General features: G+C 52.1%; 7 protein-coding genes across 9 annotated transcripts; 3 read left to right on the top strand and 4 right to left on the bottom strand.

Moving 5' to 3' along the window:
• Positions 1–74,045: 74,045 nt before the first annotated feature.
• On the top strand, positions 74,046–78,160 carry LOC131093358 (uncharacterized). The gene is made up of 3 exons (XM_058040510.1): positions 74,046–74,264; positions 75,861–76,245; positions 77,688–78,160. The coding sequence occupies exons 1-3, from the start codon at positions 74,046–74,048 to the stop codon at positions 78,158–78,160; spliced, it is 1,077 nt and encodes a 358-aa protein (XP_057896493.1).
• Positions 78,161–78,536: 376 nt separating this feature from the next.
• On the top strand, positions 78,537–80,409 carry LOC131093419 (uncharacterized). Its single transcript, XM_058040584.1, has 2 exons — positions 78,537–78,644; positions 78,929–80,409. Exons 1-2 carry the CDS (start codon positions 78,630–78,632, stop codon positions 79,865–79,867), a joined length of 954 nt encoding a protein of 317 aa, XP_057896567.1. The 5' UTR covers positions 78,537–78,629; the 3' UTR covers positions 79,868–80,409.
• A 2,623-nt stretch (positions 80,410–83,032) lies between these two features.
• Positions 83,033–89,285, bottom strand: LOC131093406 (coiled-coil alpha-helical rod protein 1-like). Of its 3 annotated transcripts, XM_058040565.1 has the most exons (11): positions 89,241–89,285; positions 88,866–89,072; positions 88,389–88,716; positions 87,140–87,229; positions 86,482–86,571; positions 86,104–86,177; positions 85,791–85,894; positions 85,145–85,208; positions 84,607–84,637; positions 84,492–84,534; positions 83,033–84,060 (listed from the first exon to the last, which is right to left on the bottom strand). In XM_058040565.1, the coding sequence occupies exons 2-11, from the start codon at positions 89,063–89,065 to the stop codon at positions 83,957–83,959; spliced, it is 1,128 nt and encodes a 375-aa protein (XP_057896548.1). In that variant the 5' UTR covers positions 89,066–89,072; positions 89,241–89,285; the 3' UTR covers positions 83,033–83,956. The 3 variants fall into 3 exon arrangements, with proteins under 3 accessions (XP_057896548.1, XP_057896546.1, XP_057896547.1); XM_058040563.1 differs by having other exon boundaries at positions 84,492–84,637; XM_058040564.1 differs by having other exon boundaries at positions 84,492–84,637; positions 87,182–87,229.
• Positions 89,286–90,676: 1,391 nt separating this feature from the next.
• LOC131093357 (mediator of DNA damage checkpoint protein 1-like) lies at positions 90,677–104,516 on the bottom strand. Its single transcript, XM_058040509.1, is given in 8 exon segments — positions 90,677–91,975; positions 94,860–94,970; positions 96,628–96,753; positions 97,569–97,754; positions 99,340–99,504; positions 99,506–99,616; positions 100,000–103,267; positions 104,501–104,516. Coding segments are annotated over 7 exon segments (5,145 nt in total). The 5' UTR covers positions 103,147–103,267; positions 104,501–104,516.
• A 294-nt stretch (positions 104,517–104,810) lies between these two features.
• TUBB (tubulin beta class I) lies at positions 104,811–115,871 on the top strand. The gene is made up of 4 exons (XM_058040554.1): positions 104,811–105,019; positions 109,205–109,313; positions 111,440–111,550; positions 113,259–115,871. Exons 1-4 carry the CDS (start codon positions 104,963–104,965, stop codon positions 114,314–114,316), a joined length of 1,335 nt encoding a protein of 444 aa, XP_057896537.1. The 5' UTR covers positions 104,811–104,962; the 3' UTR covers positions 114,317–115,871.
• A 1,297-nt stretch (positions 115,872–117,168) lies between these two features.
• On the bottom strand, positions 117,169–133,110 carry FLOT1 (flotillin 1). The gene is made up of 12 exons (XM_058040555.1): positions 133,015–133,110; positions 132,250–132,325; positions 132,074–132,164; positions 130,419–130,562; positions 128,676–128,795; positions 127,786–127,881; positions 126,669–126,821; positions 125,357–125,538; positions 124,683–124,728; positions 120,649–120,786; positions 118,927–119,082; positions 117,169–117,615 (listed from the first exon to the last, which is right to left on the bottom strand). Exons 1-12 carry the CDS (start codon positions 133,055–133,057, stop codon positions 117,526–117,528), a joined length of 1,335 nt encoding a protein of 444 aa, XP_057896538.1. The 5' UTR covers positions 133,058–133,110; the 3' UTR covers positions 117,169–117,525.
• A 1,888-nt stretch (positions 133,111–134,998) lies between these two features.
• LOC131093414 (class I histocompatibility antigen, F10 alpha chain-like) lies at positions 134,999–140,084 on the bottom strand. The gene is made up of 8 exons (XM_058040579.1): positions 140,007–140,084; positions 138,046–138,309; positions 136,829–137,101; positions 136,251–136,523; positions 136,058–136,165; positions 135,924–135,959; positions 135,772–135,804; positions 134,999–135,229 (listed from the first exon to the last, which is right to left on the bottom strand). Exons 1-8 carry the CDS (start codon positions 140,071–140,073, stop codon positions 135,216–135,218), a joined length of 1,068 nt encoding a protein of 355 aa, XP_057896562.1. The 5' UTR covers positions 140,074–140,084; the 3' UTR covers positions 134,999–135,215.
• Between the last annotated feature and the right edge of the window lie 528 nt (positions 140,085–140,612).

Raw genomic sequence — 140,612 nt, 5'->3', positions numbered from 1 at the left:
CAGACACGGCAGTCGGCCGAACGAGGGGCAGTCGAGTTCATGCCGTCATCCAGGCTGTCCAGTCCGGTGACAGCACCACCTCGTTGGGGGATGACCGAAGTGCCTGACATGTCGTGGCGAGACTGCAACAATGCAGCGATTTTTTCCAACAACATATAAAAAGAAAAGTACATCTAAGAAAACAATGACAACGCAACAAATGGATTATCCTTCAACTTCGGGATTTCGCGAAGACGAAGAAAATTTAGATGAAGCACAGCAACAAGGAGAGGACATTATATGGATCACAGCATCGGAAGGTGTTCCGGCATGGATGCTGTCAGCAGAGGAAGCAGCAAAAAGCTTCTTTCATTGATTTGATACAGCAAAAAAGAAATATCAACAGAAACCTCAAGTTTCCTTTTCGGATTTAGGAGCAAGGACGAAAACCTCAAGGCAAAGAATGAGGTACAACGAATCACTGATGACCTCCACAACTCCACTGTTCATGCAGATACCGATGGAGTTTCCAGAGGAGGAATTTCAACAGCCGGTGAAGACGATGGACTGGAAGCACATAAGAAAAGCGTTGGCAAAAGACGAGCATTTATTTCCGGGTTCAGGAGATTTGACAATGCCGGTGACATATGATGCCCAGGGACAGAATCCAAGATGGGAAAGGATGGGTCACAAAACACTCAAAGATTTAGGGAAGGCAGGTCAAACTTTTGGGCTGGATTCACAATATTTCAAACAACTATTAAGAGGGACATTCACCACGTATGACCTTACGCCATATGATATTCAAAGCATTGTGGCAATGATTTTCACAGATTTAGAGATGGCAGCACAAATCATCATAAAGGCAAGAACGAGGTTGCTGACAATGGCAGGACGGGAATTCTCAGTCATCAGATTACCTCTGAAGCAAGACTATTTCGATTGGGCGATGCAACAATCGAAAGACTTGTTAATTGCGTTGTTAGCTTTTCCAGGAACTTGCACAATCCATTTTCCACAGCATAGAATACTGCAATCACAAATATGTTACAGAGTGTCGTGGTTTGACCGGAAATGGGACATCTGGGATATGTTGTTTTGCTGTGGTTACCAATGGATGTTCGGATTTTAAGATGAGCACCTGGTTTGACCAGTGGGGCATTGGATCCGCCTCTTGAGACTACAAACCCAAGGAGTTATAAGCAGGGCTCTTGTCCTTCAGAGCCCTCTTGGGATTTCCAGCATGAAGGTTTGGGCCTCCCTCCCCCGGCCCAGTTGCTGGCTGGGCTGGGGGAGGGGAAAGCCACGTGGCCCATTTACGGTAGGCCCGGATTCGGTGGAAGGGTGGGGGAGCATCGAACGACCTGTTTACCCCCCCCCTCCCCTTTTTTGGAGACGAAGAGAATGCAGCCCATGCTGGAACTGTTATCTTGAAACTTGATATCATGTGCTGGCAGCATGGCTGGGAGGAGAATGGGGGGAGTTGTGAGCAGCCCAGCGGCCTGGGAGAGCTTTTAACCCTTGTGGATAGTGAGAACTTCACGGAACATTACCTTCCCTAGGAAAGGGATAAGACTGGAAGATGAAGGAAGAAACAGGCCAGTAAGGAGAAAGAGAGATGTTGAAGGAATGGGGGAAGTTGGAGTGGCAACTTTGCTGGACTCTTTTTTTGTAGATCCATGGACTGTTTCCTGGTGATACAGAGGCTGCATTGCAGGGGGAAGTAGACGCTCGGAGCCAGGAGAGTTTGGTGTTGAGACCCCTCGGCCCCAGGGGGTATAGAAGAAATGGGGGGGACAAAGGCCCCAGAGATGAGAGTGTGCTCTGCTTGGAACGAGACGAGGCATCCTTACAAAGGCCCACCCTGAAAGCAGGCCTCTGCCCCATCCCATGCCTGGTGGTGAGAGCACCTTGGCATGGAAAGGAGATGTCATGAGATAGCAGGACTCCGGGCGGTGCTAATTGTGACAAGAAGTCCGTGGTACAAGGAAGGACTCCGTCTACTCTTCATAAGCTGAAGATTTGATTTTCTAAAGGGTGGTGCCAGACCGAGTGTGGATAATTTTGGGGAAAATGAATTGTACTGGGATCTGGAGGAGGAGGGGGAAGTGTTTCTGTGTAGTTTTCATTCTCCTTGTGATTTTCTTTTTTGTGTGTGTGTGTGTAGTTTAGTAATTGTGTGTAGTTTAGTTAATAAACTTTTCTTTATGTTTAAGCTGGAGCCTGCTTTGCTTATTCTTGCTCACATCTCACAGCAGATATTAGGTAGAAGGTATACTCATGGGGGCTCTGGCTTTGCCAGGCCTAAACCATAACACAGAGCAAAACCAAGAATAAGTGAACAACCTTTGGACGGGATCACAGTGTTCACTGATGGCTCAGGGAAGACACAAAAGTCAGTGATCACGTGGAGGAACTCAACGACAGGGGATTGGGAATGAGATGTAAAGACGGTTCAGGGCTCTCCACAAATCATGGAGTTGGCAGCAGTTGTCCGAGCATTTCAGTTGTTCAAACAACCTGTCAATCTGGTCACAGATTCCGCATATGTTGCGGGTAAGGTCAAAAGATTGGAGGGTTGCTCTTGAAAGAAGTCAGTAATGAGGTTTTATACTTGTTATGAACAAAAATTTGGTTAATATATTTTTTATGAGAAAAAGTTTCAAAAAGGCAGCCAGATCACTGGCCCTGCCCAAGTTCTGTGTGTTTTGTTATTGTAATCACGGGTCATTGAGGCTAATCGCTCCTTTTGTATCAGCAGAGCCTTGCCCGAGGCTAAGTTGTACCTTTCTCATAGTGAAGACACCTGAGAAGGTGGGGGGGGTTATGCAAAGTGACTCCAAGACCAATGCAGCATGGTCCTCCACTGTACTGAGAAGACCCCAAAAAAATGAGCCAAATAAGAGTTGAGAGACTGGAGTGATGTCTGGATGTGAGGAGCAGAGCACTAGGCCTGCAGAGATGCGGGAAACCTTCATCGTTCCTCACCCTGTCCTCGAGATCCCCCGGGCCAGGTCTGGGAGGTCTGGGAGACCCGGACTGAGGTACCATCTGACAGGGATCAGTAGGCCCTGAAGGCTCCCAAGAGGATCTGATCCCCAGCTCTGCCCCTGGTGGACAGAGCTGTGCATATCCTCCTCCTCTGAGTCGCCTTGGGAGAGAGACGACAGACGCTGCAGACCCGTCGAGCCGCCCAATCCTAAGCTGATTACTTTTAATAAAGGCATTAAAAAGGAGAAGAAGTCTCTTGGCCCCTGTTTATTTCAGCTGGGGGCTCTCGTCCGGAATAGCCACGCCGCAAGAGGACTCAGGACTGGCCATCTTGGATCTTCAGAGGACAGCTGGCTACCAGGACCAAGAGGGACCGGCTCAGGACAGCGACGCAGAGGAGCACCAGAGCACCGGACTGGTGAGAAACTCGGTGGCGGGAGTGGGAGACATGCGCATGTGTGTGTGAGTGAGACGAGGGCCGGCAGCCGGACCTTCGAAGTGAGAGTGGACCCCTCAGTACTGCGGTTCCGGCTTTTTCGCGAGAAAACCGGCCAAGAACAGGGGGACGTGAGTGGAATTAGCGTGAGTGAAGTCGTCTCCCAAGGGGGAATAAAGGGACCCCCCACTCCAGGCGTGCAGAGTGAATTACTGTGTATGAATGGCACGCACCCCAAAGTCCTGACAAAGGGAGGTCAGGCACTTTTGTAAGTCTCAAGAAGGATTTGAGTAAGATTTGTCAGTCCCGAGAAGGATTCGGGTGTTTCACAAGCCCTGCAGGCAAAGTAAGTCCTGACAAAGGTAGTCAGGCACAAACCCCAGCGAAGGAGGCTGAGGTTTGCTTTTAAGTCCTGATACGGTGAAGCCTAAAAATTGGCGGGTTAGGCGAACTAAAAAATCAGGCAGTTGTTTTTCCTGACTGAGGGAGTCAGGCACGATCCGGATTTTTGGCTGAGGCTTCGTGTGTTCAAGTCCTGATAGATGTAAGACCTGACACTGGGAAGTTGGGCAATCAAGAGATTGGGCAGTTGTTTCAGTGTAAAGTCCTGAGCATCAGGCAGAAATTTGAAGTTCAGTGGAGGAGGCTGGAGCTCCTCAAAGAAGGTTTTTTTTGAAATTCCCGGTCAGTAGAGGCACCTTTGGGATTTTTTATTGAAACCTGAAAAATGGGATGTTGTAGTAGTAAAAAGACCGGCAAGAGGCTGAGGTATATACATCCCAATAGTCCCTTAGGAGAACTGTTAGTAAAATGGGATTCTATAGAGGCCACGGAGGGATTAGATAAAGTGAAAATGATCCATTATTGTATGGAAGTCTGGCCAGAATTAGAGGTGCAAGGAGGATGGCCTTGGTGTGGGACAAAGGATAAGTGGATGTGCCAACAATTAAATAATTATCTGACAGCTCGAGGGGATACTGATCCTGAGCAATTACTGTATGTATCTTGCTGGGTAAAGAGCGCTGTTGAGGATGAAGGGGTGCGAATTTGTAAGGTACAGAGGAAGAAAGAGGGAAATGAAGGAGGGGATGATAGAACTAGTAAAAGATGGGACCCCCTGGATTATTTGCCTCCTTCTGCCCCTCCACCTTATAATCCTCTTCTTCAAGCACCTCAAATGGCAGGTCCGGTTCCTCCCCCGGCTGCCATCTCATTACCACCTGCTCAAATTCCTCCTTCTACCTCTTCAGCTTCCACTATGATAAACTCAGTATCTCCTCCAGTTCCTTCTGCACCACCACAGGTGCCTACTCCACCTGCTGCATTCTCCACCCCTTCTCCAGCTCCGCTTAATATATACTCAGGCTCTTCTCCCCCTCCTGTTGCTGTCCCTTTACCTCCTCCGAGTTGGGACACAAATGCCTCCTTGCCCGATAAACAGCTATCAGCAAATACACCTGCTGATGGGCAGAAAGTTCAGGGTAACCCAGATATCCCTCAAAGTAGTTTGGCATCTGAAGATGGGCCATACTGTAGCACCAGATCCAAGACCTCCAAGGCAGAGAGACTCTTTCCCCTCAGAGAGGTTCCTATGGGAGGAGTCGTGGGAGGTGTTGGCTTTGTGAATGCTCCCCTAACTGCTTCTGAGGTGAGAGGATTCAAGAAAGAGTTGGGGCATTTAGTTGAGGACCCAGTGGGCATAGCCAACCAAGTGGATCAATTTCTAGGTCCAAATATCTACACTTGGGGGGAGATGAATTCCATCCTGAGTATATTATTTTCCCCAGAAGAGGTCCAGATGATAAGGGCGGCTGGCATAAAAATTTGGGAGAAAGATAACAGTCCAGGATCCCAGGTGCCATCAGGTGAACAGAAATTGCCACTAACAGAGTCCAACTGGAACCCTAATCAGGAGGAGGGGAGGAAGGCCATGAGGGAATATAGGTCTTTGATAATACGGGGGATCAAAGAGTCAGTTCCCAAAGGAACTAATACCCAATTGGCATTTGAGGGTACACAGGAGAAGGATGAAGCTCCTGCTGCCTGGCTTAACTGCCTAAGGCGGAACTTCCAGTTGTACTCTAGAATAGACCCAGACACCCCAGAAGGTCAAATGCTACTAAAAGTCCAATTTGTTACCAAATCTTGGCTGATATACGGAGAAAACTGGAAAAGATGGAAGATTGGCAAGAGAAGGACATAATTGAGTTATTAAAGGAGGCATTGAAGGTGTATTTAAGGAGGGAGGAAGAAAACGTAAAGGCCAAGGCTAAGATCATGGTTGCAGTAGCTAGAGAAAGTGCAGGGGGGGTGGGTACACCATCAGGGGGAGGCAGAGGTAGGCCAGTACTGACCGGTGCACGAAGGGTTGAGAGACCTCAAGAAGTCCCTTTGAGAGGACGACAGTGTTATTACTGTGGGGAGGCAGGACACATCAGGAGGTTTTGTAAAAAGCTCAGTCTCGATGAGGCAATAGCCAAGGAACAGGACAATTTAGGAAGGATTCTTAAGGGGGAGGACTAGGGGCGTCAAGGGCTTTTTACTATAGGGGACCCGATGAAACATCTAGAAGAGCCCTTGGTAAACTTTGAAGTGGGACCCCTAAATGAGGAATTTGAATTTTTGGTTGATACAGGGGCAGATAAGTCCTGTCTCAACAAAATACCACAAGGTATGGAAATTGGGAGACAATTTTGTGAAGTATTGGGTGCAGAGGGGAGACCATTTAGAGCATCGGTGATTGAAGATGTGAAAATAATTGGAAACTCAAGGCAATGTAAAGCTAATTTTCTTTATCTGCCTAACTTAGAAAAAAGTTTGTTAGGAAGGGATCTGCAAGTCCATTTGGGGGTTGGGATTGTTCCAAGGGAAGGGAGGATGGTAGTACAAGTGATGAAGCTGTCTCAAGGAGATGTTGCAGAAATAAATCCTGAGGTATGGGCTGAGGGGGGAAAGAGAGACTTATTAGACATTCCACCGATAACAATAAAAATGCAGGATGATACCTCACCCATACGGGTTAAACAGTATCCGATTTCCCTAGAAGGAAAGAAGGGGCTTGCTATAGTCATTGAGCAACTGTTGCAGGAGGGAATTTTAGAACCCTGCATGTCACCACATAATACCCCTATGCTGGCAGTTAAAAAGGCTGAAGGGAAATATAGGCTGGTACAAGATTTGAGGGAAGTCAACAAAAGAACCATTGCCAGACATCCAGTTGTGCCCAACCCATATAGTCTCCTAAGCAGAATTCCAAGAGAACATGCTTGGTTCACTGTCATAGATTTGAAGGATGCTTTCTGGGCGTGTCCTCTGGCAACAGAATGTAGGGATTGGTTTGCCTTTGAATGGGAGGACCCGAGTATGAAAAGGAGACAACAGCTAAGGTGGACCCGATTACCACAGGGGTTCACTGAATCCCCCAATCTCTTTGGACAAGCTTTAGAGAGTTTGTTGGAACAATTTGTCCCTGAACAAGAAGTGCAGATCTTGCAGTATGTTGATGACCTGATGGTATCAGGAAAGGAAAAAGATCAGGTCAGACAAACTAGTATTAAACTTTTGAATTTTCTGGGGGAGAAAGGACTAAAAGTTTCCCAAGGGAAACTACAATTTGTGCAATCAGAAGTAACATACTTGGGGCACATAATAGGGGGGGTATAAGAAACTAAGCCCTGACAGAATTTCAGGTATTTTAGCTCTCCCGGCCCCAAAAACGAAAAGAGATGTGAGAAAACTCCTGGGCTTGTTCGGGTATTGTAAGTTATGGTTGGATCAATACACACAGAGTGTGAAATTTCTGTATAATAAACTAGTAGATCCAGAACCCCTAATTTGGACAGCTGAAGATGATCAACAATTGGAAAACTTAAAAAACAAATTGTCTTCTGCCCCGGTCCTAAGCTTACCAGACCTCAGGAAGGGCTTTGACCTGTTTGTGAGTGCAGAAGGAGGTATAGCCCATGGAGTATTAACTCAAGAGTGGGGAGGGTGCAGGAAACCCGTGGCATACATCTCCAAATTGTTAGATCCAGTGGCTAGAGGCTGGCCAGTTTGTATACAGGCAGTAGCAGCAACTGCAATCCTGATAGAGGAGACTCAAAAATTGACCTTACAGGGAAAAATTAAAGCGCATACTCCTCATGATCTTAAGGCAGTACTGAGACAGAGAGCTCCGCAGTGGTTAACCGATGCTAGAATATTAAAATATGAGATAATACTAATGAATACAGAGGACTTAGAATTTATCACATCAAATGCCCTCAATCCAGCACAATTCCTAATGGGAGAGCCTGTAGAGAATTTAGAACATGATTGTCTAGAATTGGTTTATCTCCAAACAAAAGTAAGAGAAGATTTGGAAGATCAGCCTCTAGCAACTGGAAGAAGCTTATTCATAGATGGCTCTTCGAGGGTAGTAAATGGAAAAAGAGCTTCAGGTTATGCCATTATAGATGGAGAAACATTACAAATTGCAGAAAGCTGGTCAGCCCAAAGTTCTGAAATATATGCCCTGAAAAGGGGACTGGACTTACTGGAGGGGGACCGGGGAACCATTTATACGGACTCCCAATATGCATATGGGACAGTTCATACATTTGGGAAAATATGGGAGGAACGTGGGTATCTAAGTTCAAAGGGAAAGAGCTTAGCCCATGAGAACCTAGTCCGATCAGTACTAGAAGCCCTACAAAAACCTACAGAAATAGCAGTGGTCCATATAAAGGGGCACCAAAGAGGAGACAGTTTAGAAGTTAAAGGAAACCGACTGGCTGATCAGATAGCCAAAAAAGCAGCTCTAGAACCAGGGGATCCAGTAAAAATTTTGAAGACAAAAATGACACCTGAAAAAGGGGAGGAACCTATATTTAGTGAAGAAGAATTAGAAGCAACAAAAGATTTAAAGTTACATCAAGGAAACAAAGATGAATTGGCTGAAGTGTTTGCCCCTAGCGCTATTGCGCATCAGAACAAGACCTCGGGCTGACATAAGAATTTCACCTTATGAAATGATGTTTGGGATGCCATTCTTGTTAACACCTTATAGCACAGGAGACTATCTGGAAGGGGAAGAAGCTACCAGAAAGTATTTAGAAATAATTGGAAGAACTCTGGAGGGACTTAGAAAGAAAGGATACCTTCCTCAAACTTCCCCTCTCGACACAAAAGTTCACAACATTAGTCCAGGAGATTGGGTTTTGATAAAATCATAGACTACGAGAACATTAATGCCTAAATTTGAAGGCCCCTTCCAGGTGCTCCTGATCACAAATTCAGCTGTGCGGACCAAAGAAAAAGGTTGGACTCATATCACAAGAATAAAAGGGCCAGTCTCACCCCCAGGTACAGGACTGGATCCAACATCAGCTTCTCCCTCTGGCATTGGACCAGAGTCTACACCACTCTCACCCCCCGGCGCTGGATGAGATTCATCTGCTTCACAGGCTAAATCACCTGAGTACACTGTGGTAAAAGGACCAAAGGATTTAAAGTTGACTCTCAGAAGGAAGAGTCAAAAAGACTGAACTGTGTGGGAAAAAAATTGTTTGTTAAGAGTTCTAATATTGCTTAAAATGTTTTAAGACTGTTCTGTGTAAACTATGTTGGTAAAAAGTTTAGGACTGTAAATAAGTAATTCTGGTTAAGTTCCCCAATTTATTTCTAAAGACTCCAGGTTAATCCTCTACAGAACACTCCCCTGGGAGGGGAAACCAAAATTGGCAGGGAACAGACCAAGAGAGGTTTAACCAGAGAAGCGGGTAGAAGGGACTCTAAAGAGCTTGGAAGCTTCTCCTCAGTAAAATTCCCCAAGAGGCAAGGCCGGGTGGGTAGGCTGTGCAAGATGACCCATACCAGACTCTTGGGAAGGGTAGTACTGATGGCTCTGATTGCTGGTGGTGCTCAGGGGAGCCCAGCTGAGCCGTGCAATGAATGCTACCAACCCCTCTGTGAGGAGGAAGTGAGCTCCTTGTCGAGAGTCCACATCAGTTCTAACCCTGATTGTGTTAACCTCTCCCAATTGGTCTTTTATCAAAAAAATAAGAGAGTGTATTGGATAGTATACAATACTGCCACTTTTAGGCCGCCACTCCTAGGAGAGTGCCCTATAGGGGAAGCCTGGTTGTGCTTTGAATGGGATGCTGCTGAAACAAGCTCAGCAGATCTAGTAAAAAGCAAAGAAATGGTAAAAATGGTAAGAAAAATTGTTTGTTACAAGAATTTATATGAGTGTACTGGAAAAGAGATAAACCCCTTTTGGAACACATTTCAGGGGAGCCTTAAACCCCTAGATTTGATCTCGTCTGGCAGCTGCACCGCTAGAGTGATAAAACCAATTTTCTTATTACCCAAAGAAACTGGATCAAGTTTGGGAGTTCCTATATATAATGATTTTGGAGAAATTAAACAGAACAGGCAAAGTGAAATAGAAATTGAGAAAATCCAAAATTGTAAAAGCCAAATTCGGATCCCAATATCTATGTTAAACAAAGTTATCCGGCTCCAGGCAGTATTAAAAATAAAGAATTCAATTATTAGGAACATTTCAAACAAAGTAAAAAGGTTAGCATGTGTAAATAATGAAGATCAAACTCCTACACTTGATCCCAGTGGGTGGGAGAACCTAAAGATTTTCAAAAAGGATGTATGGGAGAAGGTAGTTTTTCTCAGTGTGTGTATACTTGGAGGATTGCTCTTTTTACTATGCTTATTTATCTGTTATAGTAAAATAGTACTGGCCGTGCAGACCAACCTGAAGAAACCAAGGAAAGTAACAAGGTTAAGTAACCATGATTACCAAAGCGCACAAGGGATTTATAGTAGATTCAAAACAAAAAATTGGGAGTTGATGCAAGCTTAGAATTTAAGCTTGATCAAAGAAAAAGAGGGGGGACTGTTATGAACAAAAATTCGGTTAATATTTTTTTTATGAGAAAAAGTTTCAAAAAGGCAGCCAGATCACTGGCCCTGCCCAAGTTCTGTGTGTTTTGTAATTGCAATCACGGGTCGTTGAGGCTAATTGCTCCTTTTGTATCAGCAGAGCCTTGCCCGAGGCTAAGTTGTACCTTTCTCATAGTGAAGACACCTGAGAAGGTGGGGGGGGTTATGCAAAGTGACTCCAAGACCAATGCAGCATGGTCCTCCACTGTACTGAGAAGACCCCAAAAAAATGAGCCAAATAAGAGTTGAGAGACTGGAGTGATGTCTGGATGTGAGGAGCAGAGCACTAGGCCTGCAGAGATGCGGGAAACCTTCATCGTTCCTCACCCTGTCCTCGAGATCCCCCGGGCCAGGTCTGGGAGGTCTGGGAGACCCAGACTGAGGTACCATCTGACAGGGATCAGTAGGCCCTGAAGGCTCCCAAGAGGATCTGATCCCCAGCTCTGCCCCTGGTGGACAGAGCTGTGCATATCCTCCTCCTCTGAGTCACCTTGGGAGAGAGACGACGGATGCTGCAGACCCGTCGAGCCGCCCAATCCTAAGCTGATTACTTTTAATAAAGGCATTAAAAAGGAGAAGAAGTCTCCTGGCCCTTTGTTTATTTCAATACTCATATCTGGTGAGCTTGAAAATATTGCTAGAGAGCAGGGAAAGAGAATATTTTATCACGCACATTAGAGCGCACACAACACTTCCGGGGTTTTTAGTGGAAGGAAATGCTCGGGCATACAGGTTGACACTGCCCATTTCGCAAACACTTCCGGACATTTTTGAGCAGGCAAGATTGAGTCACGCATTCTTTCATCAGAATGCACAGGCGCTGATGGAATCCTTTCATCTCACAAAGAGTCAGGTGAGGGAGATCATTAGTGCTTGTCCAGACTGTCAGCTTGTGCAGCCACCTTCTTCTACAGGAGCAGTCAATCCACGAGGACTGCAAAGTCTTCAATTGTGGCAAACTGATGTCACGAAGTATCCATCCTTTGGGAGGCTCAAAAATGTTCATGTTTCAGTAGATACATTCTCAGGTGCAGTCTTTGCCTCAGCACATGCAGGGGAAACAGAAGACCATGCTTGTCGACATTTTCTGCAAGCATTCGCATCATTAGGTGTGCCTCAGGAGATAAAAACAGACAATGGTCCAACGTATACAGGCAGGATGCTTGACAAATTCCTGAAAAGATGGGGTGTCAACATACGTTTGGTATTCCACATTCACCCACAGGTCAGGCAATCATTGAAAGAACACATCACACCCTGAAATCCCTTTTGGACAGACAAAGAAGGGGTGAGCCAGAGGCAACACCCCACATGAAATTAAATAAGGTGTTGTATGTGTTGAATTTCCTAAATAGTTCATCCTCAGAACCTAATCCGCCAATTGTGAGACATTTTTTAAACAGCACAGAGGCAAAGCTAAGGGAAAATCCTTTAGTTTTGATCAGAAACCCAGAGACAGGACAAATAGAGGGCCCTTTCAAACTAATCACTTGGGGCAAGGGTTTTGCTTGTGTTTCCACAGATCGAGGTCTGAAGTGGGTGTCAGCGCGACACATGAAGCCATTTCAAACGCAAGAACAGGGGAACGCTGATCCAAGAAACAAAGAGACGAGTACTCAGACAGAAGTCGAGATTCAGACTGCAAAAGACGACTCAGAAGAGAAATAAAAAGAACTAAAGATTTTGGGGATTTTTCCTTTGGGGTCTTGAGTGAAAACATAACAATGATTTCGCACGAAAGTGAAGTCATGAGCTTCGCAATGCTCATGTGCATCATTCTTTCATTCATTGCAATTAGCAATGGGGCAAATTTACCCATTGATCAACCAAAACAAAATGTATGGGAGGGTTTAACTCAAGCAGCGAATTTGGATAGTATTTGTCTGACACATTCGAGGCCAGGGAGACCATTTTCAGCATGCATGGTTGGATTGCCAGTGGACGAATGGCCAATTCCAGGGCACTCCGCAATTAACATCTCACAGGTCGTTAAAGATCCTGTGAAGGAGTGGTGTGCTTGGACACATCTTCTTCCTGTGGCTTCTACTGAACCTCAGGAACTGGAGATTTTTGGGTCCATGACAATGGAACTCTGCATGCAGTTTGAAATTCCAAATGTCACAAAGGCAAACAAAACTATTGATGTAACTCCCAATCATGAATTCTATAAAAATGCATCAGCTTGGTGTAAATACACAGAGAAAACTGCCAGAGGATCAATCCAAGTCCCAGTGCAATTGCCAGGGGGTTTGTTTCTAATTTGCAGGGACAGAATTTGGCACAGCATTCCTGTTAATGCCACAGGAGGTCCATGCAGCATTGGGAAAATTTCAATGTTGTCGCCAGATTTGAAATCGCTAAGAGAGAAAAAGCGCAAAGAGAAAAGCTCAATACAACATTATGCGGCAGATTGCAATGACGAAATATTTACTTGGGACAAGGCAGCAAGAGTTGCTACAGCAATCTTCTCACCTCAAGCAGCATCGGGGGTGGCCTTGACTCAACTCCACCGCATGGGTTGTTGGTTGAGCAAACATGCTCAATCTGTGTCTGTCACGTTGAGTGACATGTTAAAAGACATCAGTGGTGTAAGACAGGCGACTCTTCAAAACAGATTGGCGATCAATTATCTATTGCTCGCTCATGGACATGGGTGTGAAGAGTTTGAAGGAATGTGCTGCATGAATCTCTCAGACCATTCAAGATCAATTCATGAAAGTATTCAGAAAATAAAAGACAGCATAAATAAACTTGGCGAGATCACAGAATCTTGGATCGATGACCTGGTAGGATTTTTTGATATCTCTCCCATATGGAGAGGAATTTTAAAGATAGCATTATATGTCTTAATAATTCTCTTAGTCCTCATACTTGTTATCCCGTGCATCTTTTCATGTCTAAGACGTGTCATGAGTCAGGTAGCAAAAGAAGTGTTTTTAGTGCAAACAGAAGGGAGAGATGTGGGATCTCAGCACATCATTCCTGATGTGCAGAGTCACCGAGACAACCCTTGGGGGCCTCGGAGGTCCTGGAACGTTGCCAGAAGTGTCTGGTGGTTGGACTTTGATCCTGCACAGGAGATGACACCTGTATGAGGATGGGAGGATCACACAGGGATAAATGGTGAAGAGATAGATTAATTATAGTGTGAAACACAGGTTTTAGAATCTCGGTACAGGGGGGTTCTAGGGAGACAAGATGGAGGAATTAGGGCATGTCCTGTCCTTCTTCTTCTTCTTCTTCTTCTTCTTCTTGTCGTCCATCTTCTGTGGTGGTGGTGGCACTTTGAGATTGGTTCTTACTGAATGTGCACTTGTCAATAAGGGTGAAAGGTATGGGGGAGAAAAGGTAAATATCTTATACGTAGTTTTGGGTATAAAGATAAGTGACCGCCCCGAGGGCAGTCAGTGTGCTCATGGCTGACATGCTGTGCGGACCTCTGTTGGGCCGAGAGAAAATATTGTAGATAAGAATTAATAAACACTGAAGACCGAAAAACCTGAAGACTCCTTTCATCCTTTGGAGTGCGGGCTGCCCCAAGGCCATCCCGAGCCTTTCCAGGCCATTAAAAACAGCCGAGAATGGGACACTAGGTAAAGTTGCCCTTGGCTTGAGGATGCAGCAGACGGAGAGAGAGAGGAGAAGGAGAAGGCGCAGGCTGTTCCAAGAAGATGGCTTTATTTGGGGAGGTCTGTGAAGGGTCTCTGCTCTTCTTCTTCTAACTAATGGGGTACAGTATGCTTCTTTTATAGCCTTGGAAAGGATCCAAGCTTGACCAATGGTCAGGGGTTAGGTGTATACATAAATGACTAATAGCTAAGGGTTACAAAGGCATTGCCTTACATGGTTATAGAGATAGGGTATGAGTCGGGGGGTCAGGGAGACAGGAACTTATCTGCTGCTGTACCAGCATTCCTATTGTTCAAATTCTCCATGGTGCCTTTGCTAAACCTATGGGTTTTACTACAGGTGGGTAGAAGTAGAAATAAAAAGAATTTATCAATTTGGGTTATAAAAGAAGCATGAATTAAATTAGTGATATAAAAGTGGAGGGATTGTAATATATGGCAGGGATAATTCATGCTATTAATGTATGGGATAAAATATTGTGAAATCCAAAACATGTCTTTTGACCATCCCGGCCAGGAGCAGCTGTCTATTTAGATTGAACTAGTTCCGGCACACAAGTTAAGATAATGATCGACGCCTTAACGTAAGAATAGAAGCTTCCAGGATGATGATCACTGGTATCACCGAGCTGTAGGGAGCCACTCAAGAACAATTATCACCTTGCCAATTGCATCTATCAAGATAGTCAGTGGCGCCAAACTGATACATCTGAATACACAGCTCCTCTGAAGCCAATTGACACCCGATGGCAGACCTGGACTCAGCCTTTGTCCACCTCTGCACATGGAAAGAAACAGCAATGCCTGTGAAGAGACACAAAGGAAATCTGGTCGTCTTTGCCTCAGGCAGAATAATCTGTATAAAACCTCGCTGCAAGAAGCAGTGAGCGTGAACAGATGGGGCTCTGACACTCAGGAGGTCAGATCCAAGTTCACCCGGTGCCGATCCTGGGCTCAACGCTGTCTCTTTGGTTGTGGTGATTTTGAAGACTGAACTTTGGTCTCGCAGACAAATTAAAAAATCTTTGCTTAACTTTTGATAGTTTTGGCTCACGATTTGATCGTTTATAACATTAACTAACTGTTCTGAGTTAAGACTTAGATACAGAGCAAAGTATTTATCACTCTGAAATGCACCCCATTAACCAGACAACCTTGTGGGAAAGACATTCTGTGCTGTCCTTGTGAGCTAGCAAGGCCTCCTGAAGATAAGGAGAAGCCCCATATCTCTCCTGAAGGAACACCAAGGTTGTTACCATGGAGACCAGAGAAAGGAGAGAAACTTAAGAGATATGGACTCTGGCTGGCTCGCAGAATGACATGGCTCCCTGGTCGCCTGCTGGGAACTTTGTTTCTCTTTTGTGGCCAATGGGCACTGTATGTGTGTTAGATGGGCGCAAATATGAGGAAGAACTGTAAAAGCAATGTTGCTGTAATAAATTTGTTTCTTGCACCCTTTTGATGGAGTCGTGTATTACTGTACTGTGTCGCACTCTATAATGACATCTGGTGGCCGTCCGCCGTGATTGCAACAGGACTGTAAAGAAGAAAAGAAAGTTGAAGTGTACCCTAAAAAAATATGAGTGAAGGCAGCAGGGATGCTGTGGAGATCTGGACCTAATTCAGACATCTGATTTGAGGTGAGTGATTGGGAAAAATCATGGGAAATAATTTATCAAAGGAGGAAATGATTGTTTTGTCTACGTGGAAAACTTTACTGAAAAGAAAAAATGTTCAAACTTCTGATTATGCTCTTCATAGTTTTCTGATGTGGTGCAAATCACAGGACTTTGAAGCTGATGCCAACACTGCCTTCAGTGTCAGGGCATGGAAAAAGATTGGGAAGAGACTATGGGAAGTGATATCTAAGGGGGTTAAGACTGTTGTTGATTTGGCTGCTACTTAGGGGCTGGTGCATGAGGCAGTGAAGGAATGGAGAGTAGAACAAGATAGAGAGGAGGAACTGCAGGAGCAGGAATTAGAGCAAGAAACTGGAGTAGAGGAACAGGAGGAAGAAGAGGCTGAGCCTGTTGATATATCTCCCCCTGAGGAGGTTGCTGCAGCTGCCGTGGAGCTTTCCCCAGGGTTTACTATCATAAGAATCAAATGGTAGTCTGGGACTGTTCCTCGGTACTTATCCCCTAAAGACTATTTTTAAACCTGTGTATATTTCGCCTGCTCAACAGTTAGTAGAATTGAGTGCTAGACCAAAATATCTCACGCCTGCACAGCAACTAGCAAAAATGAAGTCACAAAAGAAGCGAAGTGAAAAACAGGCTGGGTCGGCTGCTCCCTCCCACCCTCCGCTCGGTCAGCTGCTCCCCCCTCCCTCTCCTTTGGGTCATCTGTCTCCTTTCTATGTTCCCTTGAACCAGCCACCCCCTCTCTGCCCCCCTCTGAGCCGTCTGCCTCTGCTCCACCCTCAGTTAAGCCATCTGCCCCCCAACTCCCTCCTGAACTAGTAGAACAAATGCAATCTTTAACATTGTGTCCTGCCTTGTCTAGTGACAGCTCCGACAATGAACTGCCAGTTATAAGTACATGTAAAAAGACACAGGAATCTGTTTCTGTTAAACCTCGTAGCAGATCCAGGCCTGCTGTCTCCTGGACTTTGCCTCCCTTCCAGGTGGCTGTGACTTCTCAACATCCTTTGCAATTTTGGGAGCATGTAAGAATGAAAGCAGCTGAAGTAGGAGACTAGAATTTGTTAGAGAAAATAGGTCTACCTAGAAGGATGGGGATGACTGCTGCTGCTTCTGGCGGCCCTGTGGCTTTTCCTGTTTTCAAAGCTGCTCCTAATTCAGGACAACAAGACAGTCATCAGGTTTTTTCATGGAGGGTTGTACAGAACCTTCAGTCCGAAGTAGACCAGTATGGTGTTAACTCTTCGCAGGTGATGCAAGTGCTTCGTGTTTTAAATGCTGATGTGTCGCCATGGTTTTCTGGGATTTTCTAAGCCTTCTGATGTTGACATTCTTGTAGTGAACTTTCCCACACACTTTCTGTAAACAACTCATTGTTTTTTCATTCCTTTATGGAGGAGGAGAGAGTTGATGGACGGTTGGTTTGACCTGTGGCATTGCAGAGGTGTCACTGTCACCTTCCAATCCACTGTCACTCTTGTAAAACTATAAATAGTGGAGTCAGAGAATAAAACTTCCCTTTTTTCCCTTCACCTGAAAGCGGTGGTGTGTGTGTGTGTTCTTTCGTGTCTGTCGGCGACATCTGGTGACCGCCGAAGTGTATTGCAGCCTAGGCTGAGATACGAACAGCGTGTTGAGGTGAGAAACTCCCCCCCCCCTCCTTTTGGTGCTTTGCCTGTTGTTCTTGGGGCAATGGAAACCTCTGTGGTTTTCCAGGATAGTTCCCTCATTTTGGATCTCTGGAGGGAGGTCCTGCAGTTGAAACAGGTGTCTGTTTCCTGGGATGGTTTTGAGAGACTGATTCTGTGGGCCCAAGAGCGAGGGTTCTTTTCGGATCCTGTGAAGGTGTTTAATAAGCAGGAGTGGTCTCTCCTGGGGATCCATCTTATGGAGGCCCTCTTTGATGATTGCACGGTAGATGTGGGACGGCTGCTGGTGCAGTGGAAGAAATGAGAGGAGCTTTGGCAGGGATCTGGTTCCTGCACCCCTCGGAGTTCCCAGGGAAGCCCGTCTACCTCAGATGTGGATGAGGAGGAGATTGAGCTCCTGGGTTTTATGGAGTTCCCTTCCCCGCCCCACAACGGTGTGCTGGGGAGTGGCCATTATCCTCCCGGGGTGGATTGGGCTCACAGCCAGCTGGTCCCGGGTCCGGGGTGCTCTCTGGATTCGGCGGGCCGTCCTCACCCCGCCTCTCCCTGTGCATGTGGCGGGGCGGGGGACGGGTTGCCCTCTCTGTGTGCCTTCCCAGCCTTTAAGGGTCAGCCTCCGCCCCGACTTGAGGCTGCTGCGGTGACTACCTGTTGTCCAAAATGCAGTGTGTCCACCATGTTACCCCTGAGTGAGGTGGGAGTGGACTCTCCCACCCCTGAGTCAGGTTCTTCAGCGGGGGAAGCGATTTCGCCTTCCTCCGGGTCTGAGCAGCCTGCTGGGCATGCGCAGTCGGTGGAGACAGTCGGGGGCGGGACGTTGCCCGCCTCTGGGTCTGCGCAGCTGGTGAAGGCAGCCAGGGGCGGGGTGTCGGTCGATGCTCCACCTGGCCCCGCTCCGGTGGGCGAGCAGCCCATCCCTCTCCACTTGGTGGGGCTCTGTGGTGCCTGCTGCGGGACCTTGTGGCTTGGGGCGGGCTCTCATACGGGGCTTGCCTGGCTCCTTTGTGCCGCCCCGCTGTGACACGGCTCCGTGGGCCGCACCTCCCTCAGCATTCCACCCAGCCCCCGTATCGGGGGATGGGGGCCCCGTGCCGGTCTCATCCATGGCCGCGCCGGTCTCATCCGGCGCCGGGCCAGATTTGCGGGCCGTGCCGGCAGCTGCGGCCACCGAGGCAGCCCCTGCCGGAGCTGGTGCGCAGCAGAGGACTGGGGTGTTTACCTTTAGCGCAGCTGCTAACACGGCCGGCAGGAGGCCGGTGGGTACCCGGGGCCATGACGCTCTCTCGTCAGGTCTTTGGACGCTTCCTGCGTGCCAGGTGACCGTGCGTCCGAGATACCCTGAACGTTTCTGGCCAGAGGCAAAAACCAAGACTGACAAGATGAATGAACTTATCTCCTCCCGGTATCTGCAGGGTCGGTGGGCAGATTTCTTTGGCTCTGCCAGTGCTACAGAGGGCGCAGGGACGAGTGATGTTGGCCCAGTTCCCAGTCAACCACTCCCTCTTGTCTCTGGGGGGCCCAAGGATCAGGACACAGCAGGTGCGGTGGCTTTGCCAGGGGTTCCTCAGGCTTTCCCTGTGCTCAGGGGCATCACTCATAATACTTATGAACCCCTTGCATATAAGCTCGAGAAGGAACTCCGTGAAGCAGTTGCTCAGCATGGTTTGGGGTCTGCTGAGGTTATGCACATTCTTCAGAGACTTGCTAAGGACACACTGACACCTCACGATGTCCATTGTGTAGCACATTCTCTTTTTGACCCTGTGCAATTTGGTGTTTTTGAGACCAAGTGGGCTCGTTTGGCGGCCCAAGTGGTGAGGCGGAATGCTGTGCTGGCACCGGAGGACCCCAGGCATGGAGTGGTTGCTGACATGTGAATGGAGACAGAGCGTTATGAGAGTGTTCACAGGCAGGTTGGATACGATCCCTTTGTGCTTCAGCAATGCAAAACGCTAGGCATGGGAGCGATTGTGCAGACTCTGGAAATGGCTGCTCCGAAGCAGCCGTTTTCAACCGTTGTCCAGGGGGATGATGAGCCTTTTATGGTATTAGCGGCGAGGTTGATTGCGTCCGTGGAGAGGCAGGTGCCTGATCCTGTGGCGAGGGACGTCACAATTGCAAACCTTGTCAAGTGTAATTGTAGTGAAGCTTGTAATAAGGTTATATGGCTATGCCTGGTGATCCTAGTATCTGGGAGATGGCAGAAGCCTGTGCGAACATCATCCCCTCACGTCGGAAATTGGCCGCTGTGGCCGCCGCTGTGCAGCCGGTCCGGGCAGCACCGCAGAGCGGGCGGCTGCAGCAGGGGAATGTGCAGACTAGCAGGAAGCAGAGGAAGAAGGTGCAGAAGGTTAAATTCCCCATGTTCTTGTGCGGTCGGTGTGGTAGGCTGTTGTGGTGTGCTGTAATGTCCCATTTTGGCCTTCCAGGTCATTCCCCCAGGTGGGCCTATGTCTCTCTCCCTTCCCCCTTGCCCCCATGCTGAGTCCTGTCAATAAGGCTTAACATTCCAGCAAGGCGTCGTGTGGTTGGTCAAGTTCAAAGGATGCCCCTATGCCCAGAGGTCATTGGCCTTTCTGGGTGTCATCTTCCCCTGAGACCCTGCCCCTCTCACCTGGTTGGGGGCTCACCTGTACCTCCCCTCCCCCTGTCCCTGAGCTTAAAAAGGTGATCAGACCATGCGGCCGAGGTTCTGTTGGAGCAGTTGCTCAGGTTCAGACCTCTGTAACCATGGAATAAACCTCTGGACATTAAACCCTCCAGCAGAATCCTCTCCTTTTTCTCTTCACCATCGCCTGAAGCCATTCCTCCTGAGGTAAACGGAGTTCCTAACAAGCCTGGACTTGTTCAGTGCCCAGATGCAATCTCCAGCAAGCCAAGGTATCTCTGGGGTGATACACTGCAGTTGCTGCCTTTGGCCCAGCAGCAAGGGTCAGACTGGCCCAGGCACAATTTAACTGGTAATATTGGGAGCCATATTCCAATATTTGGCGTCCCTGAGGCGGGCTAAGCGACTCTGCAGCCTGAGACAGACTTGCAGCACCTCGGAGAAGCTTCTAGCAGCCGTGCGTCCAGCTGAAAGGGGCTTTGGTTGCATCGCCCTCAGCTAGAGACTTTGGGAATATTCCCAGAAGAAGTTTCGTGGACTGTTCGGCACCTGTGGAAAGCCCAGCTCCTTTCTGGTGAGCAGATTTTCCAGAGGGAGGACAGGGTAGCCTCTCTCACCCACAGAGAGGTCCTGTCCCGGTGAAGAGACCTGCCTGTACCCAGCCAGCTACAGCTTCCATTTCGGATGAGTATCTCTGCTCTCGGTAGAGCCGGAGCTCAAAAACAGACTCTGCCGTGAGTTCTGTTCCTTTTTGCCTTTGCATTTTTGGCTGCGCAGCCCCACAGACGGGAATTCATTGCGTTCTCGCTTTTAGCTTTCTGCTGCGTGTGTTACTCTCTTTTGAAATTCGTGCTGGAGTGGGAGCTCTCTGCCCTTCCCTCCGGCTTTGCAGCGCAGCATGCTCGGCTCTCTCCACGTGATCGGGAGATCTTTCTCTCTCTGTGTGGCGGCGGGGGGGCTCTCGGCTCTCTTGCCGCGGGGGACTCTCTTTCTCAGCTCTCTGTGGGGGAGGGGGGGGTTCTCTGCACACGTGGCGTGGGGGGCCCCGGTTTCGGCTTGCCACGTGGCGTGGCTGCTCTCTCTGCTCCGCGGGGGGGCTGCATTCCACGGTGGGGGAAGCTTTGTTTCTGCCTCAGCTGGGCATGGCATGCCCTGCTGCTGCTGCCCGGGAATTTTAAAAGCAGTATATACAGCTGCATTGTGAAGCTTTTGTCGGATCGTTATCGCTTTCCTATCTGTGGTTTTTTTTTTTTAGAAATCGGTAGCTGATTTTAGCTTTGTTTTTGGTCAGGCGGATCTAGTACTTTGCTTTTTACATCTAACATGGGTTTGAAACTCAGCATTGTACAAAAAGGAGTGTTTTATAATATTGTTAGCATTTTAGACAGTGGTAATGTGAAGTTCTCAAAGGGAAAATTGAAACAGTTTATAAGATGGCTTTTCCTCCACTTCCCACAAATTTCCCCTGAAGAAATCCACAATATTCAATTCTGGGATAAAGTTGGGAATGAATTGATAACCTTAGGACAATCTGGCAATGCACCCTCAGCTAAATTTGTGTTTTGGAGTTTACGAATTCGAACAGCATTGCTCAAACAAAAGGAAATGGAGAAAAAGCCAAATGTAAAGCCATGTACCTCTCCTCTCCCTGTTTCTCCCTCTCCTAGCTCTAAAACCACTAAACCTCTTTCCCCAAAACTTGGCATTTTAAAGAGAGCACACTCATTGGGAAGTCGACTCCCAGAGTCTGCTAAAATGCCTGAGTTGCCCTGTCCACAAGGCCCTGGCCAGGCTGCGTGGAACCTTCCCCAATCCCCTGTGTCCCCTCCTCTGAAACCCACAGCACGTGTTAGCTTTCCAGAGAGCAGTGATGCCCAAAATGGCCCCCAGTCCCCAGGGGGTCCACAAGATGGTGGATGCCACGTGGCATCTTCCCAAACCTGGTCTTCTTCTTCCCAAAATCCTCTTAAGCATCCCGAAACTCCAGTCCCATCCCCCTCTCCTCCTGTTCCTCGTGATACCTTCCCCCCTCCCTTTCCTGCAATACCCTCAGCTCTACCCCTCTACTCCTCCCAGGGGGCGTCTGCTGACGTGATGTCACCAGGTGTCCCCGCCTCCTGCCAGCCCCTTGACCCCGCCCCTTGTTCCCACGGTGTCCCCGCCCCCTGCTTGCCCCCTGACCCCGCCCCCTGTTCCCACGGTTTCCCCACCCCCTGCCGGCCCCCTGTCCCCGCCCCCTCCCCGGGTTCCCACAGTGGGGACACACCCACTGCCATTCCCCAAACCTGTAGCTGTGATCCCAATGCTTCTGTTTCAAGGGATACAGAGCAGAGAACAGCAGATTCAATGCATAGTCCCATGTTGTCACTGGCTCCTGTTACCTTTCAGCCTGCAGCTCAGGGGGGAGCAGCTCCAACTGCTAATTGGAGTTCTTTTGGACAACAATTGATTAAAGAGATCTGTAAATCTCATAAAGAATATGGTCCACACAGTCCATATTTCCGTGGCCTTTTAAATTCTGAATTGAGTAGGACTGTAGTGATTCCACATGATTTAAAACAACTTTTTTCCTGTCTCATGACCTCCACGGAATTCAAATTATGGGAAATAGCATGGAAACAAATGCTGAATGATGCTCTCCCAGGCTTGCATTCTGATCCAAACACAGCCAAAGACAACAGTGGTAACCCTATCACCATTGAGCACCTCTGTGGTGAGGGCCAATGGTCTTCACCCCCAATCCAAGCTACTGCAATTCCTGCAGAAACACTTGAGAAAGTAAAAGAAGCAGCTGAAAAAGCGTTCTTTTCCCTACAACCTGAGGGGCCTTTTGAGCCCTATAGTAAAATTAAACAGCTACCATCAGAGTCTTTTTTGAAATTTGTAGTAAAGTTAACTAGAGCTATTGAAATACAAGTTAAAAAAGAGAATGCTAGAGAAGCAATTTGAGAGGAAATGGCATTTACAAATTCAAATAAACAGTGTCAAGCGGCAATCCTGAGCCTTCCTATAGAACCTTCTCCAACCTTAAAAGATATGCTCCTAGTGTGTAACAGGAAAGTGCCTCTGATGAGTGTGGTTGAAGACAACAGACCAAGGCTGCTGCCAAGACCACCTCAGCATGTCACCGTTGCCAGCCCTGCACCTTTTCCCTCAGCACAGCAGTACCCTGGGCAGCAGCGGAGACCAGCAATGGCTGAGCCCACAAAACCATGCCTGCTTTGTAACAACCTAGGGCACTGGAGTAACCAGTGTCCCCTGAAAAGGGAATTTGATGAATTTCGAAATGGCAGGCGAGGAGAACTACAAGCCCTCCCTGGGGGTCAACAACAACAAAAAAACTGAAAAGGGAGCGCCGGCCTGCCAGGTGTGCAGACACAAAAAGAGCAGGCCAAGGGAATAAGGGTAGCAAAAACAAATCAAGCGCGCGATAATATTAATGTTTGTGTAAGTGAAGCAGATGCTTCAAAGACTGTGTATGATTTAGGTGATCCTGTGTTAACCATGTCTTCTGTCAATGAGCCTTAAAGGTTGCAGCTGACTGAGTCACTCCATCTGGAGGACACTGATTGGCATTTTGTGTCTGTAAATCCTGAACAGAAAGGTACTTGGAACCGAATTCGTTGTAAGTACATCGTCATTGGGGACACCAAACACACACCACAAGAGATCTGAATTGCTCCGGGAATGACAACATCAGATCCTGAGCAATTCGTTCTCGGCCTGCATTGTTTCCACCCACCCCTGTTTCTTCCCAAGGGACAAATTGTTGCACAAGCTATCCCTGTGCCATCTTTACCTGAAAATATCAAAAAACAAGGGCCCACAGTCGCCCGAGTCCAAGTTATTGGGAAAGACAAACCCAAATTATGGTGTAATGTCAGTGGGGGTGGGGAGTCTAAACGCATTGAAATGCTTGTCGACACTGGTGCAGACTGCACAGTGATTCCAGTACAAGACTGGCCAGCACATTGGCCTTTGCAAAATGTTGCTGGTCACCTTCAAGGTGTAGGAGGCCTGCAATTGGCAAGACAATCCAAAAGCATTATTCAATTCGAGGGACCAAACAGACAATTGGCAAATATCTGTCCATTTGTGTTGGATTATTCTGAACCTTTGTTAGGGAGAGATTTAATGGCCCAGTGGGGTGTCACAATTGATATTCCAGACTCTCCACATCATATTTGTGCAGCAGTCATTGAACAACAGCGCCCCACCCAAAAACTGAAGTGGAAAACGGACAAACCAGTTCAGGTAAAACAGTGGCTGCTCAGTAAACAAAAAATAAAGGTGCTTGAGGAACTAGTGGAAGAGCAACTAAAAAAGGGCCACATTGTGGAGACCATGTCCCCATGGAACTCTCCAGTGTTTGTCATCCAAAAAGCTGACAAAAAGAGATGGCGGCTCCTCTGCAACCTCCGACAAATTAATAATGTAATTGAAGATATGGGTTTTCCCCAACCTGGTATGCCATCCCCAACAATGCTTCCCCAAGATTGGAAATTAGCTGTTATTGATATTAAAGATTGTTTTTTCCAAATCCCCTTGCACCCTGACGATGCACCGCGTTTTGCATTCTCCGTCCCTTCCATTATTATGGAATCACCTATGAAAAGGTGCCATTGGACCGTTCTTCCTCAGGGATTAAAGGTATTTCCAGCTATCTGCCAGTGGTATGTGTCTTTCCTGCTTTCCCCAGTACGTGCAGCCGCAGAGAAGGCCATTATCTATCATTATATGGATGATATCCTTGTGTGTGCCCCCAATGATGATTTACTCACACATGCGCTTGACCTAATGATCGATGCATTGATTGTTGCAGGGTTCGAGCTCCAGGAAAAGAAAATTCAAAAGATGCCACCTTGGAAGTATTTGGGCTTAGAAATTGGAAATAGGACCATTGTTCCTCAAACACTAGAAATCAATCCAAGGATCAAGACCCTTGCGGATGTCCACAAGCTGTGTGGGTCTTTGAATTGGGTAAGACCATGGCTCGGTCTGACTAACGAAGACCTTGCCCCTCTTTTCAAATTATTGAAAGGGGGAGAGGACCCAGGTGCTCCTAGGTCTATTACCCCAGAGGCACGGAAAGCTCTAGAAAAGGTTCAGATTGCAATGTCCACAAGACAGGCCAACTGATGTCGGCCTGACCTGCCATTCAAATTTATCATCCTAGGTAAGTTGCCACACCTCCATGGAATTATTTTCCAGTGGGAGGAAAAACAAACACCTAAGGCAAAGAACACACCAAAAAAGGACCGGGACCAGAGGGACCCTCTCTTGATCATAGAATGGGTTTTCCTCAGTCACAAAAGGTCCAAGAGACTGACAAAGCCTCAGGAGCTGGTAGCAGAACTGATCCGAAAAGCAAGGACCCGGATCAGGGAGTTAGCAGGTTGTGATTTTAAGTGCATTCACATTCCAGTTGAGTTAAAATCAGGTCAAAATACTATGAAAATACTGGAACAATTGTTTCAAGAAAATGAAGTGTTGCAGTTTGCTCTGGATTCCTACTCAGGACAAATTTCAGTAGCACGGCCCACTCACAAATTGTTCGAACAAGATGTTCAATTTACCTTAAAATTAAAAAGTGCTCTAAGTAGGAGACCTTTAAAAAGGGCTCTGTCTTCACAGATGCATCCGGGAGGTCCCACAAGTCCATTATGACTTGGAAGGATCCTCAAACCCAGCAGTGGGAGACAGACATTGCTGAGGTGGAAGGTTCACCTCAGGTTGCTGAATTGGCTGCGGTTGTTAGGGCCTTTGAAAGGTTCTCAGAACCATTTAATCTGATTACAGACTCTGCATATGTGGCAGGAGTAGTATCCAGGGCAGATCAAGCAATACTGCAAGATGTGTCTAACATCACACTTTTCAAATTGCTCTCAAAACTGGTAAAGTTAGTCACTCACCGAGAGCAACCTTTTTATGTGATGCATGTCAGGTCACACACTGACTTGACAGGGTTTATCGCTGAAGGCAACAGAAGGGCAGATGCTCTTGCTGCACCTGCAGTGATGGCCACTCTCCCAAATGTTTTTGAACAGGCAAAAATCAGCCACCAGCTTTTCCACCAAAATGCACCTGGCCTGGTTCGTCAGTTCAACATCACTTGAGAACAGGCCAAAGCGATTGTGGCCACATGCCCAAATTGCCAACAACATGCACTCCCTACAGTGAGTACGGGAGCAAACCCAAGGGTACTGAACAGTTGTGAACTGTGGCAAATAGATATAACACACATACAGTCTTTTGGACGGCAGAAATATGTTCGTGTTAGTGTAGATACCTTTTCTGGAGCAGTCTATGCTTCTGCCCACACAGGAGAATCATCTATTGATGCTATTAAGCGCCTCTTACAGGCTTTTTCTTTCATGGGCATCCCTAAGGAGCTGAAAACTGATAATGGGCCTCCTTATAAATCCAAGGAATTCGGGAGCTTCCTGCAGCAATGGAGAGTAGAGCACAAAACTGGCATCCCCTACTCCCCTACAGGTCAAGCCATTGTAGAAAGAACTCACCGTGATATTAAAAGGGTCCTGGACCAGCAACAACAGGTTCTGAAGGTGGAACCTCCCCACATCTGGTTATCCAGGGCGCTATTCACAATCAGTTTTCTGAATTGTTCTTTTGACAGCCTGAACCCACCCATCCTACGCCACTTTGGGGGGAGCAATCATAGGTTAATGAAAGAAAAACCTCCAGTTTTAGTAAAGGACCCTGAGACTTGGAAAATGGTGGGACCCTACAAATTGGTTACTTGGGGACGTGGATATGCCTGTGTGTCCACCCCCTCTGGGTTTAAGGTGGGTTCCTTCCAAATGGGTAAAGCCCTATATTCCCAAAGTCTCAGAGAAATCCACAGAAGCACCCCAGGTTGCTCATGCTGCCTGGAGAAGAAAATGCCGCACGCGTTCTCTGGAGGAAATTACATTTAAGCCTCCTATCTGGAATAGTTTATAATATATGTTTGTTTCAAGTTTTTGTACCAGTTCAGATCCCACTGTTCGTGTGTAGCCTCAAGATGCCATGAGACCGAGCCTGCTTCTCGTCCTACTCGTGATCATCCCACCTGTGATCTTCTGCATAGTCCCTCAGCCCAAACCACATATGGACTACCTTGACAAAGGCTCTCAGACATCAACAGAGAAACTGACAACTGGCTGAATGGACTGTTCAAAGGCTGGGGACTCTCGGGCTGGTTGGGATTATTCTGAAAACTGTGTTTTAGTGCTGTTTGTTTTTCTATAGTTGTGTAGTTGTTAGCATTGTTTTTGGACTAATCAAACGCATGGTTCTCAAGTTAATTTCAAGCTCATCTCCCTCTCCTGAGGTCTACCATTTGGAAGCCCTCAGTGCTCCAATGGATGACCTGGAAGCCTCAGTGGAAAACACTGACCCTCCTGTAGAGGAAGAACTGATTTACCAACCATGGTTTGGCAATCATTCTACACCACAAACACAGTCCTCTTCTTTTACACCAAAACTAGGGGGAGATGTTGTGGTGTGCTGTAATGTCCCATTTTGGCCTTCCAGGTCATTCCTCCAGGTGGGCCTATGTCTCTCTCCCTTCCCCCTTGCCCCCATGCTGAGTGAGTCCTGTCAATCAGGCTTAACATTCCAGCAAGGTGTCGTGTGGTTGGTCAAGTTCAAAGGATGCCCCTATGCCCAGAGGTCATTGGCCTTTCTGGGTGTCATCTTCCCCTGAGACCCTGCCCCTCTCACCTGGTTGGGGGCTCACCTGTACCTCCCCTCCCCCTGTCCCTGAGCTTAAAAAAGTGATCAGACCATGCGGCCGAGGTTCTGTTGGAGCAGTTGCTCAGGTTCAGACCTCTGTAACCATGGAATAAACCTCTGGACATTAAACCCTCCAGCAGAATCCTCTCCTTTTTCTCTTCACCATCGCCTGAAGCCATTCCTCCTGAGGTAAACGGAGTTCCTAACAAGCCTGGACTTGTTCAGTGCCCAGCTGCAACCACCAGCAAGCCAAGGTATCTCTGGGGTGATACACCGCAGTTGCTGCCTTTGGCCCAGCAGCGAGGGTCAGACTGGCCCAGGCACAATCTAACTGGTAATATTGGGAGCCTTTTTCCAATAGTAGGCCGAATCACGTCTAACGTTTGTAAGGCGACTGTTCATGCTAATGGCCAGGCATTACCAGGTTTGGGAAACGTGAGGAGGAGCGCGCAGGAGGGGTGCGCTCAGACACAAGCTTCTCTCCAGACCCAGGAGCCGATGGAGGTCTCCTTTGCCGGCTTGCAGCCAGCACCCGCAGATCAGCAGGCATGGATGTCTGCACCACAGCAACAGTTGTCTTAGACTCGTCTGAAATACGCAAGGTTCCCCTGGATGCCTTTGGTCCCTTGGGTGGGGGCATGAGTGCTCTCCTTATGGGGAGGTCCAGTGCCACCCTTCAGGGCATCATTGTGCACCTGGGGCTCATTGATGCAGATTTTACAGGGCAGATTTGTGCCATGGTCTCCACACCCACTCCCCCTGTCACAATTCCAAAAGGGACACGGCTTGCTCAACTTGTACCTTTTAAATCTTCTCTTTGCAGGACAGCTGACCGGTCACGTGGAGCTGGTGGTTTTGGATCCACTGGGCCGCCTCAGGTTCACTGGACTGCTGTCCTGACCAAGGACCGTCCCGAGATGCTGTGTACCCTGTCCGTTCCTGGTGTAACACCATCAGAAATCCACCTCCGCGGGCTTCTCAACAGCGGTGCTGACATCACTGTTCTCTCCCTTGCCGCCTGGCCCTCGGAGTGGCCCCTGGATCCAGTGGGGACGTCTGTCATGGGCCTGGGAGGGACGGCGCAATGTTACGTGGCCCAGCAGCCTGTGCTGGTCACGAACCCAGAGGGACAGAGGGCCTCGATTTGGCCTCATGTTACTTCAACTCCTGCCAACCTCTGGGGAAGGGAGGTTCTGTCTGCCTGAGGGGTGCGCATCAGGACAGATTTTTGATGGGGGACATTGCAGTGAAGGGCACAGAGTGTCCTACGCCTCCTATACGGTGGCTGGTGGACAAACCTGTCTGGGAGAAGCAGTGGCCCCTCCCTGATGATAAATTGGTCGCCCTTAGGAATTTGGTGCAGGAGCAGTTGGACCAGGGTCATCTGGAGCCTTCTAACAGTCCCTGGAACACTCCTGTCTTCTGTATAAAAAAGAAATCTGGGAAATGGAGGTTGTTGCAAGACCGTCGAAAGGTCAATACCGTGATGGAAAGCATGGGACCATTGCAGGCTGACATGCCATCGCCTACCATGTTTCCTGCAGGATGGTCGGTCCTCATTGTGGATCTGAAGGATTGTTTTTTTTCGATTCCTTTGCATCCCGATGACAGACCGAAATTTGCCTTCTCGGTGCCAGCGATTAACGAGGCTGAGCCCGCACAGAGATATCAATGGAGGACATTGCCTCAGGGCATGCGCAATTCTCCTGCCATATGCCAGTGGTATGTGGCCCGTGCCTTGTCTGGAGTTCGCAAGCAGTTTCCTGATGCACGTCTGTATCATTATATGGACGACATTTTGGTGGCCGCGTCCACCCAGGATGAGCTGCTGAGGATTCAGCCTCGGTTGCTCGATGCTTTGCAGGCTCATGGACTGCAGGTGGCTCCAGAAAAGGTTCAACAAAAACCACCTTGGAAGTACTTGGGGGTCAAAATTCTGGAACGGACAATCTGTCACCAGGAGGTGCAATTTGTGCATTCTGTGAAGACACTGAATGATGCTCAGAAATTGATAGGTGTCATCACTTGGTTACGTCCATATTTGGGATTAACCAATGCACAACTGTCTCCTCTGTATGATTTGTTGAAAGGAGACTCTGATCTAAAGTCGCCTTGCACACTGACCCCTGAGACGCGTAAGGCGTTGGAGGTGGTTCAGCAAGCTGTTTCGGCTTGTCAGGTTTATCGCATTGATCCCTCCGTTGATGTCACTGTGTTCATCACCACTCCAGACTCACATCCCACAGGTATCATTGGTCAATGGAGTGACAAATGGTCTGATTCCTTGCACGTTCTGGAATGGGTTTTCCTGCCCCATCAGCCACAGAAGACGGCAACTACATTGTTTGAGCTAATTGCTCGCTTGATAATCAAATGCCGACAACGGTGTTTGGAATTGATGGGTGCGGATCCTGCAAAGATCATACTCCTGGTGCAACGGGAGGATTTTGACTGGAGCTTTGCAAACAGTGTGTCCCTGCAGAGTGCTTCAGAAAATTTTTCAGGGCAGATCACTTATCATCTGCCCAGCCATAGGCTGTTGCATATGGCGAAATCCACACAAATTTCTTTGCAGCCCAAGAATAGTCAGGAACCCGTGCAAGGACCCACCGTCTTCACTGACGGTTCAGGGAGAACAGGAAAGGCCATTGTTACCTGGAGGGATGGATCTGAGTGGCAGGTTCTGGAAGGCCATGAGAATGGGTCAGCCCAATTGGTTGAACTGCGGGCTGCTGTCATGGCATTTGAAAAATTTTCCCAGGAACCTTTCAACTTGGTCACGGATTCTGCCTATGTGGCTGATATCGCACAGCAGTTGGGTCATTCGGTTTTGAAAGAGGTCAGTAATCCTGCCTTGTTTCATTTACTGAAGACCTTGTGGTGTGCCATTCAGGCCCGAGTTCATCCATTCTATGTTCTGCTTGTGAGGAGTCACACTGATTTGCCAGGCTTTATAGTGGAAGGTAACGCAAGGGCTGACAAGTTGGCTAACCCAGCGTGGGTAGCGCCTCAGCCTGATACACTCGTACAGGCCAAGGCATCACATGGGTTTTTCCACCCAAATGCACATACCCTGCAGAAGCAGTTTCAGCTGATGCCAACTGAGGCTCGTGACATTGTCGAGTCATGTGATGAATGCCATGCACTTGCTCCGCCTCTACCAGCAGGGGTAAACCCCAGAGGCCTTAGGGCCTTGGAGCTTTGGCAGACCGATGTCACCCAGGTTGCCGAGTTTGGCTGGCTCAAGTATGTGTGTGTCACTGTGGACATGTTCTCCTCTGCGATGTGGGCTTCTGCTCACACTGGGGAGAAGGCCCGTGATGTCCTTGCCCACTGGAGGCAGGCCTTTGCCGTTCTGGGCATACCTTCTGCTGTGAAAACCGACAATGGTCCTGCTTACGCATTGCAAAAGGTGCAGCAGTTCCTGCAGTTGTGGGGTGTCTCGCACAAGTTTGGTATCCCTCATTCTCCGACTGGTCAAGCTATTGTAGAACGCACTCATGGTACTCTGAAGCAGGTTCTTCAAAAACAAAAACGGGGAATGCAGGGTGAAACCCCGCACAGTCGGTTGGCAAAAGCTTTGTGTACAATCAATCATCTCACTGTGCCACAGAACTCAAATAACCCTATCATTTTGAATCACCATCTCTCATTGCAGGTGGCAGACGAGGCACATCAGCCTCGAGCGAAGGTTCGGGTGCAGAGTTTAGTCACCAAACAGTGGGAAGGCCCCTATGACCTTATCTATCGCTTCAGGGCACGGGTATGCTTGCGTGTCCACAGATACTGGGGTACGCTGGGTACCTTCCAAATGTGTTCGCCCTGATCTGTGACCGCAGAGACAGAATCCAGCTGATGAGCAAGATGGAAACCGTGACCAACCTGAAAGGCATCAACTGGGGGAATCATTGAGTGATGATTCGGATGTAGACGCTGAGAGTGATCACTCTGATGATTCCTCTGCAAGTGGACACTGAACATTGTTCATATTTTTCCTTTTCACATTGTTCATTTTTTCCTTTTTTCTTTTTTAAACAGAAAAGGGTGAGATGTTGCCCTGGTTTTCTAGGATTTTCTAAGCCTTCTGATGTTGACATTCTTGTAGTGAACTTTCCCACACACTTTCTGTAAACAACTCATTGTTTTTTCATTCCTTTATGGAGGAGGAGAGAGTTGATGGACGGTTGGTTTGACCTGTGGCATTGCAGAGGTGTCACTGTCACCTTCCAATCCACTGTCACTCTTGTAAAACTATAAATAGTGGAGTCAGAGAATAAAACTTCCCTTTTTTCCCTTCACCTGAAAGCGGTGGTGTGTGTGTGTGTGTGTTCTTTCGTGTCGGTTGGCGACACTGATGTACTTGCACCTGATGATATTGTTCACCTTGCTACAATTCTGTTTCAACCATTGCAGTATGGTGTGTTTCAAGCTACCTGGAAACAAATGGTTTAAAGAGTAGCTTTGGACAATATGCAATTACCTCAGCAGGATCCACATCATGCTGTGGGAGCTGATGCCTTGCTGGGCAATGAACCATTCTCTAACCTGGATTTACAGGCAAGATGGGACCCCCTGGTTCTGGCACAGGCCCAGCAGCTGGGTATGAGTGCCTTGCTTAAAACAATAGAGATGGCAGCTCCTAAACCAAGGTATATTACCATCCAGCAAGGGGGGAAGGAACCTTCTCTGCAGTTTGTGGAGAGGGTTGCGGCAGCCCTTGAGAAGCAAGCAGAAGATGATAAGTTGAGGCAAATTTTATGCAGACAGCTAGCACAAGAAAATGCGAATGACGATTGTAGGAGAATTATTGATTCTTTACCAGGAGAACCCTTGCTGTCTGATCTTGTAGTTGCTTGCTCAAAGGTCAGTTCAGTTGAACATAAAATGGCTGCTTTAGCAAGAGTCATGAAGTCTTCACCCAGATGTTCTGCTTGTGAAGAATCGGGGCATGTGAAGACCCCATGCCATCAAACTGCTGGACGAAGTGCACACTCTAGGGTAGTTTGGGCCAGTAAAGTGCCTTGTCATCATTGTGGTAACTTTGGCCATATTGCTAAATTTTGTAAGTTAAGATCTTTTTCAGGTGGTCGATAAGTGCAGGGAAACTGGAAGAGGAACACAAAGGGGCGAGTGGAGACACAAATACCCCGAAAACAATCACAAGCCCTGCCGGTGCTGCAAAACTCTCCATTTGTGATTGATACACAGGGACCACATGAGGCTTGGCAGGGATTGATATACCGGTAGCTGACACAGTGACTATTTCGACAAGAGGTATATGTAAAGTGCCTCTTGATGCCCATGGTCCTATAGGCTGAGGTTTGAGTGCATTTCTAATGGGAAGATCTAGTAGCACTATTCAAGGTATTAATGTCCATTTGGGTCTTATTGATTCTGATTATGTGGTACAAATTCAGGCTATGGTGTCTGTTAGTGAACCTCCTGATGTTATTCAAAAAGGTACTTGTATTGCTCAATTTGTTCTTTTTATAAGTTCTGCTCCAACTGTAGTGTACTGGACTCATGGCACTGGAGGTTTTGGATCTACAGGACCACCTCAGGTTCTCTGGACTCAAAAGGTGACAGAAGAGTGTCTGGTAATACAATGTTTGGTCACTACTAAGGGATATCACCCAGAAACTACAACAATATCAGGTTTACTTGACACAGAAGCAGATGTAACTATAATTTCACAGCTTGTTTGGCCTCCACTCAATCAACCTTTGGAGTTGTTGGGTTAGGTGGGTCAATCACTGGTGCTTTATCTGCGATCGCAATCACTGTAACACATCCAGAAGGCCAACAAGCTAACATTTGACCATATATTACTAATGCTCAGCTTAATTTATAGGGACGTGATTGCTTAACCCAATGGGGTGTTAAAATTACCACGGATTTTTAGTGTGGGCCACTGGGATGCAGGGCTTTAAACGTCCAGTTGTGTCCCTGACATGGCTGACAGATAAGCCTGTCTGGATTGATCAGTGGCCCCTGTCTACTGAAAAGCTTCTTGCCCTGTGAAGCTTAGTGAAAGAACAACTACTAGATGGACATATTGAAAACTCATTTAGCCCATGGAATACACCTGTGTTTGTGGTAAAATAATCTGGTAAATGGAGACTTTTGCATGATTTGCGGCAGAAAAACACTGTGATGGCCACAATGGATGCTTTACAATCAGGTCTCCCAACACCTACAATGATTCCACAAGGATGGGAAATAATTATCATTGATTTGAAAGACTGTTTTTTAACAATTCCATTGGCTGATCAGGATAAGGAAAAGTTTGCCTTTACTGTGTCTTCTTTAAATCATAAGGAACTGGCCCAAAGATATCAGTGGACTGTTTTGCCTCAAGGAATGAGAAATTCTTCAAGTATTTGTCAGTGGTTTGTGGCACAGGCTTTATCTCTTTATCTCAGGTCTGAGAGCAATTTAGCAATCGTTATTGCTATCATTATATGGATGATACCTTGTTGGCATCCGAAAAGAAACAATTGTTGGCTCTCGAACAATGTGCTGTGAAAAATTTAGAAGCCTTTGGTTTGGTTATCGCCCCAGAGAAAGTTCAAAGACAGGGTCCTGGGTTGACTATATGATGCTTTTATCCCAAATCATCTCATTCTGTTTATGCTGAATAATAAGTCTTGCACCTTTAAGACGTGTTCCAGAGAGTGAAGGGGGGAGAGAAGAAACACGCAGTTTTTTTCAATCATTGCACTCACTCCTCCACATCCCTGCTCCTGGACTGTGTTGTCTGTGGATGGACAGACAGCGGGACAGAGCTCTTTTGCTTTTAGTTAGTGTAGCTAGCTGAGGCAAAGAAGTTCCCTGGACTGTGGTTTTTTGGTTTTTTTCCCTTTTCTTTGGACCTTTTGAAATCTGCTCTGGACTGAACACCCAGGGGAGCAACAGCAGCTGCAGCTGTGGCCCACCAGGCCAGGCCTGGCCTGGGACATTTCCAGCACCGGAGGGACTGATCAGAGACTGAGTGAGCTCAGCTGCAACATGGGAAGGGGGTTTTCTCAGTTTATCATCTCTTTTGGAGCAGCAAGGGGTTTTATTGTTTAATATTGTTTAGGTTTTATTGTTTAATAAGCAGGTTTTTTCCACTTTTCTCCAAGGAGGTAGTTTCTCCCAGACCAGTTGGTGGGAGAGGCTGATTGAATCTGCTTTCCTACAGGAGCCCCACTGGGATTCTCTCCCAAATTTGCTCTGAACCATGACAAATACATCTATGGCATCCAACGTGGGGCTCGAGAAGGTGGAAAAAAGCTCTATTGATTGTATGTTGGTTGTGCTTGCTCTCTAGTGAGTCAAAGCAGTCAGTAGCCATGTGGTTTGAATTTGTGATGTCTCTTGGGGTGGAGGCCTTCATGTGGTTCTGGTCTCTAGACCTTTTTGAGGTTTCAATACCTTTTTGGTCACTAGGATTATTGTCCATAACACGTAATTTTTATAGTAGAGGGGCACAGATTGGAATAGCTGTTGTGCTGGCCTTGGTGATAATGATTTATAGAGCATTTACAAAGATACTGGCATTTGTTTACAATATTTATGGTTTATGGTTTCTTCGTCCTACCCTGCATTCCAGTTCCAGTAGTATGGTTTGGGAATTTATTAGTAATTGCACCCAGTTTGTTAGAGGAGGAGCAGGAAATGAGGCTTTCCAGCCTTTCCTTTCCTTTCCTTTCCTTCTGCACCTTTGAATCTGTTATGTCACTTCTTGAGAATGTTCAGTTTCCCCTGAATGCTAAAGAGACCATCTTTCTGGTATTTAATCTGGTAAGCTTCCTCTATATGGTCTGCAGCTTCTCTAGAATAAGGGCTGAGATATCCAAAGGAGTTGGTGAGACCTCTGACCCAGAAGCAGATGCAGGCGTGGAAAATCCTGAGTGGTGTGGAGAATGGGAAAATATAGGCCAAATCCTGAAGGAATTTTCTGATCCTGTAGACAGAGATTTTCCACGGGAACAAATTCAGAACCCAGGTGAGGTGGGGAAATACCTGAAAGAGAAGTGCCATGACAATTCTAAAGAGAAAAGGCTAATTGCAATAAGCTGGGCCCTGGCCCATGCTTATCACACTCTGTTAGATAGTGTAGGGCAGCAGTCAGAGGCAGGGGGGCAGGGAGATAAATCAGCAGCTCCCACAGTCACTCAGGCTGCAGCCAACAGCCCAGGCTCAAAGCCAGCAGCTAAACCAGACAGTGAGCCTAAGCCACTGGCAGTTGCTTCAGGAAAAAATCACATGAGCAAAACCAATCAGCCAGTGACTGATGATGATGATCCAGGGAAAGGACCCTCAACACCAACTGATACAAAAGCCAAAGTTAACGCAACTGACACAGCATAAGAAGCCAATATTGAGTCTTATTCCCTGAAGGACCTTTGTGGCCTAAGGAAAGGATTACACTCGAAGACCTGATGAATCCATAACTAGTTGGCTAGTCCGTCTCTCGGATGCTGCAGGCAAGGCTATAATTCTGTATGGCACTGAAGCCAGGCATTTGGGATCCCTGTCACATGATCCTGTCATTGACCAAGGAATAATGAGGGGGGCTAATATTCACGGCCTCTGGGCATGGGTCCTGGGAAGTGTAGCACAAAGATACCTGTATGCAGACGATCTCTATATGCAGCAAACCCAGTGGAAGACCATAGAACAGGGGATTCAACACCTGAGAGAAATGGCAGTGGCAGATTATCTTCTCAGGTGATGTAACAACTAGGAATCCAGACTTGGTACCATGTACATCTGTGATGTGGTGAAAACTTGTATGACTTGGGCCACGAGAATATACTTCCGCCTTAGCCCTAATGAAGAGGGATGAGAGGGAAGAGACTGTGCTGGATATGGCAAGGAAGCTCTGAGCATATACAGATGCTGAGCATGGCCCAACACAGAATAGCAGCGGTGGAAACACGTCTGCAGAAATTAGAGGACAAGATAGAGGAGAATCATAAGAATCTTAGAGAGGAGATTAAAGAAGACCTTCTCCAAATCTCAGCAGTACAGATCAGAGGTTCCGGTATCCAAGGCAGACATTCCCCAGATGGAGAGAGAAGGTACACCCAACAAGCTGAGCTGTGGTTCTTCCTGGGTGATTGCAGAGAAAACATGAGGAGATGGGATAGAAAATCTACTGCTGCTCTGGCACAACAGGTGCGTGAACTGAAGGAAGGCAAGGCTCAGAGAAGAAGTTCCACCAAAACGAAAGTAGCTCCAGTTGCCTGTAGCTGAACTGCCAGGTATGATGATGATGATGACATGTCCAATCCCCTTGAAGGAACATCCAAGACATATACCCAAGGAAAGAAGGATAACCAGGCTTAGAGGGGCCCTGCCTCTAGCCAGGTAGAGGCTGGGGAAAACTGTGTTTTCTGGACTGTGCGGATTCGTTGGCCTGGCACATCAGAACCACAAAAATATGAAGCTTTGGTTGACACTGGTGAGCAGTGCACATTAATCCCATCAAGACATGTGGGGACAGAATCTGTTTCTATTGCAGGTGTGACAGGGGGATCACAGGATTTCACTTTGGTGAAACCTGAGGTGAGCCTGACTAGAAATGAGTGGAAGAAACACTCTAGTGTGACTGGCCCAGAGGCCCCATGTATTTTAGGCATAGATTACCTCTGAAGTAGGTATTTCAAAAACCCAAAGGGACTCAGGTGGGCATTTGGGATAGCGGCTGTAGTGACAGAAGGTGTCCAGAAACTGAACACCTTGCCTGGACTGTCTGAGAATCCATCTTCAGTAGGACTTCTGAAGGGAGAAGTGGTACCAAAGTGGTACCAACAGGTACCAATTGCCACTTCCACAGTGCATTGCCAACAGTATAGAACTACTCAAGATGCTGTGATCCCCATCCATAAGATAATCCAAGAGCTGGAGAGCCAAGGAGTGTTCAGCAAAACCCACTCAGCCTTCAACAGTCCCATTTGGCCTGTGCATAAATCTGAAGGAGAATGGAGATTGACTGTGGACTACTGTGCATTGAATGAAGTGACTCTACCACTGAGCGCTGCCATGCCCAACATATCAGAAATCCAGTACGAGCCTGAGTCCAAGGCAGCAAAGTGGTACGCCACTATCAATATTGCCAATGCATTTTTCTTCCATTCCTCTGGCAGCAGAATGCAGGCCTCAGTTTGCTTTCACATGGAGGAGAGTGCAGTACACCTGGAACCAACTGCCCCAGGGGTGGAAGCACAGCCCCACCATCTGCCATGGACTGATCCAGGCTGCACTAGAAAAGGGTGAGGATCCAGAACATCTGCAGTATATTGATGCCATCATTGTGTGGGGGAACAGAGCTGCAGAAGTGTTTGAGAAAGGAGAGGAAATCATCCAGATTCTCCTGGGAGCTGGTTTCACCATCAAAAAGAGCAAAGTAAAGGGACCAGCTCATGAGATTCAGTTCCTAGGAGTAAAGTGGCAAGATGGACGGCATCAGATTCCTATGGATAATCATCAACAAGATCACCATCGTGTCTCCACCAAGCAATAAGAAGGAGACATGAGCTTTCCCAAGCAGCATATGTTTTTGGAGAATGCATATTCCTGAGTAAAATCAGATCATGAGCCCTCTTTACCTAGTCACCCGCAAGAAGAACGATTTCCACTGGGGCCCTGAGCAGCAACAAGCCTTTGACCAGATCAAGATCACTCATGCTGTAGCCCTTGGCCCAGTCAGGACAGGATCAGAGGTGAAGTGTCACCCTGGTTGTCTTTAAGTTCTTCTAAGCCTTCTGATGTTTACATTCTTGTAATGAACTTTCTCGCGTGTTTTTCTGTAAATACTTATTGCTTTGCTTTCTTTTCTGGAGGAGGAGAAATTTGATGGGCTGTTGATTTGTCCAGTGTCACTGGAGAGGTGGCACTGTCATCCTCCAATCCACTGTCACTTTTGGAAATCTATAAATGTTGGAGTCAGAAGTAAAATTTCCCTCTTTTTACCTTGGAGATTCCCGTGTCCTAGAGTGACATCTGGTGACCGCAGAGTGTACTGCAGCCTAGGCTGGAGGCACAGGGTCTGGTGACTGCCGTGGGTGAGGTTGTATCATTTATCCTCCCTCCTTGTTTTGGCACCATGATTGTGAGCCATTTGGCACTCTGCCTGCAGCTCTTGTGATAATGGCCACCCCTGTGGGTTTCATGGAGGATTGTCTGGTTTTGGACCTCTGGAAGTGTCTCATGGAGAAGAAACGGGTTTCCGTTTCCTGGAGTGATTTTGAAAGATTGTTTCTGTGGGCCAGAGAGCAAGGGCTTTTTTCAGACCCTGTGGAGACATTCTCCAGGGATGCATGGTCTCTCGTGGGAGACTGCCTCAAGGAAGCCCTCTTTGATGATTGCACTATAGATGTGGGATCACTGCTGGTCCAGTGGAAAAAGTTTGATGCAGTTTGGCAGGAGTTTGGCTTTTATAGCTATCAGAATTCCCAGGGGGACCCTTCTGTCTAAGACATGGACAAGGGGGAGTTTGAATTTCTGCGTGAGGGAGAACCTTCTTCCCATCCAGGACAATGAGCTGGGAGGTGGTTCCATCTCGGATGGCAACATTTGTTCCCCCAAGGTGAATTGGGTTCCTAGCCAGCTGGTTCCAAGCAGCCAGCAAGTGGGCAGAGCCCTGCGGGTTTCTGGGGACCGTATGGAGTTGGCTTGGCTGACCCCGCCCTGCCCCACGCCATGGAGGCAGCAGGGCGGAGGCAGGGGTCGCTCTCCCTTTGTGCCTTCCTGGCACTCAGGGGCTGCAGGGAGCACCTTGCTCAGCCTCTGCCTCTGCTTGAGTCTGATTTGGTGACTACACTTCGACCGAATTGTGGCATTTCCACAAAATACCCCCTAAGCACAGTGGGAGTGGATTCATCCGCTTCAGCATCCGTCTCATCTTTGGCGGGGGGGGCGGCTTCCCCCATTTCTCAGTCTGCGCAGCCTGCCGGGCATGTGCAGGCAGTGGAAGCCGCCAGAGGTGGGGTGTTGGTCCGTGCTCCGTCAGGCCCTGCCGCGGTGGGCAGGGAGCCCACCCTGCTCTCTCACCCTGGTTTTTTAAGATTTTCTAAGCCTTCTGATGTTGACATTCTTGTAGTGAACTTTCTCACACACTTTCTGTAAATAACTCATTGTTTTGCATTCCTTTATGGAAGAGGAGAAAGTTAAATGGACTGTTGGTTTGACCAGTGTCATTGGAGAGGTGGCACTGTCACCCTCCAATCTACTGTCACTCTTGGAAAACTATAAATGTTGGAGTCAGAAAATAAGCTTCCCTTTTCCTTCACCTTGAGAACAGTGGTGTGCATTTGTGTTTTTTCGTGTCATATAGCAACATCTGGTGACCGCCAAAGTGACTGCAGCCTAGGCTGAGACACAGAGTCCGGATTGCCGGTGAGGTCATGTTGTCCCCCCTTCTTTGGTGCTTTGCCTGCTGTTTTTGTGGTGATGGCAACCTCTGGGGGTTTCGAGGAAGATTCCCTTGTTTTGGACCTCTGGAGGGGGGTCCTGGAGTGGAAAAAGGTTTCTGTTTCCTGGAGTGATTTGAGAGGTTATTCCTGTGGGCCAGAGAGCGAGGGTTCTTTTCGGACCCTGCGAAGGCGTTCTCCAGGGAGGCGTGGTCTCTCGTGGGGGTCTGCCTCATGGAGGCCCTCTCTGATGATTGCACCATGGACATGGTATCGCTGCTGGTGCAGTGGAAAAAGTGTGAGGAGTTTTGGCAGGGGTCTGGTTCTTTTACCGCTCAGAATTCCCTGGGGAGACCTTCTGTCTTGGACATGGACGAGGGGGAGTTTGAGTTTCTGTGCGATGTGGAGTCTCCCTCCCCGCCCCGGGATGGTGTGCTGGGGGACAGATCAGACTGTCTCTTCATGGCATCTGCAGGGTCACGGAGTGGGTTCCTCTGGCTCTGCTGGTGCTGCAGGGGGTCCCCAGGCTTTCCTTGTGCTCAGGGGTGTTACTCAAAACACCCATGAACCCCTTTCATATAAGCTGGAGAGGGAAGTCCGTGAGGTGGTTGCTCAGCATGGTTTGGGGTCTACTGAGGTTATGCAGACTCTCGGGAGGGTTGCTACAGACATGCTGACGCCTCATGACCTCCGTCCGTGGTGGTGCATTCTCTTTTTGACCCTGTGCAATATGATGCTTTTGAGACCAAGTGGGCTCATTTGGTGGCCCACACGGTGTTGCAGAATGCTGCACTGGTGCTGCAGGACCCCAAGCATGGGGTTGTCACTTGACATGCTGCTGGGCACAGGGCTTTATGAAAATGTTCAGGAGCAGGTTGGATTCGATCCCCTTGTGCTTGACCAGTGCCACACGCTGGGCACAGCAGTGATTGTTCAGACCCTGGAAGTGGCTGCTCCGAAGCAGCCGTTTGCGACCATTGTCCAGGGGGATGATGAGCCTTTCATGGCATTTGTGGCAAGGCTGACTGTGTCAGTGGAGAGGCAGGTGCCTGATCCTGTGGCAAGGAGGGCTGTGATTACAAACCTTGTGAGATGTAATTGCAACGATGCTTGTAGGAGGGTCATAGTGGCTATGTCTGGTTGTGGGATCTCAGCACATGACTCCGGATGTCCAGAGTTACTGAGACAACCCTTGGGGGGGCTCAGAAATCCTGGAATGTTGCCAGAAGCGCCTGGCTGTTGGATTTTGACCCTGCAAGGGATGTGCCAAAGGTTTGAGGACAAGAGAGTCACTTGGGGATGAATGGTGTAAGAATTAAGTATTGACAGGGTAGAAAAACAGATTTTAGGATTTTGGTACAGGGGGGTTATGGAGACAAAATGGAGGGATCAGGGTGTGTCTTGTCCTTCTTCTTTCTTCTTCTTGTCATCCATTTTCTGTGGTGATGTTGGCACTTTGAGATTGGTCCATGGTGAAGGTGCACTTGCTAATATGGCTGAAAGGTATTGGGAAATAAAGGTAAATATGATGTACGTAGTTTTTAGTATAAAAATAGACAACAGCCCAGTGGGAGGTCAGAGTGCCCTTGGCTGCCTTGCTGGTCAGACCTCTGTTGGGCTGGAAGAAAATTTTGTAGATAAGAAATAATAAACAATATCGAAGACTGAAAATCTGAAGAGTCCAGACTTGTCCTTTGAAGCGCGGGCTGTCCCAAGGCCATCCTACGTGTGTCCGTGCAGAGACGAACAGCCGGACCGGTCACCTGGTTTTCCTACGATCTCCCAGATGGCGAAGGCCTATGCGGACATTGTCCCCTTGGGTCAGAAGTTGGCTGCCGTGGCTGCCGCTGTACAGCCAATTTGGGCAGGGGACTGCACAGGCTGGCAAGAAGCGAGGGAAGAAAGCACAGAAGGTCAAATTCCCCATATTCTTGTGCGGTCGGTGTGGTAGGCCGAATCACATGTCCAGTGTTTGCAAGGCTGTTCATGCTAATGGCCAGGTTTTACCAGGCACGGGAAACATGAAGCGGAGCACGCAGCAGGAGAGGTGCGCTCAGACGCAAGCTTCTCTCCAGACCCAGGAGCCGATGGAGGTCTCCTTTGCCGGCTTGCAGCCAGCGCCCGCAGATCAGCAGGTGTGGATGTCTGCACCACAGCAACATTTGTCTTAGACTCTTCTGAAATACACAAGGTTCCCCTGGATGCCTTTGGTCCCTTGGGTGAGGGCATGAGTGCTCTCCCTATAGGGAGGTCTAGTTCTACCCTTCAGGGCATCATTGTGCATCTGGGGCTCATTGATGCAGATTTTACAGGGCAGATTTTTGCCATGGTCTCCACACCCATCCCCCCGTCACAATCCCAAAAGGGACACGGCTTGCTCAACTTGTACCTTTTAAGTCCTCTGTTTGCAGGACAGCTGACCAGTTGCATGGAGCTGATGGCTTTGGATCCACTGGGCTGCCTCAGATTCACTGGACTGCTGTCCTGACCAAGGACCGTCCCAAGATGCTGTGTAGCCTGTCAGTTCCTGGTGCGACACCGTCGGAAATGCACCTCCACAGGCTTCTTGACAATGGTGCTGACGTCACAGTCCTCTTCCTTGTCACCTGGACCCCGGATTGGCCCTTGGATCCGGTGGAGATGCCTGCCACAGGATTGGGAGGAATGGCACAATGTTACGTGAGCCAGCGGCCCGTGCTGGTTGCAAACCTGGAGGGACAGACGGCCTCGATTTGGCCTCATGTTACTTCAACTCCTGCCAACCTTTGGGGAAGGGAGGTTCTGTCTGTCTGGGGGGTGCGCATCGGGATGGATTTTTGATGGGGGCCACTGCAGTGAAGGGCGCAGAGTGTCCTACGCCTCCTATACGGTGGCTGGTGGACAAACCTGTCTGGGAGAAGCAGTGGCCCCTCCCTCAAGATAAATTGGTCGCCCTTCAGAATTTGGTGCAGGAGCAGTTGGACCAGGGTCATCTGGAGCCTTCTAACAGTCCTTGGAACACTCCTGTCTTCAGCATCAAAAAGAAATCTGAGAAATGGAGGTTGTTACAAGACCTCCGAAAGGTCAATGCTGTCGTGGAAAGCATCAGAACACTGCTTACCATGCTTCCTGCAAACTGGCCGTTCCTCACCATGGATTTGAAGAATTGTTTTTTGCAATTCATTTGCATCCAATGACAAAACAAAATTTGCCTTCTCAGTGCCAGCAATTAACAATGCTGGGCCCACACAGCGATATCAATGGAGGACTTTTCCCCGAGGAATGCGAAAGTCACTGGCCATATGCCAATGGTATGTGGCCCGTGCGTTGTCTGGAGTTCACAAGCAGTTTCCTCATGCCCATCTTTACCACTATATGGACAACATTTTGGAGGCTGCATCCACTCAGGATGAGCTGCTGAGGATTCAGCCTCAGTTGCTCCATGCTTTGCATTCTCATGGGCTGCAGGTGGCTCCAGAAAAGGTTCAACAACAACAATGTCCTTGGAAGTATTTGGAGGTCAAAATTCTGGAATAAACAATCCGACAGTAGGAGGTGCAATTTGTGCATTCTGTAAAGACACAGAATGATGCCCAGAAATTGGTAGGTGTCACCACTTGGTTACATCTGTACTTGGGACTCACTGAGGCACAACTGTCTCCCTTGTTTGATTTGTTTGATTTGTTTGATTTGAAAGGACACAATGGTCCTGCTTACACATTGCAGAAGATTTGGCAGCTCCAGCAGTTGTGGGTGTGTCACACAGGTTTGGTATCCCTCATTCTCCAGCTGGTCAAGCTATTGTAGAAGATGCTCATGGTACTCTGAAGTGGATTCTTCAAAAGCAAAAATGGGGAATGTAAAACCCCACACAGTCGGCTGGCAAAAGCTTTGTACACCATCAACCATCTCACTGTGCGCAGAATTCAAATAATCCTGTCATTTTGAATCATCACCTTTTGTTGCAGGCTCTGGATCAGACACATCAGCCTCAAGCAAAGGTTCGGGTGCAGAATTTAGTCACCAAACAGTGGGAAGGTCCATATGACCTTATCACTTTGGGGCGTGGGTATGCTTGTGTATAGAGGAGCACAGGTAGTGATGTGCTCAGTCCCTCTGGTGGCGGAGGATAATGATGAAAGAAATAGAAGAATCCGTATCATCAACAAGTGGCTTAAGGATTGGTGTCATCAGCATAATTTTGGATTTTATGATCATGGCGAAACTTTTACAGCATCTTCTTTGCTGGAATCAGATGGGGTACACCTCTCCGTTAAGGGCAAAGGGATTTTAGCTCATGAACTGGCAGACCTCATTGAGCGAGCTTTAAACTAAGCATGAAGGGGGAAGGGGAACCAGCTGAGCTAATTGGAAACAGGCCCAAGAATTGCAAGCGTAAGATAGGGGTGAACTCAGTTGCCCAGATGAGGTGCATGTATACCAATGCACGCAGTTTGGGCAATAAACAAGAAGAGCTGGAGGCCATGGTACAACTGCAAAGCTATAATGTAGTTGCCATCACGGACACGTGGTGGGATGACTCATATAACTGGAGTACTACATTGGCTGGATACAGACTCTTCAGAAGAGATAGGAAAGGAAGAAGAGGAGGTGGTGTAGCCCTTTATGTTAAGCAAACCTTTGATGCCATCGAAATTGAAACAAAGGAAGAAGGAGTTGAATGTTTATGGATAAGAATCAACGGGAAGGCCAACAACGCCGACATCATATTGGGAGTCTGTTATTGTCGACCTGATCAAGAAGAAGAAGTAGACGACTTATTCTATAAGCAGTTGTGCAATGTTTCAAGATCATCAACCCTTGTTTTTGTTGGTGATTTTAATCTACCAGATATCTGCTGGGAACTTAATACAGCAGTAAAGAGGCAATCCAGAAAATTCTTAGAATCTATGGAGGACAACTTTTTGTTACAGCTGGTGGATGAACCCACCAGGGGAGGGACTACATTAGATCTGTTATTTACTAATAGGGATGGGCTGGTGGGAGATGTGATGGTTGGAGGTCGTTTGGGGCAGAGTGATCATGAAATAATAGAGTTTTCAATACTTGGCGAAGTCAGGAAGAGCACCAGTAAAACTCGTACACTGGACTTCCGGAGGGCGGACTTTGGCCTGTTTAAGAGATTAATTCAGAGCATCCCTTGGGAAGCAGCCCTTAAAAAAAAAGGAGTTCAGGAAGGGTGGGCTTACTTCAAGGCAGAGATCTTGAGGGCGCAGGAACAAACCATTCCTGTATCCCGAAAGATCAGTCAACGGGGCAAACGTCCAGCCTGGCTGGGAAAGGAGATCTTGGAGGAACTTAAGAATAAAAAGAGGACGTACCAGAGTTGGAAGAAGGGTCAGGTCTCCAAGGAAGTATTCAAGAGGGCTGCTAGAGTATGCAGGAAAAAAATTAGGGAGGCCAAAGCTCAGTTTGAACTCAGGATGGCGACTACTGTTAAGGATAATAAAAAATGTTTTTATAAATATATTAATGGTAGGAAGAAAGGTAGGACCAGCCTTTGTTCTTTACTGGACAAAGGTGGGAAGTTAGTATTTGCAGACGAGAAGGCAGAAGTGTTTAATGCCTATTTTGCCTCAGTTTTTAATGGGAAGATGACTTGCCCTCAAGACTCCCGTCCGTCTGGGCTGGTTGATGGTTTTAGGGAGCAGAATGGTCCCCACATTATCCAAGAGGAGGCTGTCATAGAACTATTGAAATGCTTGGATATTCATAAATCTATGGGACCAAACGGGATCCACCCCAGGGTAATGAGAGAGCTGGCAAATGAGCTTGCAAAGCCACTCTATCATTTACCAACAGTCATGGCTTACTGGTGAGGTTCCGGATGACTGGAAGCTGGTCAATGCGATATCCATTCACAAAAAAGGTGCAAAGGAAGATCCTGGCAATTATAGACCAGTCAGCCTGACCTCTATACCTGGCAAAATAATGGAACAGTTTATATTGCGCGCCATCATGCAAAATTTGCAGGACGGCCAGGGTATCAGACCCAGCCAGCACGGATTTAGGAGGGGTAGATCATGTCTGACTAACCTGATCACCTTTTATGACCAGGTAACCCAGCTAGTGGATGCAGGGAAGGCTGTAGATGTTGTTTTTCTGGATTTCAGCAAGGCCTTTGACACTGTTTCCCATAGCATACTCCTAGACAAACTCGCCGGCCGTGGTCTGGATAGGAATACCCTTTGCTAGGTTCAGAACTGGCTGGATGGCCGGGCCCAGAGAGTGGTGGTGAATGGTGTCACATCCAGCTGGTGATCAGTCACCAGTGGTGTCCCTCAGGGGTCTGTGTTGGGGCCAGTTCTGTTCAATATTTTTATTGATGACATGGATGAGGGCTTAGAGTCTTTTATTAGTAAATTTGCTGATGACACTAAATTGGGAAAGAGTGTAGATCTGCTAGAGGGGTGTAGGGCTCTCCAGAGAGATTTGGAACGGTTGGACGCATGGGCAGAATCAAACGGGATGAACTTCAATAAGTCCAAGTGCCGAGTATTGCACTTCGGCCACAATAACCCCCTGCACCGATATAAGCTGGGGACGGAATGGCTGGATAGTGCTCAGGTGGAAAGGGACCTGGGGGTGCTGGTTGACAGTCGATTGAATATGAGCCAGCAGTGTGCCCAGGTAGCCAAGAGGGCCAATGCCATCCTGGCCAGTATCAGAAATGGAGTGGCCAGCAGGAACAGAGAGGTCATTCTTCCCCTGTATTCGGCACTGGTGAGGCCTCACTTGGAGTATTGTATCCAGTTCTGGGCCCCTCACTTTAGGAGGGACGTCGAGTTACTTGAGCGTGTCCAGAGGAGGGCAACGAGACTAATAAGGGGCTTGGAGCACAAGCCATACGAAGAGCGACTGAGGGAGCTGGGGTTGTTTAGCCTAGAGAAAAGGAGACTAAGGGGCGACCTCATCGCTCTCTACAACTTCCTGAAGGGTAGCTGTGGTGATCTGGGGGTCGGCCTCTTTCTCCGGGCGACAACAGATAGAACAAGAGGACACAGTCTCAAGCTGCGTCAAGTGAGATGTAAGTTAGAATTAAGAAGGAAATATTTCACAGAAAGAGTGGTCAGATACTGGAATCATTTACCCAGTGAGGTGGTGGAGTCATCATCCCTTGAAGAATTCAAAAAAAGACTGGATGTGGCACTTGCTGCCATGATCTAGTTGAACAGTTAGAACATGGGCTGGACTTGATGATCTTATAGGTCTCTTCCAGCCTTGAACTTCTGTGATTCTGTGATTCTGTGATTCTGTATCCACAGATACTGGGGTACGCTGGGTACCTTTGAAGTGTGTTCGTCCTGACCTGCGACTGCAGAGACAGAATCCAGCACACGGGCAAAATGGAAACCGTGACAAAACTGAAAGTCATCATGTGGATGAATCATCGAGTGATGACTCAGATGCCGACAATGCGAGTGATCACTTTGATGATTCCTTCACGAGTGGACACTGAACATTGTTCATTTATCCTTTTAACATTGTTCATTTTTATGGGGTTTTTTTGTTTGTTTTCAATGGAAAAAGGATGAGATGTCACCCTGTTCTTCTAACGTTCTTATAAGCCTTCTGATGTTTACATTTTTGTAATGGGGTTTCTCACACACTTTTCATGTAAATGATGATTGTTTTGCATTCCTTTCTGGAGGAGGAGGAGAGAATTGATTGACTGTTGGTTTGAGCAGTGTGGTTGGAGAGGTGGCAATTTCATCCTCCAATCCATGGTCACTTTTGGAATTCTGTAAATATCGAGGTCCAGAAATAAACGTGCCTTTTTTGCCTTGGACATCTCAGTGTGTGAGTGTCGTTCATTTTGTGTCGTATTGCGACACCCTACCTCTCTAAGCAGCTGGATGCAGCGGCTAAGGGGTGGCCAGGATGCCCCAGAGCTGTTGTGGCAGTGGCAGTGAACATTCAGGAAGCACACAAGTTCACCCTGGGCCAGAAGATGACAGTGCTGGTGTCCCACACAGTGTCTGCAGTGCTGGAAGTAAAGGGGGGCCGTTGGCTCCCCCCACAGAGATTCCTGAAATACCAAGTCAGAATGGTGGAACGGGATGATGCAGAAATTGTGGTAACTAACATTGTAAACCCAGCTTCTTTCCTCAGTGGTTGTACGGGAGAACCTGTGATCCATGACTGCCTGGAGACTATCAAAGCTACCTACTCCAGAGACCCAGATCTGAAGGACATCCTTCTCAAGGACACTGAGACCTGGTTCACTGATGGAAGCAGCTTCATCATCAGTGGAAAAAGGCAAGCCAGGTATGCAGTTACCACAAGCCAAGAGGTAATAGAGTCTGGATCATTACCAACCAACACCTCGGCACAGGAGGCTGAAATAATTGCCTTAACCTGGGCTTTAGAGCTGGCAAAAGGAAAGAAAATCAATATTTACACTGACTCAAGGTATGCATATGGGGTAGTCCATGCACATGGAGCCATCTGGAAGGAAAGAGGACTGTTGAACTCACAAGCAAAAAGCATTAAACATGCACAAGAGATAATAAAACAGTTGGAGACAATCCAGCTACCTGAAAAGGTGACCATCATGCACATCAAGGCACACCAAAAAGTGAGCTCTGTAATGGAGGAAAGGAATGAGCTGGAAGACAGAGAGGCAAAAGAAACAGCTAAAACTGAGGTAATTGTTGAGACAGTTGAGGCAGCCTTAATCCCAGATGGACAAATTTCTAAGGAAAGTAAGCCAAAGTAAAGTAAGCAAGAAAAAAGGCTTATTGAGAAAGAAAATGGAAGTTATAATCAAGAAGAGTGAGCTGTTGCAGATGAAGGGAAAGGAAAGCTTGTGATCCCCTCTTATATGCTGTGGTCAGTGAAAGATGAACATGAGAAAACACACTGGGGAATAGATGCCTTGTATAATCACTTGAAAGATGGAATCCTAAGCAGAAACTTGCAAAGTACAGTGATTCAAGTAATTCACCAATGCAGCCTTTGCCTCCAAACTAATCCCAAAAATATTCCTAAACCAAAACTCGAACAAATTAAGAGAGGATATGAACCCGGGCAACAATGGCAAATTGCTTTTTCAGAACTGCCCAGAAGAGGGGGTTATCAACACGTATTGGTGTTAACAGATACCTTTTCAGGGTGGCCAGAAGCTTTCCCTACTAGAACTGCCAAAATGCAGGAGGTAACCTGTAGGAGGATACAGTATGGGTAAATGAAGGTGGTATAGAATGCAATTTGATCCCCTAAAGAGTTGCAGCTGCGCCAATTATTAAAGATTAGGAGCAGGCCTGATGTTAACAGGCCACACCTGTAGCCAATAAGAACAGTGGTATAAAATAGTGGATTGGTGGGATCTGGAGTTAGAGGAGTTGGATGATGATTACTGCAAGGACCAGAAGCAGTCAGTGCTTAGACAAACTGCCTGCGAGAAACATTGAGGAGGTATGAAACTCTGAGGATATGGAACCCTTGCACTACAATGATAAGAAAACTCTTGCTATATAAGACAACAGTAAGCAAAGAATTTTTTTTTAACCAGTACATAACACATGGCCTGGGGATTATGTGTGTGTTAAGTCTTTTGCAGAGAAGACTCTGGAATCACAATGGGAGGGACCATTCCAAGTGCTCCTCACCACCTTTACTGCAATCAAGATTAAGGAACAAAGCACTTAGATCCATCATTCCCAAGTGAAGAAGGCTCCTGAGGGACTTTAGAAAGATGCACTGGGTAACAGCAAATTGAAATTAAAACTTTCTTGAGAAAATAAATAGAGTGTGACTAAAATGATAAGCACAGTGTAATAATCCACCAAAGAATAGAAAGACTTGTAGTTGTAATAGATAATCAAGTAGGTGTAGCTTAGAGAGTTATGTCATTTATGATTATTGCTGTAACCACAGCTAATGCAGCACCACTTCCATATCATGTGACCAGTATATAAGTGCCAAGGGAAAGCCTATGATTTTAACTCCCATAAGCCTCTGGGTCAAATGCTAAAGATTACAAATGCAAATGTGTAAGAAAGAAGAAATATTTGGGGATCTAAATATTTGTTTGTCCAAGATAGATTTCATTAATCTCATCAAGAATCCTAAATACTGCGACAAATGCTTAATTAACTGCATTGAGTTTAGACTTAGATACAAAGCAAAGTATTTATCACTTTGAAATGCACCCTATTAACCAGACAACCTTGCCTGTGTATACAAGACAAGGTTGTATCTGCCTCAGAGCAGCATGCCCCACTATAATAGTAGATGAGATCACTGTGAAGGAAACTCAATTTAACTTGTGCATTTGTAACTTTGTCAAAATCAAAGGATGTGCTTTTTCCTATTAGGCACCTGTCGTATCATACCAACATCTAAAGGCGAATTTGATCATTGTCCAAGAAATATTGCCTGTGCCTATAGGGATGAACTTGACTTTAGTTATTGTTAAATTGTTAAAACATTATGAATTAAAGAAAATTCTTAAAGATATTAAAGATAAAAGGCAAATAACTTTGATTACAATACACCATGACACAGAGACTATACAGAAAGTATTTAAAAGATTGGAAAATCTCCCCCCATCATTAGTGGGATGTGCTTTTTTGAGTAGTCTCCAATGGCAACCAACTTGCTCAATACCTTAGTTCATCCAATTGTTGTTTTACTTATCTTAGTTACTATAAGTTTGATTTTGTTTATTAGAGTACTTATTTAGAATTAGAGACTGTTGCAGCAAGTAGCAGCTTTAACTTCAATATTGAGAACATATGGTACGGTTTTAAGAAACACTTATCACATAAGTTGGCTCGATGAAGAAGAATCTATATATTACTAAAAGAATTTACCAACCTTGAAGAAGGAGTAGGGATTGAATCATGATTTTAAAAATTTAAGATTTTAGCTGAGGGTTAGAACCAATTCATATTGACGTCAGATACACAACAATTGGTTAATGATTATTAGATGCTTAAGCTAAAGCTAATTGTTTTATTATGAGCTCATTTGTAGAAGGAAGTGGAGCAAGTGAACCATTACAGGAACATATTGAAACCAGCAGAACAATGCCCAGCACCTGGACTCCATGTTAATCCATCACAAAGCCTTAGATCATGCCAGAGGGTCACAGAGACCTGACAAAGACCTTCCTGACTTCATCCCTGGGACCACTGACCCAATTTGAGACACCGACTGTCATGGTTTGGAATGGGAGGGAATTCAGGGGAGTGATGCAAAGCTTTTTGTGTAAGTGACAGTCTGTTGGACAACTGAGAAGCTGGAGACGCCTCTGGGAAACACACATGTTAAAGACAAAAAAACCCAGGAACTCTCTCCTTTCTAGTCGGTGGGAGGGAGGAAAAGATGCCTTGTTTTTGGAGCTGAAATCCTCTTGTAAGCTATGGAGGAAGGACTCTTTTTCCTTATAACTCGTGAAACTATGGGGAGGTGAAAGTGTTCAAATTGATATCGAGCAAAAGCCTCCATGCTAAGATAAGCAGATGTTGAAATAGCTGTGATCCCATGAGAAGTTTGAACAGAAGAAGAGAGAAGAGCAGTCCTGTACTCCCAGGAGAAGATCTCTGTTCCCAGGGATGAAGATGATTTCAGAAATAGATAATGAGAACTTTTGCCTTTGAACTTCTCATCATTTAAACAATACCCCACAAGTCGACATGGCCCATCCAGGAGCAGTGGGAAGGCTTGTGGCAATGGGAAGGATTTCACAATAGCAGGGTTCCCCGGGCAGCTGCTATTCGGGATAAAATTGAGAACCACGAGACAACTGGGTTTTTTCCTCTTGTGGTAAAGTCTCCATAACCTTAACAAGAGGGACTTCTCTCCCTCAGTGAACTGAAGAAAGACTATTTTGGAGGTGGTAAACTGACTGGAAATCTTAGGTTTGGTTTCTTTACACTGTCAGTGGAAAAGAAAAGGTTGTGGGGGGAGGAGAAGTGTTCTGAAGGATTTGTTTTGATTCTTACTACTTTTTTTTTTCTTTTTAGTTACTTTAAAAAACATTTTCTTTATACCCCTTTAAAGTTTTGAGCCTGCTTTGCCTTTCTCCTAATCCCATCTCACAGCAGGAAGTGTGTATTGGTGATTGGCCAGCACTGAACCCACCACATTCTTTGGTGTGTTGGCTGGGAAAATCTCAAAATTGTGAAACCTGAAACTGCCAAACCAAAACCACTACACCCACCCAATTCAAGAGAAGAATTATGCAAGCATGAAGGACTAATAACAAATACAAAGCGGGGATGGGAGTTACTGGGGTTGTGCATATGTATTATTTTGGGAAATAAACAGAAGGCAAAAACCCTTGTGCAGTGCAGTCACGCATTTTGGGGATGAATTCCCCCACCCTGTGCCACCCACCAGTGTAATAAACATACAACTTTCTAACTTTGACTAGTTAGAGAGTCTTTGTACCTGATTTTCACTTTTAATGATTCAGTAATAATGACCCAAAACTGACTACATCTGGGACTGCACAAAAGATTATATGCATACAAAATAATAAGAAAGACCCCTTGGAAGAAGCAAAAATGATTTATGAAGAAAAAAAGTAAATAATGGAGAATAGAAAAAAATAAATACTGCTCAAACCAAATGATTTTTAAAAAGGGAAGAGAAGGGATTGTTATAGATGCATACTATATAGTTGGCTTTTTGCAAATATTAAGATGAATGTTGCATGTACAATGTTAAAATAACTTTGCTTTTATTTTTGCTATTAACAAAAACTTAGACCTAGTAGTAGTGGTAGCTGATAGAGGCAGGAGTGAACTGTCTGTTTGGTCGGGATAACATCCAGTGAACATGTCATGAGCACCCTGCTATTGATGTGCCAACTATCAGCATCTGCCGTCTGAAGAAAGTGTGGACCAAGGCCCAGAGTGGAAGTGATCAAGAGAGGGAACCAAAACCACAGCCAAGAAACACACATGCTCTAAAAAGGCAGAGCTGAGGAGGAGCCATGCTAAACAGTTCCTGAAATATGTAAACTAGTTTATGGATATGCATAAGAGCCTATGAATATGCAACAGGCTGATCCAATAGAAATGGTATAAAAGGGGTGTTTCCCAAACTATTAGGAGTGCTCTTGGAGGAGTCTGTCTCTTTTGAGTCTGACTCCTGTTGTTCTTTATTAAACTTTTAACAGAAAAGTGAACCGTGTTTTTCACAAAAGAATACGGAACCTTAACATATATTGGACCCTGCTTGCCACCTGCTAGTCGTAGTGGGGCTTGTAAAACTGGTTATTTTCTGGTTTTTTTAGCTACTACGTTTCACTATGGGGCTACGCTCTTTGATGGCTTTTCTCACGATCTTCCCCCTCCTTCGTTTGCTCAAGGCTGCAATGAGTTCATCAATTTCACCTTCCCCGGAGCTGCTGGAGCAGGAGCTCTCTGGTTCGGCTGATCCTGTTGTACCATATAATCTATTTTGCCGACCCCCGATCCTAGGGAGCCCCACGCGGGATTTGCTGCGTCTTTTAACCCGGCCTGCCCGTCCGCCCGCGCCGGTGACGTCATCCCCCGAAGCCGCTCCCCGGCGTTCCGGGTTGCCTTGGAAACTGACAGGGCTGGGAGCGGAGAGACCCCGCCCCCATGGGAGGTTCCCTCTCCGCCCTCCCGGCACAAGGCTCCGCCCCCGGCTCCTCCTCCTCCAGCTCTCGGGGCGGTGCCGTGGGCGGTGCCCGCCATCCATCCCCTCCCCTCTCCCGGCACAAGGCTCTGCCCCGGCTCCTCCTCCTGGCCCGGGGCCGGCGCCGTCCCTGCCTGCCCGGGCTCGCCTTTCTCCTCCTTCCCCGGCTGGGCCCGGTCTGAGCTGCGCCTCCCCCGCTCCCCGATCGTGTCGGCGCTGGCGGCGGGGGGGGCGCGCCTTGGCCCGGACCCGACCGACCCCACCCTCAGGGCGGGAGAGACTCGATCTGAGCCTTCTTCCTCCCTTGTTTTACTTTTGTTTACCAATATTGGCTCTTTTTTCCCTTTTCCCCCCTTTTCCCTTTCAGACTAAGGGATTCTCTTCCTTTTGCTTTGCTGCTGGGCTCCGCTGACATGCTAGCACCATAAAGAGCCTCGCATACTCCAGCTCACCTGAGCACCCTGAATATTTATCCTCGCGTCTACGGCAAATCAAACTTGATAATAATCTCTTATCCGAACTACCAAACTCGGGCCTCGTCTGATTGTCCTCTAGCTCCTCTATACCGCGGCCAGATCTTTTCTGACAGTCCAATGAGTTTGCATTTGAAAAACAAGGCTCCCCCCGGTAAGGGCTCCCCAGTTTCTCAGTGCTAATCTCAGGGGACTGTCTCTCGGGATATTATCACTACAGCACTCGCAGCAGAATATACACACGGAATTTTAACACTTCTGACCAGAAATTAAAAGAACCAACGAGAGAGAGAAAGAGCGAGATTCCGAGCGCGGCGCTCCGGTGCGGCGGTGCGGGAACGATCCCTGCGCCAGCACTGCCGGCCCCAGGCCAAGCCCAGCCCCGCAATCCAACCCCGCTGCTCACAGCGCCCGCCCTCCCCGGCCCGGGGCACAGCGAGCCCCGCACCCGCTGCGCTCCCGAGCACAAAACGCCCCTTCCCACCGCGCTCACCCGATAAACACAGCGCCCCTGCAGCCGCTCACGCCTCTCTCGCTCCTCCCGAGCTTCTCGGCCTCCCGCACCCTCTGCCCCGCACCTGGGCCCCGCCAGTGCCGCGGGCTGGCGGCAGCAGCTGCACCTTCCTCTGCCTCTGCTCCAGCCCTGCCCAGGTGCCTCGGCTCCCTTCGTGCTCGCCACAAACTGAGGCCTTCACAAGGCTGACCTAGAACAGAGGCCAGACACGGTTACACAATAAGCAGGCATTTGTTAGAAGGCCTCCATGGATACACCTTGGGTACAACAAGAGCCCAGCCAGGGCTACGCCCAAGATGAACCAAAATGGCCACAAAATGGACGGCCGGTCACGAGGTCTGTCACTTTTATAAGTTCTGCTCCATTTGCATATTGGAGTTAATTGTCCAATTATGTCTTTAGATGATGGAGTCCCATCCTTCTTGTTTTTCTCTCCTCAGTGCCCGTTGTTTATGCTCTTGGGCCTGAAGTTTGGATTATTTGTCCTTGGGTTCCCAGCTAGAGCAGGAATTGTTTTGTCTCCCTGCGCTGTGAGCAGAGCTCAGCATCCCTTAATATGAAGCCCAGACCCAGAGAGTAAAGCAGCACAGAATCTGAAAAATAGAAAAGCCAAAACCTGAGGAATCAAATCCATGGGACACCCTCACACTCACCACACCTTCCCCTCGACACCCCCCGGACCCCCCCATTGATTGAAGCCCCCCCAGAACGCCCCCAGGCCCTCCCCCCTCAGCCCCTCTGAGCCCCTGGCCTGTGTTCTCACCTGGGAAACCCCAAATCTTTGGGAATTCTCAACTGGGATTACCCAATTTCATGGAAACCTCACCTGGGACCCCTAAAACCTCCCCTGGGACCTCCAAACCTCACCAGGGACCTTCCAAAACCGTTCCAGGATTCCCCAAACCCCCCATGAGCCCCCCAACTCCACCTGGGATCCCCCAAAACCCCAAAAACACTGGTGACAGTGGGACAGAACTGGTGCCACTGGGTTGGTGGCACTGGAATGATGACACAGGGGTGGTGGCACCGGGACAGCCCTAGGGACACTGGGGTGGCGACAGTGGGATAGAAGTGGTGGCACTGGGATGGAACTGGTGACACTGAGGTGGTGACATCAGGACATGCCTGGTAGCACTGGGCTGATGGCACTGGGACAGGGACACTGGGCTGGAACTGGGAACAATGGGAGGGAACTGGTGGCACAGGGACAGGGATACTGGGACAGGACTGGGGACACTGGGAGGGAACACTGGGATGGGAACATTAGGAAGGGACTGGTGACACTGGGCTGGTGGCACAGGGGTGGAACTGGTGACACCAGAACACAACTGGTGACACTGGAATGGGGACACTGGGACACAACTGGTGACATTGTGACAGGGACACTGGGACAGGATGGGGGCACTGGGATAAGACTGGAGACACTGGGCTGAAACTGGTGGCACTGGGCTGGTGACATTGGTATGGGGACAATGGGGTGGTGGCACTGGGAGCACTGGGCTGGTGGCACTGGGATTGAACTGGGGACACTGGGCTGGCACTGAGTTGGTGACATTGGGCTGTTGACACTTGGGTGGGGACAGTGGGACAGAACTGGTGGCACTGGAATAGAACTGGGTACACTGGGGTGGTGACAGTGGGGCAGCCCTGGGGACACTGGGCTGGTGGCACTGTACTGCTGGCACTGGGATGGAACTGGGGACACCAGGACAGGACTGGTGGCAGTGGCACAGGGACACTGGCATTGAACTGGTGCCACTGGACAGGTGGCAGTGCCATGTCCCTGGTGGCACCTGTGTGGTGTCCCCATGACCCTGCAGTGTCCCTGGGCTTGGCCCGCACTGCCCTAGGGGTGGCTGAGGACAGTGTCAGTCTCTGTCCGAAGTTTCTCTCATCTGCCTCAGGATCATTGTGAAAAGGACAGAAACTGGGACCACCGAAAAAGACCCTGGTTGGAATCCTGGTCTTGCTCAGGAGAGTTGTTCACCAAGACCCTGAGGCCTGAGCAAAGCCCTTGGCTTGCCCAGCTGTAGTTTGCAGGTTTTTGTTTCCATGGAAGACTGAACCCAATAAAAAGGAGAAGGGGGACACCTTGCCCTTTTCTTCCCTTGCACCCGCTTCACAACAATGGCCCTGGAATTTCCCCACCTCCCGGCCTGGCTGGACTTTTCTGGGGTTATTTTGGTGGTCCTCACGGAAAACCGCAAATCTGCTTCACGACCACCGTGAGGCACGGACTGAGATGGGAGAAGCCTCTCCCTCAAGGGCTGAGACATGAGACCCCCATGTGGAGAAGCTCCCCCTCCTCCCAAGGGCTGGGACTGAAACCCCCAACCAGGGGAGGTGTGGGGGGAGGTGAGCTGACCAAAGCCAGATGTTTGCCTGCAGCTGTGGCCATTGGACCAAGGAGACAATGGCTCTCACCCACTGCTGAGAATATGGACTGTTTGTACCCTTCTGCAATACCTTTTTTTTTTCCCAGAAATTACAGTAGACTGTTCTTTTCTACTTTCGATTCAATTTCAAGACTCACCCCCTTCTCCCATCTAAAAAGACAATAATAGGAGTTTGAATTGACCAGAATCTCTGAGATCTCCCGTGACGTGACCAGGGGAACTCCATCGACTGAAGACTCTGAAGGATTTCATTTCTCTTCATTTGGTAGCTCTATACCTTCCTTTCTCTTCCTCCTACTTTTTTCTTATTCTTCCCTTTTTCTCCAATTCCCCCTAATGCATTTTGCTGTGATCATTCAATAAAGATGCATTGGTTTTTGATTTTTACTGCAAATCCCCTGTGCCGTGTCGGGTTTTTTTGCACTCTGAGATCAATTCATGAACCATCACAAACCCGTTAGTAAGGACAGATCGTGACATTAAATTGGTGTCATGGACAGGATTCTGACAGACAGAGGGGTTTGCAGGGCTGTGTGCAGTCTGTACCAGGGGAAGGAAGTTCCACTCCACAAGGGGTGGGATTCAAATTTCCCACAAACTGTGCACACCCAGGTAAAAAGCAATCCCCATACTCTGTTGAGGGTTCTGTCTCCAAAATTTCACAAAAGATCTTTCCGTGCAAAAGGGGGAACTGTTTCTGTTGTGTTGGTGTGCATCTGCACTGTCTGGGAAGGAAGTGAGGGGAAACAGCAAGAGCTGTGTGGTTGTGGTTATGTAACTTAAATCAGTATTTCCCTGTTGTAGTTTTTGGTCCCTTCACAAAATAACTGTTTTGTGGGTGTGTATGTATGTGTGTGTGTGTGTGTGTATGTGTGTGCATCTGCACTGTCTGGGAAGGAAGAGACAACCTAAAGAAACTAAGCAGGGCCTCCCAGGCAGATTTTGTCTCTTCACCCACCCAGGGAAGCAAAGGGGAGCACAGCAAAGGCTGTGAGATTCTGTAACTTAAGTTTGCACCTCCCTGCTGTGGTTTTGGTCCCTTCACAAAATGACTCAAAACCTCAGAGCAAAAGGTAAAGCTGAATTTGATGCTCTGCTTGCTAAATACAATGCCACACCTTCTCCAGGAGGAGAATGGGCAAACTGAAATTGGTTTAATTTAGAAAATGTTATTGATAGAATATGTTCTTTGCAACATGAAACAAAAGTCAAACTGGGCAAAAATAAAACCCTCCTCTTCTCAGTTTTGGGAGCCTGTCTCACAGCAGCCATAGAAACTCACTTTAGGTGAAAAAGTGAGGAAAATGCTATAATAGACTCCCTTCAAAACTTAGTTGAGGTTTTGCAAAAACAATTAAATGAAGAAAAAAATGAAAATAATTTATTACGAGTTGCCTCGAGAGAGATGTTAAAAATTCACAAAATGCTGATTCCTCAAAAGAGACAGAAAAGAAGGAAACTCCTCACATTAATCAAAATTACCTTCAAACAGAATTAGCTCTGATGAAAAATTGTGGGGAACACTGTTGTTACAATAGCACGAAACCACTAATTAAAACAGAATGCAGCTATATCAATAATGAAGATCTTGACCTGCACATAACCACCAAAGAAATCGCGTACACTGCTACTGAATTAACAAAACTTGCAAAGCAGTAGAGGTTTCTCCCCCACAAATCTGAAACAGAACACAAATGCCAAGTGTCTCTCACCGGGGGACACCAGATTCTTTTGTCAGAACAAGCAGCCGGTGGGTGCTGGGAACATGGGGTGTGCTTAACAATGGGAGACAGACGCATCCCATGGTCCCTGACTCAGTGTGCAGCTCATTGGGCAGGGGCCTCAGCCCCTTGGAAAGGGGAGACCTTTTAACCAGAGCTGGTACCCCCGGCCAACCCCTGGAAAACATTCACAAAGCTGCTTGCTTGCAAATGATGCATGAAAGAAAATCGACTACAAGCTATGAGTTACCAATGCAATCACCTGTAAAGCCTGAAATTATGACCCCATTTAATTCTAGGGCTTTCAGAAACACTTAAACCTACATCAATTTTCCTTCAAAAAACCATAGTAGCTATATCTCCTGTAGAAACACCAGATAGATTTCTTAGTAACCAGAATGACCCATTTGTTCCCCTTTATGACTTGCTCAACAAAGGGGTGAAATGGGATTGGGAGAAACATTGCAATTGCTGATTTTTGAAGCAACAGCTCACCAAGCACTGGACCCTGTCCATCCCACAGATCCCTTTCAGGTGGAATGGGGATTTGCCTCCTCAGGGCTGTCAGCAACCATTTGGTAGCAGGATCTGAGGGTCCAACAAGGCCTGTTGGTTTCTATTCCTATGGTTTCAAAGATACTGAGAAAAGATACACTACCTGGGAAAAAGGATTGTTTGTGGTTAGCTTGTTATAAGTTAAAAAATCTGCCTTTTTTTTTTTTTTTTTAAGGTTGCAGAGTGAACCAGTTAAACCAGTTGCTGCCAAGCTGGAGTTTACCTGTTTGTTATTGTAATCACCGGTCGTTTTCGCTAATTGCTCCTTTTGTATCGGTATAGCCTTGCCTGGGGCTAGGTTGATGGCCCTCCTCCCCGGAGGGTGAGAGGAGGGGACATGGTAGGGGGCATCAAAGGGCATGCAAAATGAGCTCGGAACCAGCATGCCATGGGAAGCTACCCCACCAAACTTACCGAAAGGACTCAGAAAACAACGAGCAAACACAGAATGAAGAGATCGCAGTGATGTCTGGACGTGAGGAACAGAGTACCGAGCCTGCAGAGATGCTGGGAACCTTTGTTGCCCCTCGCCCCTCGCTAAGACATCAGCTGGAACCAACAGGCCAGGCCTGGAAAACTCAAAGTTGAAACACGAGGCTCTTCCCGCTGTTCTCGTGAGAGGGGCCCCCCAGCTCTGCCCTTTAGTGGACAAACCTGCGCATTCCTCCTTCTCTGCGTCACCCTGGCCGCGGATCCGTTGAGCCTCCCGACCTTCAGCTGATCACTTTTAATAAAGACATTGAAGGAGAAAAAAAATCTCCTGCCTGGTTTATTTCAAAATCATGTCCAGTCAAACAACTCTGACTATCCATCTCTTAAACCAGCAGCAACAACCAACACCATCAGTGAAATAAACAGGGCCAGGAGACTTCTTCTCCTGTGTAATGCCTTTATTAAAAAGTGATCAGCTCAGGATCGGGCGGCTCGACGGGTCTGCAGCGTCCGTCGTCTCCCAGGGCGACTCAGAGGAGGAGGATATGCGCAGCTTTGTCCACCAGGGGCAGAGCTAAGGATCAGATCGTCTTGGGAGCCTTTTTGGGTCTCCTGATCCCATAAGATGGTGTCAGATGTTAGTTTTTCCCACTCAGTCGGCCTGGTCTCAGCTCCGGGGTCAACTCCCATGGTCAGGGCGAGAGGGTCCGAAGGTGTTCCGCGTCTCTGCAGGCTCAGCACTCGGTTCCTCACGTCCAGACATCACTCTAGTCTCTCAACTCTTAGGTGGCTCGTTGTTTTTGGGGTTTCTCCATGAGTTTGGAGATGGGGGTCTCACAAAGCATTCTGGTCTTGCGAGTCACTTTGCATAACCCCCCCCACCTTCTCAGGTGTCTTCACTATTCTGGGAAAGGTACAACTTAGCCTCGGGCAAGGTCCCCACCCAGGAGAAGGGCCATTACCTCGCCCCGGCCAGGGCTTTTACTAATACAAAAACAACCATTAACGACAACGACCCGTGATTACAATAACAAAACACACAGAACTTGGGCAGAGCCAGTGGTCTGGCTGCCTTTTTGAAACTTTTTCTCATAAAAAAATATTAACCGAGTTTTTGTTCATAACAGTCCCCCCTCTTTTTCTTTGATCGAGCTTAAACTCTAAGCTCGCATCAACTCTCGATTTTTGTTTTGAATCTACTATAAATCTCTTGTGCACTTTGGTAATCACGGTTACTTAACCTTGTTACTTTTTTTGGTTTCTTCAGGTTTGTCTTCACGGCAAACACTATTTTACTAAAACAGATAAACAAGCATAGTAAAAAGAGCAATCCTCCAAGTGCACACACAGCGAGAAAAACTACCTTTTCCCACACATCCTTTTTGAAAATCTCCAGGTTCTCCCACCCGCTGGGATCAAGTGTAGGAGTTTGATCTTCATTATTTACACATGCTAACCTTTTTATTTCGTTTGAAATGTTCCTAATAATTGAATTCTTAATTTTTAATACTGCCTGGAGCCGGATAACTTTGTTTAACATAGATATTGAGATCCGAATTTGGCTTTTACAATTTTGGATTTTCTCAATTTCTATTTCACTGTGCCTGTTCTGTTTAATTTCTCCCAAATCATTATATATAGGAACTCCCAAACTTGATCCAGTTTCTTTGGGCAACAAGAAAATTGGTTTTATCACTCTAGCAGTGCAGCTGCCAGACGAGATCAAATCTAGGGGTTTAAGGCTCCCCTGAAATGTGTTCTTAAAGGAGTTTATCTCTTTTCCAGTACACCCATATAAATACTTGTAACAAACAATTTTTCTTACTATTTTCACCATTTCTTTGCTTTTTACTAGATCTGCTGAGCTTGTTTCAGCAGCATCCCATTTAAAGCACAACCAGGCTTCCCCTATAGGGCACTCTCCTAGGAGTGGCTGCCTAAAAGTGGCAGTATTGTACACTATCCAATACACTCTTTTTTTTTTTTTTTTTTTTTTTTTTTTTTAAAGACCAATTGGGAGAGGTTAACACAATCAGGGTTAGAACTGATGTGGACTCTCGACAAGGAGCTCACTTCCTCCTCACAGCGGGCTTGGTAGTATTCATTGCACGGCTCAGCTGGGCTCCCCTGAGCACCACCAGCAATCAGAGCCATCAGCACTACCCTTCCCAAGAGTCCGGTATGGGTCATCTCACACAGCCTGCCCACCCGGCCTTGCCTCTTGGGGAACTTTACTGAGGAAAAGCTTCCAAGCTCTTTAGAGTCCCTTCTACCCGTTTCTCTGGTTAAACCTCTCTCGGTCTGTTCCTTACCAATTTTGGTTTCCCCTCCCAGGGGAGTGTTCTGTAGAGGATTAACCTGGAGTCTTTAGAAATAAATTGGGGAACTTAACCAGAATTACTTATTTACAGTCCTAAACTTTTTACTAACATAATTTACACAGAACAGTCTTAAAACATTTTAAGCAATATTAGAACTCTGATACCATTTTTTTTTTCCCACACAGTTCAGTCTTTTTGACTCTTCCTTCTGAGAGTCATCTTTAAATCACAGTATACTCAGGTGAATTAACTTGTGAAGCAGATGAATCTTGTCCAGCGCCGGGGGGTGAGAGTGATGTGGACTCTGGTCCAATGCCAGAGGGAAAAACTGGGACTCTGGCCCAATGCCAGAAGGACAAAGGGGTGGAGTCCGATCCAATGCTAGAATGCCAGAGGGAAAAAAAAAACTGGTGTTGAATCCTGGTCCAATGCCAGGAGGTGAGAGTGATGTGAGTCCAACCTTTTTCTTTTGGTCTGCACAGTCGAATTAGTAATGAAGAGTACCTGAAACGGGCTTTCAAACACAGGCATTAATGGTCTGCAATTTAATGATTTTATCAAAACTCAGTTTCTCTGTTTAATGTTATTGGTTAATTTCTCATTTTCCATAGCTTGCATGTTTCTCTCATCAACTTCTACATACTCTGTATTTTGCAAGGAGTTGTATTTCTCAGCTAACTTAACTCCCAAAGTATTTTTATTCCCCTATTTTTCTGTGTATTTAATTCACTAGTTTTTCTGTTCTATTTTTCAAGATCTTATCTATTTATCTCTTGCTTCTGTTTCTCACTTTCACTTACAGCTTAAATACTTCTTTCAACCCCTTACACTTGAATTTTTTTCTCTTTTTTTTTCTTACGCCATTCTTCTACACAATACACTTCCCTCTAAGGAGATGTGGTAAAACTTATAATGCACAATCTACGTTACCTCTATTCTAATTTGTCTATATTTATTCTCATACATTCCTTCACACCCTCAAGACACAAACTGGATCATTATTGCTAGAAAATCACTGTGGCTCCCCTCACCTTGGGGTTGGCCCACAGGTCTCAGCATCTCTGGGCCTCCTGGAAGGGCCCTGGCTCTGGTTGCCTCTGGTGCACATTCACCTGTGAGGCTGTCTGCGTGTCACTCACGCTCTTACAGCTATGGCTCCCTCACACATCTGGGGAGCACTAGTCTGGTTTGCAGGTCACACACACTCTTTGGCCACAGCCCCCACCCGCCTGGGGGACACAAGCCTGGTTTGCAGGTCACACATACACACACTTTCACTGCCCCCTTCCCACGTGCCCGGGAAGTTGAGGCTGACTTTGTGACTCGCTCTCACGCACACAACAAGACAACAATAAGGTACGTTTTACTTTCACATCACTTATTACAAGTTAAGTATTACTGGCCAGTTTTGGTGCTATTGGATATCCTTTCTACCTAGCTGTTTTTTTCTAACTTCAGATGTTTTTCACTATACTATACTATACTATACTATACTATACTATACTATACTATACTATACTATACTTCTTAGTACTTTGTTGAGACAGGACTTATCTGCTCCTGTATCTACTCAAAAATTCTAATTTTCTTCATTTAAGGGTCCCACTTCAAAGTTTACCAAGGGCTCTTCTAGATGTTACATCAGGTCCCCTATAGTGTAAAGCCCCTGACCCTCTAATCGTCACCTTTAAGGATCTTCCCTAAATTATCTTGTTCCCTGGCTATTGCCTCATCGAGACTGAGTTTTCTACAAAACCTCCTGACGTGTCCTGCCTTTCCACAGTAATAGCAATGTCGCTCTCTCAAAGGGCCTTGAGGTGTCTCCATCCCTCTTGTACCTGACAGTACTGACTTATCCTTGCCTCCTCCTGGTGGTGGACCCGCCCACCCTGCACTTTCTCTAGCTACAGCAACCATGATCTTAGCCTTGGCCTTTGCTTTATCTTCCTCCCTCCTTAAATACACCTTCAGTGCCTCTTTTAATAACTCATTAATGTTCTTCTCTTGCCAATCTTCCATCTTTTCCAGTTTTCTCCGTATATCAGGCCAAGATTTGGTAACAAATTGGACTTTTAGTAGCATTTGACCTTCTGGGGTGTCTGGGTCTATTCTAGAGTACAACTGAAAGTTCTGCCTTAGGCGATTAAGCCAGGCAGCAGGAGCTTCATCTTTCTCCTGTGTACCCTCAAATGCCAATTGGGTATTAGTTCCTTTGGGAACTGACTCTTTGATCCCCCGTATTATCAAAGACCTATATTCCCTCATGGCCTTCCTCCCCTCCTCCTGGTTAGGGTTCCAGTTGGGCTCCGTTAGTGGCAATTTCTGTTCACCTGATGGCACCTGGGGTCCTGGACTGTTATCTTTCTCCCAAATTTTTATGCCAGCCGCCCTTATCATCTGGACCTCTTCTGGGGAAAATAATATACTCAGGATGGAATTCATTTCCCCCCAAGTGTAGATATTTGGACCTAGAAATTGATCCACTTGTTTGGCTATGCCCACTGGGTCCTCAACTAAATGCCCCAACTCTTTCTTGAATCCCCTCACCTCAGAAGCAGTTAGGGGAGCATTCACAAAGCCAACACCTCCCGCCACTCCTCCCATAGGAACCTCTCTGAGGGGAAAGAGTCTCTCTGCCTTGGAGGTCTTGGATCTGGTGCTACAGTACGGCCCATCTTCAGATGCCAAACTACTTTGTGGGTTTTCTGGGTTACCCTGAATGTTCTGCCTATCAGCAGGTGTATTTGCTGATAGCTGTCTATCGGGCGAGGAGGCATTTGTGTCCCAGGTAGAAGGAGGTAAAGGGACAGCAATAGGAGGGGGAGAAGAGCCTGAGTAGATATTAAGTGGAGCTGGAGAAGGCGTGGAGAATGCAGCAGGTGGAGTAGGCACTTGTGGTGGTGCAGAAGGAACTGGAGGAGATACTGGGTTTATCATAGCTGAAGCTGAAGAGGTAGAAGGAGGAATTTGAGCAGGTGGTAATGAGATGGCAGCCGGGGGAGGAACCGGACCTGCCATTTGAGGTGCTTGAAGAAGAGGATTATAAGGTGGAGGGGCAGAAGGAGGCAAATAATCCAGGGGGTCCCATCTTTTACTAGTCCTATCATCCCCTCCTTCATTCCCCTCTTTCTTCCTCTGTACCTTACAAATTCGCACCCCTTCATCCCCAACAGCACTCTTTAACCAGCAAGCTACATACAATAATTGCTCAGGATCAGTATCCCCTCGAGCTGTCAGATAATTATTTAATTGTTGGCACATCCACTTATCCTTTGTCCCACACCAAGGCCATCCTCCTTGCACCTCTAATTCTGGCCAGACTTCCATACAATAATGGATCATTTTCACTTTATCTAATCCCTCCGTGGCCTCTATAGAATCCCATTTTACTAACAGTTCTCCTAAGGGACTATTGGGATGTATATACCTCAGTCTCTTGCCGGTCTTTTTACTACTACAACATCCCATTTTTCAAGTCTCAATAAAAAATATCCCGAAGGTGCCTCTACTGACCGGGAATTTCAAAAAAAACCTTCCTTGAGGAGCTCCAGCCTCCTCCACTGAACTTCAAATTTACTGCCTGATGCTCAGGACTTTATACTGAAACAACTGCCCAATCTCTTGATTGCCCAACTTCCCAGCGTCAGGTCTTACATCTATCGGGACTTAAACACACGAAGCCACGGCCAAGAATCCGGGTCGTGCCTGACACCCTCAGTCAGGAGAAACAACTGCCTGATTTTTAGTTTGCCTAACCTGCCAATTTTTAGGCTTCACCGTATCAGGACTTAAAAGCAAACCGCAGCCTCCTTCGCTGGGGTTTGTGCCTGACTCCTTTGTCAGGACTTACTTTGCCTGCAGGGCTTGTGAACCACCCGAATCCTTCTCGGGACTGACAAATCTTACTCGAATCCTTCTCGAGACTTTACAAAAGTGCCTGACCTCCCTTCGTCAGGACTTACTTTGCCTGCAGGGCTTGTGAACCACCCGAATCCTTCTCGGGACTGACAAATCTTACTCGAATCCTTCTCGAGACTTACAAAAGTGCCTGACCTCGCTTTGTCAGGACTTTGGGGTGCGTGCCACTCATACACAGTAATTCACTCCGCACGCCCGGAGTGGGGGGGCCCTTTATTCCCCCTTGGGAGACGACTCACTCACACTAATTCCACTCACGTCCCCCTGTTCCTGGCCGCTTTTCTCGCGAAAAAACGGAACCGCAGTACTAAGGGGTCCACTCTCGCTTCGAAGGTCCGGCTGCCGGCCCTCGTCTCACTCACACACACATGCGCACGTCTCCCGCTCCCGCCACCGAGTTTCTCACCAGTCCGGTGCTCCGGTGCTCGTCTGTGTCGCTGTCCTGAGCCGGTCCCTCTGGTCCTGGTAGCCAGCTGTCCTCTGAAGATCCAAGATGGCCAGTCCTGAGTCCTCTTGCGGCGTGGCTATCCCGGACGAGAGCCCCCAGCTGAAATAAACAGGGCCAGGAGACTTCTTCTCCTGTGTAATGCCTTTATTAAAAAGTGATCAGCTCAGGATCGGGCGGCTCGACGGGTCTGCAGCGTCCGTCGTCTCCCAGGGCGACTCAGAGGAGGAGGATATGCGCAGCTTTGTCCACCAGGGGCAGAGCTAAGGATCAGATCGTCTTGGGAGCCTTTTTGGGTCTCCTGATCCCATAAGATGGTGTCAGATGTTAGTTTTTCCCACTCAGTCGGCCTGGTCTCAGCTCCGGGGTCAACTCCCATGGTCAGGGCGAGAGGGTCCGAAGGTGTTCCGCGTCTCTGCAGGCTCAGCACTCGGTTCCTCACGTCCAGACATCACTCTAGTCTCTCAACTCTTAGGTGGCTCGTTGTTTTTGGGGTTTCTCCATGAGTTTGGAGATGGGGGTCTCACAAAGCATTCTGGTCTTGCGAGTCACTTTGCATAACCCCCCCCACCTTCTCAGGTGTCTTCACTATTCTGGGAAAGGTACAACTTAGCCTCGGGCAAGGTCCCCACCCAGGAGAAGGGCCATTACCTCGCCCCGGCCAGGGCTTTTACTAATACAAAAACAACCATTAACGACAACGACCCGTGATTACAATAACAAAACACACAGAACTTGGGCAGAGCCAGTGGTCTGGCTGCCTTTTTGAAACTTTTTCTCATAAAAAAATATTAACCGAGTTTTTGTTCATAACAATCAGTAATTTACCAGGTCCCATTGGCAGCGGACTACCTCCCTACAGAGGAAGGAGGCATCTGTGAGAAATTTAATACTTCAGAATGCTGCCGAGAGATCCATGACCACAGTCATGTAATTAAAAACATTCCTCAAAATATAGAAAACTAACCTATGCTGGAGCACAAAAATGGGCCCCCTTGTTTGGAGACTCCGATTGGTGGGACAGCTTGTTCACCTGGAATGGTAAATGATGGAAGAAATTGGTCTTCTTTGTGGTGCGTGCACTAGCAAGTGTAATATTACTACTGTGTGCAATTCCGTGTCTAGTCCGGATAGTGATCAGCACTGTCCACAGCAGCATCCTGCTGCAAGGGAACGTGGAAAGGAAAAATGGTGAAAAAGTCACGTTAACAAAAGAACAGGGTGATCAGAATGCCAGAGATGTGCTTGAACAATACGAGAAACTGAGAAAAGTAGAAGTTGAACTCTAGAAGGTTGATGCAGGCTGGAAGCCTGATCAAATAGTTAGAGGGGGGAATTGCCAAAAATAGGTTAGAAAGTGTTGTAAATAGTTGATAGATGGTTAAGCATGTACTGTTAGTTTGGCTATTATATTGTAAAAGTTATATTTCTTGTAACTACTCTTTTTTATTTATATAAATCTATATTTATATATGTATATATAAATATCAACATAAAACATTTGTATTTTTATAAAAATATATTAAATATAGAATATATAAAACATCTATTGTATATTATATATTATTATGTTTATTTTTATATCTAGATAAAATATAGATTATATATTAAATATATAGAATATATATACATATAAAATATATATCTATTTATATAAATATATATTTATAATTACTCATTTTATATTTATACTCAGCGTACCATAACACACCTCAGTAAAGTGCACCACCCCCCAAGCAAAACCAGCCAGCCTGGACAGAGTTGTCATGGGCCAATCACCTTAAACCTTCAAGCAAGTGAAGGATGCAAAAAGAAACCAATCCAAAGGGACAAAAAGCAGGACAGAAAGGGGGTTCTGACCCACTGAATCTGTGCTGCTCCCTCTGAGACATCGGGAACATCGCTGCTGAGCAGCCCCAGCGCCGGCGCTGCAGCATCCTCAGCAGGAACACTCCTGCTCAGCCCTTGGGTCCCCTTGCTTTAGGCCTTTCTTTTTCTTATCATAAATGCTGAAATCACTTTAGCACCTGGAGCCTGCTCTCGTATTTAACAACACGAAAATCAGGATTCCCGGGGCACACGAAGTTTGGGATTCCAGGGGCACACAAAATTCAGGATTCCTGGGGCACACACAGAAATCAATTTCCAGGACAGGCGAAGTTCAGGATTCCTGGGGCATATGGAAGTCAGGATTCCCAGAGCACACGAATTTAAGGATTCCCAAGGCACACGAGCAGACGGTGATTGGTCCCTCAGGGCTGAGCTCCAGCGGTGCCACTGAATTCTCTCCGCAGTGACAGCCTGGCCGCCCTCCTCCGATGCCAAAGAGCGACAGAGAGAGGCTGCCCCCAACCCCTGCCCCCCCGTTCTCCCGGTATCTCTGCTCCCTCCTCCCAGAGAAACTCCCAAAAACCAGAGGAGTTCCCCCTCCCCGCCTTCTCAAGCACTCAGCCATCAGTGCTTCTCAGTATCTCAATGGAAAAAAATCCAAAAATAACAAGGAAAGAACAGAGAAAACCCAACCCCCAACAAGGGCTGGTGGTGGCTGCGGTTTTTGGGGGTTCCAGCGACACCCGGGGCGGGGTCAGTGCTCAGCAACGGGGCCCCCCCAGATCGCAGCCGGGTGTGAGAAACGAAGTTCTCTCCTTGAAAATTGTAAAAGTTTGATAAGGGCTATAAAAGGATTGTAGCAGTTGGCCAAGGAACTCCTCCGAAACTTAACCCATTGTTCTCCAGATCCGGTTCCACTGCAGGGCTACAAACACATTCCTGAGGTCAGACATTATTCAAACATCCCCGGGAGGTTTGGATGTTCCAGGAGCTCATGTTTGGTTTTAACCTCTGACTTGTCTGCAGGGCATTCTGTAGATTAGATTAATATTATTTATTTCTTCTTCTGGTTCCATCCTGTTGTTGCACACTCCCTGATAAATTCATAAATTCTTCTCAGGTTTGTGTCACTGTTATTGCCTGGAGAGGCTGATCCACAGGTGTGAGGAACAAGGGAATTGTCTTACTCCTGAGTCAGTTATGCAAAAGCATTTTAATATTGCACAGTCTCTATTTTAACACTTATTATTTATCTATTTAATATTTGTCTATTTCGAATGTTTTAAGGCCTAGGCTATAATATCAAATAGCATTAAATAGGCTATATGGTGCACACATAAATTGATAGATTATATTGCTCCAAAAAGCAGCTACAAGGAATTATTAATAATCAATATCAATATCAAGTACCATAGCAAAATACTTGTGTTCAATAACGTTGTGCAGAAGCCAATGCAGAATTGCAGAAGGCAATTATTAAATTGTCATTTACAACCTGGCTCTGCTGCAGGCACAGTGGAAAGCTGGAAGCTGCTGAAGCAACTCATTCACCCCCATCCCCTGTCCCTGAGTGTCTACATGTCCCTGAGTGTCCCCAGAGTGTCCCTGAGTGTCGCCAGTGATGTCACCCCAGGAATTCCCATCAGGATTTGGGACAATTTCAATGAAAATTCCCAGAAAATTCCCCAAATTTGCCTCAAATCCCATGTGGGGAGTGGAGAAGAGACAAGTGACAGTAGCAATGACCCCAGAGATGTCATCACCCTGATGACATCACAGCAGTGACATCACTGTCTCTGCATCAGTCTTGAGATGTCCTTGATGGCTTTGTGGCACTGCTCGGCCACCTGGGCCAGCATAGGGATTCAAGAGGATGTTGTCAATGGCCTCAAGTATCCTCAGCAGGTGATCCTTGGCCAGGCAGGCACTGGCATCCCACAGGTGCTCAAACTCGGCCACTTTGGCCACCAAGGCCACGGGGACATTGGGGGATGCCTGCTCTGTCCCCTCCAGATAAGGCTTGATGGCCCTGAACTGCCGCTGCAGCTCCTGGAAGAACGAACTGACGCTGCCACACTCTTCTATCAAGCGCTCCAGCAGCCCCAGGCCCTCCTCTGCCCAATTTCCCCTCCTGGTGGCCGCCCTTATCAAGCTGGCGGGCACCACGGCCTCTCCCATGGCCTTGTTGGTGGCCGCAGCCCCCTGGGCCTCGTGCACAGCTCCTGCCCAGGCCCCCTCATCCATGCCCAGGGCCACTGGCAGCAACCGGACTATGGCCTGCAGGTCTTCCAAACCCATATCCCAATCCTGGCGGGTTGCCTCGTTCTGCAGGTTGGTGGCCCGGGCGATGGCCATGGTGAAGCCCGTGTGCGTGCAGGCTCCATAGGGCTCAGTGCATCCATGGCCAGCCGGTCCCATCTCTCCCTGAGCGCGGCCACCAACTCCTGCCAGGCCTTGGCCGCGGCTCTCACATCGGCCCAGTTGGTCCCAGGGGTGGCCCAGAGGGCGGCCAGGGCCTGGCCCAGGGAGGGGACACCACGGTGGCCCATGGAGGCGACATCGCCGTGGTCCAGGGTCTCACGGAGGCTCTGGGTGAATCTCCTCAGGGCCGCGGGCAGGAACTTTGGCGACACGCGCTGCCGCACGTCCCTGTGTGACCCGGTCACGGTGGCCGCCACCTCGCCCAGGGTGGCCACTGTGGCCACCAGCAGCTCCAGCAGCTGGGAAGGGGACAGGAGGGGAGGTGTCAGGGATCTGGTGGCACTTGTGGCCTCCTGTGGTGGCCCCTTTGCCCTCCCGGGGTCCCTTTGTCCCCTCCCTGGAGGGCTCTGCTGTTCCCTCTGTCCCTTTGTCGCCCCCTTGTCCCCTCTGCCACCCCCTGCCACCCCCCACTGTCACCTCTGCCAGCCCTCTGTCACCCTCAGTCCCCTCTACCCCTCTGTCACCTCCCCTCTTCCTGCCACGCCCTCCTGTCCCCTCTGTCACCCCTGTGTGCCCCCTGTCCCCTCTCCCTGCCTCCCCCACTGGGATTGTCACAATTCATGGGTCTCCACGGCTGCTGGAGACACTCCAGGGACACTCTGGGGACACTCTGGGAGGTGAACACGCCAGGGTGACAGTTGGGGACACAGAGGAACGTGGCACGGCTGGATGGAGGTAGTAGGAAGAGGTGACGATGACGTCACTGTCCCCCCTGCCCTTCCCCCACCTGTGGGGCCAGGGCAGGGTCCTCAATGTCCCCCCAGTGTTCCCAATGGGACCCCGATGTCCCCCGAGTGCCTCGCATGGCCCTGGTGTTGCCCTGAGGTCCCCCACAAGGCCCAAGTGTCCCACAATGTCCATCTGCGGACACTGGGGATACACTGGGGTCCTATTGGGGACCTTGGGGACACCCCTGTGCCCTTCTCTTGGTGACATTGGGGCCGCCCTGATCCCCCCTGTCCCGTTTTGGCTCACCACGATGTCCCAGATGTCCTCACAGTGTCCCCCAACAGGACCATGGTGTGTCCCAAGTGTCCCCAACAGGACATCAGGGGACACTTGGTTCTTGTTGGGGACCCTGAGGGGACATTGAGGTCCCATCAAGGAAATTGGGGGGACATTGGGGACCCTGCCATGGCTGGGGGCGGTGACTTTAGCTCTTCCTGTTTCCCCTCTCCGGCTGCGCTGCCTTCCTGCGCGCCCCAACTGTCACCTGGGTGTGTTCGCCCCCCACCAGTGTCCTCAGAGTGTCTCTGGAGTGTCCCCAGCTGCCATGGAGCCCCAAGAGGTGCGACAGTCCCGGTGCAGTGGGGGGGAGGGGGGGAGGGGTGGGGTGGCAGAGGGGACAGGGAGCTGACAAAGGGACAGAGGGACAGCAGAGCCCTCAGGGAGGGGCAAAGGGGACCCTAGGAGGGCACAGGGGAAACTGCAGGTGGCCACAAATGCCACCAGGTCACTGACACCTCCCCTGTCCTCTTTCCAGGTGCTGGAGGCGCTGGTGGCCGTGGTGGCCACCCTGGGTGAGGTGGCGGCCGCCGTGACTGGGCCACAGAGGGACGAGCAGCAGTGTATGTCCCCAGAGTTCCTGCACACAGCCCTGAGGCACTTCACCTGGAGCCTCCGTGAGACCCTGGACCACAGTGATGTCACCTCTCTGGGCCACCCTGGTGTCCCCTCCCTGGACCAGGCCCTGACCGCCTTTGGGGCCACCCCGGGGGCCATCTGGGCTGATGTGAGAGCTGTGGACAGAGCCTGGTGGAAGTTGGAGGACGCACTAGGGAACAGCTGGGGCCACCTGTACTGGGAGGCCATCCACCTCTGTGATGCCTGCGAGGACATGGCCAATGCCCAGGCCGGGGACCCACAGGACAAGGACGAGGCCACCCACAGGGGGTCAGCTGGGGACAACCTGGCGGCCACTGCCCAGCAGCTCATGGTGGCCCTGGACAGGCAGGAAGAGGCCTTGGCAGGGTCTGAGCATGATGCCCAGGTGGCTCTGGCCACCAACGAGGCCGTGGGAGCCAGCCGGGCGAGGGCGGCCACCAGGAGGGGACATTGGGCAGAGGTGGCCCTGGGGCCGCTGGAGCGCTTGGCGGATGCGTGTGACAGTGCCTCTATGTTTATTGGTTACATGGAGTGGCAGTTCGAGGAGATCATGGATGCCCTAGAGGGGACAAATGAGGCACCCCCCAATGTCCCTGTGGCTTTGGTGGCCAAGGCCGAGCGGCTCTGGGATGCAAGCACCCGCCTGTTCATGCGTCACCTGCTGGGGACACTTGGGGACATCCATGACCTCCTCTTGGGTCCCTATGATGGCCGTGGTGGCCCCAATGGCCCCAGCAGCCGTGCGGTGGCTGAGCGGTGCCAAAAAGCCATTGAGGACATCCCAAATCTGCTGCAGGGACAGTGACGTCACAGCTGTGACCTCATCAGGGCGGTGACATCATTGGGGACATCGCTGCTGTCACCTCTCCCCTCCCCACATGGGATTTAAGACAAATCCGAGGAATTTTCTGGGAATTTTCATTGATACTGTCCCAAATCCTGATGGGAATTCCTGGGGTGATGTCACTGGGAACACTCAGGGACACTCAGGGACAGGGGACAGGTGAATGAGACCCCTCAGCAGCTTCCAGCTTTCCTCCGTGCCTTCAGCACAGCCGGGTCATAAATGACAATTTAATAATTGCCTGCTGCAATTCTGTACTGGCTTTTGCAAAAAAAATACTTTCATAAGTCTTTTGCTCTGGTACTTGATTATTGATTATAGGTAATTCCTTGTGGCTGCTCTTTGGTACAAAATAATCTATTTGCTCATGTGTGCACCGTGCATTCAATTTAATGGCAATGTGATGGTCCTCTGGGGCTCGGTCCTGTCTCCCACTCCGTTATCAGCCGGGATCCCCCCGTTATCACCAGGGCCCCTCCCGCCAATTTACCAGAGCACCCCCACGCAGCGGAATCCCCCCATTCACTGCCTCCCTCCCCTTTACCGAACCCCCAAAGCGCTGGGACCGCCCCGGTCCATGACCCCCCCCCCAGGGTGCGAGGACCCCCAACTCACCGCCCTTCCCTCACTCAGGGGACCCCCCCTACCCCCGACTCCCCAATCCATGGGTTCCCCCACACTCATCAGGACCCCCCCTGGCAACCCCCGGGCCCCCCCACATTGACTGAACCCCCCCCCAAAACGCCCCCAGCCCCTCCCCGGTCCCCCCGAGCCGCGTTGGCTGCACCCCCCGGGGCCGCTGCTGAGGGGAACCTGTCAATCAACGCCGATCGGTCTTGTAGCCACGCCCACAGAGGGGCGTGGCCCGCGTTATTTGGCCAATGGGGAGCGGCGGAGCAGGGGAGGCGGGGATTGGGGGGGAGGAGGGGAGGGGGAGCAACAGCCAATTGGGAGCGGAGGGGGCGCGGCCTGAGGTGCGGGAAAGGGCGGGCAATGAATGGGGCGTGGAGAGAGGCGGGGCCTGGAAGGAAACGAAACTGGGCGGGGCCTGTGCGGGCATTAATGGGGCGTGGGAAAGGGGCGGGGCCATCAATGGGAGGGTGGGAAGGGCAGTAAAAGGGACCCCTTGGGGACATCGGGGGCGAGGGCCTCAGGGTTCCCAAGTGATCCCAAATCCTGCTGGATCCCAAGGAATAATCCCAAATGCTCTCAAATCCCAAATCCTGGATCCCAAAAAATCCCAGATCCTAAATGCTGATGGATACACAAAACCAATCCAAACAATCCCAAACCCCAGATGATAAATCCTGCAGGATCCCAAGGAATGAGCCCAAATTATCTCAAATTCTGGATCCCAAGCAATTCCAAAATTACACCAAATCCAGGATCCCAAGAAGTGTTAAATTCCAGATCCTACATCCTGCTGGATCCCAAGGAATAGTCCCAAATGACCTCAAACCCTGGATCCCAAACAATCCCAAAGCCCAGATCTCAAATACTACTGGACACTCAAAACCGATTCTAAATGCTCTCAAATCCCAAACCCTGGATCCCAGAAAATCCCAGATCCCAAATGCTGCCAGATACCCCAAATCTGATCCTAAAAGATCTCCAATCCTGGGTCCTCAAACAATCCCAAATCCCAGACCCCAAATCCTGCTGGATCTTCATAAACAATCCCCAAAACCAATTCTAAATCAGAGTCCTGGCAGGGGAAATCAGAGCCCTGTGTGGGGTAAATGGGCCCTGAGGGGGTAAATGGGGTCCTGGAAGGATAAATGGGGTCCTGAGGGGAAAATGGTTCCTGAAGAGATAAATGAAGGCCCTGAGGGGTAAATGGGGTCCTGAAAGGATGAATGGGGGTAAATCAGGGTCCTGTCTGGGGAAATCAGGGCCCTGAGGGGTCACTGGGGTCCTGGCAGGGAAATGGAGCCCTGATGGATGGATCCAGGCCCCGAGGGGTTAAAGCCAGCCCCGAAAGGTTCCCTGAGGTCCTGGCAGGCCCAGTTCTGCCCCTCGGGGGAGGATCAGGGCGTGGGGCCCTCCCTCCTCCGAGCCTCGACGCCCTCTGCCCTCAGAGCTCTGGCCGCAGCCTCTGGATGGAGACTGGGATGGAGCTCAAGGTGGGAACCCCAAAACCCTGGGGTCGCCCCCAGCAGGTACCTGAGGCGATTTGGGGGGATTTGGGAGGGATTTGGGGGGATTTGGGGAAGTTTGGGGATCCCCAGGGCCGTGGGTGCGGCTGGGAGGGAAAAGGGAAGTGGAAAGTTCCGGAGTCTGGGGAGTTCAGAGGGGCCGGGGAGGGGGAAAAGGGGGATGGGACCTCCCAAATTCCTGGGTGGATTCAAGTGGAACCCCCCAGAATCTCACCTGGGTACCTGGGAACCCCAAAACGTCCCTGGAGCCTCACCTGGGACACCTGGGAAACCCCAAATCCTTGGGAATTCTCACCTGGGACCCCCCAAATCTCACCTGGGAGTCCCTTGAGACCCTCACATGGCCGCCTGGGACTCCCCCAAATCCTCACCTGGGCAGCTGAGAAACCCCAAATCTTTGAGAATTCTCAGCTGGGGAGCCACAAATCCCTGGGGAACCTCATCTGGGAGCCCCTAAATCCCACTTGAGACTCCCCAAACTCCCCCTAGAATCCCCCCAACCCCTCCTCTACCCCCCTAACCCCCCTTTCCTGTCCCCAGGTGTCCCCCCCTGCCCTCCCTCCCGAGGTGCCCCCAGCGGTGGCCGCACAGCACCGGGCCCTGGCGGCCCTGGTGGCCCTGGCCGAGGCCTTGGGGACACCGGACAGCGTCCCCACGGCACTGGTTGAGGCCGAGGCTGCGCTGAGCCAGGCCCGGGTGGCCCGGGAGGGGCTGGAGAGGGCCCGGGAGGCCGCGGTGGCCCCAGCGGTGGCCCTGGGGACCCTGGGGGACGAGGACAAGCAGTGGCTGAGGCAGGTCGGGGCCATGGCCGAGGCGGCAGCGGCGACACTGGAACGCGAGGAGGGACGGGCATGGCGGTGCCAGCGCTGGCTGCGGGCTGGGCACGGGCTGACCATGGGGCTGATGGTGCTGTGTGGGATCGTGTGTGAGTAAAAACCAGTATGGACCAGTATGGACAAGTATAAAGCAGTATGGACCAGTATGGACCAGTATGAATATCTACAGACCAGTAGAGAATTTCCCCCACCCTGACCAGTATAAACCAGTACAGACCAGTATAGACCAGTATAGAGTAATATGGACCAGTGTGGAATGGTATGGACTAATATGGGGCAGTATGGACCAGTACAGACCAGTATAAACTAGTTCAGACCAGTATAAACCAGTTCAGACCAGTATACATCCTGATAGCACACTGTGGCAGTACTGTATGCTGTGAGTCTGTGCTGCCTCAGTGGGAGACAGTTCAGACCAGTATAGACCAGTATTAATATCTACAGACCAGTAGAACTTCCCCTTGCCTGAACCAGTGTATATCAGTTCAGACCAGTATAGACCAGTATGGACCAGTATAAACCGGTTCAGACCAGTATGCACCTTCATAGCACACTGTGGCAGTATTGCGTACTGTGAGTCTGTACTGCCTCAGTGGGAGGCACTACAGACCAGTTCAGACCAGTTCGGACCAGTATAGATCAGTATGAATATCTACAGACCAGCAGAGAACTCCCCCTGCCCTGACCAGTATAAACCAGTATAGACCAGTACAGACCAGTATAAGGCACTATGGAGCAGTAAGGATCAGCATGAACCAGTATAGAGCAGGGGGGACCAGTTCAGACCAGTTTGGACAAGTATGAATATCTACAGAGCAACAGAGACTTTCCCCTGCCCTGACCAGTATAGACCAGTATGGACCAGTATGGAACAGCATGGGGCAGCAGGGGATGCAAGGAACCAGTACAGACCAGCATGGAGCCCTACAAACCAGTAGAAACCTTCCCCTGCCCCGGGATGGGAGACTGGGATTGAACTGGTGACACTGGGGTGGTGACACTGGCACAGTGACAGTGGGGGGGGGGGGGGGGGACACTGAGCTGCAACTGGAAGCACTGGGCCAGTGGCACTGGGACAGGACTGGGGACCCTGGGCTGAAACTGGGTTGGTGACACCAGGGTAGTGGCACTCGGGTGGTGACAGTGGGACAGAACTGGTGGCACTGGGCTGGAACAGGTGACGGTGGGAGAGGACTGGGGACACTGGGATGGAGATAGTGGGACAGGACTGGGGGCACTGGGAGGGGACACTGGGATGGGGACATCAGGAAGGGACTGGGGACACTGGGACGGGGTGGGGAACACTGGGATTGAACTGGTGACACTGGTCTGGTGCTATATGTGGTAGTGGTGACACTGGCATGGTGACATAGGTAGGGGGACAATGGGACGGTGGCACTGGGCTGGCACTGGGAGCATTGGGCTGGTGGCACTGGGACACGGCTGGGGACACTTGGCTGGAACTGGGTTGGTGACATTGGGCTGGTGGCACTGCTGTGTCCCTGATGCCACCTGTGTGGTGTCCCCGCAGTGTCCCTGGACTCAGCCCGCGCCGCCCTGGGGGTGGCCGAGGACAGTCACCTGCTGCTGGCCCTGACCGTGGTGGCCGTGTCCTGTGAGGTGGCCTGGCGGGGCTTGGAGACATCGCGGCGTCACCTGGCCACTGCTGCGGGCCACCAGCGGGACATGGCCCTGCGCCTGTGGGATCGCGCCCGGCGGGTGGCGGCCGCCAGGGCCAGCGCTGAGGCTGCCGCGGCCACCAACGAGGTCACCGCGGATGTGCTGGGGCGGCTGGAGGAGGTGACGCGGGCGCTGAAGAAGTTGGTGGCCGCTGTCACCCGGGACAGGGAGGTGACACCGTGGGGGACACGGGGACAGGGCTTCCCCAGCGCTGCCCGGGTGCTCGGGGACATCGTGGAGGACTTGGCGACCTCGGGTGAGGGGCATGAGGAGGTGACGCGGAGGCTGGAGGTGGCCCAGCGGGCACTGGCGGGGCAGGGGTAGGGACAGGGTGGGGACACAGGGGTGGCACTGTCACCGCCGAGGCACGGGGACACCCCGAGGGACATTGGGGACCTTGGTGCCACCCCCGTGTCCTTCCCTTGGGGACACCGGGGCCACCCTGACGTCCCCTGTCCCGTTTTGGGTCACCACGATGTCCCTAAAGTGTCCCCAACAGGACCCGGTGTGTCCCCAGTGTCCCCAACGGGACATGAAGGGACATTGGGCTCCTGTTGGGGACATTGGGACCCGTTGGGGACATGGGGGGGGGCTTTGCGGACCCCGCCCTGGCCCCGCGGGGGGGGGGGGGGGCGGAGGGGGCGGTGACATCACCCTGCCCTGCCCCCATCCGGCCGTGCCCGTTCCGCGTGTGCTCCGAGTGTCCCCGGGCGTGTCCCCCCTATCCCGGCCAGCGGCCCTTGGAGTGTCCCCGGAGTGTCCCCAAAGCGTCCCCGGAGTGTCCCCAGCGGCCATGGAGCCCCGCGAGGTGCGACAATCCCGGCGCGGGGCGGGGGGGGGAGGGGACGTGAGGAAACGGAGGGGACACAGGGAGGGACAGGAGGGGACAAGGGCGTGGCAGGAAGGGGGGAGGTGACAGAGGGCTGGAGGGGACCGACGGTGGCAGAGGGGACGAGGGGGTGACACAGGGACAGAGGGGACAGCAGAGCCCTCCAGGGACGGGACAAACGGGACACTGGGAGGGCACAGGGGCCACCTCGGGAGGGCACAAGTGCCACGAGGTCCCTGCCACCTCCCCTGTCCCCTCCACAGCTGTTGGAGGTGCTGGTGGCCGTGGTGGCCACGCTTGGTGAGCTGGCAGCCACTGTGGCCGGGCCGTACAGGGATGTGCTGCTGCATGTGTCCCCAAGGTCCCTGCACAAGGCCCTGGGGACCTTCATCGGTCACCTCCAGGACACTCTGGACCACCAAGGTGTCACCTCCCTGGGCCAGGCCCTGGCTGCCTTTAGGGCCAACCTGGGGGCCACCTGGGCCCATGTGACAGCCGCAGCCAGTGCCTGGCGGGAGTCAGTGGCCATGATCGAGGACAGCTGGGCCCGGCTGGCCCGAGAGGCCACCGAGCTCCGTGACGCCTGCAGGGATGCGGTCACTGCCGAGGCCACCACCGCGGCCACCAGCAGCGCCCTGGCTGGAGACCTGCAGGACAAGGCCACCCGCTGGGGGACAGCTCAGGAGAACCTGGTGGCCAAAGCCTGGCAGCTGCCACTGGCCACGGACAAGGAGAAGATGGCCTCGGAGGAGGCAGCGCACGAGGCCCGGCTGGCGGCTGCCAGCAAAGAGACAGAGGCAGCCTCCAAGGCCATGGAAGATGCCGTGGTGGCCAGAAGCGAGGGGGAGGCAGCCACCAGGAGGGGACAGCGGGCAGAAGCAGCCCTGGGGCTGCTGGAGCGCTTGGTGGCTGCGTGTGACAAAGCCACTGCGTTCCCCCGGGAGCTGCAGTGTTGGCTCAGGGACATCGAGGCCGCCCTGAAGGGGACAAATGAGGCATCCCCTGATGTCCCTGAGGGCTTGGTGGCCAAGGTGGCCAAGGCCGAGCGGCTGTGGGAGGCCAGCAGCCGCCTGGCCACACGTCACCTGCTGAGGACACTTGGGGACATCCGCAGGCTCCCTGGTGGCCCCGGTGCCCACGCGGTGGCCGAGAGGTGCCAAAGAGCCATTGAAGACATCCCGAGGCTGCTAGAAGGACAGTGATGTCACCACTGTGATGTCATCGGGGTGGTGACACCATTGGGGACATCGCTGCTGTCACCTGTCCCCTGCCACTGTCCCAGCACAGGATTTGAAATAAATCTGCGGAATTTTCATTAAAATTGTCCCAAATACTGATGGGAATTCCTGGGGTGACATCACTGGGGATATTTGGGGACAGGAACCAACCCAGCAAGCCCTGGTCACTCATGGGTGCTGTTTCCACGGTTATGGGGACAAATGGGGTCCTGGAAGGGAAAATGGGGTTTTGAGGGGGTGAACTGGGTCCTGGCAGGGGAATGAGCGTCCTGAGGGGGAAAATGGGATCCTACATAGATCATTGAGGGTCCTGGAGGGGTAAATTGGGGTCCTGGCAGGTTAAATGGGGGTCCTGGCAGGTTAGATGAAGGTCCTGAATTCCATCTGTAGGACCCCAATGAACGCTTCAGAACCCTCATTTACCCTTCCAGGACCTTCATTTCCCCTGCCAGGACTCTGAGCCCCCCACTCTCAAGGCCACATTTCCCCTTCCAGGACCCCAATCACCTTCTGGGATCTCATTCACCCCCCCCCAGACAGGCGGTATCCCCTAGGCCCCGCCCCAAGCTCTGATTGGTCAGCCTGAAGAAAGGGGCGTGGCCAAGCCAGTTGCGAGGTCTGAGACTCGAAACTGAAATGGATTGGGGGGGGGGGGAAGAGGGGAGGTATACTCCAAAAATGGGATGGACACCCCCCACCAAAATCCGGGGAATTCCACAGGAATCCCCCAAAAAATGGGACCAAGACCCCAAAATACCGGGAATTCCTTGGAAACCCCTAAAATACTGGGAATTCCATGGAAATCCCCAAAAACAGGACCCAAGACCCCCCAGATGCCCCAAACTGGGATAAAACGTTGATTTTTCCAAGGAATTCTCAGTTTTTAATGCCCCAAATTGGCATTAAACGTTTATTTTCCTGGAAATTCCTGTATTTTATGCTTCAGATTGGGATAAAACAATGATTTTCCAGCAAATTCCCAGTTTTCCAGGAACTTTCTGTAAAGTCAACTTTTATTCCCAGTTGGAGGCATTACAGAAAAGGGCCTCAGAGGGGGGGTGTTGGGGGTCCTGAGGAGGATTTGAGGGGTCCTGGGGAGGATTTGAGGGGTCCCAAGAGGGTTTGGGGGTTCTGGCAATTCCTGGAGAGGATCTGGGAGGACCTGGAGGGCCTTGAGGGGTCCTTGGTGGGGTTTGGGGGCTCCTGAGGGGTCCTGGAAGGTTCTAGGAGGGGTTTTGGAAAATCCTGGGGATGATTTGGGGGGTCCTGGAGGGCTCTAACTGGGGTTTGCTGGTGGCCAGTGTGCTGCAGATGGGGCACGTGGTGGAGCCATGCTGACAGATCCTGCAGGAGCTGGAGGGGGATGGGGCCAGCGGGATCATGGTGGGGCATCATCATCATCACAGAGTGTTCATGGTCATGATGGGTCATCGTCATTGTCATCAGCACTGTCACAGAACATTCATGGTCATGATGGGACCATGTAAAGGAACATCCGTGGTCATCATCATTGATGGGTCATCACCATTGTGGAACATCTGTGATGGTCGTGAGTCCATCTGTGGCCTTGATGGGTCTTCACTGTCATTGTCTTCATCAAAGGTTATCAATGACCATGACGGGTCCATCCCTGATCTTCAAGAGCCATCCATGGTCTGGATGGGTCTTTGCCTTTCTCATCATCATCATCATGGACTGTCTGTGGTCGTGAAAGGTATTCATCGTCATCGCCAAGGACCATTCATCTTCCTGAAGGGTCATTAACGTTGTGGAATGTCCATGATGGAGATGAGTCCATCCATGGTCTTGATGGGTCTTCGCCTTTATCGTCATCATCATCACAAGACAACCACGGTCATGAAGGGTCTCCATTGTCATCAGGGGCAGTCCATGGTAGTGAAGAGTCTCCATTGTCATTGTCACACACCACCCACGCTCCCAGTGGGTCATTGCGTGCCAACCATGGCGGAGAAAGATCTTCCTCCTCCTCTTCCTCCTCCTGGACCCTCTGTTGTGGCCCTTTGGCTCAAGCGCAGAGAAGGACCCTTGTCATCGTCATTGTCATCATGGGGTTCCCACGGCAGTGAGGGGACAATCCATGGTGACATTAGGACTATCCATGGTGGGGACAGAACAATCCATGGTGACAATGTGACAATCCATGGTGACATCAGGACCATCTGTGGTGACATCAAGACCATCCATGGTGACATTAGCACCATCCATGTTGGGGACGGGACAATCCATGATGACATCAGGACCATCCATGGTGACATCAAGACTATCCATGGTGACATTAGGACTATCCATGGTGACATTAGGACTATCCAAGGTGGGGACAGAACAATCCATGGTGACAATGTGACAATCCACGGCGACATTGTGACAATCCATGGTAACAGTGACCCTTCCTTCTCCTCCTCCTCCTCCTTCTCCTCCTCCTGGGCCACCCACGCCACCACCATGGAGCTCCTCCAGCTCCGCATGGCCACCGCGACATCCCCGTCTCTGCCATCCCAGGAGATCAAGATCCACATGGAGGATGGTGATGATGACAATGATGACAGCAATGACAACTATGACAATGACAAAGGCCTGGTGTGGATCATGCCAGACAACACCGCCGCCACTCTGGCCATGCTGCTGGACCTGCCCGCCATCTTCTACGTCAAACCCAAGCCAGCCACCACCACAGTGACCACACTGGACATCCCACTGCTGACCAACCCCCTGCTGCCCAGCTGGACACTGGTGGACCTGCATGGCCACGAGCTCCTGTGCCGCAGTGGCCTCATGGCCCACGCGCCTGTGAGGCCGGGCACCGCCGGGACCACGGGAAGCGCTCGGTGGCAACGGCCCAAGGGCGAGCGGGGCATCCGGCTGAGCCTGGGCTATGGCGTTCACCCTGAGGCCGCCGACCCTCGGGCTGTGGCTGTTCCCCTGTGGCCATTCCTGCTGACCCTCAGGCTGCAGCCATTCTCCTGTGGCCATTCCTGCTGACCCTCAGGCTGTGGCTGTTCCCCTGTGGCCATTCCTGCTGACCCTCAGGCTGTGGCCATTCCTGCTGACCCTCAGGCTGCAGCCATTCTCCTGTGGCCATTCCTGCTGACCCTCGGGCTGTGGCCATTCCTGCTGACCCTCAGGCTGCAGCCATTCTCCTGTGGCCACTGTCCCCCGCGCTTGCAGCTCAGACACCACTGGGAGAGCACAGGAGACACACAGCGGGGCTGGAGTATGGCCAGTGACTGGTATGGACCAGTATGAAACAGTACAAACCAGTACAAACCAGCATAAATCACTATGGAGGAATATGGACCAGTATGAACCAGTACAAACCAGAAGCAGTGCTGGGTCTGTGAGTGATCACTGTGGCTCCCGGACCAGTCTGGGGTTCTGGTCCCAGTTCAGGCACTGGTCCCAGCTCATCCCAGTTCCCAGTTTAGCCCCTGTACTGGTTTGGGATCACTCCTAGTTCAGTCTGTACTGGTTTGGGCCCAGTTCCCAGTTTATCCCAGTTCCCAGTTGAGTCTGTACTGGTTCAGGCCCCGTTCTGTGTTTAGCCCCGCCCCCTTCAAACCCAGCCAATCAGCGCTCTCAGTCCTGAGCACAGCAGCCAATGGCAGCACAGGATGGGCAGGACTTCTGTAACCAAGGGAACTTCTGTTACCATGTCCATCTTTGGGGACACTTTGGGCAGGGTTGGGGACACTGGGAGGGGTTGGGGACACCTTGGGTAAACTGGGGACATTCCTGGGACATGTGGGGACACCAGGAGGCCATTTGGGGGGGGTTGGGGACACCAAAGAAGCTCCCTGGGGACATCAGGGATTCTCTGGGGACCCTCTGGGATGGTTGTGGCAGCTTTGGGGACATCAGGGGCTGGGTGGGGACAAAGTGACACCAAGCCAGGGCTGGGGCAGAGCCATGATGTCATCACCATCATAGTGACATCATCAACATCACCATAGTGACATCATCACCTCCGCAGTGATGTCATCTCTGTCCTGGCAGTGACATCACTCCCTGATGATGTCACCTGTGTCCCCGATGACGTCACCGGTGTCCCCATGGGGGCGCTGGCACTGCTGGGTCCCCAGTGTCCCCGAGGATGGCGGCACCAAGGGCCTGGAGCTGCGTCACCAACGGGGCCAGGGACACTGCAGGGACACGTTGGGGACACTGGAGTGACACTGGGGACACATCTGGGGACACATTGAGGGGACACTGAAGACATTGGGGATGTTGAAGGACATTTGGGGACACATTTGGAAGCATTGAGAGGACGTTGGGAAGGACATTTGGGGACATTCAGGGACATTTTTAGGGACATCTGGGGACATTGGGGACACATTAAAGGGATATTTAGGGACACTGGGGACACACTTGGGGACACGCTGAGGGACATTTGGGAACACTCAGGGACACATTTGGGAACACACTGGGAGACATCTGGTGACACTGAGGGGACACTAGGGACATTGGGAACACAGGGACACATTTGGGGACACTGGGGCCACATTTGAGACATGTTTGGAGACATTGGGGACAGATTTGAGGACATTTGGGGACACACTGGGGACACACCCACCTGTGCCTGGGCATGGCTGGGTCCTGTCCCCACCCTTGGTGGCCTGGTGGGGACATGGGGGTGACACCCTGGGGACAGAGCCACCCCTGGTGTCCCCTCGGTGCCACCCCCTCACCTTCTCCGATGTCACCTCCGGGGCCACCGTGCTGGGGACACAGAGGGGACAGAGCTGCTGTGTCACTCCCGGGCTCAGCACTGTCCCTACGGCCATCCCCTGATGTCACCTGTGCCACCCCAGTGTTCCCAGGGTGACCCCAGTGTCACTCCCCACTGTCCCCAGGGCCACCCCTGATGGCCCCAGTGTCACCACTGTCCCCAGCATCCCCAATGCCAGCCCCTCAGTGTCCCCAGGGTCACCCCCAAATGTCCCCAGGCTCATCTCAATGTCCCCACTGTCCCCAGTGCCACCCCTGGTGTCCCTCACTTGCTGTGCCTACTGTCCCCAGTGCCACTCCCAGTGTCCCCAGTGTCAGTCACCCACTGTCCCCAATGTCCCCAAAGTAACCTGCCAATGTACCCAGTGTCACCCTGCTGTCCCCAGGGCCACCCCTAATGTCCCCGGGGCCATCTCAATGTCCCAAATGTCCCCAGGGTCGCACCCCGATGTCCCAAATGTCGCCAGTGCCGCCCCCAGTGTCCCCAGTGTCACTCACCTGCTGTCCCCTGCTGTCCCCTCCGGTTTCCGCCGCCACCGGAGCCGCCCTGAGGCCACCAGCGCTGGGCACAGAGGGGACACTGGGACAGGGACAGTGGGCACGGCCACCACAGTGCCCCCAGTGTCCTCACAGTGTCCCCACAGTCCCCAAGGTGTCACCAATCCCTCCTAAGGTGTCCCAAATGTCCCCAAAGTGTCCCCAAGGTGTTCCAGGAGCATCCCTACCCCTCCCAAAGTGTTCCCAACCCCCCTAAACCATTCCCAATGGCCCAAGGTGTCCCCAACAGGCCCAAAGTGTCCCCCCAATGTCCCCAAAATGTCCCAAACCCCCTTCAGGTGTTCCCAGGCATCCCCAATCATCCCCCAACACCTCCAAATTGTCCCCAAAGTGTCCCCACCACCCCAATGTCCCCAAGGTGTCCCCAGAATCCCCCAAAGTGTCCCCAGTCATCCCCCAGTGCCTCCAAGGTGTCCCCAAACCTCCAAACTGTGCCCAGAGTGTCCCCAATCCTGACAAAGTGTCCCCAAGGTGTGCCCAGCTGTCCCCAAAGTGTCCCCAGTCCTCCCACAAAGCCTCCAAAGTATTCCTGCAGTGTCCCTGCAGTGTCCCTGCAGTGTCCCCAGGTGTCCCCAGTGTCACTGACCCTGCAGTCGGTGCTGGGCCCGTCCCAGGCGCTCACTGAGGGTCCCCAGGGCCCCGACGGCCACAGTGACATCGGCCAGGGCCACGCCCAGTGTCCCCAACAGCCTGGGGACAGCAACGGGGACAGCCCAGTACAAACCAGTTCAAACCAGTAACCCCCAGTGTCCCCAAAAGTCGGGGGACAGCAATGGGGACATCCCAGTTCATCCCAGTACAAACCAATTCATCCCAGTTCATCCCAGTGTCCCCAACAGCCTGGGGACAGCGATGGGGACAGTCCAGTCCCCCCCAGTCCCTCCCAGTTCCCCCAGTACCGGCTCAGGGCCTGGCCCAGTTTCCCCAGTTCCTCCTCGGCCGCCTCCGCCCGGAGCCGCTCCTGGGACAGGGCCTGGACACGGAACAGCCCCACGTTGTCCCCAGACTGGCCCCAGATGGCTCCAAGGTGTTCCCAACCCCCCAGCTGTCCCCAAGGTGTCCCCTCACCTGCCCCAGGTGTGTCCCCAGGTGGGGCCAATGGTGCCAGGTGTCCTTCTCCTGTCCCAGGTGTGCCCCTAATGTCCCCAGGTGTGTCCTCAATGGCCCCAGGTGTCCCTCCCCTGTCCCAGGTGTGTCCCCAGGTGTCCCTCCCCTGTCCCAGGTGTGTCCCCAGGTGTGTCCCCAATGTCCCAGGTGTGTCCCCAGGTGTCCCTCACCTGTCTCTCCTGCTCCCCCTGGCGCAGCCGCAGCTCCAACAGCGACACCTGGCGGGACCCGGAGGCCACTGCAGCACCCAGGGAGCGCACCTGGGACAGGGACACAGGTGGGACACGGGTGTGACACAGGTGTGACACAGGTGTGACATCCTTACAGCACCCAGGGAGTGCACCTGGGACAGGGGGACACAGGTGGGACACAGGTGACATCCCTGAGGGACACAGGTGACCTGCCCAGGTAACTGCCAGACCCTCCCAGAAGGACACAGGTGTGTCCAGGTGACCCCAAAGGGACACAGGTGACCCCAGAGGTTCCCCCCAGGTGTGGGGTTGGTCCTACCTGTAGGGTCTCACCTGTCCAGGGTGTCACCTGCCCCAGGTGTGGGGTGTCCCTGTGTCCCCTCATCTGTCCCAGGTGTGTCTCCTCACCTGTCCCAGGCATGCCAGGCCCTCACCTGTCCCCTCACCTGTCCCAGGTGTGTCCCCTGTGTCCTCTCACCTGTCTCAGGTGTGCTCTCACCTGTGCCTGAGTCCCCTCACCGGTACCAGGTGTGCTCTCCCCTGTCCCCTGTCCCAGGTGTGTCCCCTCACCTGTCCCCTCCCCTGTCCCCTGTCCCCTCCCGTGTCCCCTCCCCTGTCCCCTCCCGTGTCCCCTCACCTGTCCCTGCAGCCGCAGCTCCTGGCCCCGTTGCAGGCTCACCTGCAGCAGCAGCTGGAAAACCTTCTGGCGCCAGCGGCCCAGCAGCACCTGGGGAGAGAGAGCTCACCTGGGACCCCAAATACACCCAGGGCACCCCCAAACACACCTGAGAGACCCCAAAACCACATCTGGGGAGAAAGAGCTCACCTGAGACCCCAAATACACATCCGAGACCCCAAAAACACCTGAGAGACCCCAAACACACCTGGGGAACCCAGAAACTCACCTGGGGAACCCCAAATATACCTGAGAGACCCGAAACTCACCTGAGACCCCAAACACACCTCAGACCCAGAAAACTCACCTGGAACACCCCAAAACTCACTTGAGAGATCCCAAAAATACACCTGAGATCCCAAATACATGTGAGAGACCTGAAACTCACCTGAGACACCCCAAACACACCTGAGAGATCCCATAAACTCACCTGAGACCCCCAAAACTCACCTGGGGCACTCCAAACTCACCTGAGACACCTCAAACTCACTTGGAGAAGCCCAAAACCCCCACCTGAACCGCCTCCAATGTACTTGAGACACCCTAAACACACCTGGGACACCTCAGGGTATGTCCCTAATGTCCCCTAGGTGTGTCCCCAACATCCCCAGGTGTGTCCCCAACGTCCCTCACGTGTGCTCAGATGTCCCAGATGCACCCAGGAGCCTCCAGGTGTCCCCCGTGTCCACAGGTGTGGCCCAGGTGTGCCCCCAGGTGTGTCCCCAATGTCCCCAGGTGTGTCCCCAATGTCTCCAGGTGTGTTCAGGTGTGTCCCCAAGTGTCCCCAAATATCCCCATTGTCCCCCCAGGTGTCCCCGGTCCCTCCCAGGGTGGCTCCGGCCCTGAGACAAATCCAGAACACCTGGGACAGGTGAGACTGAGAGTTACTGGGAAGCATTGGGAATTACTGGGAGTTATTTGGGGTAACTGGGAGTTACTGGGAGTCACTGAGAGTTACTGGGAAGCATTGGGAATTACTGGGAGTTATTTGGGGTAACTGGGAGTTACTGGGAGTCACTGGGAGTTACTGGGAGCATTGGGAGTACCGGGAGTTACTGGGAGTATTGGGAGCACTGGGTGTTACTGGGAGCACTGGGAGCTACTGGGAGAGACTCAGAGTTACTGGGAGCTACTGAGAGTAACTGAGAGTTACTGGGAGTACTGGGAGTTACTGGGAGCACTGGGGTAACTGGGAGCACTGAGGCCTCACCTGCTCTGGGCTTGGCTCCGCCCCCTCTGGGCCCAGGCCCCGCCCCCTGAAGGTCTCCAGCTCCATCTCCAGGATTTGGCTCCGCCCCTTTTCTGCAGCCAGCTCTGCCTCCAATCGCTGGCCACGCCCCCTCAGGGCATCGAGTTCCACCCTCAGCGCTTGGCTCCGCCCCCTTTCTGTCTTAAGTTCCACCTCCAGCCAATGGCTCCGCCCCTTTTCTGCCTCAAGCTCCGCCTCCAGCTGATGGCTCCGCCCCTTCAGTGCTTTCAGCTCCACCTCCAACTCATGGACACGCCCCCTTTCTGCCTCAAGCTCCGCCCCCAGGGACCTGTGAGGGGGACTGGGGTTACTGGGAGCACGGGGAGGGGGAACTGGGATTACTGGGAGGTTACTGGGAAGTTATTGGGGGTTACTGGGAGGTTACTCAGAGCACTGGGAGGTTCACTGAGAGGTCACTGGGAGCACTGGGAGCCTCACCTGGGGCGCAGCACAAAGTGGGAGGGGGGAATGAGGCCCTCCAGACTGGGAGGGGGCAACTGGGAGCATTGGGGGGCACTGGGAGCACTGGGAGGGGAGAACTGGGAGTATTGGGAGGCACTGGGAGCACTGGGAGGGGAGAACTGGGAGTATTGGGAGGCACTGGGAGCACTGGGAGGGCCCGGGCGGGGCTCGGCCATCGGCGACCTGTGGGGGGACAGTTTCCAGTATGGACCAGTATAGCCTGTCCCCAGTCCCACTCACCTCCCAGCCCCTCCCCACGCTCCCAGCCCCTCCCAGTTGCTCTCAGTTCCCCCTCCCCACGCTCCCAATCCCTCCTAGTCTCTCCCAGCCCCTCCCAGTTCCCGCCAGTACCTTCCAGTTCCCCGCCCAGTCTCTCCCAGTTACCCCGCGCGGTGCACGCCAGGAAGGCGCCCCCGCCGCCGCTTTCCCGCGCTCCCGCCTCAGCCAATCAGATGCGGCGGCTCCCGGATCCCGCCTCCCCCTCTGGCCAATGGGAGGGCGGGTCTGGGAGAGATGGGCGGGGCTAGGAGGGGATCGGGTCCTGGAAGGGGAAATGGGGTCTTAGGAGGGGAAATGGGGTCCTGAAAGGCTCAGTGCAGCCTTTGGGCAGGGTTAATGCGGTCCAGGGATCTATGGAAGGGTAAATGAGGGTCTGAAAGGGTAAATTGGGGTCCTGAGGGGAGACGGGGTCCTGGCAGGGCAAATCAGGGTCCTGAGGGGGCAGTGGGGTCCTGGCAGGGTCAGTCAGGGTCCCCGAACACCCCACGCCCATCCTCGAGGGTTCCCGCTGGCCCCCAGCCCCCCCAGTCTCTCCCGCCCCACACCAATCCCGGGCTTTATTCCCGGTTTTTCCCTTTTTATTCCCTTTTTTACCTTTTCTCACTTTTCCCGCCGCAGTCCCGGCCGCCCCGTTGCCATGGCAACGCTGTTCCCGCCCCCTTCTGCATCGCCATTGGCTGTTCTGCTCCGCGAGTGCTGATTGGCTAAGAGCGGTAGGGGGCGGGGAAGGAACCCGGAAGCGTCCTAGCTCGTTACCATGGTGACCCGGCTCGGGCGTTTCCATGGTAGCGAAATTCCCGCCCATCCTGCGCTGCCATTGGCTGCAGTGCCATGCCACGAGAGCGCTGATTGGCTGAGGATTGAGGGGGCGGGGCTAAATGCAAATCAGTCCCCAAAAGGGTCCTTAGTGTCCCCAAAGGGACCTTTGATGCCCCTCACCCCCGCATGACCAACCCACGGGGTCCTCGACGTCCCCAAGAGGGTCCCTGGTGTCCCCAAAAGGATTCCCGATATCCCCAAGGCCACCACGACCAACTCGGGGTGTCCCCAATGTCCCCAAGGGGTCCCCAAAAGGTTCCTTGGTGTCCCCAAGGGGGGCCCCGATATCCTCAGAAGGGCCCCGGTGTCCTCAAAGTGTCTCCACGGGGGTTCCTGATGTCCCCAAGGCCACCATGACAATCCCGGGGGGTCCCCAAAAGGGTACGTGGTGTCCCCAAAGTGTCCCCGAGACAGTCCCTGGTGTCCCCAAGGGCTCTCTGATGTCCCCAACCCCCCATGGCCACCCCAGGGGGGGTCCCCAATGTCTCCACGGGGTCCCTAAGGGGATCCCCGGTGTCCCCAAGGGTTCCCTGATGTCCCCAAAAGTGTCCCCACCGTGTCCCCAACTCCCCCATGGCCACCTCAGGGCTGTCCCCGGGATGTCCCCAAACCTCCACAGTTCCTCCCCCCCAAAATTTGGCATTTTTGACCCTAAAAACCCCCAAAATCCCAAATTCCGCTGCCCAAATTCACTTTATTGGGGCCCCCCGGCGGCTCCGGGTCCGGGGGGGGCTCGGGGGGGGCTCGGGGACCCCAAAATTAGGGGCGGGACCCTCGGGGGGACCCCGGGTGCGTTTTGGGGTGGGATTTGGGGCTCTTTGGGGCCGGTTTGGGGTTTTTTGGGGGTTCCCTGCATTTGGGGGGGGTCTGCGCCCGCTCCGGGTCCGGGGGGGCTCCAGGGGAGGATCTGGGACCCCAGAATTGGGGCTGGGACCCCCAGGGGGACCCCGGGGCTGTCTGGGGGTTTTTTGGGGCGGGTTTGGGGTTTTTGGGGTTGGATTTGGGGTTTTTTTGGATGTCCCTGAATTTGGGGGGTCCCGAGGGGGATTTTGGGGGGGTCCCTGACGGCTCCGGGTCCTGGGGGGCTCCTGTGGGGGGTATGGGACCCCAAAATCGGGGTCGGGACCCTCTGAGTGACTCCGGGGCCGTTTGGGGGTTTTTTGGGATGGATTTGGGGATTTTTTGGGTGGATTTGGGGTTTTTTGGTGGGTGCGTGAATTTGGGGTTTTTGGGGGGGGATTTTGGGGGGGTCTCCGCCCACTCCGGGTCCTGGGGGGGCTCGGGGGAGGGGTGGAGCCCCTCGAATGGGGCCGGGACTGGGTTTGGGGTGGGATTGGGGAATTTAAGGTGGGATTTGGGCGTTTCTGGGGGCGATTTGGGGTTTTTTGGGGAGGATTTTTTTGGTTTTGGGGGGGATTTGGGGTTTTTCGGGGTGGGTTTGGAGTACTTTGGGCGGGATTTGGGCGTTTCTGGGTGGGATTCTTTTGGTTTTGGGGGGGATTTGGGGTTTTTGGGGTGGGATCTGGGGTTTCTGGGGGAGGATTTGAGGTTTTTCGGGGGGGATTTTTCCGTTTCTGGGCGGGATTTGGGGTTTTTTGGGTGGGTTTTGGGGGCTTCTGGGCGGGATTTTTTGGGGTTTGGGTGGGCTCTGGGCTATTCTGGATGGGATTTGGGTGTTTTTGGGTGGGATTTGGGTTATTCTGGATGGGATTTGGGTGTTTTTGGGTGGGATTTGTTTGGTTTTGGGTGGGATTTTTTTGGTTTTGGGTGGGATTAGTTTGGTTTTGGGTGGGATCTGGGGTGTTTTGGGGGGACTCAGGGGTGTGTTCGGGGGGCTGCCAGGGGCTCAGCAGGAACGGTGCCAGCTCCAGGCGCTGCTGCAGCACCCCCGAGAGCAGCAGCTCGGCCGAGAGCAGCGGGAGCCGCGCGGCCACGGCCGGGGGCCACAGCCTGCGGTCCTGGGGACACGAGATCACCAGCACACGGGGCTGGGGACACAAACACACAGTCAGGAACCCCAAAAACACAGTCAGGAACCCCAAAAACCCCATCAGGAACCCCAAAACCCCATCAGCAACCCCAAAAACCCCATTAGCAACTCCAAAAAACCCCATCAGAACCCCAAAAACACAGGAACCCCAAAAAACACATCAGGAACCCCAAAAACACAGGAACCCCAAAAAACGCATCAGGAACCCCAAAAACACAGTCAGGAACCACAGAAACACAGTCAGGAACCACAAAAACCCCATCAGGAACCCCAAAAACACAGTCAGGAACCCCCAAAACCCCATTAGCAACCCCAAAAAACCCCATCAGAACCCCAAAAAACACAGGAACTCCAAAAACACAGTCAGGAACCCCAAAAACCCCATCAGCAACCCCAAAAACCCCATCAGGAATCCCAAAAATACAGCCAGAAACCCCAAAAACCCAGCCAGAAACCCCAAATAACCCAGTGAGAAACCCCAAATAACAGAGCCCGGTGCTGGGGACACGAGATCACCAGGACACAGGGCTGGGGACCCAAAAACACAGTCAGGAACCCCAAAAACACAGTCAGGAACCCCAAATAACCCACACAGCCCAGTCCTGGGGTCATGAGATCACCAGGACATGGGGCTGGCAACACCAAAACCACAATTAGGAACCCCAAATAACCCAGTGAGAAACCTTAAAAACCCAGTGAGAAACCCCAAAAACCCAGTGAGAAACCCCAATAACCCACACAGCCCCATCTGGGGGACACGAGATCACCATGACACAGGGCTGGGGAAAAACCCCATTAGAAACCCCAAATAACCCCGTGAGAAATCCCAAATAACCCAGAGAGAAACCCCAAATAACAAACAGAGCCCAGTCCTAGGGACACGAGATCAGCAGGGCATGGGGCTGGGGGGGAAACCCCAAAAACCCTGTCAGGAACCCCAAATAACCCACACAGCCCTGTCCTGGGAACATGAGATTACCAGGACATGGGGCTGGGGTAAAAATCCCATCACAAACCCCAAGTAACCCAGTAAGAAACTCCAAATAACCCACCCAGCCCAGTCCTGGGGACACAAGATCACCAGGACATGGGGCTGGGGAAAAACCCCAAAACCAAAGTGAGGAACCCCAAATAACACAGAGAGAAACCCCAAAAACCACATCAGGAACCCCAAACCCCTATCAGAAACCCTAAATACCCCATGAGGAACTCCAAATAACCTAGTGAGAAAACCCAAATAACCCAGTGAGAAACGCCCAAAACCCTGCTAGGAACCCCAAATAACTCATCAGGAACCCCAAATAACCCATCAAAAACCCCAAAAATCCAGTCAGGAACCCCAAATAACCCACCCAGCCCAGTCCTGGGGACACGAGATCACCAGGACATGGGGCTGGTGGAAAAACCCCAAATCCACAGTGATGAACCCCAAATAACCCAGTGAGAAATCCCAAATACCCCATCAGGAACCTCAAATAACCCAGTGACAAAGCCCAAATGGCCCAGAGAGAAACCCCAAATAACAAACACAGCCCGGTCCTGGGGACACGAGATCAGCAGGACATGGGGCTGGGGACAAACCCCAAAACCACAGTGAGGAACCCCAAATAACGCAGAGAGAAACCCCAAAAAACCTGTCAGGCACCCCAAATACACCATCAGGAGCCCCATATAACCCATCAAAAACCCCAAATAACCCATCAGGAACCCCAAATAACCTATCAGAAACCCCAGAAATCCTGCCAGGAACCCCAGATAACCCAGTGATAAACCCCAAATAATCCACCCAGCCCAGTCTTGGGGACAGGAAATTACCACCATAAGGGGCCAGGGAACCCCAAAAACACAATGAGAAACCCCAAGTACCCCATCAGGACCCCCAAATAACCCATCAAAATCCACAAATGGCCCAAAGAGAAATGCCAAATAACCCACACAGCCCTGTCCTGGGGACACGAGATCACCAGAACACTGGGCTTGGGGGAAAAACCCCATCAGAAATCCCAAATAACCCAGTGAGAAATCCCAAATAACAAACAAAGCCCAGGGGGAAAAACCCCAAAACCCTGTCAGGAACCCCAAATAACCCAGAGAGAAACCCAAACCCCACCCAGCCCAGTCCTGGGGGCACGAGATCACCAGCACCCAGAGCTGGGGGAAATGGGTCAGGACCCCAGAATCCCATCAGAAACCCCAAAACCCAGTGAGAAACCCCCAATACCCCCAAAACCTCAGTGAGAAACCCCCAAAACCCAGTGAGAAACCCCAAATACCCCCAAAACCTCTGTGAGAAACCCCCAAAACCCTGCTAGAAACACCAAAAACCCCCAAACAACCCAAGACTCCGATCAGAAACGCCAAACACCCCAAAAGAACCCCAAATACCCCAAAAAAACCCCCAAAACCCCCAGTGAGAAATCCCCAAAACCCCAATAGGAACCCTCTGACCCCAAAGAGATCCCCTAAAACCCCCAATGGGGTTCTCCTCCCAGAGCACAATCTGGGATCCCCAAAACCCCCAAATACCCCAGAACCCAGTGAAGGCCCCCCAAAAAACCCCAAATACCCCAAAACCCAGTGAGAAATCCCCCAAACGAAGTGAGAAGCCCCTAAGAACCCCAAAAAACCCAATGAGAAACCCCAAAACCTCCAAAAACTGAATGAGAAACCCCAAGTGCCCCCCAAACCCCCTGAAATACCCCAGGAGAAACCCCAAAACCCCCCAATGTCCCCACAATGTCCCCAGTCCCCACAATGTCCCCAGTGTCCCCGATGTCCCAACGTCCCCAATCCCCCTCCATGTCCCCAATGTCCCCAGGGTCCCCGATGTCCCCAATCCCCCTCCATGTCCCCAGTGTCCCCTGTCCCCGCTGTCCCCTCACCGCGTATTCCTGGGGCAGCTGTGGCAGGAAGGTGCCACCACAGCAGGTGACAATGTCCCGCATGTCCTCGGGGCACGGCTGGACACTGGGGGTGACGTGCACTTGGTAGCCCTGGGGACAGAGGGGACATCAGGGGGACACTGGGGACATTCAGGGGCTGGGGACATTGAGGGGTTCAGGAGATTGGGGCATTTGGGACATTGGGGGGGTTGGGGTATTGGGGACATCAGGGATGACTGGGGGGATGTTTGGGACATTCAGGGGCTGGGGACATCAAGGGGTTCAGGAGATTGGGGTATTGGGGACATTGAGGGGGTTGGGGTATTGGGGACATCAGGGGGACACTGGGGACATTCAGGGGCTGGGGACATTGAGGGATTCAGGAGATTGGGGGTATTGGGGACATTGAGGGTTTGGGGTATTGGGGACATCAGGGATGACTGGGGGGATGTTTGGGACATTCAGGGGCTGGGGACATTAGGGGTTCAGGAGATTGGGGTATTGGGGACATTGGGGACACAGAGGACATTAAGCAGGTTGGGGACATTGAGGGGTTCAGGAGATTGGGGTATTGGGGACATTGGGGACACAGAGGACATTAAGCAGGTTGGGGACATTGAGGGATTCAGGAGATTGGGGCATTGGGGACATTGGAGAAGCTGGGGACAGTTGGGGACATTAATGTCATCATCACCTGCAGGAGGGAGGTGGCACCATGCCCGGGGCTGGCTCAGGGATGGGTTTAGGTGACATTTGGGGACATGTGGGGACAGTGTCACCTGCAGCAGGAGCCATTCCTGGGCCTGGGGACACTGAGGACACTGCTGTCACTGTCACCTGCAGCAGGCCCTGTGTCCTGGCTCAAGGCTGGATTTAGGTGACATTTGGGGACGTTGAGGACACTGCTGTGACTGTCTCCTGCAACAGGGGCCATTGCCATGCCTGGGGCTGGCTTGGGGATGGGTTTAGGTGACATGAGGTGACATTTGAGGACATTTGGGGACAGCGTCACCTGCAGCAGGGGCCATACCTGGGCCCAGGGTTGGCACACGGATGGGGTAACATTTGGGGACACTGCTGTCACTGTCACCTGCAGCAGGAGCCATTGCTGTGCCTGGGGCTGGCTCAGGGATGGGTTAGGTGACATGAGGTGGCATGAGGTGGCATTTGGGGACACGTGGGGACACGTGGGGCAGTGTCACCTGCAGCAGGAACCACTGCCATGGCTGGGGCTGGCTCAGGGATGGGTTAGGTGGCATTTGGGGACATGTGGGGACACGTGGGGCAGTGTCACCTGCAGCAGGGCCATTGCTATGCCTGGGGCTGGCTCAGGGATGGGTTAGGTGGCATTTGGGGACATGTGGGGCAGTGTCACCTGCAGCAGGGGCCATTCCTGGGCCCGGGGACATTGGGGACACTGCTGTCACTGTCACCTGCAGCAGGGGCTGTTGCCGTGCCTGGGGCTGGCTCGGAGATGGGTTTAGGTGACATGAGGTGACATTTGGGGACATGTGGGGACAGTGTCACCTGCAGCAGGAGCCATTCCTGGGCCCGGGGACATGGGGGACATTGAGGACACTGCTGTCACTGTAACGTGCAGCAGGGCCATTGCCATGCCTGGGGCTGGGTTGGGGATGGGTTTAGGTGGCATTTGGGGACATGTGGAGCAGTGTCACCTGCAGCAGGAACCACTGCCATGCCTGGGGCTGGCTCAGGGATGGGTTAGGTGGCATTTGGGGACACGTGGGGACACGTGGGGCAGTGTCACCTGCAGCAGGGGCCGCTCTCGGGCCCGGGCCAGCGCCAGGCGCAGGCGGAAGCCGAAGCGCCGCTCACAGGGGGGGTCCCGGGGCAGGAAGGGACCTGGGGACAGCAGGCGGCCACTGTGGGAGCTCTGGGGACAGCGGGGACACGGGGGTCACACACGGCCACCAGAGCCACCCCTGAGTCCCTTTGATTGTCCCCAAGTCCTTCCCCTTGACCCCAAGGTCACCCTCCCTTGCCACACAAAGCCCCTCTGTCCCCAAGGCCACCCCCGGTCCCCAAGGCTCCAAAGTCTCCAAGGCCACCCCCACTGTCCCCAAATCCCCTCCCATTGTCCCTGAGTTCCCCCTGTCCCCAAGGTCACCCACACATCCCTAAATGTCCCCAGGACCAATCCCCCTTGCCACCATGTCCCCAGTGTCCCCTTGTCCCCAAGGCCACTCCAGCTGTCCCCAATGTTCCCGAGATCCCCATTGTCCCCAAGACCACCCAATGTCCCCAAATCTCCCCTGAAGTCCCCAGTGCCACTCCTTGTCCCCAATGTCCTCAAATCCTTCTCCTTGTCCCCAAATTCCCCTCACTGTCACCAAGTCCCCCAGTTGTCCCCAACTCCCCACTGTCCCTGATGTCACCTGCAGCAGCCATTGGGGGGTGACAATGGGGACACCCCTGGTGATGGCACAGAGGAACTTCGGTGTCCCTGATGTCCCCAATGTCCCAATGTCCCCCTGATGTCCCTGATGTCCCCAGTGTTCCCAATCCTCCTGACTGTCTCCAGTCCCCAAAGTCCCCCAATGTCCCCAAATCCCTGATTGTCCCCAGTGTCCACAATGTCCCAAATATCCCCAATCCCTGATTGTCCCCAATGTCCCCAATCCCCCAATGTCCTCCCATCATCCCCAATCCCCCCAGCCCCCTTACTGTCCCCAATGTCCCCGATGTCACCTCGAGTAGCCACTGGGGGGTGACAATGGGGACGCCCCTGCCCAGGGCACACAGGAACTTCAGCGTCCGGCGGATGCCATCGGTCACCAGGTGGCTGCAGTCGTGCACTGATGTGGCCTCGGTGCCACCCAGCGTCCCCAGGGCCACCCGCAGCGCCGGGGAGGCCACCAGGCCTGTGAACAGCACCTGGGGACAGTGGGGACATCATTGGGGACATCACTGGGTACATCCCTGAGTGCCACCAGGCCTGGGAACAGCACCTGGGGACAGTGGGGACATCATTGGGGACATCATTGGGGACATCCCTGAGTGCCACCAGGCCTGGGAACAGCACCTGGGGACAGTGGGGACATCCCTGAGTGCCACCAGGCCTGGGAACAGCACCTGGGGACATCATTGGGGACATCATTGGGGACATCCCTGAGTGCCACCAGGCCTTGGGACAGCACCTGGGGACATCATTGGGGACATCATTGGGGACATCCCTGAGTGCCACCAGGCCTGTGAACAGCACCTGGGGACAGTGGGGACATCGGGGGGGGACATCAGTGGGGACATCCCTGAGTGCCACCAGGCCTGTGAACAGCACCTGGGGACAGTGGGGACATCACTGGGGACATCCCTGAGTGCCACCAGGCCTGTGAACAGCACCTGGGGACAGTGGGGACATCAATGAGTGCCACCAGGCCTGGAACAGCACCTGGGGACATCACTGAGTGCCACCAGGCCTGGGGACATCATTGGGGACATCCCTGAGTGCCACCAGGCCTCAGGACAGCACCTGGGGACAGTGGAGACAACCCTGAGTGCCACCAGGCCTCGAGACAGCACCTGGGGACATCATTGGGGACATCATTGGGGGGGTGGGGACATCTAGGGGACACTGGGACAGGTTGGGGACACATTCAAGACACACTGGGGACATCCCTGAGAGTATTAGGGACACTGTGGGGACATCCCTGAGGAGTTGGGGACACTGGGACAGGTTTGGGACAGGTTGGGGACACAGCAGGGACATTCCTGCGGGACTCGGGGACACTTTGGGAACATGCCCAGGTGCCACCATCCCCAGGAACAGCAACTGGGGACACTGGGACACATTTGGGACAGCTTGGGGACATCCTGAGGGACTCTGAGACCCCTTGGGGACACTGTGGGGACATGCCCAGGTGCCACCAGCCCCAGAACAGCAGCTGGGAGGGGGATGGGGGGCACTGGTCTGTACTGGGAGCACTGGGGGGGTCCTGGTTTGTACTGGTCCATACTGGGAGGTCACTGGGGTGTCCCTGGGGGGTCACTGGTCTATACTGGTCACTGCAGTTCCACACTGCTCTGTACTGGTCTGTATTGACCCTTACTGGTCCATACTGGTCCATACTGGTTTATACTGGGTGGGGTCACTGGTCCGTACTGGGGTCACATAGGAGTCACTGGGGGTACTGGTCTGTACTGGTCTGTACTGGTCTGTACTGGTCTGTACCAGTCTGCACTGGTGTGTACCGGTCTGTACTGGTCCATACTGGTCTGTACTGGTCCATATTGACCCTTACTGGTCTATACTGGTCCATAGTGCTCTATACTGCTCCATACTGGTCTATACTGGGAGCACTGGGTGGAGTCACTGGTCCGTACTGGGGTCACTTAGGAGTCACTGGGGGTACTGGTCTGTACTGGTCTGTACCAGTCTGTACTGGTGTGTACCGGCCTGTACTGGTCCCTACTGGTCCGTACTGGTTTGTACTGGTTCCTACTGGTCCCTACTGGTCCTTACCCGGATCTGGGCGGAGCCTGGTGCTGCCCGTGGGCGGAGCCTGCGCTTGGCACACTCTGTTGGCTCCTCCTCCTCTGGGGGCGGGGCTGTGACTGAGCCCCGCCCATTTCCTTTTATGGGCACTGAGGGTGTGGCCTCTTCAAGCACTGCCGCTGATTGGTCCTGCCCCCTCTGGGGGGCGTGGCTTGGAGCCTTGATCGTGCTCATTCTGGGTGGGGGCGGGGCCATGTGAGGCTCCGCCCCCTCCACTCACGGCCAATCGCCGACTGCGCCGCACCTGGGGGGAGGGGCTGTGGTGGGGACCCCAAAATCCAATGGGAACCCCCCAAATTCACCCCAAATTCCACTGGGAATCCCCAAAACCCTCCCAGGACCCTCCAAAATCCACCTGCCACCCTCAAAATCCCCAAATTCACCCCAAATTCCACCTGGGACCCCCCCAAAATTCACCCAGGACCCCCAAAAATTCACCTGAGACCCCCCCCAAACCACCCTGGGTCTCCCAAAATCCACTGGGAACCCCAAAATCCCACCTGGGACCCCCCAAATTCCAAATTCACGGGGAACCCCAAAAAATCCACCTGGAGCCCTCCCTGAATCCCCGGGGGGCTCCCAAATGGAGCAGAGACCCCCAGAACCCCCCGGGACCCCCAAATTCACCTGCGGGGTGGGCGGAGCTTCTGCTTCCTCCTGGGCGGGGCTTGGGGGACCCTCCACATCTGGATTTGGGGCCGCCTCCTCCACATCTGGAACCTGGGGCTCGTCTGGGGCCCTTTTGGGGCTTTCCAGGGGTTCCACATCTGGGGCAGGGGGCAGGAACAGCTGGGTGGCCACATCTGGATTCAGGCCAGGGCTCCCCGGCCCTTCCACATCTGGACTTGGGGTGTCCACCTCCACATCTGGAATGTCAGGGACTTCCGGGGCTGTTTGGGGCCTTTTTGAGGCTGCCACATCTGGATTTGGGCCCGCCTCCTCCACATCTGGATCAACATCCCCCAGCAATGTCCTGTGGCCCCTCAGTGACCCCTCCATATCTGGATTTGGGCTCTCCATGTCCACATCTGGAATTTCAGGCAGGTTTAGGGGACTTTTGGGTGGGTTTGGGGACCCAATACCTGGTTCTGAGGGTCCTTTCCCCTCCACATCTGGATCAGGGGGCAGGAACAGCTGGGTGGCCACATCCAAGTCCTCCTCCCCCTCCACATCTGGATCTGGGGTCTCCGCCCTCACAATGGGAATTTTGGGGTCATTTGAGGCCATTTTGGATTGTTTTGGACCCAGAACATCTGGATTTAGACCGTCCTCCACACCTGGATGTGGGGGCAGGAACAGCTGTGTGGCCACATCTGGATCCAGAGAAGGCAGCCCCTCTACATCTGGAATTTTGGGGTCCTTTGGGGTAGTTTTGGGTCCTTCTGGGCTCCCAGCATCTGGAGAAGTCAGGAACAGCTGGGTGGCCACATCTGGATCTGACTCCTGTTCTTCCTCCTCATCTGGATCTGGGGTTTCCTCCTCCACATCTGGAATTTTGGGAGGGTTCTGGGTCATTTTGGGTTGTTTTGGGCTCCCAACATCAGGAGAGGGCAGGAACAGCTGGGTGGCCACACTTGGATCTGACTCCTCTTCCTCCTCCACATCTGGAATTTCCGGTGGCTTCTGGGTCATTTTGAGTCGTTCTGGGCTCCCAACATCTGGGTCCACCTCGGCCTCCCCCACATCTGGATTTGGGGTCAGGAACAGCTGGGTGGCCACATCTGGATCCCACTCTTCCTCCTCTCCCTCTGCATCTGGCGTCTCGGCCACAGTTTGGGTCCCTTGGAGCCTCCCAACATCTGGATTTGGGGGTTTCAGCCTAACATCTGGAGTTCCAGGCACATTTTGGGTAATCTTCTGTCTTTCTGAGGGCTGAACATCTGGATCAGCTTCGTCCTCCCCCACATCTGGGTCACTCTCCCCCACCAAGGCTCCACAGCTGGATTCAGAGCCTCCAACAGCTGGACTTGAGGCCAGTGTGGGCACATCTGGACTTTCCGGCACATTTTGGGTCATTTTCAGTCTTTTTGAGGGCCAAACATCTGGACCTGTCTCATCCTCCTCCACATCTGTCTTGCTGTCCACCAGCAGCGTCCCACACCCAATTTTTGTGCCTGAAACATCTGGATTTGGCATTTCCAGCCTTACATCTGGAGTTTCAGGCACATTTGGGGCTGGTTTCAATCTTTTTAAGGATCCAACATCTGGATTTGCCTCCTCTTCCACATCTGTGTCGCTGTCATCCAGCAGCGCCCCGTGACCCCTCTGTGACCTCTTCACAGCTGGATTTGGGGGCTGTGGGGGCACATCTGGAGTTTGGGGCACATTTTGAGGCATTTTCCATCTTTTAGAATTACAAACATCTGGATTCACCTCCTCCTCCTCCACATCTGTGTCACTGTCCACCAGCAGTGCCTGACACCCATTTTGGGTCATTCCAACATCTGGGCTTGGGGTCTGTGCCACCACATCTGGACTTTCAGGCACATTTTGGGTCATTCCAAGCTTTTTTAGGGTCTCAACATCTGGACTCACCTCCTCCTCCTCCACATCTGTGTCACTGTCCACCAGGAATGCCTGGCACCTGATTTCAGGGCCTGAAACATCTGGATTTGGGGGCTTCGCAGCCACATCTGGAGTTTCGGGGACGTTTTGGGTCGCTCTGAGCTGTTTCAGGGGCTGCACATCTGGATCCTCCTCCACATCTGTGTCGCTGTCCACCAGCAGCATCTGACTCCTGATTGTGGGGCCTGAAACATCTGGATTTTGTGTCCCCCATCGCACAACTGGAGCTTTGGGCAAATGCTGAGTCCTTCTGAGCCTTTTTGGGGGCTGCACATCTGGATCATCCTCCACATCTGTGTCGCTGTCCTCCACCAGTGTCTGATGGCCAATTTTGGGGCTTTCCACAGCTGGATGTGGGGTCGCCACCTCCACATCTGGAATTCTGTGCACGTTTTGGGTCCCTTTGAGCCTTTTAGGGGGCTGCACATCTGGATTCACTTCGTCTTCCACATCTGTATCACTGTCCACCAGCAGCATCCGAGAACAGAGTTTTGGGCCCGAAACATCTGGATTCAGGAGTTTTGCTGCCACATCTGGAGTTTCGGACACATTTTGGGGCATTCTGAGTTGTTTTTGGGGCTGCACATCTGGATTCTCCTCCTCCCCCTCCAGATCTGTGTCGCTGTCCATCAGGATTCTCCAGTGTCCAATTTTGGGCGCCCTCACAGCTGGACTTGGGGTTTCCACCTCCACATCTGGAATTCCAGGCATGTTTTGGGTCACTTTAAGCCTTTTCTGGGGCTGCACATCTGGATCCTCGTCCACATCTGTGTCACTGTCCACCAGCTCCATCCTGTGTCGTATTTTTGGGCCTGAAACATCTGGATTTGGGGTCTTTCCTGCAACATCTGGAGTTTCTGGGACGTTCTGGGTAATTTTCAGCCGTTCTGAGGGCTCCACTTCTGGATCAGCCTCCTCCTGCTCCACATCTGTGTCGCTCTCCACCAGCAGGGTGCCATGCCCACTTTTAAGCCATGGAACATCTGGATTTTGGGTTTTTAGCCTCACATCGGGAGTTTCAGGCACATTTTGGGTCATTTTAAGCCATTTTTGTGGCCCAACATCTGGGTTTGGCCCCTCCTCCTCCACATCTGTGTCACTGTCCACCTGCAGTGTCCGGTGCCCATTTCTGGCCCATAGCACATCTGGATTTGGGGTTTCTGCTGCCACATCTGGAGCCTCTGAGGTGTTTTTGGCCACTTTGGGCATTTTCAGGTCCCCAACATCTGAATCTGGCCCCTCACCGATCACATCTGGGGCATTTCGGGAGCAGGGAAGGTATTTTTGGGGGCCCTCAACATCTGGGGGCACAGCTGGATCCTCCAGGGCACTGCAAAGGGGGATTGGGGGGGGCTCAGGAGTTTGGAACCTCCAAAATCCCCCAAGGATCCCAAAAATAACCCAAAAAGCCCCAAAGCCCCTTTCAGAACTACACAAACTGCCCCAAAACCCTCCAAAAATGCCCCAAATACCCCAAAAAACCCCACAGGCACCCCCAAATTGCCCCAAGGACCCCCAACCCCACCCCCCCCGAACCCCCAAAATGCCCCCAAAACCCCAAACTGTTCCAGGGACCCCCCCCCTCCGAACTCCCACTCCCCCCCAAAATCCCCCTAAACTGCCCCAAGACCATTCCAAACACCCCCAGATTCTCCAAGGAACCCCCCAAAATCACCCAGTAACCCCCAAGCTGCCCCCAAAGGACCCAAACCACCCCAGAAGCCCCCAAACCCCTGCCCAGGACCTCCCAAACTGCCCCCAAAAGACTCGAAACAAACCCAGGGACCCCCAAAATGTCCCAGGGACCCCCCAAGCTGCACCCAAATGACCCAAAATCCCCCCAGGGACCTCCAAGCCTAGATTCCATTACAGAATCCACAACACACCTCAGGGAGCCCAAATTCCCTCATCAAATGCCCAGCTCCTCTCATGGAATCCCCAATGCGCCTCAGGAACCCCAAATTCTCTCACAGAACCACCAACCCCTACCACGGACCCAGATTTCCCTCAGGAAACCCAAACGTCTCTCGGGAACCCCAAATTCCCTCACAGAAACCCCAACTCACATCAGCGGCGCCTCAAACTCCGCTCAGGACCCTTCAACCCCCTCAGAGAGCCCAAAGTTCCCTCAGGAACCCTGAATTCCCTCACGGAAGCTCCAACTCCCGTCATGGACCCCAAACCTCCCTCAGACACATCCAACCTCCCTCAGGGATCGCCAAATTCCATCATCAAGTCTCAACTCCCGTCATAAACCCCAAAAATTCTCTCCGGAACCCCAAATTGCCAAACCAAGCCGACAAACTTCCCTCGGAGACCCCAAACTTTCCTCAGAAACCTGAAATCCCCGTCAGAGACCCCCCCCAATCTCCCTCAGGGACTCCCCAAAACTGCCCCCGAGGCCCTCAGTCCTCACCAAGGACCGCTCCAATCCCCTCTACCACCTCCAAATCCCTCCAGGTTATTCCAGAACCCCTCCGGACCCCAAATCACCTCCAAACTCCCCCAAAATTCCCTCCGGGACCCCAAAAGCGGCCCCGGCTTCCCTTCCCCCCCCGCTCACCCCTCCCGCGCCTTCACCGCCGGGCCCCGCCCCCCGCGCTCCCATTGGCCGCTCTCTCCGCGCGCCAACGCCCATCCGCAGTTTCCATTGGCTGTCGTGCGTGTCGATCATCAATAGATCAGAGGGACGGGGCGGGGTGGTCCTCCGAGAGCGCCAGAGCGCCCGTGGGAGGAGCTTAAGAGAAGTTTAGGCCAATTGAAACGCAGAAAGCTGGATTGACAACGCAATTAACCAATAGATGGATGGAAAGCGGGCAGTGCCGACCAATGGGCGCCCCGACTTTGTCCTATATGAGCGCGCGCGGGGCCGCAGCTGCCGCCATTTTCACCGCCGTCGCGCTCAGGCCTTCACTCCGCGCTTAAAGGGGCCGCGCCGCCTCTTTACGTTTTTTTATTCAGTTTTCCGAGCGCCTCCGCGCCGTCCGGGTGGGCCCGAGCCCCCCCGCCAGACTCCACCGCCGCCATGAGGGAGATCGTCCACATCCAGGCGGGCCAATGCGGCAACCAGATCGGCGCCAAGGTGAGCGCGGCGGGCCCCGCCTTCATCCCCCGCCGCGGCGGCGTTGCCCCTTTAAGAACCCCCCCATCCCCCGCGCGCCAAGACAAAGGGTGACCCAAACCAGGGCGATTTTAGCCCAAAATCGGCGTTTTACCCCCACAGAAGCGGCTGGGAGGGAAGGGGGATTTGCTGAATGGGGCGGGTGTGGGGTTAAAATCGGGAGGTTCTGTCACTAAATGAGGATTTTCGGTAGCTGAACGCCCCCCCCTCCCACCCCCCCCCGGCACGCGGCCGCAAAATGGCGGCTGAGGACGGCGGCCCCGAACCGCGGCGAATTCGCCTCCAAAATCGCCTTTTTGGGGGGTGTTTAAAGAAAAATATTAGTATTTTATCTTAGATTAAGTTCCTGTTTCAAAGATTTGGCCGCGAATGGCGCTTTTTGCCCGTAATCTGGGCAGGGGCGTCTGGCTGAGGATGGGCGGGGAAGGCGCCAAAATGGCGGCGAGGAGCCCCGAAATTAAAGGATTTAACCTCAAAATGAGTTTTTTTACAATAATATATTTATAATTAAATTTAAAACGTGATTTGTTTCGTTTTTATATTACCATACATTAAATGCTGCTTTTTCAGTCTGAAATCGGTTGTTTTCACCCCATAACTAGGTATTTTCGCCCCTAAAATAATTTATTTTCACTGCAAAACCGTCTAATTTAAAATCAAGAATATGGATTTTGTGCCACAAAATTAAGATTTTTTTACCCCCAAACGGGGCGTGACGCCCGGAGGGGTCAGACCCGAAAATGGGAGGATTTCCCCCCCCCCAAAAAAAGGCGGCTTAATATCCACAATAAATATTTTATTCCCTAAATAAGAGGTGTGTTACTAATTTCTTTCCAAAATGAGAGTGTTCTATCTGTAAAATCAGGATTTTTAAGCTTTCAGACTGCAGGATTTTATGACAAAAGCAGGTTTTTTTTATTCCTTAAATGTAAATTTAAGGTCTTTAAATTGCAATATTAATCTCCAAAATTGATGGGTTTTTTAATTTGAATCAGCTTTTTAAATTGAAATGCCCTTCTTACGTTTAAATATGGATGACTTAATTTTAAAAAAAGTATATTTTATTTCTCAAAATGTTAATGTTTTGGATTTAAGGGGTCTCTTTCATTAATGAAAGGTTTTTTTGCTGGTAAAATGCAGCTTTTTGGCCCCAAAACATTTTTTTTCCCAGCCCCAAGATGGAGATTCGGAGCTCCAGCTCAGCATCTTTGTTTTGCAAAACAGCATTTCCGTCCAAAATCTTGGGTCTATCCCCAAAACGTGGAGTCTGGAGGAGAAAAAGGACTGGATTTATTTTCCAGAAGTAGAAATTAGGGTTAAAATCGGGATTTTCTGCAGCTCGGAGGGAGCTCCCAGCCCCAAAATGGAGGTTTCCAGCCCCAAAATGGAGGGTCGGGGGAAGAATCGCAGCTTTGTGTTTCCAAATCCGCTTTTTTCTAGCCTCAAAATCACCGTTTTTTCTCCAAAATTAACGGGGTTTATTTAAATTTTTCTCTTTTTTTTTTTTTTATTCCCACAAACTGGTGATTTTTGCCCAAAAAAGCGTTTTGGGCCTCGGAATTTGCAATTTTTCAGACACAAATGTCATTTTTACTGCTTCAAAAATCCCTTTTTCCCTCTGAATATCCACTTCACCCACAAAACGGCCTCCTTTAACCCAATAGTTCTTAGTTTTTTTCTTTTTTAAATGTTACTTTTTGTCGCAAAATCGCCCTTTTCAGCCCCAACCCCCTCTCTTTGTGTCTCCAGACCGCATTTCCTGCCCCCGAAATGAACATTTCCATTTCCTGCCCCACACTGAAATCTTTGTTCTCCAAAACGTTTCAAATTGGAGTTTTTAACACTAAAAAGCGATTTTTAAATTTTTTTTTTTAGCTTAGGGAGAGAGGTTTTGAACCCAAATTGCGATTTTGAGGCCCAAAATAGGTTTTTACTGTACAGAAAATACTGGTATTTACCAGGTCAAATTACTTTCAAAAATTGTGTTTTAGCCCCAAATCCACTTTTTTTACCCCAAAATTCACATTTTTTGCCTTTAGATATCCTTTTCTCCCCATAATCCATGTTCCTGTCACTAAACACTTAATGCTGCACATAACTCACATTTTCTCTCAAAAAACATAAGTTTTAATCCACTGTTTCCCAGGGCCCCAAAATGCAGGGTTTATTACTCTGAAATGCTGTTTATTCGAATTTGAACTTTTTAAACTCATTTTCTTTGTCATTTGCCCAAAATCTCCATTTTTATCCAAAATGAACTTTTTTTGCAGGTATTTCTTTCCTACATTCCCCTAAACTGCCCTTTTTTAACCTATTTGTCCCATCAGCCCCAAAATCCCTATTTTTTAACCCATTTTTGCTCACAACTCCCTAAAAACGCCAGATTTTATCCACTTCCTTTCTTCATCTCCAAAATTAACATTTTTAAGCCTGTTTTTTTTTACCTCACATTGCTGGGTTTTAATCCCCGTTTCACTCTCACCTCCAAAATTATTTTTAAGCCCTTTTTTCTTCTATTACCCAAAATTTTGGGGTTTTAAATACATTTTTCCCTCATGATCACCAAACCACCATTTTTATCTCAAATAACCATTTTGTACCTATTTTTTTGAATTAACAATCTCAAAATTAAAGGCTTTTACCCCAAATAAATATTGTAACGCCATTCTGTTCTCCAAAGCCCCAAAATACCCATTTTTTTCTTCATTTCTCATTTTTAACCCCCAAATCATATTTTTCACTTCATTTTCCCCTCACGCTGCATCGCCCCCCGGCCCATTTTAACCCCAAACCCCCACTCTGGTGGAATCTCGACTTCAAATACAAAACTTGGAGCCCCCAGAGCCGAATTTGGGTGTAAAAATCCTGATTTTGGGTGATATAAAAGCCGATGTGGGGTGCAGGGAGCCGATTTTGGAGGGGTTGGTTTGAATTTGAACAATTGCCGCCATTTTCCCGTTCCCGCCCTTTTGGGGAGCGGGACCGCGCTGCCCTGGCCACGCCCCTCCCTCACAGAGCCCCGCCCGCTCCCCTTCCCCGTGCCTCCAAACCCCAAAGAAATCCTAAAAATCGCCTTTTTCCCCTCCAAAACGGTCGTGGAGTGGCTGTGTGTTGTAGCCATACCCTTTTAGGACCTGAGCACACCCTAAATTTCTTTTAAAAGCCCCCAAAATCCCCATTTTTCACCCCAGAAAAAGGTCCTGGCTGTGGAGGAGGTCTTGTGGATCCTGCCTGTCAATTGGCTACACCCCAAATTCCTTTAAATTCCTAAATCCTTCATTTTTTTGCCCAAAAACACTGCCGTGGGGCAGTGGGTGATGCTGGATTTACATCCCATTCTTTCTATAAGATCCCAACATCCCCTTTATTGCACCCAAAATAAATCCTGAGTGTAGCAAAGTGGGCCCCCTCTCTTCCATAAGCTCTGCTCCTCTATCCCAGACTATGCCACCAATTTTCCTTTAAATCCCAATTTTTTTTCCTTAAAATCCATATTTTTTGATACATCTCAACTGCTATTTCGTATCTTAGAATCCAGATTTCCTTTTTTAAAATTCCTGAATTTTTTTACTTCCAAATCCCCATTTTCTCCCCCAAAATGGGGTCCCCGGTGTAGCAAAGTGAGTGTGGCTCAGCTGCCTTCAGCCCTCCTTAAGCTCAACCACTTTTAGCCCCCAACTCCCATTTCTCACCTTAAAATTCTGAATTTTTTTTTTAATTTTTTTTTTTATTCTAATTTTTTCCCCAGAATTGAGTCTGGGTGGGCCGGGCCCACCTGACCATAACCCTCTTTATCTCCTGCCCCTTTTAACACTGACCACACTCCCAAACCCCCATTTCCTACCCTAATATCCCCATTTCTCCCCCTAAAATCACAATTTTTTTCTTCTCCAAATCCTTATTTTTCTCCTAACTTGGGTTCCATTTGTCACAAAGTGGGCGTGGCCCAGCTGATCTCATTCGTCCACCAGCCCCACCCCTTTGTACCCCCTGACCACGTCCCCAAGCCCCCCTTTTCCTCTCTAAAATCCCCATTTTTCCTCCCATAATCCCTGAGGTTTTTTCCCCAAAATTCACTTTTTTTGCCCCACACCTGCTCCTGGGCTGTCCCTGAGCCGTCCCCAAGCTGTCCCCTTGTCCCCACAGTTCTGGGAGGTGATCAGTGACGAGCACGGCATCGACCCCACGGGCACCTACCATGGGGACAGCGACCTGCAGCTGGACCGCATCAGCGTCTACTACAACGAGGCCACAGGTGGGGACACCTGGGACAGCTGGTGGCACTTGGGGACAGCCGCCACACCCCCCCCCCGGGGCTCCTCTGCCCTTCCCCCCCTCATTGTGGCACTTGGTGGCATTTGTCTTCTCCCCAGTGTCACTTGTCCCCCTGTCACGTTCCTTTGTTTGTCACTTTCCTCTGCTGTCACTTTGCCGCTTCCAGTGTCACTTCCTCGCCCCCACATTGCCACTCCTTGCTTTGTCACCCTCCTGTGTCACTGTGTCCCCACTGTCACCCCCCAATGTCACTTCCCTGTGTGTTAGCACTTTGTCATCCCTATGTCACTGTGTCCCCATGCTTTTCCCTTAGTGTCACCTTTGTCCTGCTGTCACCTCCCAGTGTCACTTGGTCCTTTTCCATGCCCTGTGTCATTTCATTTCTTGTGTCCCTGAGTGCCATCCCCTTCTTTGTCACACCAGTGGGGTCACCTTGTCCTGTCACCTCCCAGTATCACCCCCAGTCCCATCACTGCTCAGTGTCACTTGTCCATTGTCACCTTGCAGTGTTTTTTGTCCCCTGTCACCTTCAATTCTGGGGATCCCCTGGTGTCCATTGCCACCTCCTGTGTCACCCTGTGACTCCCCTGGTGTCAGTGAATCCTGTCCCTTCCCAGTGTCACCCTGTCCTCTGTCACCCACCGTCACCGTTCTTTGTGACCTGCATCTTGTGCCCAACATACCTCCAGTGTCACCTGTCCATTGTCACCCCCCCACCATGTCACCTTGTACCTGATACCCCTCCAGTGTTACCTGTCCTTTGTCACCCGTGTGCCACCCTGTCCCCTTTGTCATCCCCCCACCCCCCCCCGTGGCTGTGTCACCTGTCCGTTGTCATTTGTCTCCTCCCTGTCCCCATGTCCCATCCTGGGTTGCTCTGGGGGAGGTTTTGGGGTGGCTTTGGGGAATTTGGGGTGAATTTGACACTGCTGAGGTTATTTTGGTGTTGGTTTGGGATGATTTTGGGGTAATTTTGAGAGGGTTTGGAATTAATTTGTTGGTTTTGGGGTTGAATTTGGGAGATTTTGGAGGTGGTTTTGAGGTGATTTTGGGAGGTTCAGGTTATTTGGGCTGTTTTTAGGGTGAATTTGGGAGTTTTGGAAGTCCTTTAGGGTTGAGTTTTAGGGAGGTCTGGGTTGTTTTTAGGTCATTTTGGGGTGTTCTGGGGCACTCTTGGATACTTCTAGGTGATTTTGAATATTTTAGCTTTGGTCCAGAGTGGGTTTGAGGTGATTTTAGATGGTTTGGTAATGATTTTAAACAATTTGGAGTAATTTGGGGGGTTTGGTGGTTCATTTTGGGTGGATTTAGAGCCATTTTTGGGGTTATTTTTCCTGGCTTTGGGGTGAATTTGGGTGGTTTGGAGTTGATTCCAGGAGATTTTGGGCAATTTGGGGATTGTTTGGGTGTGGTTATGGGTGTTTGGTGGTGAACTTAGATGAATTTGGGGTGGTTATGAGGTTATTCCAGTTACTTATGGAGAAATTCTGGGTGGTTTGGGAGTGATTTTGGCTCTTTGGGATGAGTTTTGGTGTCATGTAAGGTGGTTTGGGGTGATTTGGAACATTTGGGGGTGATTTTGGGTGTTTTGCTTTCACATGGGGTGGTTTGGGACATTTTAGCAGTGATTTTGGTATTTTCTGGAGCGATTTTTTTGTATTTCTGGGCTAACTGAGCGTTTTGGGGACAATTCTGGGTGGGTTTGTGGTGATTTTGGTGGTTTTGAGATAATTCTGGGTGGGTTTGGGTTGGTTTTGGGGTATTTCCTGGTGGTTTGGGGGGCTTTGGGGTGGTTTTGAGTAGTACTGGATTGTTTTGGGCTATTTCCAGGTGTTTTGGTGTAATTCCAGGTGTTCATGGGGTGATTTGGGTGTATATAGGGTGATTCTGGTGGTTTCGGGTTAATTCTGGGTGGTTTCATGTTCAGTTCTCTAGGATTTGCTCACTCCCCAGGGAGTAAATCCTTGCCTACAGTCATGCAGGTGGTTTTGGGGTGAATTCTCTGGGGTTTGGTTACTTCTCAGGGGGTAAATCCTTTGCCTATGGCCATGCTGGTGGTTTTGGGGTGAATTTTTTGGGCTTTGGTGACGTTTTTGTTGTCCCCAGGGGGTAAATATGTGCCCAGGGCCATCCTGGTGGATCTGGAGCCTGGCACGATGGACTCCGTGCGCTCCGGCCCCTTCGGGCAGATCTTCCGGCCTGACAACTTTGTCTTTGGTGAGTGACACACTTGGGACATCTGGATACATCTGGGGACACATCTGGGACACCTTGGGCATGCCGGGGGACATTGGGACATGCTTGGGGACACCTGGGACACACCTGGGGACACATCTGGGGGACATTGGGGTACACCTGGTGGCATACTTGGGGACACCTGGGCCACCTGGGGATATCGTGGGATACACCTGGGACACCTGGAGGTTCCTGGAGACATCGAGGACACCTGTGGGACATCAGGAAACACCTGCAGGCACACTCGGGGACATCTGGGATACACCTGGGACACCTTGGGCATGCTTGGGGACGTCTGGGACACACCTGGGGACATTGGGGGGCTCCTGGGGACATTGGAACACACTTGGGACACACCTGGGAGCTCCTGAGGGACACCTGGGGATGCTCAAGACATCTGGGGTGTCTTGGCACATGGCAAGGACAGCTGCAGACACCTGGAACACACCTGGGGACATTTTTGGACATGCCTGGGAGTCTTGGGCACATCTGCAGACGCCTGCAGGCTCCTGAGGGCATCTTGGGCACACCTGGGGGTTGCTGAGGGACATTAGGGATATCTCTGGGTATTTGGGGGACACTTGGGGACTCTCAAGGAACATCAGGTTCACTTCAGGACACACTTGGGGACACGCAGCAATATTTGGGGCCGCTGGGGACATGTGGGAACACATCTGGGATGTATCTGGGACAGCAGGGGGTGGCCTCAAGGGATGGCAGGGCCCTAAAGGGGAGATCAAGGTCTTCAGGTGTCCCAAGGGTGACATGAAGGTCCCTAAGTATCCCACCAAGGTGGGTTGAGAGGTCCTCAGGTGTCCCCAGGGGTGACATGAAGGTCCCCAAAGTGAGGTTAAGGTTCCCACAGGTAGGATCAAGGTCCCTGAGGGTCCCCAAGTTGGGGCTGAATGTCCCCAAAGGGTGGGGTTGAAGGTCCCTGAGGTCCCCACAGGTGGGATCGAGGTCCCTTAAAGAGTGATGTGAAGGTCCTCAAAGAGGGGGCAGAAGTGTTTGAGGGCCCCAAGAGTGGAAGGAAGGTCCCCAAGGCGGTGAAGAGTTTCCAGAGGTTCTCAAAAATGCTTTAAAGGCCCCCAAAAATGGTTTGAGGGTCCCCAAAGTTTTCAGCATTAATCTGAAGGTTTCCGAAAGCGATTAAAGATTCTTCAGTGTTCCCCAAGGTGTTTTGAGGGTCCCTGAAGTCAGCTTGAAGACCACAACCCAACTTGTCCTTGTCTGCCTCTGGCCAAGGGTCACCACAGGGAGGGGCTGAGCTGGGGGGGATCAGGGGTCCTCAGTGGTGTCTCAAAGGTCCCCAGAGATGGTTTGAAGGTCCCCAAGGTTACTTGAACATTGTCAAGATGGAAATGGAGGTGCTTGTCATCCCCAAAGATTATTCAAGGGTCGTCAAGGTCAGCAAGGTGGAGTTGAGAATCCCTAAAGATTGTTTGAAGCTACCTAAGGTCCCCAAAGGTACTCAGAGGGTCTCCAGGTTTGAGGGTCCTAAAGATCCTCAAAGCCGGTTCAAAGTTCCTCAAAGGAGATTTTGAGGCTTCCCAAGGTGGTTTTGAGGTTCTTGAAGTCCCTAAAGATGGTTTAAAGGTCTCCAAACGTGGTGTAAAGGTTCTCAAAAGTGGTTTGAAGGTTCTCCAAGGTGATTTGAAGACCTCAACCAACCCTTCCTCCCCTTTTCCAGGCCAAAGCGGTGCTGGCAACAACTGGGCCAAGGGTCACTACACGGAGGGCGCCGAGCTGGTGGACTCGGTTCTGGACGTGGTGCGCAAGGAGGCCGAGAGCTGCGACTGCCTGCAGGGCTTCCAGCTGACCCACTCGCTGGGCGGGGGCACCGGCTCGGGCATGGGCACGCTGCTCATCTCCAAGATCCGCGAGGAGTACCCCGACCGCATCATGAACACCTTCAGCGTGGTGCCGTCGCCCAAGGTGTCGGACACGGTGGTGGAGCCCTACAACGCCACGCTGTCCGTGCACCAGCTGGTGGAGAACACGGACGAGACCTACTGCATCGACAACGAGGCGCTCTACGACATCTGCTTCCGCACCCTCAAGCTGACCACGCCCACCTACGGCGACCTCAACCACCTGGTGTCGGCCACCATGAGCGGCGTCACCACCTGCCTGCGCTTCCCCGGCCAGCTCAACGCCGACCTGCGCAAGCTGGCCGTCAACATGGTGCCCTTCCCGCGGCTGCACTTCTTCATGCCCGGCTTCGCGCCGCTGACCTCGCGGGGCAGCCAGCAGTACCGCGCCCTCACCGTGCCCGAGCTCACCCAGCAGGTCTTCGACGCCAAGAACATGATGGCCGCCTGCGACCCGCGGCACGGCCGCTACCTCACCGTGGCCGCCGTCTTCCGCGGGCGCATGTCCATGAAGGAGGTGGACGAGCAGATGCTGAACGTGCAGAACAAGAACAGCTCCTACTTCGTGGAGTGGATCCCCAACAACGTGAAGACGGCCGTGTGCGACATCCCGCCGCGCGGCCTCAAGATGGCCGTCACCTTCATCGGCAACAGCACGGCCATCCAGGAGCTCTTCAAGCGCATCTCGGAGCAGTTCACGGCCATGTTCCGGCGCAAGGCCTTCCTGCACTGGTACACGGGCGAGGGCATGGACGAGATGGAGTTCACCGAGGCCGAGAGCAACATGAACGACCTCGTGTCCGAGTACCAGCAGTACCAGGACGCCACGGCCGAGGAGGAGGAGGATTTCGGCGAGGAGGCCGAAGAAGAGGCCTGAGGGGTTTCCCCAGAGGTCCCAGTCCTTGGCAGTGTTGCTCCTCCCTTTCCCAGTGTGTTGTCCCAGAGAGGCGTCAACCGGTGGGCGGCGCCTTCGGTGTCATCGTCATTGTCCTTCATCATCGTCAGTGTTGGCCTTGGCCATCGGCGGCGGCAGCAGCGGAGTCCCCACCCGACCTTCAGCGTTGTCCTCATGGTCTTCAACCTTCATCATCGTCATCCTGGAAGAGTCCCCAGCCTTCAGCATTGTCCTTCAGCATTGTCCCCAGGCTTCACCATCTTTGAAGAGCTCCTAATCTTCATCATTGTTATCATGAAGAGTCCCCAACTTTCATCATCATCAATGAGTTCTTGGTCTTTGTAATCCTTGAAGAGGCTCCAGTCTTGATCATGGTCAGAGCTCCCAACTTCTGTTATCTTCATCCTTGAAAAGTTCCCAATTTTCATCAGCATTGAAGAGTTCCCAACCTTCATCATCATCATCTTTGAAGAGTCCCCAGCCTTCAGCATTGTCCTCACAGTCCCCAACCTTCATCATGGTCATTCTTGAAGAGTCTCCAATCCTGATCATGGTCAGAGCTTCCAAATTCCCTCATCATTGAAGGATTCTCAAGGTTCATCATTGTCAAGGAGCCTCCAGCCTTCATCATCCCTGAAGAGTCCCCAACCTTCATCCTTGAAGAATCCCAAGAGTTCATAGTCATCCTCCTCACAGAGCCTTGAGGAGCTCGTGGTCCTTGCAGAGTCTTACATCTTTAACATCCTCAGCACTTGGTCTTCATCAGGGCTGGTCAGTTGGCCTTGACCTTCATTATAATCTCCATCATGGAAGAGCCTCCAAGAGCTCTTGACCTTCAGCCTCATCCTGGAAGAGTTGCTGACCTTCAATCATCATCACCATCACCTCCGCCCCTCCCCCGCTGCCACCACGGCCTCCTGTCCCCTCCCCCGCCCCACTCTGGCTCTCTTTTCCCAAATTTTCTCAAATTTTTTTATAATTTTTCCTAAGTTTTGAATGTTTTTTCCATTTTTTTTGTCATTTTCCCCCCTTTTTTAGTTCATTTCCCTCTCATTTAAGTCTCTCCTCATTCTTCATCATTTTCAAACAATTTTACTTGGTTTTGGTCAGTTTCCTCAATTTTTAGTCTTCTTTTCCAATTTTTGCTCTTTTTTCCCCTGTTTTTGCTCACTGTCTGCCCAATTCCATTCCTTTTTCCCAACTTTGGGGTCCTTTCTTCCAATTTTTTGTTGATTTTTTTTCCCTATTTTTGCTCAGTCAGTTTTTGACCCATTTTTCTTCATTTTGGGTTCATATTCCTCAATTTTTTGTTCATTTTCCCCCATTTTTTGTCAGTTTCTCCCCATTTTTTATTTGTTTTTCTCATTTTTATCAATTTTTCCCATTTCCCCTCAGTTTCTCCCTGATTCCGTCGCCGTTCCCGGTGTCCGGTCGCTCTCTCCCATTTTTGGATGTTTTTGTTTTTTTCCCGTTTCTTTTGTTTTTCATATTGAAAAGTCGCCCCCGGGTCCGGAATAAACTCGGGATGGAAAAGCCACCACGGGTGTCACCTCCTGTGTCACCTGCAGGGTCCTGGTGTCACTTTGAGGTCACCTGGGGGGTCTCTGTGTCCCCTCCTGGGGGTCCCTAGTGTCACCTGAGGGTCCTAGGGTCACATGGAGGGTCTCACTGTCCCTTTGGGAGTCTCCTGGGGTCACTGGGAGGGGTCTTGGTGTCACCTCTGGGTCACATGGGAGGTCCTGAGGTCACTTCAGGCTCACCTGGGGTTCCCTCTGTCCATCTTGGGGGTCCTTGTGTCACTTTGAGGGTGTCACTGTCACCTGGGGGTCCCCGTGTTCATCTTGGGGCTCCCTGTGTCACCTTGAGGATCTCACTGTCACCGGGGTGTCCCCATGTCCTCAGCTGAGGGTCCCTATTGTCACCTCTGTCACCCGGAGGTCCCAGTGTCACCTTGGGGTCATCAGGACAGTCCCAGAGTCACTTTAGGATTTCCTGGGGTCATTTTAGGGTCCCCATTGTCACCTTGGAGGTCCCATGTCCCCACCTGAATGTCCCAAATGTCACCTGCGTCCCTGTTCAGGATCCCCATTGTCAGCTGGAGTCACTGAGAGGTCCCTGTGTCACTTGAGGGTCCCTGATGTCACCTGTCCCCTCCTCTCCCCACAGTGCCCGGAAGGTGTCCATTTGTCAGTGGTGGCAGCATGAGAATGTCACTGGTTGGGGACATTCAGGTGGCACCAGGGGTGGTGGCACTTGGGAACACCTTGGGGACAAGGGACAAGGTGGGCACTTACAGAGAATGGGGACGTGGGGGGTGGCAGCACTTTGGGGACGTGGGGACATGATGGCGTTAAAGGGTGACACTAGGGATATGCAAGGGGTGGTGGCACTTTGGGGACAAGGTGACATTGGGAGGTGGTGGCACCTTGGGGACACATTTGGGACATGATGAAAGAGGATGGTGGTATGTGAGTGACGCTTTGGGGACACAGTGGCACTCTGGAGGCACTGCAGGGGTGGTGGCGCTTAAAGGACACAGGAACACTGCTGTGGTGGCACCTTGGGGACACTTTATTGACATAGTGACACTTGGGGGTACTGGCACTTTCTGGACACAGGGTGGTGGCACCGTAGGGACATTGATTGACCTAGCACTTCAGGGACAAGGTGGCACCTTGGGGACACTTGGGACAGGGTGACAGTGCAGTGGTGGCATTCTGGGTACTCAGAGGACATAGGGGTAGTGGTGGCACTCTGGGGACACTTAGAGAACGTGCTGACATTCGGGGGTGGCACTTGTGGGACACCACAGGGGGTGGTGGCACCTTGGGGACATTTGGGCATGGCACTTAAGGGACTAAGTGACATTGGAGGGTGGTGGCACTTCTGGGACAGCTAGGAGACACCGTGGCACGTTGGGACAGTGGCATCACAGGGACACGTGGGGGACATGATGACATTTGGGGACATGCTGACAGTGCAGCAGTGGCACTTTGGGGACATGCAAGGCATGGTGGCACTCTAGGGACAAAGGGACTTGGGGGTCGGTGGCATCTTGGTGGCCTCAGGAGCCACCGGTGGCACTTTGGGAAGCAGTGGCATCAGGGGCTGGTGGCACTTGGGTGGCACTTTGGGGACACAGCGGGGTCCCAGTGGCTCTGGGTGGGTGGTGGCACTTGGGGACATTGGTGTCACTGGGGGGTGACACTCAGGGACACTTTGGGGGAATTTTGAGAGGTTTCAGTGGCTCCGGTGCCACCCTCGGGCTCCGTCGGGGTCACCTGAGGGGACAAGGGGGGACAGGGGGCACCTGGGGGTGTCACGTCCTCCCAGGGGTCCCCAAAATTCCTCCAAATTCACCCCAAAAATCACCTGGGACCCCCAAACCTGTCCAGGACCCCGCAAAATCCCCCCAAATTCACCCCAAAATCCAAATGGGACCCCCAAACCTCCCCTGGGACCTCCAAAATTCCACCTGGGACCCCAAAATCCTCTCAGGGTTCCCCAGACTCACGGGGGACCTCCAAAATCCATCGGGGACCCCCCAGAATCCCCCTGGGCTCCCAGATCCCCCAAATTCACCCTAAAATCCACCTGGGAACCCCAAAATTTACCCCAAATCTCACCTGGGACTTCCCCAAACCCCATCTGGGACTCCTTACACCCATCCAGGATCCCCCAAAATTCCCCAATATCCATCTGGGACCCCCCAAAATCCACTCAGACCCCGGTTTCTTCCTAGGACCCCCTAAACCTCTCAAATTCACCCCAAATTCCATCTGGGACCCCCAGATTTCTTCCAGGATTCCCCAAATTCACCTGGGACCCCCAAACCCCATGCAGGACCACCCAAAATTCCCCAAATTCACCCTAAAATCCATCTGGGACCCCACTCAAATTTCTCCAGGACCCCCCAAAATCCCCCAAATTCCCCTCAAACCTCATCTGGGACACCTAAAATCCACCTGTGGCCCCAAAATCCTGCCAGGATTCCCCAGACTTACCTGGGAATTCCAAACCCCATCCGGGACCATCCAAAATCCCCCAAATTCACCCCAAAACCATCCCAAAATTCACCTGGGCTGCTCCAAACTCCACCCGGGACCCCCAAATTCACCCCCAAACCCCCTGAATCCTGTGAGCTCACCTGGGGGCCCCAAAATTCCCCCCTGGGACCCCAAATCCCCCTAAAGCTCACCTGGGACCCCAAATATCCAGCTGGGACCACCCAAATCCCCCCTGGTACCCCAAAAATCCCCGAATTCCCCTAAAGCTCACTGGGGAGCCCCAAAACCCCCCCAGGAACCCAAAACACCCAAATCCCCCTAAAGCTCACCTGGGACCCCCCCAAATCCCTCTTGGGACTCCCCAAAATCCCCCAAATATCCACCTGCTACCCCCAAATCCCCCGAATTCCCCTAAAGCTCACCTGGGAGCCCAAATTCCCCCCTGGCACCCCCCAAAATCTGCCAAATACCCACCTGAGACTCCCCAAATCCCCCCTGGCACCCGCCAAAATCCCCCAAATTCACCCTGGGACCCCCCCAAATCCTCTCTGGGACCCCAGAATTCCCCGAATTCCCCCATCTCACCTGGGAGCCCCTGGCCAGCGCCCCCACGGCCCCCGGCAGCCGCGTGACCAAGTCCAGGATTTCCGAGGGGATTTTGGCCACCCCGACGGCCCCGGAGCCGCCCACGAGCGTCACCCGGCGCGTCCCCAGCAGCGGCTGCGCCACCGCCTCGGCCACCTGCCCCAAACGGATCCCAAAATCAGCCCCAAAATCAGCTCCAAAATCAGCTCCAAACGGGATCCCAAAATCAGCCCCAGGTCAGGGATTCTCCAAATCAACCCCAATATCAGCCCCCAGCCAGGGATCCCCACATCAGCCCCAAACTGAGGATCCCCAAATCACCCCCAAAATTGTCCCCAAATTGGGCATCCCAAAATCAGCCACAAATTGGGGATCCTCAAATCAGCCCAACAGCAGGAATCCCAAAATCAGCCCCAAATCTGGGATTCCAAAATGAGGGATCCTCAAATCAGCCCCCAAATTGGCCCCAAATCAGGGATCCCAAATCAGCCTCGCATCAGGGATCCCAAAATTAACTCAAATCAAGGATCCCCAAGTCAGCCCCAGGTCAGGGATCCCCAAATGAGCAGCCAAATCAGCCCCAAACTGAGGATCCTGAAATCAGCCCTAAATTTGAGATCCTAAAATCAGCCCCAAAACCAGCCCCAAATCAGGGATCCCAAAATCAGGGATCTCCAGATCAGCCCCAAAATTTGCCCTCAAATCTGAGATCCTAAAATCAGCCCCAAATTGCACCCAAATCAGGAATCCTCAAATCAGAGATCCCCAAATCAGCCCTGAAATTTGTCCCACATTGGGGATCCCGAAATCGGGGATCCCAAAATCAGCCCCAAAACAGTCCCGGCCCAAATCAGGGTTCCTGATATCAGCCCCAAATCAGGGATCCTGAAATGAGGAATCCCAAAATCAGGGATCCAAAAATCAGCCCCCAAATCAGGGATGCCCAAATCAGCCCCAAACCTGGGAACCTAAAATCAGGGATCCCAAAATCAGCCCTGAAATAGGTCCCAAATCTGGGACTCTGAAGTCAGGGATCCCAAAATCAGGGATCCCAAATCAAGGATCCCAAAATCAGTCCCAAACCTGGGATCCTAAAATCAGCCCCAAAATCAACCCTAAATCAGGGATCCCAAAATCAGCCTCAAATCAGGGATCCCAAAATCCACCCCAAACCTAGGATACCAAAATCATCCCCAAAATCAGCCATCCCCAAATCAGGCCCAAACTGGGGATACTGAAGTCAGCCCCAAATCAGGGATCCTGAAATCAGCCCCAAAATGGGGATCCCCAAATCAGCCCTGAAATTGGCCCCAAATCTGGGATCCCAAAATCAGGGATCCCAAAACAGGGATCCCCAGAATCAGGGATCCCCAAAATCAGAACAATCCTGGGATCCCTAAATTCCTGTCCCCAGTTCAGGAATCCCCAAAATCAACCCTAAAATAGGGGAACCCCAAAATAAATCCCAAAATCAGGGATCCCCAGGTGTCTCCAAAACATTCCCAAAGTGTCCCCAGTGTCCCCAAAACACCCTCAAAGTGTCCCCAAGTGTTTGCAAAATGTCCCCAAGAGTCCTCAAAGTGTCCCCAAAACATCCTGAGAATGTCCCTCAAGTATCCCCAAAATGTCCCCACGAAAGGTCCCCAAGGGTCTTTAAAGTAACATCCCCAGAACATCCCCAAAACATCCCCAGCTGTCCCCAGCTGTCCCCAGTGTCCCCACCTGGGGCAGCCTCTGCAGCACCAGATCCACCACGGCCGCGTCCTGGAACTGCCCAAAGGCCTCGGCCTTGGCCGCAGCCGCCGCAGCCTCAGCGCGGGCACGAGAGGCCACGGCCGCGGCACGGGCAGCGCCTGTCACCTGCGGGGACACCAAAATGGCATTGGGGACACCAAAATGAGACTCGGGACACCAAAATGGGGACAGAACCCCCAAAAACGTGATCAGGAAGCTAACATGGGATTGGGAACCCAGGCATGGGCACGAGAGGCCACGGCTGCGGCACGGGCAGCGCCTGTCACCTGTGGGGACACCAAAATGGGATTGGGGACACCAAAATGGGGACAGAACCCCCAAAGACATGATCAGGAACCTAACATGGGATTGGGAACCCAGGCACAGGCACGAGGCCACGGCCGCGGCACGGGCAGCACCTGTCACCTGTGGGGACACCAATGGGGTTGGGGACATGGGAAATGGGACTGGGGACATTGGAAATGGGACTGGGAACCCAGGCATCAACATGAGAGGCCACAGCATGGGCAGAGCCTGTCACCTGCGGGGACACCAAAATGGCATTGGGGACACCAAAATGGGATTGGGGACAGACACCAAAATGAGACTCGGGACACCCAAATGGCATTGGGGATATGGGAAATGGGATTGGGGACATTGGAAATGGGAACCCAGGAATGGGCACAAGAGGCCGCGGCACGGGCAGCGTCTGTCACCTGCGGGGACACAACATGGGATTGGAGACACCAAAATAGAGACAGAACCCCCAAAACCATGATCAGGAGCCTGACATGGGATTGGGAACCCAGGCACAGGCACGAGAGGCCACAGCCACAGCACGGGCTGCACCTGTCACCTGCAGGGCCATGACAGGGGTTGGGGACACCAAAATGAGACTGGGGATGTGGGAAATGGGACTGGGAACCCAGGCACGGGCACGAGACGCCACGGCACAGGCAGCGCCCGTCACCTGCAGGGCCACGAAATGGGGTTGGGGACACTAAAATGGGATCTGAGGACATGGACACAGGTTGGGGACATCAGAAATGACACTGGGGACATGGGAAATGGGACTGGGAACCCAAAACAGCATTGGGACCTCAAGCATGGGCATGAGAGGGCATGGCCATGGCACGGGCAGTGCCCGTCAGCTGTGGGGACACAACATGGGACTGGGGACACCAAAATGGGACTGGGGATTTTGGAAATGGGATTAAGGACATTGACACGGGACTGGGGACACGAAATGGGGACAGAACCCCCCAAAATGGGATCAGAGACACAACACAGGATTAGAGACATCAAAATGGGTTTGGGGACATGGGAAATGGGATTAGGGACACCAAAATGGGACTGGGAGCCCAGGCATGGGCATGAGAGGCCACAGCTGCAGCACAAGCAGCACCTGTCACCTGTGGGGACATGGACATGGGATTGGGGACTGGGGACATGGGAAATGGGATTGGGAACTCAGGCATGGGTATGAGAGGTCATGGCTGCAGCCCGTCACCTGCAGGGACACTAGTAGGGGTTGGGGACACCAAAATGGGACTGGGGACATGGATACAGGGTTGAGGACATCAGAAATGGGACTGGGGACATGGACACAGGACTGGAAACTCAGAGGCATGAGAGGCCATGGCCACAGCACAGGCAGCACCCGTCACCTGCAGGGACACAATAGGGGACTGGGACACCAAAATGGGATTGGGGACATTGGAAATGGGATTGAGGACACCAACACGAGACTAGGGACACGAAATGGGGACAGAACCCCCAAAAATGGGATCAGGGACACGACACAGGATTAGGGACACCAAAATGGGATTGGGGACGTTGGAAATGGGATTGGGAAACCAGACACGAGCATGAGAGACAACAGCCGCGGCGCAGATATCGCCTGTCACCTGCAGGGACACCAGCATGGGATTGGGGACACCAAAATGGGACTGGGGATGTTGGAAATGGGATTGGGATCATGGGAAATGGGATTGGGAACATGGGAAATGGGATTGGGAACATGGGAATGGGCACGAGAGGCCACGCCATGGCACGCGCAGCACCTGACACATGCGGGGACGCCAAAATGGGATTGCAGACACCAAAATGGGACTGGGGACATGGACATGGGGTTGGGGACATGGGAAATGGGATTGGGAACCCAAAAAGGATTGGGAACCTTTTGGACATGAGAGGCCACAGCTGTGGCATGGGCAGCACCCATCACCTGCGGGGACACAATATGGGATTGGGGACACCAAAATGGGATTGGGGACATTGGAAATGGGATTTGGGACACTGACACAGGACTGGGGACATGAAATGGGGACAGAACCCCCAAAAATGGGATCAGGGACATGACACAGGATTAGGAACACCAAAATGGGACTGGGGACATTGGAAATGGGATTAGGGACATGGGAAATGGGATTGGGAACCCAGGCATGGACATGAGAGGCCACGGCCACAGCATGGGCAGCACCTGTCACCTGTGGGGACACGAATGGGACTGGGGACACCAAAATGGGATTGGGGACACTAAAATGGGACTGGGGACATTGGAAATGGCATTGAGGAGACCAACATGGGATTGGGGACATTGGAAATGGGATTGAGGACACCAACACCAAATTGGAATCACAAAATGGGGACAGAACCCCCAAAAACAGAATCAGGGACACAACATGGGATGGGGACACCAAAACGGGTTTGGGGACATGGGAAATGAGATTGGGGACATGGGAAATGGGATTGGAGACATGGACATGAGGATGGGGACATCAGAAATGGGATTAGGAACCCAAAACGGGATTGGGAACCCAGACATGGGCATGAGAGTCCACGGCACAGACAGCGTCTGTCACCTGTGGGGACATGAAACAGGGCTGGGGACACCAAAATGGGATTGGGGACACCAAAATGGGATTGGGGACATGGGAAGTGGGACTGGGAACCCAAAGTGGGATTGGGAACCCAGGCATGGATATGAGGGGCCATGGCGTGGGCAGCGCTTGTCACCTGCGGGGACATGAATGGGGTTGGGGACACCAAAATGGGACTGGGGACATAGACATGGGGTCAGAGAGCTCAGAAATGGGGCTGGGAACCCAAAATCAGGATCGGGGACCCGAAATGGCATTGGGGAAATCGGAAATGGGATTGGGGATATGAAACGGGACTGGGGACATTGGAAATGGGATCAGGGACCCAAAGGGGATCACGGTCATCGACACGGGATCGGGGACCCAGAATAGAGACAGAACTCCCAAAAATGGGATCAGGAACCCAAAAATGGGGGCAGAGCCCCAGGAACGGGATCGGGAACCCCAAAACAGGATTGGGACTCGAAACACGATCGGGGACATTGTAAATGGGATTGGGAACACAGGAATGGGATCAGTGACACAAAATGGGATTGGGGACCCAAAATGGGATGGGGGACCCTAAACAGGATTGGGGAGCCAAATGGGATTGGGGACACCAAGATGGGATCGAGCACCCAAAATAGGATAGGAGACCCAAAACAGTATCAGGGACAGGAAACGGGATTGGGGACCCTAAATGGGATCAGGAACCCAACACGAGATCAGAGACTCAAAATGAGCCAGGGACCCAGAAACAGGATCAGGAACCCAGGAATTGGATCAGGGCCCAAAAGGGGATTGGGGACACCAGCAGGGGATCAGGGACCCAAAACGGGACTGGAGACCTGAAACAGGATTGGGGACCCAGGAACGGGATTGGGGACAATGGAAATGGGATCAGGGATACCAACACCGGATCAGAGTCATGAAACAGGATTGGGGACCTGGGAAATGGGATTGAGAACCCCAAAACAAGATCAGGACCCCCTGAAATTCTGGGAGAGCCAAAATTTCCCAGAGAACCCAAAAATTCCCAGATTTGGGGCCACAAAATCCAACTGGGACCACCAAAATTCCCTCAGGACCCCCTAAATCTCACCTGTGACTCCCAAACCTCACCTGGGACCCCCCAAATTCTCCTGGGACCCCCAGACTCACCTTGAGGGTCTCGGCCTCAGCCTCTGCCTGCAGCAGCACCTGTGTCCTGTAGGGGGCGCAAAGTCAGGGGGCGGGACTGCTCTCAAAGGGGCAATGCTGCTCTTAAAGGGGCAATGGTGCAATATGAGTGGGCCCACCAGTGGGGTGTGGTTTGTTTGAAGGGGCATGGCTTATCTTAAAAAGGGCAATGGGACCTAAAAGGGCAGTGACAGCAACCAAGAGGGGGCAACATGTATCTTAAACGGGTTATGGCTACAGACTGATGGGGTCCACCAAGTTGTGATGGTGGCTGACTGGGATGAGGCGTGGCTTCTCTCTCAAGGGGGACGGCTCACTTAAAAGGGCCACGGCTTTTCAAAGGTGGTGGGACCCACCACTGTGAAAGTGTGGCTTCTCCTTGAAGGGGCAATCCTTGTCTTAAAAGGGTAATGGATGGGACACCTTAACTGCCACTGGGCCTACTCTGGGTGAGGGTATGGCTCCTCCTTAAAGGGGCAATGACTGGACCCAAACTGGTGGGACCCACCACAATGAGGGTGTTGCTTCTTAAAAGGGCAACACTTCTCTTAAAAGGGCAACAGGTGGAACCCCAAGAACACCACCACACCCGAGCAGAGGAGGGCAGGGCTCGTCCCCAGAGAGGCGTGGCCACCCTTAAAGGGGCGGTGTCTCACCGTTGTGCCTCGGCCAGCCGCTCCAGCCGGTAGCGCTCGGCCTCGGCCGGTTTGCGCACGGTGGCCTCGAGCTCCTGGCGGCGCCGCCCGACCTCCTGCTCCTGCAACTGCACCCGCTGCGCCCGCTCCACCAGCGCCACCTCCCCGCGCTGCGCCGCGATGGCCTGCTGGGAACGCGCTGCCTGTGGGGGACATGGGGACAGGACACAAATCCATCAGGGGAGGGACATGGGTGAGACAGAGTAGAAATTCTCCAGAGCAGAAATCCATTTTGATTTAGGTGAAATGTACATCTTTGAGTTGGTCTGCAGTTTGAAAACATTGCTGTTTAGCCTGACTGCAAAAGCCTAGGCTCAGAGAAACTGCTTCAGTGAAGGACAGAGATAAGGAGGGTAGACAGAGAGTGATAAAGAGAGACAGAGACTGCTGTGAGAGCAGGTCAACCTGACCTAGGAGTTCTTTCTGATAAAGAAAAACTAGCAGCAAATGTCACGTGAAATTCATAAAAATGAATATGTATGAACCTATTGTGAAATGGCATGCATATGTATCTGAGAGGAGGATAAAAAAGGACCTGGAGTTCCCAGAGGTACTCATGTCTTTTAAGGAGAGCAATCTCCGCATGCATTCGGCACTGTAGTAATAAACATACCAGCTTTACAACTTTCACGAAGTTGTGAAGTTTTGTTTATCTCTGCAAAACACGGGGACAGGGGGACAGGTGACACAAGGGACACAGGGACAGGTCACAAACCCATCCAGAGAGGGACACGGGAACCGATGATACAGGGACACAGGAACAGGATGCAAATCCATTAGGGAAGGGACACAAGGACAAGGGACACAGGGACAGCTCACAAACCCATCAAGGGAGGGACATGGGGAACGGGTGACACAGGGACCCAGGGATAGGGGCACAGCGGACACGGATATGGGGGACACAGGGGACAGGTCACAAATCCATCAGGGAAGGACAAGGGGGACAGGTATCTCTAGGGGGAGCTCAGGCAGCCTGGGGGTGTCCTCAGGTGGCCCAAGAGACCCAAATTTGGGAGGTAACCCCAGGATGTGGAGGTTCCAGGTGTTCTGGAGTGTTCCAGGTGCTCCAGGTGAGCTCCCAGCCCCCATTCCCCCCCCCACAAGGTGTTTGTTACCTATCTCCAGATGTGTGAGTTACCTGTAACTGAAACACCAGATAGGCCATGGCCCTGTGACACTCCCAAGTGTTAGCTGTCCCAGGTGCATTTATTACCTGTCCCAGCTGTGTTTGTTCCCTGCCCCAGCTGTGTCCCATGTCCAGGTGTGTCCTCACCTGCAGCTGGAAGGCCAGCTCAGCCGTGGCCCTGCGGGCGCTGACGGCTCCATCGCACTCAGCCTGGGCCACCTGGAAGTCGCGCTGGGCTCGCGCCGTGGCCTCCTCGCTCAGCAGCTGCGCCGACACCTGCTCCTGCCGCGCCCGCGCCTCCTGCGGGGACAGCGGCACTGGGAAGGACTGGGAGGGACTGGGTGGGACTCGAATGGGCTAGGATGGGAGTGGGATGGAACTGGGAGGGACTGGGATGGACTGGGAGTGAACTGGAATGGGCTAGGATGGGACTGGGATGGACTAGGAGAGACTGGGAGGGGCTGTGAGGGAATTGGAAGGGACTGGGAGTGAACTGGGAGGAACTAGGATGGACTGAAATGGGACCGGAAGGGAATTAGAAAAGACTGGGAGGGACTAGGATGGACTGGGAGGGAACTGGAAGGGACTGGGATGGACTGGGAGGAAACTGGAAGGGGCTGTGAGGGAACTGGGAGGGACTGAGATGGACTGGGTCGGACTGGGAGGGAACTGGGATGGACTGGAAGGGGATGGAAGGGGCTGGGAGTGCACAGGGATGGGACCGGGAAGGACTGGGGAATGGGATGGGGTACTGGGAACACTGGGTGCACAGGGGGTGTTAGGGCAGTTTGGAGAATGGGGGTACTGGAAAAGACTGGGAGGAACTGGAATGGGACTAGAAAGACTGGGAGCACTGGGAGAGACTGGAGTACTGAGGATACTGGGAAGAGCTGGACAAGAACTGGGAGGTGCTGGAGTGGGATTAGTGGGGTACTGGGAGAGTACTAGGAACACTGGGGGTACTGAGGCAGTTTGGGGAAGGGGGTACTGGGGGCACTGGGAGGGACTGGGACAGACTGGAATGGAACATGAAGGGCACTGGGAGGGCACTGGAAAGGCACTGGAGCATTGGGAGGACACTGGGGATTGGGGTACTTGGGCTATCAGGGGTACTGGGAGCACTGGGATGAACTGGGGACCACAGGGAGAGCACTGGGAGTACTGGGGATACTGGGGGGTGACTGACAGGAAGGTAACCCAGATGCCCCCAGGTGTGTCTCCAGGTGTGCCCCCAATGTCACCAGGTGTCCCTGGTGTCACTCACGCGGATCCCAGCATCGCGTTTGGCCTCAGCCTCTCCCACGCGGGCGTCGCGCTGCACCTGCGCCGTGCGGCCCTTCCCGAGGGAGCGCAGGTAATCCTGCACGGGGACACACCTATCACACCTGTGTCACCTCCCTGTCACACCTGTGTTGTCCCTGGACTTGCGCCGTGCAGCCCTTTCTGAAGGAGCACAGGTAATCCTGCACAGGGACACACCTATCACACCGGTCACACCTGTGTCACCTCCCTGTCAGCTGCGTCACACCTGTGTCACAACTGTGTCACCTCCTTGTCACCTATGTCACATCTGTGTCTCTTCTCTGTCACACCTGTGTCATCCCTGGACCTGCACTGTGCAGCCCTTCCCAAGGGAGCGTAGGTAATCCTGCATGGGGACACACCTGTCACACCTGTGGCTCCTCCCTGATACACCCATGTCACCTCTGTCACTTGTGTCAGACCTTTGTCACATCTGTGTCACCTCTCTGTTCCACCTGTGTAACCCCATCCCCCCAGACAAATCCCAGGTGTGTCTCAGGCATCCCCAGGTGTCCCAGCTGTGCCCAGGTGTGTCCCAGGTGTCCCTATCTTGTCTCTGGGCATCTCCAAGTGTGTCCCAAGTGTGTCCTGAGCGTCTCAGTTGTGTCCCAAGTGTGTCCTGAGTGTCTTGGTTGTGTCCCAAGTGTGTCCCAGGTGTGCCCAGGTATCTCCAGCTGCCCCCCAGGTCTGTCCCAGGTATGTGCCAGCTGTCCCCAGATGTCTCCAGGTGTATCCAAGGTGTATCTTGGCTGTCCCCAGCTGTGCCCAAGTGTGTCCCCAGGTGTCCCCAGCCATGCCCAGCTGTGCCCAGGTGTGTCCCCCGCTGTCCCCAGCCATGCCCAGGTGTGTCACCTGCTCGTCGTGCACGTCCTTGAGGGTGTAGCTGACCACAGAGATGCCCATGTTCACCAGGTCGGAGGAGGCCACGCGGAAAACCTGATCCGAGAACTTCTGCCGGTCCTTGTAGATCTCCTGGGCGGGGCAGGGGCGGGGCTTAGGGGGGCGGGGCTCAAATGGGGGTGGGGCTTGGCTGGGCAGGGCCTGAGAGTGGAGTTTAAGTTGGGCAGGGCTCAGTGGGGTGGGGCTAAAAGGGGCAAGGCTTAGTAGGGTGGGGCTCAAATTAGGCACAGCTCAGCAGAGTCGGGCTCAAAGGGGAGGGGCTTAGAGGGGTGGGGCTCAAGTAGGTGGGGCTTAGCAGGGTTGGGCTCAAACTGGGCAGGGCTTAGCAGGGGCTCAAACTGGGCAGTGTTTAGCAAGGTGGCGCACAAAGAGGGTAGGGTTTTGTAAAACAGGGGTGAGGCTTAGTGGGCCAGGGCTTAGCAGGGTGGGGCAGAAGGGGGTGGAGTTTAAATTGGGCCAGGCTTATTGGGGTGGGCCTTAGCAGAGAAAATGCACAGGGTTGGTGAGCGTAGTTTATCCAGGGGGTACGGCTTGAGACAATGGGTGGTGCCAGGCAGGCAATGTGCTATGCTGGGGGTGTGGCTTTGATCTCAGGGGCGTGGCTTGGTTCTGTGGGTGTGCCTTAAGCAGAAAGAGGTCAGGCTTAAGGTGAGGTGTGGTTTGAGCCAACTGGGCGTGGCTTTAGAAAGTGGGAGGAGCCAGATGAGTGTGGCTTTGTTTGGGAGCATGGCTTGTACAGAGATATGGAACCAGGGGGATGTGGCTTGATCAAGGGATGTGGCTTGATCAAAATGAGCATGGCTTGAACCAAGGGGTGTGGCTTGAACCAAGAGGTGGAGCCAAGTGGGCATGGCTTGGTTTTGGGGGTGTGACTTGAGGCTTAGGGGGCTTGGAATGAGTCACAAGGGGCGTGGCTTTAGCAAAGGGTGTGACCAGGTGGGTGTGGCTTGACCCAAGGGTGGAGTCAGGGGAGTGGCTTATCTTAGGGGCTGTGGCTTGACCCAAAATGGGCATGGCTTGAGCAAGGGCGTGGTGCTAGGTGGGTGTGGCTTAAGGGGTGGGGCGATGTGTAGGGTTTGTACTGGGGGGAGTGGGTGGGCATGCCCTAACATTGAGGGGTGGGGTCAGGATTAGGGCAGGGGTGTGGCTTGACCCAGGGGGCATGGCTTGAGTCATGGGAGGGGGTTGGTGGGTGTGGTTTTGAGCTGGGGTGGGGCTAATACTGGATGGGGTCAGGAAAGAGGCGGGGCTTATGACAGGGGCAGGGCACATTTAGCATAACTTTAAAGGGGGTGGGGCCAGGGAAAGAGGATCTCGTGCTGGTGGGCGGGGCTTTGGCAAAAGGGTGGAATGTTGTGGGTGTGGCTTCACCAGTGCTGTGGCCTCCTCCAGGAGTGGGGCTTTTCAATGGGTGGAGCTTATGGGTCAAATGGGGAAGGGGTCTCTTAAAAGGTCACATCCCCCTCCAAGGGGGGGGGTGTAACCAGCCCCTGAGGGGGTGTGTCCATCCAGGTGGGTCGGGACACCTCAGGGGCGTGATTTTTGGGCCAATGGATTTTCCAAATAGATCTGGGATTTCTTAAAGGGGCCACATCCCACTGGGGGGGGGAGGGGCTGGTTGGCTCCCAAGTGGGTGAGGCTCTCTTGGGAGGGGCATGGGTTCCCCAAAGAGGGTGTGGCTCCCCTCAGGCCCACCTCCACGGTCATGTGGGCCATGATGGCACGTTGGTGACCCTCCAGCGTCTCCAGGGCGATCTGGCCGATCTCACTCTCTGACTTGCCCAGGAACATCTGGCAGGCAGCTGCGAGCATCTCCTTGTTCTGCCCCTGGATCTTCACCTGTGGAGGGGCTGGCATCATCTGGGGACCCCCCCCAGCCATCCCTGGGACCTCCCAAAATTAGTGTGGCCTCTTTAAGGAGTAGGTGTGGCACTGTCCTTTTAAGAGGCTGCTTGCTTGATAGGGTGGGGACCACGAGGACAGTGCCCTTTTATGGAGTCTCATCCTCTTGGAAGGGGTTTGGGGGTCCCCACCACCCCCAACCCATTTCTGGGAGGTCTTACCCCTCTTAAAGGGGTCCCCACCAACAAAAACTTCTTTTAAGGGAGGTCAAGACCCTCCAGTGGGATTTCGGAGTCCCCACCACACCAAGCCCCTCAAGAATCTGACCTTGAATCCTTTTAGAAAGGTTTAGGGAGGCTGCCCCATCGCAAACCTTTTTTGTTTTTTAACGTTTTTATAGGGTCTTTAAAGGGAATTTAAACATTTTTTAAAGTTTTTAATGTTTTTTTTTTTTTAAGGGTTTCTAAAGGATTTTTAAAGGGGTTTTCCCCCTCTAAAGGAATTTTTGGGTCCCCACCACTCCAAGCCTCTTTTAAGGAGGATTCCCCCTCCCATTCCAGGGGTTTGGCGATCCCCGAAACTTCGAGCTCCTTTTAGGGGATTCCCTATCCCTAAATGCCTTTTCTAGGAGTGTTTTTAACCCCTACAAATGCTTCCCATGGGCTCCACCACTCCAAACCCCCTTTATAGGGCTCCTCCCCTCCCCCGCGTTGTTTTGCGCTTCCCGCTACCATCGCCGCTTTAAGAACGCGCTTAGGTAGGCCCCACCACAACCTCACTTAAAAGGGCAACGCCACCCAGGTTGGGTCGGGCAGGGGAGCACCAGAGGGGTTTTGGGGGGTCACGGGGGGAATTTGGGGGACCCGAAGCATTTCTGGGAGGTTCCAAGGAGATTTCGGGGGTTCAGAGTGCGGTTTTAGGGGCATCCGCGTGGGATATTTGGGGTTTGTTTGGGGGGTCCCGGGGGAATTTTGGGAGGTCCAGAGGGGAATTTTGTGGAATCCTAAAGAGATTTTGGGGGGTTCTGAATGGGGGTTTTGGGGTCCCAGTGGGGTGTTGGGGACCGAGGAGGTTTGGAGGTACCGAGGGGCATTCTGAAGATCCCGGGGAAGATTTGGGGGGTCCTGAGTGTATTTTTGGGGGTTCTGATGGAGGATTTTTGGGAATCAAGGAGGGGACTTATAGGGGATTTTTGGGGTTTTGATGGGAGATTTCTTAGGGGGTTTTGGGAGTCCAGGAGGGGATTTTTGGGGCTTCAGAGGGGGAATTTTCAGAGGCCAAGGAGGGGATTTTTAGGGTATTTTTGGCAGTCCAGGAGGGAAGTTTTGGGGGATTTTTAGGGAATTTTTGGCAGTTTGATGGGGGATTTTGGGATGTCCAGGAGAAGATTTTTGCAGCGATTTTTTTTTTGTGTGTGTGTTTTGGGGCTGTTTTGGGATATTTTTGGGGGTATTTTTGGGGTATTTTTGGGAGTATTTTCAGAGTGGTTTTGGGTGTTCTGGGGGTACCTGTGCGATGCCGGTGACGGAGATGGGCACCCCGTGGCGGGTGTAAACCTTCTCACTGCGCACGGGGAGCGTCAGCGTGTTCAGGGAGATCCTGGGGGTACGGGGGGGTCACCCCAAACCTCTGGGGATCCCCCCCACCCCCCGAACCCCAAAAAAACCCCCGGGCCCCTCCTCACCGCTGGATCTTCTGCAGGCACGGGATCACCAACACCCGGCCCCCGGCCACCATCACCGGGGGGCTGCGGCAGAAACCTGGGGGGCACCGAGAGCTGGGGGACCCCAAAACCCCGGGGGGGACACAGGGACACCCCCGGGAATCCCCGGGAGGGGTTGGGGGGGGGGTCCCAGGAGGAGTTTGGGGGTGGCTGGGTGGGTCAGGGGGGAACCCCAGAGGTTTTGAAGGGGGGAATTTGGGGGACAAAATTGGGGGATAATTTGGGAGGGGTTGCCAGGAGTCCTTGGGGGCGAAGTGGATGGGGGGGGACCCTCAGGGAGGGGTTTGGGGAGTCCCTGGAGGGGTTTGGGGGAGTTGGGAGGGGTCCAAGGAGTCCCAGGGTGGGTTTGGGGGTCTGGGACGGGTTCCCAGGAGTTTTGGGGATAACTCTGGAGGTACTTTGGAGAGTTTTGGGGGGATTTTGCAGGTTCCCAGGAGATTTTGAGGGGAGAGATTCTGGGGGTTCCCGGGAGGTTTTGGGGAATTCCGGGAGTTCCCAGGAGATTGAAGGGCGGGGGCGGGGGTCCTGGAAGGGTTTGGGGGGGAATTCGGGGGGTTCCCGGGAGTTTTGCACCAATTTTGGAGGTCCACGGAAATTTTGGGGGGATTCTGGGTTTTCTCGGCAGTTTTTGGGGAATTCTGAGGGTTCCCGGGAAATTCTGAGGGGATTTGGGGGTTCCCGGGAGTTCTGAGGGACCCCAGGAGCCCCCGGGCCCCCCGAACTCACCCGACACCACCATGGCCTCGTTGGGGCCGCAGGTGAAGAACATCGCGGCGGGGGAAGGCCAGGGATCGATGGGGATCAATCGGGATCGATCGGAGCCGACCGCGATCCGCGACCGCCGCCCCGATCCCGGCACCCCCCGCGCTCGCCACTTCCGCATTAGCGCGGTGACGTCACCCAACACGCAGCCTCCCATTGGCTGCCGCGCCAAGGGCGGGAAGGGGAAATCTGTTCTGCCTGGCAACCAGTGACGTCCCTGATTTCTCGGCGCTCCATTGGCTGCGCCGTGCTCAGATTTTAGTACTATCTATGGAAAATGAACAATTTCAGCTCGGGATGAACCTGGAGCTGAGGGCAGTGATGGGGTCTGGGGAGCTCCAGACCATGGCCGGGTCGTGGTCAGCTTATGGTCATCTCATGGTCATCCCAGGATCAACTCATGGCCATAATCGTATTACGGTCATCTCACAGCCATGGTCGTGTCATGGTCAGAATCATCTCAAGGTGACAGTTATATCATGGCGATGGTCATCTCCTGATCACCATCATCTCATGCTCATGGTCATCTCATGGTCAGGATCATGTTATGGTCATGGTCATGTCATTGTCATCTCTTGGTCACAGCTATCACATGCTCACAGTCATGTCATGGTCATCTCAGAGTCATGGTCATGGTCATCTCATTGTTACCTCATGGTCAGCTCATAGCCACAATCACATCATGGTCATCTTACATCTGTGATTGTGTCATGGTCATGGTTATCTCTTGGTCAACTCATGGTCAGAATCTTGTCATGATCTTGATCATTTCATGGTTGTGGTTGCATTAAGATCAGAGTCACGGCGATGTCATGGCCCTGATCACCACATGGCCATGGTTGCATTGTGGTCATGTCTTGGTCACAATCATCTCATGCTCTTGGGGATCTCATGGTCACAGTTGTATCTCACTGTAATGGTCACCTTATGATCATGGTTGTGTCATGGTCACAGTCATCTCATGTCCACCTCAGGGTGATGGTCATTTCCTGAGAACCATCATCTTAAGCTCATGGTTATCTCACTGTAATGGTCAGCTCAAAGTCACCTCATGATCACACATGGCCATTCTGTCTTGTGATCTTCTCTTGGTCACAATCATCACATGCTCATGGTCATCTCTTTGTAATGACCATCCCATGATCATGGTTGTGTTATGGTCACGTTCAAGGTCACTCCATTGTCATGGTCATTTTATGATCATCTCATGTTCAACTCATTTGCCACAATCTTGTCATGGTCATCTCTGGGCTATGGTTGGGTCATGGTTGTGGTTATCTCATGATCACAGTCATTTCATGGCCATCACATGGTCATGGTCATTTCCTGATCACCATCATCTTATGCTCAGGGTATCTCACTGTAATGGTTATCTCATGATCATGTCATTGTCACTTCATGGCCACGATTATATCAGGGTCACCTCAAGGCCACAGTTGTGCCATGGCCAACCCATGGTCATCTCTTGGTCCAAATCATCTCATGGTCAGGGTTGTGGTTGTGTCATGCTCATGGTCACAGTCATGGTCATCCTATGGTCATGGTCATCTCAGGGTTGTGTCACTCATGGTCATTCTCACGGCCATCTCATGCTCGTGTCATGGCCGTGGTCATGGCCAGGGAACCTCTCTGAGATCCTGAGCCCTGATTTTGGGACACTCAAGGACCTCTGGGGACAACAAGGCCTGGCCTGACCCCTCCCCCCATCTGACTGTCCCTCCAGGAGCCCAGCGTGGCCAAACCCTTCTGGGGACACCTCAGACATGGGACACGGAGCGGGAAATTAATCCCAGGAGATGGAGCCGGGTGTGGCTGGCAAGCCCCCATCCTGCTCCTGGTGTCCCAGTCCAGCTCCTGATCTCCCATCCTGCTCCTGGTGTCCCCATCCCTGCTCCAGTGACCCCATTCCCATTCCTGGCTCCCACAGATGAACTGCCAGACACTGGAGGAGAGAACCTGGATTTATTGCCCAAAGCAGGATAGTTTCACACCAGAAGCAAAGCATTGTGAATATTTGCGGTTTTTGCCTTTAAAACATTGGAAAATGGGAAATGGATCTGTTAGCAAGAGCTGTGGGGTGGGTGGGAGCAGCGGGATGAGCTCTGCTGGCAGCTCTCAGCTTTCCAGGGAAGAGGAAAGGGGCCAGATCCAACTCCATGGATTGCTCAGGCGGCGATTCCTGCCAGGATGAGAGAGGGTCATGGTGTCACCCTGTCCCTGTCCCCATTCCACAGGATGGACCTGGCTGGAGCCAATGGGAGAGCAGGAGCTGCTCCACAATCCCACCTGATCCCACCCCATTCCTGCTCCATCCATCTATCCCACCTGATCCTGCCCCAATCCTGTCCCAGTCCTGTGCCATCGATCCCACCTGATCCCACTCCATCCACTCTGCCACAACCCTGCTCCATCCATCCCACCCCATTCCATCCCATCCATCCTGCCCCAATCCTTCTCTGGAACCCCAACCTGATCCTGTTCCATTCCATCCCACCCGATTCTTGTCTGGAATCGAGCCCTGATTCCACTCCATCCCTCCCACACCAATCCTGCTCCATCCATCCCTCCTGATCCCACTCCAGAATCCAGCCCCAATCCCACTCTACAATTCCACCTGATCCCACTCTGGACCCTGCTCTGATCCAGAACCCCTCCCCGATCCCAGTCTGTCCATCCTGCCCCGATCCCCCTCTCGAATCCCACCCCAATCCTGCTCCATACCTGTGCTCACGCCATTGGTTCCCACATCTTTTCCTGCAGAAAGAGAAGATCCATGAGATTCCAGCACAGATCACACACTGGGATTAATCCCTGGATCCATCCTGGGATCTGCACAGAAGGGATCCAGAGCTGGATCCACCACTGGAACTCACCAGCTGCCGGGTTGTATCCATTCCTGTCCCTCCTCCCTGTGGAAACAAAGTGGGATCAGTGTCAGTGGCACAGGATTCCCAGAACGGTGCCGGGTGAATTCGTGTCCCTTCCCGACCCCCATCCCGTGTGTTACCGGATTGGAGCTTCCAGACGCCGAATCCGATGAGGACGATGAGGATGAGGATGGCAGCGATGATGGACACAGCGACCACCACAGTGAGATTCCCGCCAGATGTCGGCTCTGGGAAACGCGGGATAGTGAGGAGGGTGAGGGGAATCCCCATTTGGGAATTCCAAATTCCCAATCCCCACATTCCCAGCCTCACCCCAAGCGAAGATCCCGGGCTCTGGCATTCCGGGATGCTCCACCCTGCACCGGTACTGCTCCCGCTCCTCCGGCAGCGCCTCGATCCTGGCCCAGGTGTGGAAGGTGCCGTCGCTGTTGGGAACGATCCCGCCCCACTCCGTCTCCTGATCCAAGGTTTCACCCCCCTTCATCCAGCTGACTGCGATGGTGTTGGGGTAGAATCCGTACACGTGGCAGGACAGGATCAGCGTCCCATGTTCCTCTCTTCCGGACACGTGGACATCAGGGGGCTCTGAAATGGGATAATGGTGATAGACATCCATGGAATTCCCACTGGAATGGGTCTGGGGTGAGATCTGACCATGGAATTTCCACTGGAATGGGATGGAGGGGAGATCTGACCATGGAATTCCATGGGAATGGGAAGTGGGCAAGATCTGCCCATGAAATTCCATGGGAATGCAATGGGAGTGAAATCTGGCCATAGAATTCCATGGGAATGGGATGGAGATGAGATCTACCCATAGAATTCCCACAGGAATTACTGTGTTCCCAAGTCCTCCATTCCCATATCCCTCACAGGAATTCTGCTCCCACCTTTGCGCTCCAGCTCCTTCTGCCCATATCTGATGTATTTCTGGAGCCATTCTGGGCAGATGTGCTTCAGGTAATTCGTCCACCTCTCAGCCTCCTCTTCCTGTTCCCAGCGCCTCCTGGTGATCTCAGCAGCGCTGTCGGCCGCCACGAATCTCCCAGATTCCAGGTCAAAGGAGATGTAATCCCGCCCATCGTAGCCATCCTGGTAGGACCCATGGACGCTCCCATCGGACAGGAGCTCACAGCCATAAACTCGCAACAATGTCTGGACACCTGGGGGGATTGTATCCACAGAGACCCATGGAATTGTGTCCCAGCCCCACAGAGCCCCATTCCAGCCCCATGGAGCACCAGAGTCTGATGGAGACCCACAGAACCTCATCCCAGCCCCTTGGAGCCCCATGGATCCACATTCCAACCCCATGGATCCCAACCCAGCCCCACAGATCCCATCCCAGCCCCATGGATCACAAGATATCCCATACCAGCCTAATGGATCCCTATTTCAGCCCCTTGGAGTCCTGTGAGTCCACAACTGGAGACCTGCAGACCCCATCCTAGCCCTACAGTTCCTATTCCAGCCCCACAAATCCCATCCCAGCCTCATGGATTTGTATCCCAACCCCATGGATCTAAACCCAGCCCCACAAATCCCATCCCAGCCTCATGGATTCATATCCCAACCCATGGATCACGAGATATTCCATCCCAGCCAAATGAATTCTCATTTCACCTCCTTGGAACCCCGTGAGTCCACACCTGAGACTTACAGATGCCATCCCAGCTCCACGGACCCTCACCCCAGCCCTACAGATCCGATTCCAGCCCCATCGATCCCCATCCCAACCCTATGGATCCCAACCCAGCCTCAGAGATCCCATCCCAGCCCCATGGATCCAATCCCAGCCCCACAGATCCCATTCCAGCCCCACAGATTCCATCCCAACCCCATAGATCCCAACTCAGCCCCACGGATCTCATCCCAGCCCCATGGATCAATATCCCAACCTGTGGATCACAAAATATCCCACCCCAGCCTAATGGATCCCCATTTTCAGCCCCTTGGAGCCCTGTGAGTCCACATCTGAGACCTATGGATCCCATTTCAGCCCCATGGATCCCCATCCCAGCCCTACAGATCCCATCCCATCCCAGCCCTAGAGTTCCCATTTCAACCCCACAGATCCCATCCCAGCCCCACAGCTCCCCCCACTCACCCCTGCTCTGGTTGTACCGCTCCCGCGCTGTCTCCAGGTTCCTGGCAACCACGTGCTGGTTCCCTACAGCAATCTGGGTCTGCCCCTCCCAATATTCCGGCTCAGCTCCATCCTTCATCCACTGTGTCAGTGGCTCCACCCGGCCCCGCTCGCTGTTGTAGCGCGTGAAGGGGATCCCATCCACAAACCCAATGGACATGAACTGGGGGATCCCTGGGCTGGGCTCTGACACCCCCACAGCCAGGTAATGCAGTGAGTGGAGAACTGGGGGGACACGGAGATTTGGGGGGGCTTGAGGGGGTCACGGATCAATGAAAGGGGAACTGGGAGAGCTGGGAAGGGGTTTGGGGATCCTGGGGCCAAGGAAAGGGTGTGCAGGGTGGGAGAGGTGGGATGGACAAGAAAGGGCCTGCAGGGAGTCCTGGTGTCCAGGAATGGGGGCTCAAGGGGGTTCCAGTGTTATGGACGGGGAGAGGGGGAGGCAGGGACTGGAAAAGTGGGATGGGGGTTCCAGGGGATCCCTGTGCCCAGGAATGAGGAGTCAAAAGGTGGGAGCACCTGGGAATAGCAGTCTTGAGCGTCCTTTATGCAGAGGAAAAGGCAGTTGTGAGCTGAGAAAAGCTGAAATGGGGGTCCAAGAGGTATCAGGGTCAAGGAAAAGGGGTGTCTGGGGACTGGGGAAGGTGGGATGGATGAGAAAGAGGGTGCAGGGGGGAATTGGTACGGGATAACGGAGTGCAGTGGGGTCCCAGTGCCAAAAACTGAAAATTCAGGGGGGCCTCAGGGCCCAGAATTCCCCCTGGGACCCTCTTGGGCCCCCAAGAACCGCCCCACCCCCCAGCAGGACACACAGGGGGTGGAGAACTGGGGGGACACAGAGATTGGGGGGTCTGGGGGCGTCCACGGATCGGGAAGTGGAACTGGGAGAGTCGAGAAGGGTCCAAGGTTCAGGGAAGGGACTGGGAGAGGCGGGATGGGGGATCCACTGGGTCCCTGGGTCACGAGAAGGGGGGTCTGGGGCTGGGAGAGGCGGGCGGATCCCGGGGACGCAGCTTGGGAGACGGGAAAGAGAAAGAGACCGAGGGAATGCGGGGGGAGGGGACGGGGGAAAGGGAAAACACCAGGAAGTTCATCTGGATCCATCTGGATGCCCCCTGGGACCCCAGAAGACACTCTAGAATCCCATTTCGGGAAGGGATAGGAGTGGACACGAGGGAAACATGGAAAGTTGGGAGATCTGGGGGATCCAAAGGCCAAGGAAAAGGTTCAAAGTATCTGGGAAATACAGGATGCCTGAAAAGGGGAACAGGGAGGTCCCAGAGCACTGACGGGGATGCAGGGGGAGCCCAGTCCCGGATAATGGGGTGTGGAGGTTCCCAGTGCTGGATATGGAGGTTCAGGGGTGTCCTCGTGCCCAGGAATGGGGGTTCAGGGGGGTTCCCGTGCCGCAATTCAGGGTTCAAAGGGATCCTGAACCCTGGAATGGGAGATCCGGTGGGTTCCAGCGCCATATAAGGGGGTGCAGAGGGGTCCCGCTGCCAGGAAATGGACGTTCATGGAGGTCCCCGTGGCCAGGAATGGGGGCTCAGGTGCTTTCCCTGCCCAGGAATGGGGGCTCAGAGGATTCTCTTCCCAGAATTCGGGGTTCGAGTGGGTCTCGGTGTCGGGAAATGGCGATTCAGGGGGTCCCGGTGCTGGGGGAGGAGGATCAGGGGGTCCGTATGCCCAGAAATGGGCGCTCAAGGGGTCCCTGTGCTCAGGAATGGGGGCTCAGTGGATTCTGATGCCCGGAAATGGAGGTTCAGGGGGGTCCCGGTGCTGGGGGAGGGGATCAAGTGGGCGTCACAGGACCCAAAATGGGGCTACAGGGGGTTCCCGTGCCCGGTAATGGAAGTTCAGGAGGGTTCCGGTGCCCGGAAATGGAAGTTCAGGGGGTTCCCGGTTTCGGGGTTCCCACTCACCTTTGGTCGCGCCCCCCGGGTCCCCCAGGAGCTCCAAGAGCAGCCCCAGACCCAGCGCTGCAGCCATGGCGCCGCTCCGCTGAGGCCCCGCCCACAGACCTGACCCCGCCCACAGAGTCGCCTCCAGCCCCGCCATAGGCGCCGCTGTTTACTGCCCGCCAATGGTAGCCCGATCTGTCAGTGACGTCACCGGTCGTCAGGCGGATCTCGGTCTCCCATGTTGGGACGCGGAAGCGAAAGGGACCGAGGAGGGCGGGGCGGGGCGGGGCGGGGCGGGGGCGGGGGAATTGCAGAGAATCCCTCTGGATCCCTCTGGATCCCGCTGCGACCGCCCTGCAGCCCTCTGAGAACCACCTGGGAACCCCTGGGACCCCCCTTAAGGAAGCGCCGGGAGTGGAGAACCGGGGGGACCCGGAAATTTGGGAGATCTGGGGGTGCAAAGGTGAAGGAAAAGGGCGGGTCTGGCGTCTAAGAAGGGCGGGAGGGCCGGGCAGGGGTGCGGGGGGTCCCAGAACACGTGAAGGGGATCCAGGAGGGGGTCCCAGTACCGGATTAGGGGGTGCAGGGGGTCCCCATGCCCGGGAACAGAGGTTCAGGGGGTCCCAG

The sequence above is a fragment of the Melospiza georgiana genome, chromosome 25 (assembly GCF_028018845.1).
Source record: "Melospiza georgiana isolate bMelGeo1 chromosome 25, bMelGeo1.pri, whole genome shotgun sequence".
NCBI classification, from domain to species: domain Eukaryota; kingdom Metazoa; phylum Chordata; class Aves; order Passeriformes; family Passerellidae; genus Melospiza; species Melospiza georgiana.
Note: the sequence above shows the minus strand (reverse complement) of the source record. Positions and strands in the feature narration are given on the sequence as shown.

What these genes read in the sequence shown, in the direction of transcription:
- LOC131093358 (XM_058040510.1), top strand. Translation starts at nt 74,046, where the DNA reads ATGGGGAGCGGCGGAGCAGGGGAGGCGGGGATTGGGGGGGAGGAGGGG. An exon ending in GCGGGGCCATCAATGGGAGG is followed by an intron (nt 74,265 to 75,860) that starts GTGGGAAGGGCA and finishes TCCTGTCCCCAG; the next exon opens with GTGTCCCCCCCTGCCCTCCC. An exon ending in GGTGCTGTGTGGGATCGTGT is followed by an intron (nt 76,246 to 77,687) that starts GTGAGTAAAAAC and finishes GTGTCCCCGCAG; the next exon opens with TGTCCCTGGACTCAGCCCGC.
- LOC131093406 (XM_058040563.1), bottom strand. Translation starts at nt 89,065, where the DNA reads ATGGCCGAGCCCCGCCCGGGCCCTCCCAGTGCTCCCAGTGCCTCCCAA. An exon ending in CGGAGCCAAGCCCAGAGCAG is followed by an intron (nt 87,230 to 88,388) that starts GTGAGGCCTCAG and finishes CTCTCTCCCCAG; the next exon opens with GTGCTGCTGGGCCGCTGGCG. An exon ending in AGCTGCGGCTGCAGGGACAG is followed by an intron (nt 86,572 to 87,139) that starts GTGAGGGGACAC and finishes TCCCTGTCCCAG; the next exon opens with GTGCGCTCCCTGGGTGCTGC.
- TUBB (XM_058040554.1), top strand. Translation starts at nt 104,963, where the DNA reads ATGAGGGAGATCGTCCACATCCAGGCGGGCCAATGCGGCAACCAGATC. An exon ending in GCAACCAGATCGGCGCCAAG is followed by an intron (nt 105,020 to 109,204) that starts GTGAGCGCGGCG and finishes TTGTCCCCACAG; the next exon opens with TTCTGGGAGGTGATCAGTGA. An exon ending in GCCTGACAACTTTGTCTTTG is followed by an intron (nt 111,551 to 113,258) that starts GTGAGTGACACA and finishes CCCCTTTTCCAG; the next exon opens with GCCAAAGCGGTGCTGGCAAC.
- FLOT1 (XM_058040555.1), bottom strand. Translation starts at nt 133,057, where the DNA reads ATGTTCTTCACCTGCGGCCCCAACGAGGCCATGGTGGTGTCGG. An exon ending in CCGTCACCGGCATCGCACAG is followed by an intron (nt 130,563 to 132,073) that starts GTACCCCCAGAA and finishes GCCCCTCCACAG; the next exon opens with GTGAAGATCCAGGGGCAGAA. An exon ending in AACGCGATGCTGGGATCCGC is followed by an intron (nt 126,822 to 127,785) that starts GTGAGTGACACC and finishes CTGTCCCCGCAG; the next exon opens with GAGGCGCGGGCGCGGCAGGA.
- LOC131093414 (XM_058040579.1), bottom strand. Translation starts at nt 140,073, where the DNA reads ATGGCTGCAGCGCTGGGTCTGGGGCTGCTCTTGGAGCTCCTGGGGGAC. An exon ending in GCCCGGGATCTTCGCTTGGG is followed by an intron (nt 136,166 to 136,250) that starts GTGAGGCTGGGA and finishes CGCGTTTCCCAG; the next exon opens with AGCCGACATCTGGCGGGAAT. An exon ending in CGTCTGGAAGCTCCAATCCG is followed by an intron (nt 135,960 to 136,057) that starts GTAACACACGGG and finishes TTGTTTCCACAG; the next exon opens with GGAGGAGGGACAGGAATGGA.